The following is a 144,179-nucleotide window of genomic DNA, read 5'->3' on the forward strand; positions in this document are numbered from 1 at the left end:
CACTTATCTTTAACACCATCTGATGAAACTGTATAGACAGACATTACAAAACTCGATACTGTGCTATTGGGTGCAGTCAGTTCTTTTGTTGTTTTTCGAGTAATTTAATCACCTCTTGCAGATGCCTTTCTGGAATTACAGGTATGTGGGGTTTTTTTTTTCTGTTTTCACAGTACTAACTGTGAAACACTGACAGTATCCATTACACCAACTTGTTCTACAAGTTTCTGTATTGCTGGCACTCCTTTAAAGTAGTTTTGTAACAGTACTTTGTTTTAAGTCTGTTCAACATATGTGGTGGTAATCTGCGGCATCCTGTATCACATTCATACTGTGGTCTCTTACTCTGGACCACCAAATAGCGTCACCGAACCAACTGTGGGATGCGCCGTTGCTCAAGAGAACGTCAGCATTAGTCATTAACTAAAGAACCCCTTGAGTCACTTCTCCAGCTTGTGCACAAATATTATTTTCCCCTTTAATTTCCTCTCCTTATTCTTAACGTTTGCGCGGCCCCTTTTCAAAAGCTCTTTATAGCCTATAGTTAACCTAAAAAGAGAAAAAAAAACCTCCTGAAATTTTCACAAGTCTCAAATCTGCCTCCACCGCATCCACTTATCTAAAAATGTTTCAGTGGTTAAATGTCAGAGCTGTCTGTGCCATTAAGGCCAGCATGTTTGAAGGAAGGACACCCATGCCAGCCCTCTCCCTCCTCCCTTTTCTGTCTCTTCTTATTCCTCTCCCCACTTAGCTTTCTCATAATGCTCCAGCACAACCCCCCCAACCCGTGCTGGTTTGAGGGCTGATGTGCAGACCTTGTCATTCAGATTAGGGCCACATTGTCAGCTCAGGGCCCTTCTCTCTCTATAGTTGCATGTCCCAGATCTTTCTTCCTACTGTCATCTTCATCCTGCGGCCAGAGAAGACCTTATAAAGCTACATTCCTTCTCATCCACTTCTGTCAATTCCAGCGCTGTCACTCAAATCACTGTTGTGGAGAGTGAAAAGAGACCAAGTTAACGTGTCCCTCGCAGCAAGGACTGTGCTTTTTGGTCCAAGATTGGCTGTCATCAGCTAACAAATTAGTTTTATTATTACTATTATTATTATTATCATTATTATTATTGCTCGGGACCTAAAAGCTTCAGAATGCCAAATTAACACATGCAATCTAAAATTCTTCACAAATGAATACTGCTCATTGTTTTCCTGCCTAACAGTAAAGACAGAGCCATCTTGCTATTTTTAACTCTCTGTTTTCTGTGTAAAAGGAGTATGTGGCATGCGATGAGATATCCGCCACATCAGCTTAGTCACTCCTTATCCTGCCCTGGAAAAGCGTCCCAACAACGTTTTTATCATCCGACCACATCTTGACTCACTGCCACAGTTGCCGTCACATCGTATCTAATTGCTCCAGCAGCTCCGTGGCATTTGATTTCTGTGCTTCTCACAAACCCTGCAACTTGTTTTTTGTTTTGCTTTTTTCTCTCTCTCTCTCTCAAGTTGATTCAGCACTGTGTAATAAAGCCATTGATGCAAAATGGTGGATAGTTTCTTTACTGTTTTTAGTGTAAGAAGAGGAGGAAAGAAAAAACACCCCAGTCTTTGGCCACAGCGCCACATCATAGCGAAATGGCAGCCGCTATCGATCAGGGTGAGTCGGCAGTTTCATACCCGGTGTCTTCCTCATCCTGCAGCTTGCATGAAGCTATTCAGGCATGCTGGGGCCTCTCTAGACACCACGCCACTGTGCTTTCAGTAAACTATATGCCAATTGGCTGCAGCCTCCACCCAGGTGATACGTTTACTAAAACCCACTATGAGTCAGGAGTTTCAAGATGACTTCCCTTTTCTAACTGTTATTTACCAAGGAAATGTTTTCTTACACACTGACGAGTTCTTTGGTGTAATAATGACCATGTGGCATGGAAGTCATTGGTAAATGCAGCTCTCCAGGCTTGATGGAAAATGTTCTTCTACTAAGAAATCCAAATAAATGGGTTTAGTGAAAAATTATTCTTGCTTAAAGAAGTTCAGCGTATATTTTAAAGTCTTCTTTTATACCTTTCTAGAGGTAGTGGATGTAAAAAAGGAAAAAAAGCTCCAAAAAGATGTGAAAGATGGCAGCATTGTGATTAACCGAACCTTTAAAAATAATGTTTTCTTATAATTTATCACTATTTATTGTCAGTTTATATTAACTGGAAGTTTGACTTGGATAGTATTAGTCATCTGATTAGCCTAACTGGAAAAGATGGTATAATTCAGGTTTGTTACAGTCATGACCTTGTCAGTGTTACTAAGAAAGGGAGGTTTGGTGAGAGAAGAAGAAAGAAGCTTTTACCTCACAGAGAAGATATGCTCCCGCCAAGCAGACTGTCATCCCCAGTCACCATCAGGTCTCTGCTTGCCCCAGTGAACATTCAACGCTGTCGGTGAGTTTGAGCTAAATTGAAAGAAAAAAAACCATCGACCGTTGACTGTACCCTGTGGCTAGTCTTTGTCACAGAAAAGAAGAAAAGAACACATGCAGAAATCTTTGCACAGACATGGTCTTAGAAGGGGTGGGGCTCACGAGAAACGCATCGTCCATTCTCCAGAAACACAAAATACTTGTAGCTTGCAAACCACAGCAAAGGTCACAATCAACATTCATTGCTGTCGGTGGGTTTAACTGTGTGGGAGAGCTCACTGAACGATGAATGCAACTGTGTCCCAGATTTCATCCGACCGTCACAAGGAATAGTGTCACGTTATGCTGATGATGGTGTTTTTTAGTTCTCTGCTTGCCTCTGTCCCTTGCCTACCCTTAAGAGCAGTAAACATGGACGGTGTGAATTGACAGGCAGTTCAGATCGCATCACGATCACTTTGGGGGCTGTAGACTTGGGGGAGTGGGAGCTGGGGAGGAAGAAAAATGTTGCAAGAGGTAGCTTGTGAAAAAACTGACCTTTGAAGAAACGGTGCACATGCCTTGTGTGTGCATCGGGGATTGTATCAATGATTTAGAAATTGTAAATACTGCATAAGAATAGTAACTATTAAAGGTTAATATAAAATACTGGTAATTATGGTTATTGGACATATATTCTATCAGCCTTTTAAATGGTAATTTGTCAGTTTTAAAAAAACATTTGTTTTTCTAATACAGTGAATATATAAACACATTATTATGCATTCCTGTTGTATATGTGTATTTTTTCTGTGTTATAAAATAAATGATTGAGAATTCAACCCTTGGTGATGTGATGAGTCTTTCACATAGATCTTTGTTAAAACCAAGTTAAAAACTATGCAAGACATTAATGCAACTGAACAAAGCTCCATAACACTAATATATTTATATATATTATATACATATTTTAATGTAGTCAAGATGTCACGTTTCGTCTTAATAATTAAGGATTGTTATGTATTTTATAACTGAACTTGCAATATTTGTTAAATGATGTCTTATGCTCTTAGTTTTTACTAATCTCTGAACTTTTGTTCACTGAGAAGAAATGTTATCTAAATTATGTAGCACAAGTGCCTCTATATAGTTATACAAATGTAATATTGGTGAATAAATTGAGTTACAGTATTAAAGTAGAGTGTGTGTGGGGGTGTGTATATAGCTTTATACATACACAACACCAGGACTTAAAATCCAAACAATTGAAAAGATGCAAAAATAACTTCCACAAAATTGTTACACATTAAATACACAGTTTTTACCCTTTGATTTTTTGTAGTGTGGTTTCCACTTGCCATTTATAAATTACGCAATATATGCCTGCAAAGAGTTTTCTATTTGAAAATAGCATTAAATTTAAGGATTCTCTTAAGTTGTGAAAATATTCTTGTATATGCGAAGCTACTCTTTAGACTCTTTCTAAAGTTTACAAAGTGCAAGGCCAGAGAGATGCTTTTTTTGCCTGGGGTTTGCTGAGCTACCTTACCAGGAAAGTACCTGCTTGTTTTTCAAATGAAAAACTGATGTGTGCCGATTCTGTATTATAACACTTCTTGACCAGCAAAAATCAAGAACAGTACTGGTGGAATTGGAAAACCCCTGCAAGTGGTCTTTTAGTTTCACTTTAGTTTCACCACATGTACTGTAACAGTAATTTGAAGCTTTAAAAGCAGGCCTACTTTATATTCTTTAATTTTAGACATGCCTCTATTTTTGCGATTGCTTATATTATGTAAGTTAATGTCCATCATTTTAAGATGTTATCTAAAGAGTCTAAATTCAGAAATGTTTGCAGGGGAAAGAAGCAGTTACTTAATTTACCATTTATAAGAGATGTGCAGGCCTCGTTACTGGCTTCAGGACTGACACCAGTGGCAAATAAGAGTACACTTAGTGTTCTTGTGCAGATCATGTGAGAAATATTGCCTAACCACTAACAAGAAGCTGTAGATGATACAGAATGAGTCATGATAACAGTAATTAAAGAACATTCTTTGAAAATTAGTTGTGAATATTTTACCAAGTAGAGAGATAACTCATTCTCACAAAGCAGTTTTATGCGCACTGTTAATGACTTTGTGTGTTTCTTTGTGTGTGGGTGTGTAGGAAAGATGCAACCAAAGGTCACATTGATTTTTTTTTAAGGGGGGGAGGGTACAAACAAAATGAAGGCGTATCAGACTTAAGCACAGTTCAACGATCTGCATGACATGTGGGCTACACCAAAAACCACCTTCAGTGAACTACAGCAGCTAAAGAGAAGTTATTACGTCAAGAGAATTGCCTTGTACACATAATAACAAAATTAATTACTTCCTTTGTCCACTAGAGGGCCACCAAAGACTGGGAATAAAGAAAGGACAAACCAGTGAAGCAGTTTGCAGATATATTTTGTTTCTTTTGTTACATTGAAATCACAGAAAGTCAAAATAGAGCATGTGATCACACATTTACATAAGTTGCAACAATGTATTTTTGTGCATGACAATTCAAAAAACAGTGAAAATAACAGACTACAGAGAAGGGGCTTTATTTTTCATAACAACATGAGGGCTAAATAAATCTACACAGTTTTCATGCTATTACACACTTAAAATAGTAGAGTTTGTTTTCATACCACTTGTATAAGAGTTAAAGGTTAATGCTCTCATATATCCAGCGCTTTACTCGCTCATGGAAAAGTTGAACGTAGATTTTTATTTGGGGGGGGGGGGGGGGGGGGGGGGGTGCAACACATGTATATCTAAAATGCAATTCCAGTTGTTAGAATTAGTGTTGTTTTGTGATATAAAGTAATACCTGGAGCTTCCACATCATCCTGACACTGTAATAATGTCACTACTTAGCCTTCCTTTTTTTACATGTCTTATGAGATAATTGAGATATAACTTACATTCAGAATATCCTGAGTACCACATGAAATGGCCTGAAACATTGAAACTGTTTCTGCTACTGACTCAGAAAGTCTGCTGGGCTTCACATATGCAGATCATGGAGATATACTTCCAACCAGCTAAAGCATTCGTGTACTTCCTTAAATGGGTCAGCCACAGTCAAATGGCAAAACTGGGTTTAACACTATTATTTTCCAGTAAACTATGTAATTGTATATGGAGTTGGCCCTAGTGATGAAGCTCACCCGGCTTTAGTTGGAATCACAAAAAATAAATTGCTGCTTATTTTATATATGAACAGAAATACCCTCCAAAAACAATGGAACACAATTTCATTTGCTCTAATACCAGTTTGTAAATGGTACATTTGTTTTTCAAAAACATAGCAAAAAAGTTCATAATGATATTTTTTTATGATATTGATGAAATGATATTTATTTAGTTTTAACTGAGCTTTTTTTTTTATACTTTTAAAATAAGTGTTAGAATTAGAGATGGCACGATACCACTTTTTTATGTCCGATACCGATACCGATATCATAAATTTGGATATCTGCCGATACCGATATGAATCCGATATAGTGTTTTTTAATCAACAAAACTGTTTTTTAAAATATCTTGCTGCATTTTGCAAGTCTGCAAGTTCATACTCAAGTTTAAAACAACAACTACACTAAAGCTATTCTGTTATACCTGTATACAAAAAAGATATTTCATAGTTCAGCAATACTAATCAATCTAATAAACTTAGACCTACACCATCCTCCCTATTCTGGTATTTTAAAGAGTACTTAGCGTAAATATTAAGCAACCTAACTAATAGGGTTCCAACTCCCAGCAACAACAAAAATAAAAAAATAAAAAAATAGGGAACCACCCCTCACGCTCCACCTCATGATGCTTAATCAACGTAATCAACCTTAATTTGATGCAGTGTGAAAAAAAATGCACAGAAATCAATTATTTTTCAAGAAATATTAAATAGATTCAACATCTTTCTTCAACAAAATTGCAGACTGCACAGATGGTACCTTCCCAAAGGAAAATGTACTATAGCTTACTAGGATATATATATTAGACTTAATAGTCACTATATACAGTAATTGACTTCTATTCATTTTACATCAAATTAAAACTTTGGGTGTCAGATAATTATTTATTAAAAGCTAGACATTTTAAATGAGAATAAGAAAGAAAAGTATGTCTTTGTGCCCCCTTTTCCCAGTTAATGCCCTATCGGCCCCCCTGGCTAAACTTTGCTAGATCCGCCCCTGCACAGTTACCAGCCGTCAGCTACGTAGAAAAAGATCCTGGTGTAGAAAGTAATATTAAATAAATTGTAACAACAGCTTATCAAGCTTAAACGTGCTGCTGTTGTTCAGCCGCTGGTTTGCTCTTTCTGGCGCAAAGTGGACCAAAAACAAACGAGAGACAGACTCGCGACAGAAAAGCCGATCAGCTGATTTAAGCAGTTTCACGATTGAAGTAGCAGCCGGAGAGCGAGAGGCAGTCGCTCGTTAAGCTTAACGCAGGAATGCTTTACAAACATTCAGAGATGGACTTACACACTTGCTTTACTTCTCTCGGGGATAACTTTGTCGGAGATGAAATGCCAGGTTGCTAGCGAAGCTCCAAATGCTATCCAGACCACCGACAGGTCCCGCATGCCACAGCTGCTCTATCACGTGATGCATACTGCTCCGACGTTCTGAGGCGAGTTACGGCGTGTTGCAAGTTTTGTGAGGTGCTTTCGTGATATTTAATGGATCGGATTACATTTTTTATTTTTCTCCGATATCCGATCCAGTAATTTAGGTCAGTATCGGACCGATACCGATACGTAATATCGGATCGGTCCATCTCTAGTTAGAATTACTGAGCATATCTTTTTATTATATTATTATTCAAAGCCATGCATGAAGATCACCTGACTATAACCATTTTCATATCAATCTGCTATGTAACTGTATTACAGACTGTGGAGAGGATGCTGCAGGGTGCAGTGTCAGTAAATGGCATACGTCAAAGGGCACAAATTAATATGCACAAAGGAGAAACATCAATGCCAAAGGTCAGATTTAAAAACACATGATTTAAAAATTAAATCAATTTTAAGCAAACTTTCTCTTATTAGTATGTGCTTGTTATTCATTTGACGTGGAATGTAACATCTCCATTATTTCAAGATAAAATCCAAATTGTTGCTGCATTACATTAACATTTATTTGTGTGTGTGTGTGTGTGTGTGTGTGTGTGTGTGTGTGTGTGTGTGTGTGTGTGTGTGTGTGTGTGTGTATATATATATATATATATCGTTCCATATGGGTAACCTGCAACTGCTATTAAGTGCAACCACTCTGTAGTGTCTGATGCACAAAAAAAAAAAAAAAAAAGGTTCCTTTTAAAGTTGTATATCTTTTTTTATTAATAATGGATACATCTATTTCATAACATCAGAAAGTTGCAGAAATAATCATAATAGATCAAATGTTTTGCCAATAAAGTGTAACATTTGTCTGTAGCTGACCCATAACGCTAAAGCATCCTGCCTCTACTGCTGATTTTGTAAACACCTGGATAGAAATGTACCCACATCAACTTTTTTTTAATGCAATTTAACTGAAATACTATATTTACAAATGACAAAAGATCCTATTTTAGAACACAATGAGGTTCTAGGAAACCTAACATGCTAACCCACAGTTAAAAAGCCCTGATAAGTACAACATTTTTTTAAAAACAGAAATAGTAACCTGATTAGGTGTTCCTGTGTTTACTGCTCTCCTTGCTTCTTTGGAAAATTTTGCAGTCATAACCAATTTATTCTACAAGAGTCAACAAAAGTAACCAAATGGGAATAATGTTTGTAGTAAATAGCTTGATCTTGATTTCTATTATTAAAATCTTGAGTTTTTTAAAGTTTTGTGATAATATTGTGTCATCGTGTTAACCACATCTGGCCAGACCAAACAAAGTATGCTCAGAAAATAGCTCTTCAATCTCCATGAAAAAATTAAATGCAAAATGTGTGTTTTCAAAGTGAAATCCTCAAGTACTCTTTAAAAAAAACTACAAGTAAAAGATCTCAGCTAGCATAATATGAAACAATAGAAAATGTCTGCTAGTTGGGGTTCAAATCCATCATTCTCTGCTCATGGCGCAGCGTTAAATACGCTAAGAGCACTTTGAAGAAGGATATTTTAAAATATGACCACGATATACATTTAAGATGCTATAACTGAACTTAATGTCACATTTGTCAAACTGCAAATCCCTGGGTATGAGGATTCAGTGTTAGTTTATCAGCAAAAGATGATAAAATTCTGGTAAAAGTTCCAGAGCTCTTAATTTTAAAGTCATTACTCAATCTTTGTAAAATGAAGGATTGCGTCGTCTTCTGAAGTAGTGGTATTTTCCCTTCTGGTGTTTAAGCAGTTCACACCCCACTGCAAGTGGGTGTCTCTACTGTCTGATGTCAGCTGGTCTAAGCTGTCTTTCACCCTCAGCCAGGAAGATCTGCATGGCACGGTACAGCAGGTGGATGCCGAGCTCCCGTTTCTTCTTTGTCTGCCAGTTGGACACGATGCCATAGAAATCCCCTCGCTTCTGATTCGTGAGCATCTTCAACCCTGCAACAGTTGAGAAAGTCAAGTTGCTTCACTGACAAATCTATCAGTGTTGTCAAACACAGTATTGCGTTTAGCAGTTTATGAAAACCAAACCGAGCACCTATCACAGGTTTAAACAGTAAAATGTTGGTATTAGTTAATATCGCTCAAACTTAATGCTGCTATTAGATACAATTTCTCTATTTTTCCTGAATGTTTGCGTTAATATCTTAAAATAATACAGTTTCAGGGTTTTTTTGTCCTCTATCCGCCCATTTTTATTTTTTAACTGCTTATAAGCCATTCACATAGAATGCAACATGCACCATGCTCTAAAACCCATTCTTTTCCATTGCTTGCACTGCACAACAAGAGTTTCCTGTGGCATTGAGAAAAGCGTGCCAGCCAGGGCACACTCGCACATGGATCTCCACAGGTAGACCCAAGCGGCTGGTGGATCTGAACCCCAAACCTTTTTTGCTTTTTCTTAAACACTGCACCACTGTTCCATCACTTCAGAGTAACTTAATATATGCAGGGTTGCCAAAGAAAAAAGATACTCAGACAATTATCAATATTAAAAATTACAATATTCCAAGAGGTCGCTAGGGCTCAACAACACGGACGTATTAAACATGGAGGTGTACACTTCAACAGTAGTAATTTAAGGCACCAATGAGGCAGTGATGAGCCGCTAACATCATTGGTCCTTCCCCTATTTGGCTGATGTTTGCAAGGGTGGTTTCAGATTCTGATACATAAAAAGAGGGGGAAGTACTCAGCAGTCGTGCTGTGGATTGTAGTGATGTTATTATTAGTTATTTCAGTTTTTGATAAGTTTCGCCCTCATGCACTCACCAATCGCCTCCACCATACAGGCCTCTCTTGTGTAGGCTTCCACAGGAATAACATTTTGGAAACAATGCAGAGAGATGACACCCTGCCCTGTGTTCCACACCTGAAGGATGTGCTGGACTTTGGAGCACAGTTTCTGTGACAAGGAAGAACAAAAAAAAGAATCAAACTACATATTTACTACGCGATTAAAGACTATTTCAATATGATATATTAATACCGATCAATATTTGCATCCTTACCTTTGAGGTTTTGTCACCTTTAAAGTATTCTAAAGCCTCGTACAGATGACTGTAGGGACGGGAGCGTTTTCCTTTGCCAACATAAAATATAGCATGGATAAAAGTCTGGAAACACTCCTTTGGGGTCATGGTGTGACTGCGAAAGGGAAGGTTTTTTGTCACTCTGTCAGAGAGGGAAATAAACGATTCAATTAATATTTTTAGAGTTGAGAGGTGTTTATGGTATTCTATTTTAAAACTATATTTGGCTTAGACATTTAAACTGGGGGTTTCAAAGATGGTGCCAGTGTGCCGTCTTCACCTCTCCTTTCAACCCCTCTTTGTTGACTTTTGCATTGTATTCCTCATTCTCTTGGTAATATTCTCATCAGGTGGCAATGCACTAATTACTTATGACTGACAAACACTTAAATCTTCGATTCTCTCACTCCTATGGTTCCGATCCATGCCGGACTCTGGGAGACGCCACCCTGTCACAATCGGACTCCTCCACCAGCATATCCTGACTACCCCTACCCACCATGTATAAGAAATGCTATAGGAAGCGGGGCAAACGGAGTGGTATTCACGTCCGTCTTAAGGCTTACCTTAAACCACAGGCTATGGCTAATCCACATGCTAGCATGGATATTCTACGTCTTCTCTCCTCCTCCCGTGATTGCCTTCTTGCCAGATCGCTTAGTCGTCGGTGGATCTGCTTGTCGGACGGCAAGTTTACCCAGCCCTCCCAGTCCCATGCCTGCCTATTCAGACCTGGATAACGTCTTCCAGAGGTGGCGTGCATCACAGCAACCTAAGCCGTTTGCGACGCACTACGAGTAGGGACATGGCGCCCATGACACGGATGGCTCTACTAAATGTAAGGTCGCTGGTGTTTTAAATGACTTTTTCCTCGCCTTGGGGCTGTTTTGTTCCTGACGGAGACTTGGATTAGCCCTGGTGAGACGTTCTCCTTCTCGGAACTTCTCCCCCCAGACTGTGCCTTCTTCAGCTCACCTAGGCTTACAGGCTGAGGTGGTGGCTTAGCCTCAGTTTTTAAAAATAAACATAAAATTCGGCAGCTCCCCTCCCCTACCTACCCTAGCCTTGAAGTTCAATTACTGGAGTTGGCCGATTCTTCTATAACTCTGTGTGTTGTGGTCTACCGACCGCCGAAATACAACAAGGCTTTTATACAGGATTTTGCTGAGCTATTAGGATCTGTTCTTTTTAAATATGACGGTGTTCTTATCACTGGTGATTTTAATATTGATATCTGTTGTAAGGATGATCCATTAGCCAAAGACTTTCTTGCTCTAACTGACTCTCTTAACCTTGTTCAGTGGCTAAATGAACCAACCCACTCTAAAGGCCATACCCTTGATCTGTTTTTTTTTTTTTCATATGACGTTTGTATTAAGAACACTGACAATGTTGGGATCTCTGATCACTTCCCAGTTATTTCTGATGTTGATTTATGCACCCTGAGAGCCTCAGACGCCCTATGCCCATAATTAATTTTGAAACTGTGGCTAATTTTTCTGTGGTGTTCGTTAATTCTGCACCCACTATTACTGATTGTCCTATACCTCATACAGTTGATGACTTTGCTAATTCTTTGCTATCCACATGCTCCTCTATCCTTGACGTTGTAGCACCTATTAAAATGAAATGTCCTCAAACCAATTCCCAACATTGGTTAAACGACTCAACACGTGCCCTACGACGTGTGTGGTGCAGAGCCGAGAGGAGGTGGAAAAAAGATAAGCTTGAGGTATCCTTTGATATCTTACGTACCAGCCGCCTGAAGTTTCAAAATGCTGCTAAAATGGCTAATGCAGCTTTATTTTCTGAAATTATTGAGACTAATAGCCCTAATCCTCAAATGTTGTTTAAAATCTTTAATTCAGTGGTTAACCCCTGTCATGAAATGCCGACGGTGTCGTCTTCAGGTCTCTGCGAACAATTTTTAAATTACTTCACAGATAAAATTTTATCTCTCAAGTCTTCACACCCTTTAGTTGTGAGCCTTGCTTTCACCCCAGGATGTTTATCAACCTTTCATCAGTTTGCGCCAGTGTCACTCACTGCTCTTAAGCAAATAGCTGAACAACTGAAAAATACAAATTCTGTACATGATATTCTCCCATCACGCATTATCAAGGATAGTTTTGATACAATTGGGCCCAGTATTTTAACTCTAATGAATTCTTCATTACTTTCTGGCCATGTTCTGACAGCCTTTAAAAATGCCATAGTGCAGCCTGTTCTCAAAACAAGAGCCTCGATCATAATGACCTTGTGAACTACAGGCCGATTTCCAAACTCCCGTTCCTGTCCAAAATCTTGGAGAAGATAGTTCTCTCGCAACTTCATTCATCAACATCAGTGATAAATTTCAGTCTGGCTTTAAACCATGTCACAGCCCTGAAATAGCTCTGCTGAGTCCTTAATGATCTTCTCCTAATTGCCGATTCAGGTGGTTCAGCGGTCTTAGTCTTACTGGACTTGTCCTCAGCCTTTGATATGGTGGACCATAATATTCTGCTAACGAGATTAGAACATACAGTTGGCATTAGAGGTGACGCCTTTAACTGGTTTAAATCCTATCTTTCGAACAAGGTCCCCCTCTGTCACTCTGGGTACCTATTCTTCCTCTGCAGCATCCTTCTGCTGTGGCGTGCCTCAAGGCTCTGTGTAGGGCCCAATGTTATTCTCACTCTATATGCTACCTCTAGGCTTAACCGTTGAAAAATGCAACATGTCATTTCATTGCTATGCTGATGATATACAAATTTACTTTCAGCTAAGTGACGATGTTGCTGTCACTGCACTGCTTCCTAGAGTGCATGAGAGAAGTCAAATGGCTTTTGGGCAACTCTCTTATCTTAAATGAAAAGAAAACCAAAATTGTGGTGTTTGACAGTCATTTCCCCCAGGGCCAACTAGTTGATACCTTTGGATCCCTTGCCACTTTTCTCTCTGACACCGTTAGTAATCTAGGTGTGCTGCTGGACAGCTCTTTCAAATATGACAAACAAGTGTCCTCTGTAGTCAAATCTAGCTTCTACCAACTGCGTCTACCACATAAGGGTCTTGAAAAGCTTATTCATGCCTTTGTGACCTCTAGATTAGATTAATGTAATAGACTACTTGCACTAGGGCATGTGACGTATTTCCGTTTCCAAATAGTACCGCTTGTGCGTTTCCGGTACGTTTGCTTATCTATCGGTAGCTATGCTAATGTCGCTTCAGAATGAGTATAAAAAGGAAAGTATTTAAAACAGAACATTTTCAAAAACAGGAGAAGAAATACTCCGAGCATTGCTGTGTCCCACTTTGTTCAGCTTCAGCCAAATTTAACGGCATACTAAGTTTTCATGCCTTTCCGACCCATTCCGACTTGAGAAGACAATGGCCGGTAAACATACGCCGGGATCATTTCACGATCACCTCTCACACCAGGGTCTGCTGCAGACACTTTGCCAGTGATCAACTCATAGAGCCAACAACCCTCGATGGTCGAAGGAGGCTTATTAAAGGTGCTGTACCAATACTTTTTGAGTGGAATGGCTATAAAGTTGAACCACCGCGGCGTAGTGTTTGGGAGAGAACGGAGCGACGCCCTGAACTAGTTCCTCCTGACGATCAAGAAGAGCAAAGTCTTACAAGAGATCATGACTACTGCTCAGTCCCTGAGCCGTCTGCATTGGACATATCTGCATCAGCTGCAGAAGACCTGTCCAAAGACGTGGAGACTCTGAGGAAGGAAATACAGGAGTTACGTGTCCAGCGAGAATTTGGGTTACAGCGTTTTGCTGGCTCCGACACTGACATCCGATTCTATACCAGGTACATCTAAGTTCTATTCAAGCTAACTGTTTAAAATATACCAAGGTCACCATCAGTTAAATTTAGAAAGTTTTTCCAGTCTTAATGAAAACAAAATAGAAATTTACTTTTTCTCTGCTGATTGTATGTTTTATGTAGATGCTTTAGTATTTAAACAATATCCTAATGCTACAGGTAAAATACAACACCAAATACTCTTAATCAGACTATTTTATACAGCATTCCATTAGCATATTTGTCACAGTTCACATTATTTTTATGTCAGTGTGTAATGTTAATTAATGATTGACACGATGTATGGCTCTCTCGTGAATAGATTTCCAAGCTATGATCATTTGATGGCATTCTGGGTTTTGATTGAGCCTTGCATCTATAAAATGATCCGGGTTTCAAGAGCCAAGTCAGCTGCCAATCGGAACGAAGAAGTGTTGACACCTGCACGCACATCAACAGTAGGTTATGGGTTTGTTGGTAGTTAGAACTAGAGGTGTAATGTTATTGTATTTATGTACAATAACATTACATTATGTACAGTAGCATACATACACAGGTGTATGTATGCTAGACTCAGTATCCTTTACATACATACACCTGTGCACTACAGCACCTCATTGTTTACCCCATGGTACAGTATGGTATGCCTAACCATTACAAAACATTTAGCCAAGAAAAGAATAATTTTACTAGTTCATAGCTTAAGGAGTAACATTTTCCCTTTTGTTTTCACCTTCCAGAGGCAGCTGCTACAGCCAATTGACGAGTTTTTTCTTTTCCTGGTTTTCCTGTCAGTTGGTTTGAAGGAGAGGGACCTGGCACACCGATTTAACATACACCAGTCCACAGTGAGCCGCATTATTGCAACATGGACAAATTTTCTTGCCACTGCACTGGGGTCTCAGTGCATCTGGCTTACACGTGAAGAAGTGCAAGCTTACCTCCCTGAGGAATTCAAAGATTTCTCAGACACCCAGATGATCCTTGACTGTACAGAGCTGAGGTGTCAGACACCATCCTCACCACTTCTCCAAAGTGAAATGTACTCTTCGTACAAATCCCACTGTACGATGAAAGCCCTGGTTGGCATAGCTCCACATGGTCCAGTGACATTCATCTCTAATCTGTATGCTGGTTCGGTTAGTGACAAGGAACTATTCAAACAATCAGGCATTGCTGAGAAGTTGACTGAAGACATGGCAGTGATGGTAGATAAGGGCTTCCTAATCACTGATTGTTGTAAATGCAAAGTGTACTGCCCACCTTTTCTATCTAAGCAGAAGCAGATGCCAGCATACCAGGTTAAGGAGACGCAGGCCATAGCCAGACTCAGGGTACATGTGGAGCGAGTCATTAGGAGGATCAAACAGAACAAACTTTTTGATAGCATCATTACCATGTCACATGTTTATAATATCAACCAACTGTTTGCAGTGGCATGTATGCTGTCAAATTACCAGAACACAGCATTAGTTAAAAAATGGGTTAAGTGAGACAAGATGGATTTTTCCCAAGACACCAGTGCCAGTAACTTATGGAAAATGACCTGCAGCTGAGGCCACTACAGTTGCATTTCTTCCTTCTCAGCTGACAATACTTGATTACAGAAATGGTACTTGAGTGCTGATAGTTGAGTTTCAGTTATTGATAATTCAAATTCATTGCAAATGTTTAATGTTAATAATACTGTTTAATTATATTACTATATTACTATTCAGATTCAACAAAACTGTTTATCAAAATTATAAAGTAAATCACTAAATCGTTTTAAAATCATAAGTGACATTGAGCTTTTGGAACATCAAAAATACCATTTATCATTTTCTACAGTTCAGTTGTGTTATTGTCTAAATGTATATCAGTATGCTAGGCATGGAGTTTTAAATACTTACCATGTAAATAAGTTCTGCACAAATTCAACGTTTTAATGTGTGTTTTTAAAAATTAAATTGATGCCATTGCTTAAATAACAGTTTATTGATGTCACATAAAGGTAACATGTAACAACAAAAGAATTCATGAAATATATTGAAAATAAAACATCAGTTATTTTGTTCCAGCCAGCCTGAAGGATCTGTTTTTCTTTTTGCTATGTTTTTACTGTTCATTTTTTCAAACACAGGTATCTTGGCATATATATGTAAAAAAAGAAATAGTCTGCCTTTTCTCTGATTGCATTGTGCACATCTGTATCCATGTATATTCTTTGCACTAGGTAGTCCTCTTGTGCCCACACAACAAAGTCACACCACTGCATCCCACTGATGAGCAGTTGTCCTTGCACTTGCCAGTAATATGCGTGGCTCTTTTTTAGTTTAGGGGTACCACATTCCATCTGCACATATTTGCAGTCAATAAAGTTTTGTACATTGGGACATTTGAATTCGACGAAGCCAAACTGGGGGTATGCATTGGGGTCAAAAACAACACCATCAGGAGATGCAGCAAGCAATGGGGTGAATGACCAGACCACAGGGTGAGTAGTTAACATTCATTAGCCTACTATACTCTGCTGCTATTGCAGGCTCCATCTCAGTTCCTCTCCTCATGTCTGCTGTCTGCCTTGTTCCCTTCAATATACGCTCTGCTAGTGACTCGGCCGAGCTCTGGCCTCTGACGTGACACACCTCCCGAAACCTAGAGGCAGTCACTCTGGGCCTGCGGAGCTGATGCCACTCAGACGAAGAGCTTTGCTCACGTGTAGCTTCCTCTATTTTGTGAGCCATTTCCAGAGTTACAGACAAGCTTTTCAGATGCAGAAGCTCTTCTTCTGAGCACACAAACACACAATCTGATGGCAAGATGTCATACCCCTCCAGAGGCAAGTGCGGTGTTGGTGGTGCATCGCGGTGTAGTGTGATGTACCGGGTTGTCAAAACCGGCTGCTGATATGACAGAACACTGCCCTCCTGCACCAGCCCAAAGGCACTTTCCACAAGGGGCTTGTCAGGTCTCATGTTCATTGTGGTCACAAGTGGCCTGTCCTCAATATTAAATTTTGCATATGCCTCCGTTATTCTGAACAAGCAGGGATCTGGTAACGGACCCACCATGCCTCTGTAGAAGCCACTCCTAAAGAAAACATCAATGACAATAATGTAAGGAAGAAGGTTGTTATACTGAACAACAACTAAACTAAAAACTAAAAGGTGTAAAACAGTGGGGCATAAGTTAGAGACTGGGATGTATATGTACATGACTGAGTTAGCCGTCTTCAGAAAGTGTAATGTTGTATGTAAATTAATACCTATTCTGACACATGTATGTATGAAAAAAATAGCAACATACATTTGTAACACGTGAAACCAAATTTTACAAATGTAATTACCGTACTCCAGTCTGGGCCATTCTATTTGGTACCGGCTTAGTGAAGATCATGGAGTTGATGGGTCCTGGCTTCACACCCTAACAGAAGACACATTTACTATGGATGGTGTTGCTGTTCATATGTAAACATGGACTAATTCAAAAACTTTAACCTCATTTAAATTACCACTGTCCGTGGCTTGTGCCATTGCTGTTCAGATTCCGTGCAGCTATGCACAGGGGGGACAACCGGCACTCTGAGTTGTGAGTAGTGTGCTGTTTGGAAGAGCAGTGCCACTGTGTGATTGCACATAACAGCGCCTGCCACACAGGAGCACTGGCTATGTGTCAGTATCACCGGCGATGAATCCAGAAGCTTAATCTAAGAAGAAAGAACGAAAATTAAAAATGTAACATCTTCATGGAAGAGCCGAACAGGAACATAGTTCAGTGTTATGGTTACGCACCCTCCTGAATGCTTAGTGTTTCCTTCTCTCCCTATTAAAACAACTTAACCATGCTTGATAACTGTAATAACTTAGATTGTGTATATTTGCAGTATTAACTTGTTGTCAAATGTTTCTGATCACCCAAACACACGTTGATTTAACTATCTGACTAGTCAAATTAGGAGTGATAAAGCAGGGAGACAAGGAAAACATTCAAGTTGATGGGCCTTTAGGAATGAACTTAACTAATGCTTAAATGAACTGAACCCCACTGAACGGGGATTAACAACTTTACACAGCTTCCTGCCTACACTTAGTCTGTGTGGTGCCTCACTCTTCCTCATTGACCTGTAGCACAGGGCTCTCACACCGACCTCCCCTGACAACCTGTCTTTATTGGACACTGAATAAAGATACAAGTACCATTAGCATTATTTCTGTATTACTCATTTCAGCATGTCTTAAACATATATATTTTACACTTAGCAAGAGTAGCATTAGGTAGTTAACTACCTCCATAGTTAGCCAACTACCTAACGCCATTATAACAGTGTCTAACTACAAAAGTGACATTAGTTAAGAAAACCTCAACTATAGTTTAGGACGACATAAAACACCATTTAAGAAAACATGTAATGTAGAGAACTGACATCAAATGAAGGACATAGCGGAGTAACGTAGTGTTTGCATTTGACGTTAGCTAGCGTTTCTTTGTCGGTTAATTTACGTTTTCTTACCTTCGTAGTTGTGTATATATGATGCAGCATATAACTTAAATCCTTTATCTAATTTGCTGGCGGGGGTAGTCATCACTCTGCAAATCCGATGAACATCGGTGATGTTCAATTTTGGGAGCTCTTGTAGGCAGCGAGTGTAGAACGTCGCCATGGTTTAACCGCACCGGAAGCACTGGGGCAGGACTACATAGAACGCGGAAGTGTTAGTGCAAGTAGTCCATTCCCTTTACTTGCTGCTCTTCTCCATAGATTACAGCTTGTCCAAAATGCTGCGGCACGCCTTTTGACTGGTACCGGAAGGTTTGCCTCTATCACCCCTGTCCTTGCTGATTTGCACTGGCTCCCCATCAAATTTAAAATATTGCCGCTTACCTTCAAAATTATGAATAATGCAGCCCCTAGCTATCTCGCCGAACTTCTTAGACCATACACCCCTGGGAGAGCCCTCAGATCGTCCGACCAATTACTCTTGGTACAGCCTCGATCTCGGCATAAGAGCAGAGGTGACCGTGCGTTTGCCCTGGTTGCACCTAACCTGTGGAACAACCTTCCCATTGCTATTCGCGCATCTGACTCCATCCAATTATTTAAATCACGATTAAAAACTCACTTATTTAATCTTTCTTTCCCGGTTGGTTAACACCTGTATTTTATACTTAATTCCAATTTTATCTTTCTTAATATCTTCTTCTACTTAAAACCTATGTGTTTTTAGCAAGTTTTATTTAATATTCACTTTTATTCTTGTGTAATTAGTGCCAGTGACCTGTTAGCATATTCAGTACTTTGTTAATTCATGTTTTAACCTGCTGTTTTATTGTGAAGCACTTTGGTATACCGTTGGTTTTTAAATGTGCTATATAAATAAAGTTGTATTGTATTGTATTGTATTAGACACAAACAAGCCCATTACTAGCTCAATTTAGACAACTAATATGACTAGAGATTTATAGGGGTGAATCCAGAACACAAGTGCTCTCTGATGCATCTACTGAAGTGTGAATGTGAACATTTTCACACAGTCAGCAACAACTCATCTCCTCTGAATGCACAGAAGAAAACAAAACATAAATAAAAATGACGGTAAAAGCACCTTGGATCAAGCAGCAGGTAGTTGAAACTGGACTTGATGATGCCCTCTCTCCACTTCCTGTTCTGATCTGGTTGGTCAAACTGCTGGCACAAAGCCTGCTCATCAGCCTGGCAATTGGGAAGATTAAAGGTCTCCAGAACCCTACACAATTCTGGACTGTAACCTGCATCTGTAAAAATAAAAAACTAAATGTCAATGTATGTGTTCATATATTTTAAGAGTAGATATTATATTTAATGAAATGTTACAACAGAGCTCAACTTACCTTAAGTCACTTAAAAACTTGAAATAAAGCATTACCTGCTTGTGGTTGCTCTAACTTCTTCTGTTGATATTGTGACTGGCAGTTGGACTCCTGTACCAGGCGGCACAGTCTTCGCATGTAGGTGGGCCTTGTACGACTGCTGATGGGGCCTGGACTTTCCCCCAGCTCCACCAGCCTCGATCTGAGCTCCTTGTCAGTTATCCCTCTGATTTCTGGCAAAATATTGTCCACACACTTCTCATTTTCCGCCTTCTGTACCTCCACCTGGGGTTTCTGATTCTCTTTTTCTTTGCTGTCCACCATGTCAGCATGCAAAGTACGCCAGTCATAAAGTATGGTCTCCTCACTGTTGGTAGTACTCACGCTGGAGCTGAGGGAGGTGTCTGCTGTAGGTGGGACATGGGTCTCAATCAGTTTGTGGCCGCGTTCGGTATCTGTGTACAGGTACTCTACTGGTTCGTCCACATCCTGAATGTGTGGACGCCCTCCAGGGGTGTAGGACAGGTTAGCCAGGTGCTGTGGCCTACGGCAGCTTGAAAGCCTGCTCATGCTGTACCTCGGTGTGCAGCCAGTACCTGGGGTGCAGGGAAAATCAGAGTCCTCCTTGGATCTCCTTGGAGAACCATAGCTGGAGGTGGATGATGACGACACAGAGTCTGGCAGAGAGCTACAGTCCCTAGTTATCCAGGCATCTTCATTGTTTAGGCTTTCTACCTGCTCCTCATGAGGGGTATCGTTTACATTTCTCTTTGTAGTTGTCTCATCTGAACTTGTCAGATCGTCAGTCAGAAATTCCCCGTCTTCAGTGAGATTACAGTTCTGTTCCTGCATAGCAAAAGCAATCTCTGCAATGTTTCTCTCATAAGCACTGACTGAATTGTCATTATTGCTCTCGAGTAGAAACGTGTCACACAAAGTCTGTGACTGAACAGCAGAGTCTGTCACACTTGTAGAGAGGAGAAGCGTATCAGCCTGGCTGTTACTAACACTTGAGCCTCTGAGAGTACTGGACTGTGTCTCTTGGCAGTCCACAGACAAGCACCCTCCTTCTGTGGGTCTGCCTGAAAAGCAGTGTGCACTGGATGGTAAGCGTGGTGAGTTATAAAACTCTTCACTGGTTGGAGATCTGGGAGTCTGGCGGCGTATTCGAACTGGTGTAGGCAGGGTATCTTCGAACAAAGATGTGGAGAGGCTCTCAGTTCTGCTTGTTCTCAGCGAGCAACGGCTCATTCTTGAGCGTGTCCTGCCTGTTACAAAAGGACTGGGTGTGAATGGATGATCACTTTTTTCTTCTACTGCTGCGGACTCAACAACATCTTCCTTACTTGGACTGTCTACATCATTACCACCACAACCCTGAACTATATCATTGTTTGGATTTTTTACTCCAGACAAGGTCAGTTTATTAAGCATACCTGATAAACGCTCAACCGTTTGAGGTTTGGAATCAGTATTAGCTTCCATATGAATCTTTGTAAGTTCACAATCAGAATTTGTAGAAGTCAGAGTCTTTCTGTCTAATGCGGTCTTGGCAGAAACATCATCTGCTGCACTAAGTGAAAGACATTCAGGGTTTACAGAGGCATCCAGAGCACTGGTGTAATGGTCACTCTCACAGCTACTATAATGGCTACTACTAGTTCCACTGCTGCTGCTGGCAGCATGGCAGTGTACTTTGTTTTCATCACTGTTCCCCTGAGCGTCTTTTACACGCTCTGTTTCCTGTTCATCATCACTTTCTTCCAAAGCACAGTGAACAAGGACTGTTTTCTCCAAGTCCTCTTCTGTGCTCTCACTGCTTTCCCTGCAGAAAATGTAGACATGATCCGGTGATGTGGCGTCAATGCCCTGCTTGTCTAAAATAGTAGCCATGCGTTCTGAATCCAGGAAATCAGAATACTCAGATATGTCAAAAGGTAAGCTGCGCTGGCAGCCATCAACAGCAGGATTCTGCTGGGGAGATTCGGGGCTGAAAACAGGGTAATATTCATCCACGTCATCCCTGAAGCTCACGCTCTTCCGACTTGCTCGCATGAAGGAAACTGCAGGGAAGTTGGAAGGAGGGATTATGCCATCAGGTGAAGCAGTACATTCCTCGCCTTTCGATGTGGTATCATCGGTACAATTGCCATCTTCTTTAAGATTCGATACTGCAGCTGCAGGCTCCACCGCAGACATGCGAGTGCTTGAAAGTATGGAAGGATAAGATGGTCTGTGATGCGATACACTTCTGCAACTTAGTCGTCCATTAATGTTAGACAGGTTAAAAAATGATGAGCGCCTTGTGCTGCTCAGTGGGGCTTCTCCAAAGTCACTTATCATGGATGTGTGGGAACTAAAGCTGTAGTCCGATTCAGGATAGCTGGACATGTCTGTCTGGTCGGAATACAGAGCTGTGAAGGAAAAAAATGAACATAGTTTAGTCTGTCAGCAAAATTCTGTAAAGACAAACCTGAAGCTTTTCTTATCCACTCTTTACACCCTGGCGGGGAGTTCTGCAGGTTATAGTTCTTGTGTTTTTTCATTATTTGATAGTAAAAACAGGTAATGCTACTGCCAATGTTTTAACTCCTTTGGTTTCACAATCGGTAGCGGAGCTTCTCAACAGCGCTCTCAGTGTGATTATACAACTGTCAAAGACTTGAAAAAGGTCATCTTACAGTATTGGAACTGAGGTATGTCATCCTCCTCAGTGTCTGTTGGGCCAGCCTGGTATTCCTGAAGGAGATGGGCACATTTTCGATTTTCCTGTTGCTCTGCAAGCTGCTGTGGAGTGTTTCCTTCCTGGATTAATAAAGCGGAAGTAAGAGCAAACTCAAAGTAAAATGTTCACTATATTCAAAGCAAAAGATTAGAATTTTATAGTATACTTTACAGTACCCTTCAGGTATTCTCTTGAAGTTGTCACAAATATAAACAACAGATTAACCTAAATGTTCCCAAAAACTAGTCTAAAAGCCACGATTAAGCAATTCATACATTATCTTTGATATATGGATTCCCTCCGTTCATCAAGAGCAGCTTGAGATTTTGATAACATCCCCACAGTGCAGCAACATGAAGAGGAGTGAGGCCTTCTGATGACCTAAAATCGACATTTCATCATTACAAGTCGGTGCAAAGTTTATGAAAAATCTGGCCAATATTTCAAACAAAACTACTGATATACCACGGTAAGTAAACAAATACAAACAGCACAATGTTGGCAATTCTGTCTCTGTAAACCACAACAGTAGATTTTAAATGAAACAATCCAGATGGGATTGGAGTGCAGACTTCACGTTTTGATTCAAAGAGTTTAACAAAACTTTTGCAGCAATTGTTTAGGAATGACAGTCATAACATACTGCAAAAGCAACCCAAGAATTTGTATAGAAAAATAAATAAGATGTCCTTCAACGGGCAACCCAAGAGAGCATGTTTTTCAGCTACTGAAGACACTGGCATAGACATAAACAAACCAGCAACTGAAGGTGGCTGCATTAGAGGCCTGGCAGAGCATGTCCAAGGCTTCTACACTTCAGGCAGTCATTAAGTGCAAAGCATTTTCATGCAAATATTAAATACAATCCTTTTATAAAATGGGGGACTATGTAGTAGTGAGTTAATACAATGCTTGTGTTAAAACCCCAGAACTAAGGCTGAAAAACTGTCTTGCTTCTTTGACTTAAAATACACTATAGTGACTAAATGTATATGATGTTAAGTGACTGTTTTGGATCTATACCTTATATTCGGGTCAGCTCCATATTGCAGCAAGGTTTTCAAGCATCTTATGTTCTTCTCAGTTTCTTTGCCAACAGATAAGTGTACAGCAGCTACCCCTTTGGTACCCACCAGATTGGGGTTTGCACCTTGTAAAAGAAGTTGCTGCACAGATCTGTCACGAAAGCAAGACGTGTTACACTGACAAATACTAACTAACATATCGAAAAATGAAAACACCCGTAACAAACTAGTAAGGACTGAAATATGTAGCTATGTAGATATATAGAGTTCATGCACACTTAATTTTTTATTGGAAAACCGACATCGTGGATAGTATTGATTTTCTTTTTGAGAGATCAGAGCTGGATAAGGTATACAAATGTAAAAACGTAAATCCTAATGTTAGTCTGACGTGGGTGGCTGTAGCATGTTTACAACACAGGACATGTCAGGGGAAAGAAGAAAAAGGGATGGACCTCACCTGGGATCTCCTTCATTCACCGCTTTACACAGCTGACTCGTCAGTCTCCTCGTGTGTCGATCCATGGCCAGCGATACTTGTTTTTTAATTTATCTAATCTCTGAACATCTTCCGAGCAGCGTGTAATAAACTACGTGGCTCTGGCTCACGTTAGCAAGCAGAGCTAACGGCGACTTGCAAGCTGCAGAAATCGAGCTATTGTTTGCGTACATTAAACTACGTTTTCCTAAAGTTTAAGCCGGCAAAACGTTAACATGATTTTTTTTTCAATGCAGCTTGGACGATTGGGCGAGCGTTTCAGATTCTAAAGCAATAACTCACAGTTTATCTACATTTTGTTTTTTTACTTTTCGATGAAGCTACGGTACATTGTTTTCAGACTTCCCTCCAAGCCCCGCAGCAAACGGAAATCCCTCCCACATGCGCCTCTGATTGGACAAAGTTAACCAATGAGGTGATAGATTCATTTAAAGCAAGGCACAAAGTCTTTGCCTGAAAAACTACTGATGTCTTTGTAGGTCACAGCGTTTCTATTCCACTGCTGTATTTTATTTTAGCTTCAAAACTTTTAATTAATAGACGGAGTCACATAAAACTCAAATGCTCGAACACACACTGCTAATTAACTCATTATAATGCAACAAATGCTTACATGAAATGGTACTTCAGAATCATTAAGCCACTCAAAAATACACATGCAGTCTAATATCAAGGAAGGCGCACAAGGCAAAGCTGAATATTAATATCCCTTTACAAGATACATTTGGCAATTTGCAAGAGGTTCAAATAGGCTACTTAAGTAGGATAGGGACGGAGACTGCCTTAGTTCTATTTATTTATTTATTTATTTATTATGTTTATGTATTTACAACTAATATTTTTTTCTGTTGAATATAAATGATTTATGGGAGGTATTTATGAATTTAAAATGCGTATTTTCTGCTGATGATACTACTAGCACATGGTAGTGGGCAGTGTTGGTCAAGTTACTTGAAAAAAGTAATCAGTAACTAATTACTGATTACCTCCCCCAAAAAGTAATCCCGTTACTTTACTGATTACTTATTTTCAAAAGTAATTAATTACTTAGTTACTTAGTTACTTTTTAAAAACACGATTTACAACCTGAAGAGGTGATAAAGCGATAGATCTTTCAGCCCAATTCTACTTTTTCCTGCATAATCCATCATACAAAATGTAATCAAATGGAAAAGTCTCTTTTTAACTTGTTTTATTAGTTTTAATCTTTTAACTTTATGCATCAAGCAAAAATTTAATTATATGCAACATTCTCTGACTTGAATAAATTAGTTTAACATTTAAACCTATTTTCTGCACATTCCACCACATAAAATAAAATATTTTGTGTGTTTACACTCAGTCTTTCAAATAGATGCACCTAAAACACAGCAGAAAATAAAGTCAAAGACTCAGCGGTCCTGTTGCTCTATTTTCACCTGTAAAGCAGGAGTTGGGTAGGCGGAGGTTTACCCTGGTGCAGGTGTGCTGCGGTCAGTGGAAGGATATGGCAGCTCTGTGAGTTTCCCATTACGTCGTAGCTACTCGGTGCTTCCTTGGAAGTTTAGGGGTTTTTTCGCTGTAAAAAGAAGTTTTCTTCCCACGCACAGCGGACACTAATGTTTTTGTCACTTTTTATCGAATCAAACTCAAAGTAAGGTCAGTACTTCCACGCTTTAAACGCTGCACGCTCATACTCTCTCCCACAATCGATATGTTATCCATTGTTGATCTGCACACAGCTGTTGTCACCAACGTCGCACTCGCTTACGTCACTGTCGTGAGACATTCTCGCAAAAGATTCACGGTTTTAGTAACGCAGTAACGCAGCGTTCCTACGGGAAAGTAAAGGTAATCTAATTACCGTTTTTGCAATAGTAATCCCTTACTTTACTCGTTACTTGAAAAAGTAATCGGATTACAGTAACGCGTTACAAATAACGCGTTACTGCCCATCTCTGGTAGTGGGGAAAATTTCGATCAACTCCTGGATACTGCAGAGAAAGATTCTGATACTTTCACGAACCAGTAAACTCTAATAGCGAATAGGGGTTTATATTGAAATTGATAATGTATCCAAAACTAATGTATCCAAAACTTTTATCTTCTATTTTTATCATTGTGTATATTTCCAGTTTTTATCTGTTGTACAGTGTCCTTGGGTGCTTTGAAAGGCGCTATTTAAATAAAATGTATTATTATTATTATTATTATTATTAAATTCTGAAGTGTGTTATTGGGTTGTAAACAAATAAGGAAACCTCACATAAAACACATGACAACAAAAAATTCTAAAAGAATCACATTATTACATACAGCCAAAGTATGGCTGTATGTAATGCAGTGCTTGACAGTAACTCCAATATTTGTCAATATGAAATCTCTTGTTTATTCAGTACATCTCCAATATAATTACAAACATGATTTTATTTACAGGAGCTTAACACAGCATTAAAACATTGCTCTATGCAATACTAACAGAAATGGTTTTCACTGCAAAGTTGTGTCAACACTTGGAAATTACATAAAACAACACCGCTGTCTAAAACTACTGCATCACTTTTAAATTACACACAGTAGAGCGAAAACAATAATTTATTCCTCATCCAAATTCTCAGATAGCACCGATTTTCCAGGGATAGATATCATGTCATCTCAGATAGAGTAGAAAGGAAGTAGAAGGAGGCTAATCAGAAGAAGCAGCAGGCTAGGGTGGCTTGCTACAGCATGGCTGCCTTCAGGTAATTGGCAGTCCACGTAGGGTTCTATGCATAAAGCATAAGCCATCACATGAGCAATGTAGCTCTGTTCCTGGACTCCATCAAAAAGATGTGACATGGGACCTTTGGCAAAAATGGCTACATCCTCTATGCCGTGGGTCTCTGAATCAAGAGGGACAGCAGTCTGCTGGACGTAGTTGTTGTCCGCTGAAGGGAAACAAGAGAGAAGACTTCAGTATTAGCTGCATAGCTTTAGTTAGATCAGTGTTGACAAAAAAAAGCCAACAGTTGGCTTACTAAACTAAAACGCATTGTACTGATGACATTAGCTGTATTGATAATGGATTGCATTTATATAGCGCTTTACAATTCCACTATTGTCTGTGAAGGTTCTCAGCCATCCAGGTCATCGTAGTCTAAGGTGCTTGGAAAGAAAAGCATTCCACTCTGATTCCACTATTCATTCACTCTCACACACTGGTGGAGGAAAGCTACAATTGTAGCCACAGCTGCCCTGGGGCAGACTGACAGAAGCAGGCTGTCATATCGCGTATCTGGCCAACAGAGGTAGGGTAAAGTGTCTTGCCCAAGGACACAGTGACCAGGACAGAGAGCCCGGGGATCGAACCGGCAACTTTCCGGTTACAGATGAGCGTCCCAAACTCCTGAGCCACAGTCGCCCCGTGATGAAAGCAGATGAAGACACTAACCTGTTTCATTATCGTAATCCTTACTTTCTGACACTTAGTAATGATTCATAAGTAGTCTTTACAATTCAACACTCCTATGAAAGTACTGTACAGAATTTTTTCTAAATCATCTGCTGTTTATAGCCCTTATTTCAAATGCTGTACCGTCAAAAAAACAACCTGAAAGAATGGTGTATATATACACAAGAAGCTGTATTGTCCATTCAATGAAACTCCATTGCTGAACGTTTGTGAGGTGACAGTGAAAAGCTAGATTGAGTGTTTTGTGGCAGTGCAGTTGGTTTACTGTTACACCACAAGATGGAGCTATTGCATTGATTTGGATTCCATAAAAAGATGCTCAGTGTCACTTACTTGAAATTGATTCATTCACATCCGGGCGACTTCCATTGGCAATCTTGTATCCTGGTCCATTCCCATACACAGCAGTGGTGAAGTGTTTGTTGTCAGTAGCCTTGGTATCAGCGATCCCTGTATATCACAAGGGCAAATTACCACTCAGAACATAAGATGAGGCTGACTTGTTAATACTAAAGCTTCTTCCAAAAGTGCATTTTACCTAGAACAGGGTTTCCTCTTGGAGAATAACCTCCAAAAGCAAAAACATGAGAGTGGTCTGCAGTGACTATAGTCAGAGTGTCCAGGTCACTGACGAGGTCAGCCGTTCGCTCGATTGTTCGGTCAAACTGTACAGCTTCATGGAGTGCCTTTTTGGCCATTGTTGCATGGTGACCGTGGTCGATTCTCCCCCTTGAAGTTCAGAAGAAAGTCACTGATAAATAAGCATCTGTAGTAGTACGTCTCTTGCAAAGTTTGAGATTGCAGTGAAAACGTAGGCGTCCCAAAGTACAGCCTTAATGCGACATAATGCTACAACTGTGACCAGCACATCAAATATTAGTTTGGCCAATGGTATTGCAGCAAAAGTGAGTTCCAGTTATGGAAAATGGCATGAAATTAATAATAGGATTATCTGTGGAAACCATTGTGTTAGTAACTGCTCCTTCATAGTCATATTAGACCACATTTCACTTGTTGGACACAGTGCCATGTGTAAAAGATGGAAATGGACAATGATGATGTCAATGTTGCATCATCGTAAACTTGTGTGGGGAAAGTCGTATTAATGCACACGCCTGAAGCAAGAGATGAATGAGAAGAAAAAAAACTGTCAGTGAGAAGAGCTTCTAATATGAACCAGCCTTTTTTTCAAGTTTTAAAGAGAAGAAGAGCAGAACAGTTCATCTAAAAATAAATACATAAGAATGAAACATCTGTAAAGAAACACAGACAATATTTTTTTCACAATCTTCTATGTGCCAAAGAAGCAAATCTGTCATCAAAAGTAAAGGTGGACTTGGCAAATAAATAAATAAATAAATGAACACTGGTTTTACTTCTGCCTGCAATCAAGATTAATCAGCACTCAGCCGACCCTCCACATATCTCTGGTGCAGGCTGATACTGATATTGATTTTGCCATTGTCACAATATGAGAATAACATGAAAATATGCCACAGTTTTTATTCTGTCTGTTGTTGCCAATCGGACATTCACATTAAAAGGTCAACCATGATTTGTTGTTTTGATTAATATTCCTGATTTCTTTCTTTGGTGAATATACTATACTTATCTTCCACAAAGAGGAAAAATCCTTTGGGGTTCTTGCTGAGGATCTTGATAGCTTTCTCTGTCATCTCTGTAAGGGATGGGTCCATGGAGGGGTCACGATCCAGCTCGTACCGGCAGTCTTTGGGCTCAAACAGACCTTAAAAGAAAGAATTTGCAGGCTTCAGTTTTCCCCTGTTACATCTGCCATATTACATATAGTATATATAATCTTTATATGTAATAAATAAATAAATAAAATGGCACAAACTTGATAAATTCCTTAAAAACACTGACAAATGAGTTCAGCAGAATTTAGCGAAATGTCACTGTTTAAAAATCTAAGGTTTTTTATTGGGTCTAGAGTACTTAAGGTCTTGTGTTTTTCTTCTCTGTATGACGCAGTTGTAAATGATGCACCTCAGAGTTCTTACCCATCAGGAAGTCTGTCGTTGCAGGATTGATAGCATCAAAGTCAGCCTTGTTCCAAACATATTTAGCATTCTGTCGGTGGGGAACAATGACAAACGTGGAAAATGTTTGTTTTTTAAAAAAAAATGCTCAGTGATGAAAATCACGATACATGTTCAAACTTAAAACTGATGAGCACACTTGATGAAGGCACTGTTTACCGGTTTGTTCTTTAGCCATTCATCGACCAGATTTTTCCCGTCCTTTCGGACTCCTGTCTTATTTAAATACTCTGGGTCTTCCACTGTTGTGGGAAACATATAGGTACGACCTCCACCAAGGATAACCTGCAGAAAGAAATATATTCCCCTTTTGATTTTTGTACATGTAAAATACTTTAAAAAAAACCACATTTAGTGTATGAGGATTTATTCACCGAGTACTTCTGAGGTTTGGATTAGAAAGTGGTTTCTTAGGTTCGCTGTCATCCATGTTTTACAAAATTGTCGAGGAATCTGCTTTTGGTAAAATTTAATGACTTATCTAAAAGACCTTATCTGGTTTATTCAGTCTAGAGGTACCTTGATTTTTTTTCTATTCATCATTTGTGTGAGTGCACTGTTCATTTGCCTGCCCGTTTTGATTAAGTCTTACATTTATCTCTGTGTTGTAAACCAGCTGGTAAGCAATGTCACGGCACTCATTCTTGACTGCCTCATTTGGGAGATCAGCATCAGAATACCAGTCCCGGCTGGCAACGTGAGCGTAGGCTGCAGCAGGAGAAGCATGTTGAACTCTGGTTGTGGTGACAATGCCAACTGATTTCCCTGAAACAAGGACCAGATTTTTCATAGCGTTAACATATTTGCTGAGTTATACTTGGAGAACTTGAACTGATTAGGCTCCTGGAGGTTAACAAATTTTGTTTGAAAATGCAGGACACATTTATTTTTTAGATTTAGATATATTTAGATATATACACTTGATGTGAGGTATGCTACAGAAAACACGCCTGTTTAGATGTAAAATTGTTTTATTTATAGTAGTTGAATAGTTGTCCAGTTAGTAAGCTAATGCTGTACACTGAACAATAAATGTATATAGGTTATTTCTCTTGTACACGTTCGACTTTTAAGATTTTATTGCTTTGTAGCATCATTTTCATGTGCCTTAAAGTAGTCAAAGCTTTGTGGATGTGGGTCTACCTGCAGCCTTGGCACGGTGAAGAACAGATATGACTTCATTTCCATGGGAAGCCTGGCAGTCGTACCTTGGAGTGGCAGCACTGACCCCCAGAGTGCCATAGTTGGCTTTCACACCACACTGGTACGCTGTTGCTGTGCCAGCACTGTCTGGCATCTGCTGATCCACGTTGTACGTCTGCAGGCATCCGAAGCAATCACACATATTGCATGTTAACCAATATTCACGCTCACTGTCAAAGAAAATGCTGATTCTGTCATTGACATCAAGAAAATTAAAACACTGAACATTCATAAATTAAGTGTCCTAGATTTTTCACAAAAGTTATGTCACCTGACTTATAACACAGATAAAAAAGCCTGTCTTTGTTAGGCTGGTAACATGTATCCTGCTAGTGAAAGGGCAAAACCTGAAACCTTGACCCTTACATTAAAGGCATGACTTTGCTTTGGAGGAATTTCACTGCAAATTAATAGCTGTTGTGAGTAATGACCTTTATCTATGAAATGTTTTTATTCTAATTAGAGTGACCACTTGCAGGATCATGTTACCCCCATCCGAATCATTGGATGATTTGATGAATATGGCAAATATATATATTTTGTGCTACGGCCATAGACAGTTTTTAGGAAAAATGAAGCCAATGAAGTACCTTAACCATGAATTCTATATGAAGGCCACCAGATGGCACTAGTTACCATAGAGGTCTGTGGGAAAACAACTTTGACCTTTGTGAAGACCCTTCTGCTCAATTCATGGGCTCAGTCACTCATTTTGGCTCACATTGAACACAAACTTAAGTCTGCTTTTATAGTTTATCTTTTGAAACAGTGGCGTTCCACCCTTCCAGCACATACTTGCAGAATCAATGCCAAGTGACACTGAAGCTGTTGTTTGTAATCTTGCCAGAGGTGGGACCAAGTCATTGTTTTGCAAGTCTCAAGTAAGTCTCAAGTCTTTATCCTCAAGTCAAGTCTCAAGTCTCAAGTAATGTCAGGCAAGTCAGAGTCGAGTCTCAAGTCACTGGTGTAAAAGTCCGAGTAAAGTCACAAGTCTGAAACTTTGAATTTCAAGTCCTTTCGAGTCTTTAAAAAAAAACGAAAAAAGAATGTTGCAGTTATGCTAAATGTAAATATTAGACCATGTAATTTTTAAATCTGTGTTTTTCTCAACACATGACGAAATAGTGAACTTAGAAAATATACACAAATTGTGAAATTGCACCTCTTTAAAATGCAGCTCAATTAAACTTAGTTCCAAGAATAATTTTCACCGTCAGTTCTGAGATAAGCTGCATGTTATTCTTAGATGCACTTGTAGGACCGGCTTTAAAATAGCATGACAAAAATATCATACACATTAAAAAAAAACTGTATCACCAACGTAGCCTGGAAAACATTTGCTAGTTAGATGAAGTCAGCTATCTCATCGTAGCAAAAGAGAAGCACCACCTACCGTTCTTTATGCAACTTCAACCGTCGGAGAAAGTTGGAAGTTGTTCCATCTCTGTCTGTGATTCTCTACTTGGATGTTTTGCATATTGCATTTCGGTTTTTTGTTGACTACTTCATAGTTTATGTACCTGAAAAAATAACTCCTTGCAGCATTTTTGAGCGTTTTTTTTTCTTTTTAAAAAAAAATCTGGTTAATTTGATTGGCTGTGCTACAGCTCACGCACACATACGTACGGAGTGAATAAATGAATGAATGAATTGAATTAATGGTGCACACTTTCTATATAATATAATATAGTATGCGTGTTAAATTTTATATTTGGGGTGAAATATCAAGTATTTTCAAGTAAACTAGTTCAAGTCCAATTCAAGTCCCAGGTCATTAGTGTAAAAGTCCAAGTCAAATCACAAGTCTTAGAACATTTTTTCAAGTCAAGTCTAAAGTCATAAAATTAATGACTCGAGTCTGACTCGAGTCCAAGTCATGTGACTCGAGTCCACACCTCTGAATCTTGCTTTCTGGTTGTTGTTTTTATCAGTAAGATTTAGAACCATAAAAGTATGTGCGATACAGTTAAGGATGCAAGTCTACGGAGTGTGTTGCTCATAGTGTTCTGACCTTAGAAAGGGCCAGGTGGGGGAAAGAATCCATAGCTAGACTGGACTCCTCCCCACTTACTCCTTCCAACTGGCCTTTGAGGATCCGGGCAGCAGTCACTGTTGGCATACCCATACCTGGAAGTAGGAGGAATCACACGTGAGTAGATAACATCAGCCAAGAGAGTACACTGTGCTCTTTGAACTCATTAGGTCCAGCTAATAAAACAGCTAGTGAAACTTGGTAAAGGACATTCTGGTCATCAGATATAAACCTTAAACTCTTCTAATGTGTCACCAATAGGTCATTAACTAAAAGAACTTTCCTATGTATTCTCACAAACACGTCATTTATTGAGCTGTTACATATTACTTATCAATCATAAATATTGATAAAACTTTAAATGTGCTGAAGACAGCATCAGTGATGGCAAAAGTCGAAGCTCATAAAATCATAATCAAGATATAAATTTGTCATTTGTACAGAGAAGCTGCTAAACAGTGATGTTGGGTCAGAGATTAAATAGCAGCAAATGTATGATTTCATGTAAGGCTATATTTCCACAACGGAATAAAGAAATTCGTTTCTGTTGTTTTACAATAGCGGAAAATATTTCGCCTGGTTTTGGTTAAATGGAATTAATGAAGCAAACTGAACTAACCTGTTATTAATTTCTGTTGAACGTCCAGACATGGTAGATGACTTCAAACTGTTTCCGATTTACCCTTTTTTGGTATTAGCCCGATTAAGGATACAAGAGCAAATATTGCAACCCCACATGCACTGTGGGCTTTGCAGAGCCTCACTTCACTTTGTTATGCCTGGCTTTCCGAGCAGATGATCATGTGTCAGTGTTCATCTCCTACCATGATTTTTGTGGTACCAAAATCTGGGGCTTTAAAAGACCTTATTATGTTTTGGTGAGTTACACCACAGTGATGGAGAGACTCAAAATGTCTTTCAGCTGAATAAATGAACTGAGGTACAAGAGGAAATACTTGATAGTTTAAAGAAACTTCATAAATGGTAGGAAAATTTCTTTCTTAGACTTACCATCTCCTAGGAAGAGGATGGCATTCTTGGCTTGGTGTGAATTACGTGGTTTATTTAGGGCTGCGTGAATAGCATTCCTTCCTTTATTGTTCCAGTAGAACGGTTCGAGCTCATCCTCTATAAGCGAGACAAAATAAATGTGAAGGTGGTTAGAGCCATTCAAATGTGTTTCTGTGTTTTTTTTAAATGAATAAACTGCATAATAGTCAGTTTTTGCAACACCGAATATGCATTGCATGTCTGTTACTGTCTTTTCTTTAAGCTTGAAATTGTGTTGCAAATTGAAAGTAATATTCTTAGTTTCTGAAGAAGCTCTCATGAACAAAATGTAGCAAATTCTTACTGTTAGCACACGAAGTCCACTGCACCGAAATGGAAATCAGTAATCCAATAAAAAATAGATAATGTCTGTTGGCCATGGTCTAGACTCTATATGAATGCAGAGAGAGAACAAGAGCACGTTTTCCTCACTCTGAAGCACCTTTATATATTCAGCCAAGGAGCAAAGGGCACATGAAGGAACTTGCAATTGAGGGAAAAGGTTTTATGCAATCTCTCACACACATGCACACGGGAGAAGAGGCAGTAAACCACGCAATGTCAGTACAAAATAGTTAAGAAGATCTAAATTTGCTTTGTAGAAGTAATCATTATTGGACCACGGTGAAATTAAAACCGTAGCTCACACGATAATGCTAAAGCAAAAGTGTTCTTTGCAGAATGTGAAACAGAAAGGAGTTTCCTAAAATTGTTGCTGTTAGCTTTATACCTAATAGTTAATTTGATCCCTTCTATCAGTATCATTACCCAGATTAAGTACTTTTGTGCATCAGCCAGCTAGCTAGACGCTTATAGATAAATATTGATCCCACAAGGGAGATCAGTGTGCCACAGCAGCAGGATAAAAAAATTAAAATTGGACCAAATTTTTTAGTTTTTTATTTTAGTTTTGGATTTAAATGTACATTTGCACAATGACTGAAACTTGCACCACTGAAGGAACAATGGGCTGTGAGGTGAGTTCCTTGATCCCACAGAAACGTCCAGATTGGAGATTTACTTATCTGGATGATTGAGCTAAGATGTGTTTATTAGTTTGTCAGCCCGAGTACAGACAGCTGCAATAAAAAGCACCATCTGATAAATGTTTACCAGCAATAGCTTTAATCACTCTTGTCTATAGCTACCATAAATCAGTGTGATATGCATAAAATTTACTGATTTGTTTTTGTTTTTCACTCTTCCACACTTTTACATTGCAGTGTTAAAAATCTGTTTACTGTACTTTATGGTCAAGTGGTCCAATTTTCACAAATTGTTGAAAGTTGTTTATTTTAATTTGTGGTACAATTAACTGAGCCATGAGTGTGTGTGTACAGGTGGCTTTGATCACACATCTGTGTGACGTTTTCAGAAAGTGGTTTAAAAATGTTCATTCGTTTATATCCACTGGCTTTGGTTGTTTGGACCAGGTTTGGGCTTATTGCAGAAAACAGTTTTATTAAAACAGGAAGATTTTGAAAGATTCAGTGGAATACACTTTTACAATGTCAAAATTTCATTTCTTACAGGGAAATACATGTAAGTGAGCCTGATAATTGTATTATTATTTATTTTATTTTATCATTATTTCACAGACTCTGTTGGAGGGCTTAACAGGAGTTTCAGTTTCCACATTCAAAATGTTAGCATCAGTATCTAAATCTTTTCTTAAAAGTTTGGGCAACAATGTAATACGCTTACTCTGGAACACAGCCAATCCAGAAAATGTAAAAACACATATGCTCTTTCTTGGCAATCTTTATTAAATGAAATGACCCATAAAGTTGGGCATTACCCAAAATATTTTCTATCAAATGGAGAACGATTTTACAAAGAAAACCAGATGTTCTATGCCTACACATCTGTAGGAAAAGAAATAGTATGAAAATACATTTTCAACTTGCTTATAAAATACATTCGTTTACAATCCAATAGATTATGGTATCAAGTGACAGGCAATTTAACAGAGAAACATAAAAGGTTAGGAGCTATTAAGGTCAAGACACATAATGAAGGGCTGATATTTTAACGCAGTCTTTCTGATTTCTTCTCAGGTCTGATAACGCTGGTACTCGCCATGACGGCTCATAATTCAGGATTACATTATCGTATTTTATTTCACCTGGACAGTGATGATCATGTTACAGCTCTGTGCCCTGTATACGTGGCCAATAGAAAAAAATGAGCTCAAATCTGTTTGTTTCAGTTTATGCTGTCCAAAGCTTTAGATTACACTGAATGTATTTAACTGGAGAAAAAACATAATGGGCAAAACTCACACTTAATAATGAAAAAAGTTAGTGCATGTTAGACGTCACATATGTACATATAGGCTGTAATTGCCTTTAATAAAATACAACAAGTTTTGATGGCTCTGCAGTGGAAACACACGGAGGGCTGTTTACATATGAATTATGGTTAATTTGCATATGTAGTAGCTTGAGGTTCCTGCATAGCTGTTGGTATGCACCTGAATAGAGTTAGCAGATGCAAGTTAAGCCTACGCTTGCATGCATGTTTGGTTAACTGTGCATGTAAATATGGACGTACAGAGAATCTTTTTTTCTCTTAAGAAATACAGTACTTTTATCCCTGGATTCTAAGTTGACAGCCTGTGCACATACAGTGCACATGCATACCCTGCGAGTGTTTAGTGCATATTGCTACATTTATACAAAGTAACACGTGTGCCGGATTGGGCGGGGTCATCTGAACAACAAGAGAACACAGAGAAGGAAAAACAAGAGGCTGGAAGGTGTGTTCACAGAGCCAGAGGAGGAATGAGTGTGACGGTGCGTGTGAGGAGGACAGTTTGTGTAAGGCTCCAAACAGGTAGCGTAGGCCATGACATGTGCCACATAATTCTGCTCCTTTACACCATGGAACAGGTGAGCCATTGGTCCTTTGGCATAGATGGCCACATCCTCCCCACCATGTGTCTCAGCATCCAGTGGCACAGCAGCCTGCTGCATGTACTCCTCATCATCTAAACAAAAAAAATGTGTAGCCAATCACCAAACAACCTTTCAGAATAAGTAGATGTTTCAGCGTTTCCATTAATTCACCATGATGACCTTATACACTCTACCTTACTTACAAATTCATAAACTGTCATTGGGATAAGAGACATACATTAGATTGCACTATTATCACACTTTCCTCATGTATCCTGTGGCACAACTGTGTTTTTCAAATCCTCTGTAATTTATTTAATCAAACTTAATAATATAATTTTCACAAACCAGAAAGGAATCTAAATCCCTTTGATTCAGCGACTAACGCGAAGCAAAGCGTGTAAAAATACCCCCAGTGGATGTATTTGGAAAATGACTGCAGTCTTTGTTTTGCTCTGGTTAAAGGGGCCTTTTAAGCATTGTGCAAAGGTTGAACCTTTATTCTCTTTTATCTCTACATCTCACAAAAACTTTTTGGCCTCATACGCTTACATTAATCATATAGATGTTGACTTGCAGGGGATAGGTGCCAGGTGGGCTGAGTGTACACTGGTTCCCAGAACAAGTATATTAAAAAGAGAAGGCATTTTTTTCACCTTAAGTTACACACACTTGTTCAATGACAAAAAACACACAGTGTAGGACAAGGAACATTGCTGTTAACCTTCCAAAGTACAGGAGACCTGTGCAAAGAACTAAACAGAAGACAGAACCATGAATCCGTAAATAAAATGACCATCATAATTTATCTCTGCTCCCTAGAGAAACATGCACAAGCCATCCATAACCGCATCGCTTCAAGGTGTCTGTGTACACATCAGCACAGACGAGTGCCACAGCTGAAAGATATTAATCTGTACTTACAGTAATCCACCAAAGTGATGTTCTCTCTAGTTCCATTTATATGGACGTAACCTGGGCCATTGGCATACAGGATGCTAGTGAAAGGCATTTGGTCGTCAGCTTTCTTTGGGGCTAATCCTGAATAATAAAAATAAAAAGAATGTAGGTAAGGAAGAGGCTAGTTCCAGTATTCTTCACAAGTGGTCCGTCTGCACCCTTTTTTTGTTTTACCCCTTTTTTCGCCCCTTGTACTTTTAATTTCACACACCAGGGCATGATTTTCATGCTAGTTTGAACCCACAATGCCTTCACGTGGCAGTGCTTTGAGTCATACCAAAGATGGGGTTTCCTCGAGCCGTGTTGCCACCAAAGGTGAAGACATGAGAGTGGTCAGCAGTGACCACAGTCAGTGTGTCTGATTCTCTGGTGAGCTGTGCAGCACGATGAATGGCACGGTCAAACATCACAGCTTCTGTCAGTGCCAGTTTGGCAATGCCATCGTGGTGACCGTGATCGATTCTCCCTCGTAACAGATAACAGAAAAGAGATTTAGACATTTAATATTTATTTCATTGTCTTGCAACTTAAGGAATTAAACCTCATTAAACTGGATCCACAAGCTAAATAATTAAATGAGTGTGCTTGCTGAGATTTTACATTACAAAATTGTTTTATTGCACTCATCTTCCACAAACAGGAAATATCCTTTTGGATTTTTCTTCAGTATTTGAATAGCCTTTTCTGTCATCTCCACAATGGATGGATCACGCGTGCTATTTCGGAAAACCTCAAATCTCATGTCTTTGGGCTCAAACAGACCTAGAAGCACGAACAAACAAGAAGAAAATGTTCATGTTGGACCAAAATGAATAAAAAATATGCAGCAGCACACAGCAATGTTGTGGTTAATCCAAACTGTCAGTTAGAACAAAAAAAAAAAAAAAAAAAAATGGAAACTGAAAGTCAATTTCAAAATATGTTAGAGTTGAACAGCTAAACCTTCTGACCCCGTCTGTAGAGTTAAAATCAGCACTGCAATCTCAGATCATTAATATGAAAATCTATCTAAGAATTGGTACACTTGCTCATTTAAGTTATATATAAGGCAGTTAACAGTTTTAAAGAAATAATTGCTAGCTGCTAGTCAAGCCTTCTCTGTGATGGCTTGTTTTAAAAGTAAGAACACCTTTAAATGCAGCAGATCTAATTTTCTAAATTTATCATACAAGTGGGTAATATGCATAACATTGATAACAAGATGATAACACCTCTGAGCTATTGGCGGCTGCATTGCTGTCATGCACTCTGTGTTGTTTTATCACCAAAGCAGTAAGAGATGATACTAGTCAACATCATAAGTATTTACATGTCTATAAAGATTAAAGTTGGGTTAAGTGGACTCCTCTTCTTTCTAAGGCATTTATAAGATTTAATAACTTAGATATATGTAAACAGGTTTATGACTAAATTTTTCCCTACCTTTCTACCAATGTTAATATATTTAATATTCTGCAGTAAGTCTGTATCTGCTCATTAGCAGACCCAATATTAGTTACCCACCCATGAGTCGGTCAGTATTTTTAACATTTATCTCATCAAACTCCTTCCTGTGCCAAACATAGTGTGATTTCTTGTTCTGAAACACAAACCAGAGGAAACGTGACTCTGTGAGCTGTCGTGGGGGAATTGAGGAAATATTTGCACAATAATTGTCAATAATCCTACTGGTTTAGCCTTCAGCCACACATCAATGAGGTTCCTCTTGTCTTTGCGGTCCCCCTTGCGGGAGTTGGAGGTAGGGTACTCTGGGTCTGGGGTGCCTTTTGGAGTCATGTACATCCTGCCTCCACCGAGAATCACCTTTAAAAAACAACAACAAGCAGAACCACAAAGATGTTTGGCTTTTCCAACTTTCCTCATATTTCTTTGTACTGACCTTAAAGTTATTGTTAATTATAATCTGACAGGATAATCGAAATAAAACGATAAAGTCATGAACTCTGGAAATCACAATGGAAAATAACTGGGAACACAGAGTGCTCATTTGTATATGGCAATTAAAGATAGGCCAACAAGATCAATTCCATTATTTATTTATTTATTTATTTATTTATTGCAATTTTATAGAAGGTGGTGCAGCAAAACAGGGTTCTAACAGGGTTCTAACAGGGCTGATCGAGCTTACAATCTTTGCTTTAAAGTGTTCGTGTACTGCTCTCATCAAGTAGAGTCATATGAAATTACACACACACACACACACCCTGACCTCCACTTCTGAGTTGCCTACAGATCAAGTATGGACTGTGCCTGAACGGACATACAGAACTCAAAAGAAAAAAGTTTGGTTCTCTGTAGAGCGTTTCCCGCTGGGCGGTGCCTCACAGCCCTCTGCCTCTGGGAGTGACCCTTTCAACAATGGAGGCAAGAGGTGGCCAGGAGGCCTGTTTAACAGGTGGGTGCAGCCTGATCTATCTAGTGAAAGTCTAGACAGACCAGGCCAAGATTTTAAACGTCAGGGCATAATAAAAGAATTATCTGGTCCCTACCAATTTATATAAAAGTATTTAAATAAACCCTATTATATAATAGCTACACTGACAATTGATGTTATATCTTATTTGTTGATTGAAAAGAGCCAAACATTTTTTCTTTCTTACATCAATGTCAACATTGGTGACTAGCTGGGTGGCAATGTCGACGCAACCATGTTCGCGAGCACTGGAAGGCAGATCTGCATCACTGTACCAGCTGCGGCTGACAGAGTGGGCGTAGGCGGCTGCTGGGGAAGCATGCTGGACACGGGTGGTGGTCACTATTCCTACTGATTTACCTGAAAAACAATAGAAAACTGCAAATGAAAAATGGATAGAATACAGTACATCCAGGAGTTCACACTACCGGTCAAAGGTTTTAAAACACCCTAATTCTTCCAGTTATTGCTGTTTAAGTTGTTCAAGTCCAATGAATAATTTGAAATGGTACAAAAGTAAATAGTGAATTGCCAGATGTAAAAAAGAAAAAGAAAAGAAAAGAAAAAAAGGTAAGATTACCCAAAACCAAAAGTAATGTACTTTTCAGAATTATACAAAATGTTTTGTTTTCATGGAACACAAAATGGGTTAACAATTTAAAGCTGTTCGGCAGCAGTGGAGGTTGATGAAGCCTTAGAAGCTGGTGCTACTAAGTCCTACAGGTGTTCCAACTTTTCTGGATTACTTACAACCCCATCTGTCTGCATAAAAGTGTGTTGGAACACACTGTGGTACCATACCCTCATGAGCATCAGTTGAACAGTATTGTACTACAGAAAGTAAAGTGTTGCTACAAAATGGCAAGAAATAGGCTATTAATAATGGAAGAGAGACAGACCATCGTAACACTTCAAAATATAGGTCTTTCCCACAGAGAAAATGCAAAAAAAGTCAATGTGTCAATGAGTACAGTTTCCTTCACCATCACAAGGCACTCAGAAACTGGGGCACACTCTGTCAGGTAGAGATCTGGCAGACCCAAAGCAGCAACTGAATCAGAGGACAAGTTTCTGAGAGTTAACAGGTTGCATGACAGACAGCTCACAGGACAACAGCTTCAAGCACAGCTTAATAGTGGTTGCAGTAAGCAAGTCTCAGTTTAACTGTGAAGAGAAGACTTCGAGCTGCAGGTTTGACAGACGGGTCTCAGCAAGAAAGTCTAACATATAAAATGAAATCACCTCTTTCAAATAAATTATCTTGTGTTCTGACACCATTTCTCAACCCCTGAGCCCCTCACACAGTCTGTGTACCAACTTTTATTTTGGAATTAAAGCATAAAGATGATTATTTTTATGATACAAATTATATTTTTTTGTGTACTTTGTACCAAATAGTTTTGGAATTTGTTAGAAATGGGTTTGTGTCTTCTTCTGTGCCAGAGAACTCCAATTCTAAGAACTATCTGTTTTATTGGTGACAATGGTGAGATGATTTTCATAGAGGGAGGTGAGATTTGGAGTTTTCGAGCAGTTACGCTCATAGAATTTGTTGTAGTTACTGCTGTCAACACTACATTTGTAACAGTACAACACAGTACAATACATTATCTCTGTGGACAGGTTTGATGGTTCCATGTTTGTTTATTTATTGATAATTATAGAAGAACAATTTAAAAAAATTGCCTTAAAAGAACAATCCACTTAATGAACACCTTATCATGGTGGGGTGGTTTTGGTGCCCTAGTGATCTCCAGCAGTTATGTTATTGGAGGCAATTTGCCCCCATCAGGGTCTCCCAAGGCAATTTAGTTCTAGTTGAGCAGCTAGACCAGGGGTCAGCAACCTTTAGCACCCAAAGAGCCATTTGGATGCGATTTCCACGCAAAAGAAAACACTGGGAGCCGCAAATACTTTTTGACATCTAAAATGAAGATAACACTGTATATATGTATATATACATATTTTTTACCTTTATGCTTTGTGTGAACAACTAAGGTGTGTTGCTTAAATCCATGAAGTGCTACAGAGAAAATTACATTTTATTTATGTAATTAACACATTTTAAACTCTTAAAGAAATATAACAAAAGGAAAGACACCCAGCTGAACTAAAATGATCCATGTAGCAAACAAAAACTGTTGTGAGCCGCCACCTTTATATCACCTTTGGGCTTTTGGAGCCTTGACCAGATTTTTTAAAAAAATAATTGGAAAAAAAGCACCATGCTGCTGAAAAATGAAAAATAGGCGGACGCACCGGAGCGGCACCAGCAATCACGCCTCGCCACCTTAACGTCTGTGCTATCTATGCTGTTGTGTTGGTATGTGTCGGGCTGTGAGCTTTAACACCGGATGTATGTGTACAGCAACCGTGTGTGAAAAGTGGTCAATAAAGAGATGCTGAAAAGCATGTTCATGGAAACATCGTCGGGTCTGCCGTGATATGTTTACAATGGGACTTCTGCTCCTGAACCTCTGCGCACAGCGTCTGCAAATCGGGGCTGTACGAAGTGACTTTCATCTTTACGCAGGACTGTAAGCTGTCATCTATGAGGCGTGAGCGGTGTTTGTTTTTAATATAGTTCACGGTGGAGAACAGCTGCTGACATAATGTAGATCCGAAGATCCATAATTGGCTTACCTGGGGTTGAAAGTCTCAATAAATGCACGGCGTTTCGGCGGGTACACCGGCTTCCACAAGTGTGACGCTTATTTTGAGCGATCAAAAACTAATAGAAGTTAAAAAAGAACTAACATAAATAAAATACACTTCAGCTAATTACTTAAAAAAATAATTTATTTTCCCAAACCACGCGGAGCCGCACTAAAAGGACTAAAGAGCCGCATGCGGCTCCGGAGCCGCAGGTTGCCAACCCCTGAGCTAGACTATGTGTAGACCTCTATGAAGAAAACATTAGTGGTCTGTGTTACCTCAGCCATATTTGGTTTACCGGGGCCTTACCCTGCAGCCAAGGGTGCATTAAACGATTTAGTATATCGACACATGATGCAAATAAACATATATGTGACAAAAATATAGCAAACTCAATCTAATGTTGTGACACGACAACATTAGCAAACATTTGCAAACAACAATGCAAATTCACTTGAAACATGCACATGCCTTGACAGACAACCCTGCACAAATTGCATGTCATAAAGTGACCACAGGCACAAAGGTCAAGGCAGATCAGCGTGGGTGGTTCTCCTAACTGTATATATATTTTTTGAACGTTGAACCGTAATTGGCAAGCAACACTGAAGTAGCTTGTCAGATTATTGCTTTATTCCACATATTTTATTTTAAAGCATTACATATCTTAAGATCAGAAAACAAACTGGTTGACCTGTCCTTTACACAGCAAACTCACTACTTGACCAAGCAATCAACTGTCTTTACCTTGTGCTTTAGCGCGCCGCAGAACTGAGTAGACCTCATTACCAAAGGTGGTGTTACACTCGTAGGCCACCGCTTTAGCGCTGAGTCCTACTGTCTTTGCATTGGCCTTCACACCGCAGTGGTAGGCTGTAGCAGTGCTGGCACTGTCTGCTACCTGCTTGTCCACACTGTAGGTCTACAGAGTAGAAACAAAAACAGCATTAAAACAGGATAGCATCAAACACAGATGGACCATGTCATTATTTTTAGAAGTGAAATCTGCACATGCACATTTGGGGAGCTGAGATATTTTATGCATTCACTGCATATTGAAAGTAGCATTTTTGCTTCTCCCCTGAGAAAAATTGCTTGAATGTGCTTCATGTTCTAATGTGTTAAGTTGAAATGACTGTCACTTAAGTTGCAAAAGTTTCTGGGGATGATCTAAAAGATGGAGCCAGCTAGAATGTGTTATATCAGATATGTTCTCTTTTTGATTATAGGTTGGGATATCAGAGGCACCAAAGACACTAAACACTGATTCCTTCTTTCAACCACACAGTGATTTAGGGATTATGTTCAATCCAGGATGATGAGTTTAAATCTGTGTTCACATTTTCTACCACAGTGTCAGCATTTTCACTTCAGCTGTTGATTGCATTAGGATTTCTTTTTTCACGTGAGAGTTTGAGTGGCATGTGTCGTGTTAAGGGAACGAAGCATGTGAATAAAAAGACACGTTCAAGCCCCTGATCAGCCTTCCTTATAAAGGGGTATTCACCTGCAGTGCAAATCTGTCTTTGTCTCTATGATAGTTCTACTTCATGTCTCTGTACTGATTTACCAGGTGACTGTATTTCTACCATAAACACACACTCAAACACACACGCACATTTTACAAGAATGTGAGTGAAAGTGGGGAAAAATTCAAAGGCCACAGAGAAAAGGTACGTTTCTGTGAGCTGTTGCTAACCTGGAATGTGTTTTGAAATTTGTGTGAAAATTCCCCCCTGCTTTGTCACTTTCTTCACCAGGAGGAACACCTTTTTTAGGATAATGTAACAGTAAAATGCAATAATTTTCAAACACAGTAAGAAATGTTTTACTGCAGGTTTGAAAATACAGAGCTATTTACTGGTTAATATGTATTCCAACCTTCCAAGGAATTACATAAAAGCATTTTTCCTAGCAACCAACTGACCAACTCTAGAGAAAAAAAAGTAAAAAAAAAAAAAGAACATTAGATGTAATGTGAGTGGATACAGTTCAGTACAGGCCACAGAAGAACAAGAGCACACATTGGAAAAGTTACTCTACTTCTCATGAGTGGAGAAAGCAACTTAGAAGAACTATTAATAAAATACAAAATGTAAAATACATTTGAAGTGCAGCTGAGGTTATAGGATGACACTTTACTGGCTATTTTGAATTTCTTTCTACACATGAATAATTAATTGATGAATAATAACTGATGACCTGCAGGTCAGCAGTGCTGTTTTGTCACCTTAGAGAGGGCCACGTATGGAAAGGTGTCCATGGCTAGTATCGTCTCTTCTCCAGATCCACCATCCATCTGACCTCGCAGGATTCGAGCTGCTGACACTGTGGACACGCCCATTCCTGCGAGACAGTGATTGACGACCAAAGGTCACTGACGTGGTCAGTCTACATTATACACATTCACTGGACATTTTATAAGGTTGATAGTAAGGGGGCTCGATTCCCCTTGTTATTTCTTGAGAAATGCCTTAATTGTTCATGGCACACATTCAAAAGGTGATGGATACATTTATACATTTCAATGAGACTGATTCTTAGTCACCAGTGTTTAAATAAGAAAATGCCGAGAGGAGACTAAGAAAGAGTTTTGCATGCAACACAAGAAAACTCTAAAGCAGTGATACCTGTTCCTCATATGTGTACTTATTCTTTGTTGTGGTACTTTACTGTTCTAATGAAAAAGAGCTCAAAAGAGCTCATTTTAAGATACATTTTTTGCCATCCTGTATCTCATTTGACATATTCTGTTAATATCTTAGAGCTTTTTCCAGGGGTAAGAATGTTTATGTTAGATTATGTTTGAAATCAGGTTGTAATCTTAAAGTCAATCTTATAGCTTTGGTTTTAGAGTAATGTACAACAATTGTAATGTCATTTAAACTTCCAAACTGCCCTTTTCTACACAAAACCATTAAGGGTTACAGTGAAATTTAAGTTTTCCTTTTGTTTCATTGCACACTAACCATGAAAAGGACCCCTTAGTAAGCAGAGGTTTCAGTTCATTTTTATCTATATGTCACCAAATTACAACAACAATCATCTGGAAGTGAGAATGTTAAGTCACAAAAATGGTATTACAGAAAGTAATGTTGCAGTTTAGAATAAATCAAATGACTCAATTAACATTTTTGGTTCCCTTTCAGTCGATTCACTCGGTACAACACATAAGTATGGGATATCACGCCCTCGCGTGTCCTTTTATTATTATTAACCTTTATTTAACCAGGAAAAGTCCCATTGAGATTAAAAACCTCTTTTGCAAGGGAGTCCTGGCCAAGAGGCGACAACACGTTGAAATTACAAAGTTACATACATATTATAAATAACAATTACATTTTAAAAACATTTTTCTCTGGCTCTCTCAATCTGGACTTAAAAGCATTTAATGAAATAAGATCTGCTATCTTCCAGTCTTTTTGCATCATGTTCCATGTGAAAGGGGCAGCATAAGTAAAAGCCCTCTTTCCCAGTTCAGTTCTGGCAAATGGAACATTGAGCAATAAAAGATCGCTTGAACGCAGGCTGTAAGAAACAGTACTTCTCCGTGTGAGCAGATCGCAAATGTAGGTGGGCATTTGTCCAAGCAGGGCCTTATAAATAAAGATGCACCAGTGAGCAAACCTCCTGGAGGACAACGAAGGCCATCCCACTCGAGCGTACAGATCACAACAATGGGTCAAGGCCCTACAGTTTGTAATAAACCGTAAGGAGGCATGATAAACTGAGTCAATCTTATGAAGACACTGGGCTGAAGAAACCTTTATTCATGCCCTTAAGGCAGATGACGTGTGATGACACGCGCACGACCCCGCCTGCACATATAGCCCCTGTCATCACAGTCATCCCTCAGTTCGATAGCCGCTCTTCACCAAGCCAAACTGCTCAGTGGGGCCACCTTGTGTTGTACCTCGTTCCTCTCCTTCAGGGAACAGAAGTTATAGACATAACTATTCGTTCCCTTTCAGTCGATTCACTCGGTACAACACATAAGTATGGGACATATATACACGCCCCGCAGAGCAGCCACCGAACCGGAATCGGACCACCATATCCTTAGTGAGTGGTAGGCGCATGGCCCCCGCCTGCACATATAGCCGCTGTCATCACAGTCATCCCTCAGTTCTTACGCTCTTCACCTCGCTGAGAACACCTCTGCTGAGTTGGGCTAGCTAGCTGCTGGTAGTTAGCTCCATTGTCTGCCGACTTGAACTTAGCTTAACTGCCCCTGTTGGTGTTAGCCTCCACCACGCAGTTGGTGTGTAGGCTGCCCGCGGAGCACTAATTTCAAGTTTTTTCCCGTGCAGCATTTTGCTTTGCGTTTTGGAATGGACTCCAAACCGAAGCGAGCAAAGCAGAAATCTTCTGTTCGCCCCTGTCCTCAGGGATGCAGTTTCTCTTTGCACGACAGCAACCAGCACGATGCCTGCCCTGTCTGCCTGGGGCCTGAAGCCTGTGCGTTTTGTCGCCAGCTCCGGCGCTCGACCCTGGAAAGACGGGTGACGTTTGTGGAAAAAGTGCTGGGACGCTTGGCTGTCGCACGGCATGACCCTCTCCTTTCCGAGTATGGAGCCCCGGCTTCATCCGAGTCCGAAGACGAGGATTTTCCGGTCGATGTCCCCACAATTAGCTGGGCTGACCACATGGAATATGTTGACGGGTTAGCCGATGACGAGCCGAAACCATGCAGGAGCGCTGACGGGCTTCAGCCTGGGTTGAAGCCCGCCAGCGCTCCCTAGGAAAACGGTGACGTACTGGACATTGGCCTGGATATCCATGGTTTGTCGGAGGATGAGCAGGAGAGTTCATTGTCGGCCCAATGTGCCGCCGCTGCTACGCCGGTCGGCCACGATGACACCTCTCTTTTTTTCCCTGTTTTGCCGTGCTGCTGAGAAGCTGCAGGTGGACTGGCCCTCTCCTCCTGCCTTCCCATGTTCCCAGACTTTCTCTGCGAGCTAACAGCATGGAACAAACCTCTGTCTACCCGCGTCACTGTGCCCGGCTATGGACAGTACAAGGAATTGGACGGCGCCGAGGGGGCTGGCTTAGCTAACCCACCCCCTATGGAGCCGTCTCTGGCTGCTTATCCCATAACCATGGTGTCGGCGGCCCCGCAACTCTGCCGTCCAAGTACTGCAGATTCTCTGCTTCGCAGCTGGAGAAGATTTATTGGGCTCAGGCCGGCACTGCTCACGCCATGAGCTCCGTCACCATGCTCCAGACGTACCAGGCAATGTGCCTGGTGGTGCTCGGATCGCTGGTTCCTGATGACATCCCGCTGGCACCTCTTCTTAACGAGGTCAGAGTCGCCACAGATTACATCCTCCGTGCGTCTCGCTGTGCAGTGCTCTCCCTGGGCAGAGGGATGGCGTCGACAGTAGTGGCGCAGGGGCACCTGTGGCTGACCCTCTCTGACGTCCCGGATAGGGACAGAGCTATATATTTGGACGCGACATCATCCCCAGATGTCAGCCCAAGCCCAAGCCCGCAGTTAGCTCTCACAGGCCCACCGCTGCTCTGACGACTGGCAAGAGACCGGCACCCACTGCTGAAGTGAGTGTGCCGCCAGCGAGAGCACATCCTCTGGCATGAGCTCCACGCCAGTTGGCCTGGAGCAAAGGCCCACCCTCGGGCCCCCGGCGGGATCCGACACCTCAGCCTCAGCCCTCCTAGCTGTGGTTTCGAGTGGAGAAGGGGTCCAGCAGCAGGGAGACGCTGTTTTTATCCCTCTGTTGCCGCACAAGAGGTGCCGCTTAAGTTCTGTTCAGGTTGTCAGCCCCAGAAGGCGCTGCACTTTCCTAACACTGTCTCCCAAGCACAAAACTCCTGCACACAAAATGCCTCAGGTCACTCCCTGTTCAGGTGTGTTAAATGTTCAGGTGACCACATAGAGAAAAGGTGCCTCCAACAAAATGTATGAATGTACATGTTTCCATGTTACAATCAATAAAGAGTGTTGTTTATTCTCAAACAATCACAAATGCTCAGCCTGCAGGCAGAATGAGCCAGGTCAGGCAGGTGATGCAGTCCCCTGCAGACAAACTGGGGGGCGACAACGCCCCGCCGACGGTGCTGCAGGTCAGCCGGCTGGCTGCTCACTTCCCTCAGTGGCGCACTTGTGCCCCCTCTCCGTGGGTGCTGCGAACCATTGCCATGGGTTACCGGGTCAAGCCGCCTCGTTTCCAAAGAGTTGTAAACACGACTGTCAACACCGAGGCGGCCATGATACTCAGAGAGGAAATAAAGGCGCTATTGCAGAAAAGAGCAACACGAGTGGTCCCCACTTCGGAGACAGACAAAGGTTGGTACAGCCATTATTTTGTTGTTCCAAAAAAAGAAGGAGGGCCTTGTCCCATCCTCAACCTGCGAGTCTTGAACACGTATCTACGAACGTACAGGTTCAAGATGCTAACACTCAGACAGCTATTGAATGCAGTCGGCCCGGGAGATTGGTTTGCAACAATTGATCTAATAGATGCTTATTTTCATGTGGCTATACACCCGAAACACAGGCAGTTTCTGAGGTTTGTATTTGAGGGCGTAGCCAATGAATACTTAGTGCTGCCGTTCGGGCTGTCGCTCGCTCCTCGCACCTTTACGAAATGTGCCAAGGCAGCGCTAGCGCCCCTCAGAGAGAGAGGCATCCGCATCTGAGCCTACCTAGACGACTGGGCTCTCGTAGCTTGCTCCAGAGAGCAGGCAGAGACACAGCTGTCGCTGGTTCTGTCACACATTCAGACACTGGGGTTCTCTGTGACACATTCAGACACTGGGGTTCTCTGTGAACTTTCAAAAGAGCTCGCTAATCCCGAGTCAGCAGATTACTTTTCTCGGTTTGAAAATATGCTCGCTTTCCAGCCGCGCATGTTTGTCGGAGCACAGAGTGGCCGCGTTTCATCGCTGCCTCGCTCAGTTTCAGCTGGGAAGCAGACTGCGTTTCCAGACGATATTAAGCTTGTTGGGCATGATGGCATCTATGATCGCCGTGGTGCCACTTGGACTGTTAAAAATGAGAGCGTTTCAACGCTGGACTCTCTCTCACCGTTTGTGTGCATCGCGTCACCTCCGGAGGAGGCTGCCGGTAACCGCGTCTTGCATGCTAGCTCTCCGTCCTTGGAGGGAGCCCAGGCTGCTGCATCAGGGCTCTCGGATTGGGAGGGTGTTGTTTCGCAAGGTGGTGTCCACAGATGCTTCCCTAAGAGGGTGGGGAGCGCTTTGCGAGGGTGCATCAGTGAGAGGGATCTGGTCCGCAGCCCAGCGCGAGCTGCACATCAACCACTTAGAGCTGTTAGCAGTGTTCTTAGCTCTAAAGCATTTCCGTCCAGTCCTGGATGGCCAGCATGTCTTAGTCAGGACGGACAATTCAACAGTGGTGTCTTACATAAACAGGCAGGGAGGAACATGTTCTCTTCCCCTGTTGAAGCTGTCTCACTCTCTGCTGTTATGGTGCAGTGTTCATTTTCTGTCTCTAAGAGCCACCCATGTCCCGGGCCACCTGAACCTGGGGCTGGACCTTCTCTCCAGGGAGGGTCCTCTGGTGAGAGAATGGAGGTTACACCCTTAAGTAGTGGCTCAGATTTGGGATTTATTTGGCAAGGCACAAATAGATCTTTTTGCTTCCAGGGTAAATACTCACTGCCCCCTGTTCTTCTCCATAATCGACCATGATGCACCCTTGGGCATGGACGTGCTAGCGCACCAATGGCCAGACGTGTATGCATTTCCCCCAGTGGAAATGATATCTCCAGTTCTAGAGCGAGTGCATCGGTATTCCCTCTCTCTGATTCTAGTGGCCCCTTGGTGGCCCACAAGGTCGTGGTATGCGGAGATAATCAGCCTTCTAGCAGCGAGTCCTTGGCCCCTTCGGTGGCTCATGCTGTCCTTTCTGCTGGGTCTACCACTCACTAAGGATATGGTGGTCCGATTCCGGTTCGGTGGGGCGTGTATATATGTCCCATACTTATGTGTTGTACCGAGTGAATCGACTGAAAGGGAACGAATAGTTATGTCTATAACTTCTGTTCCCTGAAGGAGAGGAACGAGGTACAACACAAGGTGGCCCCACTGAGCAGTTTGGCTTGGTGAAGAGCGGCTATCGAACTGAGGGATGACTGTGATGACAGGGGCTATATGTGCAGGCGGGGTCGTGCGCGTGTCATCACACGTCATCTGCCTTAAGGGCATGAATAAAGGTTTCTTCAGCCAGGACACGCGAGGGCGTAATATCCCATACTTATGTGTTGTACCTCGCTCCTCTCCTTCAGGGAACAGAAGTTATTGACATAACTATTTGTTTTATTTACTATTATACCTTCTTTTATCAGTCCTCTTACATCTATGTCAAAGTGTGTACAGGCTGTATTGAGGACACTTCCTTGACTGTTAAGCTCACCCTTTAAACATATAATATCTGTGTGAATTACTTACTTAAATAAGCAAGGAGTTTATGAGTTTTCTCAAAGAAAAGAAAAAAAACTCACAATATGTGAAGTTCCAGCTCAGTTTACCCAAATGCGTACTTTCTCTTCGTCACAGTGCTTTTACAACATTCACAGTAGCTCAGGTAAAATACAATCATCACACAGACAGGAACAGTACTTTAACATTTCAAGTTCCAGTCGAATCTTTTAGATGATGTGAACCATCCTTTCTTGTATTATGAATCAACCTTATGTAAATCACTTGTACTTTATTTGAACACAATAAGGGAGAAGCAGCTCCTCATTAGCTTCTGTGATGCATTTACTTCACACACCTTAAACTAGATGTTAGAGTTGTCACAGTTAACATTTCTCATGTTACCATGTTGTATTTCTAAAACCCAGCCTCAGTGTATGTCCTGTAGACTCTCAAATGGAAACACCAATATCTAGATCTAGATCTAGATATTCATAAATTTCACCAGACCAGCTTTAATCCTAAGCTTTTGTTGTTTTTATGTGTTACATAAAAAAAACGTTAACATTTTATATTTTCAAGTGAAAACACAGTGACATGTTTTGTTGAAGAAACAGTCTGTCTTCTAGTTCTCAGAGGTTACCGTTAGTTTTTCAAACACATTCGTTTTCATTTCTGTCTACGTGGTTTTTATGGATAAAGTGATTTTCAATAGTACAAGCATGTTTAACTTTTTGTTGCTCTCCAGTATAAATGCAGGAACTTGTAGGCTTTATTTAAACTGTCACAATTTACTAAGCAATGTCAAAAACAGGGTTGACACATGACGCATCTGAACACTCCTGGAGAAGCCCGAAGCATTGTACCTCCTTAACTAAACAATCAATTTGTTGCCTGTTTTTTGCTATGGTGCCTACAAGTTTTCCTTTGCTGCTGTAAGCCCTTTACCATTGTATTTAAAAACCCTACTGTGGTGCATTTAAGTTTCCCTTAAAAGTCACACTCATAAAATTAAGAACAGGCTTAGGGCAAAGCAGGGCAGGAGAGATGTGTAAAGAAAACTCTGCTCACCGACCACCCAGAAATGCGACTTGATGGGTATGATTTAAAGCAGATATTGTTTGTCTTTAACACAAAAAACATTCTCACATCTTTGTGCCTTTAATCAGCTTCTCCCACCAAAACTGATTTAATCCCTCACCAGTCATAAAAGTAACAATTAATGGCAGAACAATTTCCAGCCAAATCTAATGCAGATGGAAATTATTCTCAAATGTCAATAGCTGCCTGTAGATGTTGCAGTGTCAGACTACAGCGCTACAGAAGGACACTTTGTTATCTCAAGAGTGGATCTTTAAGGTGGCGCCCCCACTGATGTTGATACTCTAAGATAACTAAGTTATCTTAGAGTATCAACTAATGTAGCAGCATAGCTAAAAGACAACTGCTAACAACAAACAATGCACTCTAAAAGAAACAAATGGCTCTGTAAGAGCTGTGCGAAAGAAAAAAAATGCACACTTTTGTTTGTGTTTGACATTTTTATCCGATTTATTTCTTTTTCTTTAGATGAAACTACATTAATCTCAGATGAAGCAGTGCTATGCTGCTATGTCAATAATGGGAATTCCATTTGAAGTTGGAAAGTGGAATTTCCAAGTTCCCAGTCACAATCTTCGACTGGAATGCTTCCTCAAATCAGAATTTCAACTGAGAAAGTCAGGACGGCACGACTAACCCTGATTTAATGATCCAAGATGGCGGATGTGCATAGGAACATTAGTAAAACTGTAAAACTTGTGATCTGTAGGATCACTGCTATGTATTTGTAACTCACTACATAAACCTCATGCATACATGAATGTGCTGGGGCAGTGTGTTTCAGGGCAAAAAACAAGTATACACAGTAAACAAATCTTGTGTTTACACACAGTAAACAAATCTTGTGTTTACAAAGAGTAAACAAATCCTGTTTTTCCTCGCTTTTCCGAAATGACTACTGGAACGCAGCTCCCAGCTCTGACATCTGTCTTCAGAGGTAAATGCAGTACAGTATAAGCCTCTTACACAGTTTTGTATCATTGCATCTGGGTTCTGGTACTTAAACTGTGTGACAACAGTGGCAAGAAAATATCCCCACACCATTATTCCATCACCAGTGTCCTGAACTGTTGATACAAAGCAGAATGGATTCATGCTTTCATGTTGTTTATGCCAAATTCTGACCTATCGTCTGAATCTTGCAGCAGAAATCGAAACTCATCAGACCAGGCAGCACATTTCCAATCTTGGGTTGTCAAAAATCGCATGTAAAGACTGTAGCCTCAGTTTCCAGCTGGCAGCTGACTGGAGTGGCACCTGGTGACACCATGGCTGAGTGGGTCACACACCAGATACATGAATGGCTCTACATTGCTAAGGAACAAAGCAAATACTTATTTTCCTTGATTTTGTGACTTTCTTACTGGAACATCTTAACTCAGGAGTGGGAGTCACTCTAAGCCCACCATCAAACGTCCAGGGTAAATGGAACACAGAATAATCCTAATAAATACATTTGTGAATCATTGTTTCTGGGTTTGAATACTCTAACTGTGTGACAATGCTGCCATTATAAGGTCAAGATAGAAATTATAACATTGCTAATTGTTGCACTATTAAAAAAAAAAAAAAACCCAACAACAACAGCATCGCTGATGTCTGACTTCCAATAAAGACCTCTACTATTGCATCCTATCTGTGAAAAGGCAAAGGTGCTAAACTGTGACACATGTGTGCCTGGTCACAGTGGACTGGAAAGAATTTTTTTTCTGCCAAACCAACTACCAGCTGTTCTCAGGATGTGGATCTCAGTGATTTTGTTCTTTTCCTTAAAATAAAATCTGAGTTACGGACACAATGGAAGATTCATAAAAATACAGTTTTAAAAGTGGCCCAGTGCTTTGAATGAGATAATGAGACAAAAGATTTTCATTGCCTCCTGTACACTGATCACACATCAACATTAAAACCACTAACAGGTCATCCACATCCCCCACCTGCAGTTCGTCGGTCTTTGACCAACGTGACCAGCCCAACAATCTAACAACCATTGACATCAGAAAGAAAAAGTTCAGGAACAGCTCGTGGAGCACAGCAAAGAGCCAAAGGCTTCCAACCTCCCGTGATCCAAAACTTGATGGAGCATCTCTGGGGCAGACCGGAGCAAGCCTGATTATCAGAAGCCTCACCTTTCAACCCACAGGAATGAAAGGATCTGCTGCCAACACCTCACTGCAAGACAACACAGCCTCTGACCTGTCAGCGCAGGTAGTGTTAAAAAATGAAAATCGGCCATTTAAAGTTTAAATGTCTATCACAATGCTACACCAACATATGTCTGTACAAGTATTTTTTTCCACCTATTCTATATTTCGCCCATAAAGTTCCAAAGCACTGCAGTCAAGCTTAATTTTCCCAAATATTTGAACCATATTTGTTGGTAATTGCTGAATGATATTTGATCCTTCTGTTTAGTCTTGGCAAAAAAAAACACAAGAACCCCAAAACCTCACATTGCTTGCCCACTTTGAAAACAGTTTTATAATTATGTAGAAATACTGTTACATCATCCACTTTGCTATGTTTGTCAGTGAAGTTGAAAGTAATGCATTTTCTACTAAATCTTTAGCCACAGCTGTGCCAGCACTGAATGCTGGTTAAAATTGATTTCTCAGAAGCTTACCGTCACCCAGGAACAGGATGATGTTCTTGGCCTGGTGCTCCTGAGGACGTAATCTGAGCGCAGCATCCAGTGTCGCCCTTGCTTGTGCATCCCAATATGCCGGCTCTTTCTCAATCTCATACAGGGCTGCTCCATAGAAACATGCATGGAGAAAGAATTAATGAGATGTAGGTGCAGTCTTGGATATGAGTAGATCTCAGAGATTTACAGGTAAACAAGCAGGCATGTGTGTGGGGCTGACTGTTTAGGGTTTGTGCGTGGGGGGGTTTCCATGTGCAGAACTTCATAAGAATTCATGTGTGTGCGCGAGCACACATTTTTCTCTCTTTAAGGTTAATGCCCTGACATATGCACATGTACTTTACCTTGATTCAGACAAGAAAAACAGGTTTCTTAAAAGGTGTCAAAGTGATAAAAACAGCCTTGAAGGCACTTTGATATCTATCCATTCATGCTCACGGAGAAGCTCTAGGGGGGAAAACAAAGCTAAAAAAGAAAATTCCTTTTGCCACACACTAAAACAAGGAAAGACAAACAGTCCATCCCAAAGTTTACATAAACAAGTAGACACGGACAAAAATACACTGACACCAGCTTATGTTCATCTTCAGCCACTGGCACCCACACACCTGCATTTTCAAAAGCAGTCTGTCTTTACTCACAGTCCCAGTTTGAGGTTACCTGCTTGAGTCTGTGTGTCCATTTTCCTCCCCACAAAGTGCTACTAATATCCCAACCTCAGGCAGCAATAATAACTCTGACGTCTCCTCACCTTGGCTGTCCATAGTGGCCCGGCTGGCAGGCATCAGGATGGGGCCCAGCAGGATAACCAGGAGACTGGGGACCCTGTAATGTGGTGTCAGCATCTCTGTTCCACACGACCTGGAAGCTGGAGAAATTGACACAGGCTTTCAGTGCAGACGTAAAGGCAGAGGAGGCACAGGCAGAGAGTGTGGCTGCTGAGACCTCCGGCCCTGCCTTTATAAAGCCCCGCTGGGTGTGTGTAGTAAGGAAGGGCCCAAGCCAGCTCATAGGCTTAGAGCCACAAAAGAGGGACGAGTGAGTGTGAGAGAAGGAGGAAGAGCAAGGGAGAGAGACAGAAAAAGAGGACCACACAGGAGCTGCACAGCATCATAGAATAATTCTTGAAAATGCACAAACCCCATTTTATTTTATTTTTTATTTTTATTATTTTAAATGTTACACCTTTTTTTCCCCTCCCTTCTGCAGTACCTTTCCCTGACTCCCCTGTTTTGTGTGTGAATGTGATAGAGATCTCAATTATTCTTTGATGTGGTATGTGCCTTCTGGATCTTTTTAAGCTGCAGTCCCTTTAACAGAAGGAAAAAAAACCCCAAAAAACTATCAATTTATGCTGGCATCCATCATTTTACAAATCATTACTGTGTCCCTTTCAATTTCGTCCCCCCACCAATCTCTTGGACAAACACTCAAAAAAGAATGAAAGGGAACAAAGTCCAGCTTAGTCTTGAGAACATCATAATTGAGTCTTGATGTCTTCTGTTTTTTATGTCAGGAAAACGGTCACATTTCCATTTCCCTCCCCTGAATTTTTGCATTTAAAAGACCCCAATATTTTCCCTCTCTGGCTAAGTCAACTTGGCCCGTTTTTCTGTGGCAAATGAAGCAGGGTTAGCATTTTTCTTCTGTGAGGTAGTGGAGCCCGACTGCAGAATGAAAATGTCTCCTCTCTTCTATGCAAACACAACAGTTAATGTGTGAAATGAGGTGAGCTGGGCCAACTTTGTTCCGCACGGCCAGAAGCATCAAATTCCCGGTGAACAGCTCCCGCCTTCTTGAACGCGGTGTTGTTACAATTCTTCTAGAAGATCACTGCTTTCTGCCAACCGCTCATGCGTTGCCAACATTGGTTTGCAGTTAGTCACATGTGCCTAATCAAGACTGCAATAAAATCATAAAAGCAATCTGGGTAGAGAGGCCTCACATGATGTAGCCCACACCACATGAACTGGAAATACCAGTGGCATGTGCAAGAGCAGGAAAACTTGTGTGAGCATGTCTGAGTATTCATTTGTTATGGGTTTGCCCCAGAGAGAAAGTCTAGCTGGGAAAGTCAAATTAGTGTAAACACCTGGTAGCTGCTTAGGACTCAGCATGGATCATCCATGTATCAAGTGGTACTTTAGCCTCTTTGGGAAACAGAGAAAAGCACAACAAAAACAACTCACTTCTGCAAGAGAATAATTTCTTTGACATGCAACATTGTGATCCGTCTATTTCAGTGTTGCATGGAGTATATCTGGACTATTCGCTACCTTTAAGGGTAGGAAGTTTGATACGTTTCATTTAACCCAAGTAAAATAGTCACAGGAACTCAACTTGGCTTCTGCTGAAGAGTGAGTATACACGTATGTGATATTTATAGCATAGCAGATGGTGACTTGTGCACACATTGAGATCATGTATCAGCGGAAACTGTGCAGCAGGGTGGCCTTCCTCCATTGCGTGGTCTGTTTAAACAGACCTTCTATCCTTTCTCTACAAGGAAAACAAATCTCCGCAAATCTAAAAAGAATCCATCTTCTGAATAATAATTTCTGTTTGTCGCTGAAACAGTAGTATTGTTTATTTTGAATTTATATCAACTATGAAGAGCTAACATATCTTTCTAATGGTGAATATATCTTCATTTAGAATTTCATGTAACACTGTAGTTTTTAAATGTATAGAAAACTTGCAGTTTCATGCATACCTCTTCACACACACACAGCTCTTTAATTTCAGCATCTGGATCCTGGGTCAGATTCCCCTGAAACGTCCCTTTCCTCTGCTTTGAACACGCTGGGGTCTTTTAATGTATAGATTGTGTAAATTACAGTGATTACCTAGACTCTGCCATTCAAGGATGGGGGGGGGGGCATGTTTGGGTTCAGGTTGTTGAGGCAAGGATGTATGTGTGGGTGGTGCCAGACCACCAAACCGCAGTTCTAAAAGAAAGAGCCCAATCGTTCCTCCTGACTTTTAAAAGACAGCATTTAAAAGACCATTTTCAAGATGACACAGTGATAGAGGAAAAACAGCCTGGGCCAAGGATATTGATGGTGAAAGCTGCAGATGCTTGAGAGGACATCTTTAAAAACAGGACATTTAATAGGAAAAGATGGAAAAGACAGACTGGCTGCCAGATCAGAACTTAAAGAGGACAAAAACAGCACTGCTGGAACAATTAAACTAAGTCTGCAATGATGCTTGTGATCTGTTTTGGCCGTGTCGCAAATATGACCCCCCCCCCCCCCCCCCCCGCCCTGCCCCCGCCCCTTTTCTTTCTTTCTTTACTCTGAGCACATACTCATAGAGTGACATCCATGAAACAGATGAAGAAGAGATCTGGATCAATTTAAGAAGGGAACATAAATGATGTAGGCCATATTTATGAGCAGGGCTGGTGACTGGGATCCTATCTCAGAATAGTTGGAAGGCTGGCCATAAAATGTTTTATTGCTGGCATGCAACTGAATTGGAAATGGGGAGTGGAGGGAGCAATGAGAGGTGAAGTCCCCCAAGACCCGGGTCCAGGCTTAAGACAGCAACTCGTATCAGCTATGGCAAGATGGTGCTACTTCAACAAGAAACACTGACAGCTTTGAGAAGTGCGTGCAACTCTGTGATGTCAGACCAAAGAAGTCATAACATAGAAAAACAGTTAATTACTTTAAACCTATTCCCAGGTGTATAGCACCACTTTAACTGCATGCACTGAAAACTGTATTGCACGATGTCATAGAAATAATACTTTCATGGGCGCTTGGTGACCACATCAAAAATGTCCTAATGATCGTTGGTTTGCTAACCTTTGCTCTGCTTCTGGCTCCCTTAGCAACATCGCAAACACACACACACACGCGCACACACACACACACACACACACACACACACACACACACACACACACACACACACACACACACACACACACACACACACACACACACACACACACACACACAAAACCGACTTACCTGTGCAGCAACATCTATGGAGAAGAAGTATAATTAGAAACAGTATCATTTTGACTCAAAGCCTCAAAAACTTCTTCAACACCCCCACTCCCCAGTTTTCTCCACTTACTTCTTCTTGCTGATCCACTTCCTCGACCTTTGCCTCTTTCACTTTCTCTAAACACCAGGTGATTACAGTCTGCCTCTTATACTGCCTTCTGCAACAGTGGCTGATTAACTTTCTTTCTCACTGCCGGCATATCCAAAGACATAATAAATAACCGATGCAAAAATGAAAAGCTATTTCTCTTCCAGCACTACCATGTTGCTGCCTTGGCCTGAATCTTTTGTATGAGGCAGATGCGGAGTGGGATAAGGAAACACACTTGTTTGGACAAACACACATAAATGCACTCACCTTCTTACCAGTTTACATCAGAAACATCCATCAAATCAGAGAGCCGGGCCTGTTTTCCCTCCCTGCGCTGCCCATCTTTTCTGTCTACAATGGACTGAATCAAAGTCTTTTTCTCTCTTTGTGTCCTCTGTGGACACATGATTGTCAGCAGCTCACATAGGTTCAGGCTTTGTAGTTGGCTGTGAGGAAGAGCCTGAGTTGGTTTCAAAGGAGTCAAACTGGGACAAAGGGTTTAAAGAATAGACTCGAATAAACAAGTGTGAGGATGCTGTATGTTGCAAAGACACGAATATGTGCTAATGAGAGGTATATTTGATTGAAAACAGCCAGTATCGGGGAGCGCAGACAGCGTGGAAACCCAGAGAGAAACATTTGTATTCAGGATTGTTGAGCAGGTCTGAGGGGAGAGAAGATGAGTTCTAATCAACAAGACTGTGGTGTAGGCTACCTGCCTCACATTCCTTGCCTCCCACTCAACTAAGCACTCTGCTTACCCTAGATACACTCCACATCAAAGAGCCCTCATTACAGAAGCGATCACACTTGCAGGGAAAGAGTCAGGGTGCGAGAGCAAGAGAGCACAGAGGGAGGGAGGGAGGGGAGGGAGGACAGGAGGGCCAAGGAAGAGCAACAACGCTCAGAAGAAGCAGAAGTATCATACAAAATAAAAAATCACTTCCAGCTGCGTTTTTCTTCAGCTGGCAAGACCTTGAAAAAACACAACAAACAGCTGCTGAGAACAATGTGCAAAAAAAAACAAAACAGCTTGAAAAATCTTATTCAAGCATAAAAGAAAGTATGTGAAGGCCTAGAAGATTAATTTTAATAAATCCAGAGTCCAGTCAGCGCAGTCAAATAGCATAAATTCAAAGTCAAGCTCCAGCTCATCTTGGCTTTTGTTTTTCCTTTTGAAAGTGGTCCAGAGAGAGTTCCCCTTTCCCCCCACGGCCACCCAGGCATGATGCTTGTACTTGTGGGAGAACATTGTGTCAGTCGGTTAGGTCAGGCGACTCCACGACTGGCGCTTGAGGTCAGACGTAGGTTTATTTTTCTAGGCAGGCCCCTGCCAAAAAACATCCTCTGCAGTATCCTCAATATTCTCCAGGTGCTCACCAGACAGGGAATGTAAGCAGCACCGGAGGAGACTGCTTCTTTCGTTCAGCTTGTAAAGAGACTTTTATTTCTGTTTTACAAATTGACCATTTCGGTTGAAAGCTCACGCGTGGATTAGCAACACAGAAATTTGTCGCTGACATTTCTTTTCGGGGCTCACTCGACCACCCAGGGGACTTCATGCACTGATACATTTAAAACCCTTTAAAGCAACTCCTCAGAGTTTCAACCTCTGTCATTTATTTGACCTATGGAAGCAATTCAAGAAGTGTAAACTTTCACTCAGAATAAAATATTGCAGAGGCTACACAAAAATTCAAAAAATATTAAAAAAAACCCGTATCATTCTGTCCGATCCTTTTAGCACCACTAACATGCTAAAGTCTGCAGTTATTATACAGAAAACAGCTGCTGTTATGTATTGTAGATAGAAAGGGAATAAGCATCTTGCTAAAGCACTCTTCACAACCCTCACTCAGCCTTAGGAGGAAAAAAAAACTGCTCATACTTAAACATTCATCTGCCCCCAGCCCAATTTCCAGATTCTGGTTGGGAGGAGGAGGGGGGCTCAAAGAGTCACCACAGTACTTTGTGTAAGGCCACAGTTTGAAGCTCAGTCTTTGCCTTGTTTTGGTGCCACAAAGTCGTGAATAATGAATCTGAACGCACGCAAAAGCTGGCAAATGAATCCGAGTGTGAGCGTCCCAGCAGAGGACAAATTGTTTCAGTGTTTTGTTTTCAACTGCGCTCATAAACTCACGACACGTTGCCAAAAGTTTTTTAATGACTTCATAATGGTGCATGCATAAAGGCCCATTATTCATCTAATTTGGAGAATTTCATAAAGAGATGGCAACGTAACCCTTCTATTTTCTGCACATTAACCTGTTGCACTTTATTATTATTTTAGTTCAAAGTGGTTTGTGTGCGTTTGGGTATTTCTTTTTTTGTGTCGTTATCATTTTTGGAAACATATTGCATGCACTGCCACTCTTAGATATGCTTAAAGAAGATACCCGCAAATTATCAAATTATATGGCATGTTTTCTTTTTAATTCCCATTTTTATTTAATCTTTATTTATGTCATGGTCCTGGGCCATGTGGGCCCAGTATTCTTAGTTTTCATGTATTTTTGTATTTTGTTCTTTATTTAGGCCATGCTTCCTGGGTTGATCTGTTACGTTGTTCCTTATGTGTTTTCCCTTCGTGACTCTTACCCCCTGTGTGCCCCTCTGTGTATTTATGAGCCCTCGTCTCTCTTTGTGCTTTATTCTATGTTTTCCCCAGCCCGTTATGTCTGCGTTCTCCCCGTGCTCTCTCTCCTCCTGTTTGAACCTCTGTGTACTTCCTGCTTTACTTTGCCCATCTCCCATCAGTGTTACGTTCACTCCTGCCGTGTCTTGTTATGATTATCAGTGTCACCTGTGTTCCCCGTGTGCATCCACTTCCCCTGATCTTCCCTCATGTGTATTTAGTCTCTGTGTTTCGTACAGTCTGTGTCGCGTCGTCTGTGTTCCCACCCTCCGTGTTTCCATGCCCGGTCTATTGTATTCCAAGTCATAGCCTTACCTTAGTTTATTCCCAGTTTAGGTTTCTGTTTAGTGATTGCTCTTGTGCTGCCCTTATTCTGGTTTGCTTCTTTGTATTCATCAGCCACAATAAAAGGCTCGCTTTTGTTTAAGTTCACTTCCTTATCACTCGTGTCTGCACCTGAGTCCCCCACGCACTCTCCACTCGGTCCGTCACAGCGGACCGTGACAATTTAAAAGTTATAAAGTGATAATAATTTGTTTCCTTAGGGAAAAAAAATTATTTTACAGCTTTTTACTTTTACTGCATGGAGATGAGCTTGTTTATGACAGAAGACTGAGCAAAAATCGATGAGCTGAAACATAACAACCCCTTATATTTGGAACACAGATGCTAAAGAACGTGTAAAATGGAATAATAATAATAATAAATGGATGAGATCAGTCATTGATTTTAACTGGAATAGTTTTATCATCCTCAATGAAATGGTACGAAGGACATGTGGAATAATCATAACTGTCTTATATAAAAATGAATCATACAATAAATTTATATCCAACAGAGGAATCCCCCATCCTTGACTTTATGATTTCTTCCAGTAACTCAGATACGCAATTATAGTATCAGTTTTTTAGAAGTGAATACATCTTTGACAATTTTCTCTTCATCACAGAGTAAAATCCTTTGACCCTCATACTTACAGTATGTATTGGGTCTTTTATTTGTTTAGTTATCTGTTCTCACCATCAATTTCCATTCAAGCAGACTGTGAGAGTCATTTTGTCTTTTCCACTAATTAAATTCTTTGCATCTTCCAGTGGCTTATTTACTGTAAAGTTTCTCCACAGATCTGATCTCAAATAGCCTTTGTTTTAAATCTCTCACTTGAGGCAATAAACCAAAAGAGATAAAACCTGTTCCTTTGAAGTGTGTGTTAGCCTTGTTAAATAACTGATGCTTCTTAACGGCAAACCTTGAAAAGAATCACAGAGGTTTGCTGCAAAAGCTCAGATAAAGACTATCCTTAGAGTGAATATTCTACTGCTGTTAGGACCATTTTTCACATCATTTTTAACATTTTTAAACATTTTTAAATGTTTGAGGCATAGCTCTCATGAGCCATGATTGTCCTTTTTATTTTTTTTAGCATGTATACCAATAACATGAGCAGAAAAGTGAGTCAACCAAAATGAAGACTGGTCTGAGAAATAAAGAGCTTTGTGTTATTTTCGTTTGACCACAAGATGGTGTCACTCCTTCCACTTTCCAAGCTGTTTCTTCTTCATTTGAAACAATTATCATGGTCAGTCATTGTTTGCGTTCTCAAGAATCAGTCTTGAGTAGGGATGGGTATCGTTTAGGTTTTATCCGATACCGGTGCCAAATCGGTACTTTTGAAACGGTGCCGGTGCTCAAACCGGTGCTTAAAGAATGGAGCACACAAAATTGGTCCTAAAACCTCTCATGTTCAGCTGGTTTTTTGTAAAAAGATAACAAAGTTTGCCTTTTCTGCAGCTTTGGGGCATATATGGTATCACTCTTGGCTGGAAGCAGTGCTTAATCAATGGAAAAAACACAAACTTTGTCCAAAAACCTCTCATGTTTAGCTGTTTCCCTCTTTTTCTTTAGTCATTTTAGCCTTTTTGGCCAGGGTGAAGGGAGTATCTGCCATCAAACAAGAAGACAGCCGCATGTAGCTATGATGGTGTTTGCTAGTTCACCTCACATGCATTAATGTAATAACGTGGTACGTAAATTACACATGAACAACATTAAGCTACTCACGCAGAGAAGAACGGCTGCTGCTGCCATCATCATTTCTGCTACACTGACAGGGCTAGGGGCCAGGACTCTCCTCTTCGGGGTTTTTGGGGGATATTGCTAACTCCGGGTCCGTTAACAGGCAACCCACGCACAGTAGATGTGCTCGCTGTGAGGTCTCGCAGCAAGCTATCATACGGCGCATTTCTGGGCTTTTAAAAAAAACTATGCGTCGCCAGGTGTTTCATCGGATTTCAGGTGTTACCTCCTTTGACAGTATCACCTTAAAGCACTTGTTGCAGGCTGCTGAGTTTGCATATTTTGCTGTGAAGTACAGCCAGACTTTTGACCGCTTCGCCTTGGCCATTTTTAATCTGTAGCTCTGCATCTAAAAGAACGTACGTACCTGGCCCCGCCTACTATCCTCGGAAACGTAAAATGATTGGCTAGAATCTAAAGTGTATCACAGCTCAGGAAAAAAAAAAGCACCGAAATAAAGCACCGAAATGTGCGCTGCTTTTCGGTCTGGTTACTACCGTTTATGTCAGAACCGGTGCCATCATGGCACCGGACACCGGTACCCATCCCTAGTCTTGAGCAAGTTGTGATGCATATTTTGCTTCCCTTCCTTTTATAAGAACCCTTATTTAGCCAGGAACTCCTATTAAGATCAGATCTTTTTCACAGGGAAGAGTTGGTCAAGCAAGGCAGCCAAAAATATTAAAAATACAACAAGCTCAGCATAATATATAAGATTTCCTATTTTCCTATTTAGTCTAAAAATGCAAATTGTTCAATCCTTTCAGGTTCTCATTAAAAACTTCAGGCTTGCCTACACTCTCACCAATTCTTCCAGGAAAAGTGGTCAAATATTCAGTCAGAATTATGAAAGTAGCGTGTGGATAGTCTTTGGGGCCTTTTAGTTTGAGAATATGCTTCACTTCTGATTCAATAGTCTTCTCCATTTCTAAAACAAAAGGCAGAGTCCTGGGTAGTTATCCCCTTGTGGGGTTTGGCCCCTTTAGAGATGGTCTTGAGGGCCACTGACCCACTATGTGAGCCAATGTGTGAAAAAAAATGGGTGGGTTGTCACCATCACTTTGAGACTTTCACCCAAGTTATGATGTGACCTATTGAGGTCATCTGAGTCGTGGTATGAATTGAAGCACCTGGGAAGCGATCCCTGGTTGTGGTAAAGACCCACACCTTTTTTTCACACAAGTACCCATATGATGACTCACATAATCAATAGAGGGTCAAGGACCCTCAGGACCACCTCCAAAAGGTGACAAACCCCACTAGGGTTAAATACCTGGGACTCTACATCTTTTGTTTTAGAACAAAGAAGATTCTTGGATGAGAGGTGAAATGTCTTCACAAACCTAAAGAAGTCCAGTTGCCTTCTTTTTTCAGTCTCCTAAGACTTAACAGATTAGAAAAGTGCTTGTGTGAACGGGTGTGAGTGGATGAATGAATTAGTTGTATAAAGCGCTTGGAGTGCTCAGATAGAGTAGAAAAGCACTATATAAGAACCAGTCCATTTACCACCATGAACTGGATGACTGAGAACAAGCTTGTTGATGGCTATCGAAAATGTCTAGTCAAATGTAACTTGCTAAGAGATATTAAATCAAATATACCCCTGCATGTATACTTTTGATCCTTTTTTTCCTTCCCCGCCTGTCCCGTTTGGTTCTTTTGCCATCAGAATTATCGTCTAAAGGCCAAGAAAGATGCCCAACGGATTTACTTTACCAAATGGACCAATACGGCAAGCCCCCTTGCCGTATTGGTCCATTTGATTGACCTTTGTTTTTATTGTTTATTTTATCTTAACTTGCTACACATGGGACAGACATGACTGGGGGAAAGAAAAAGGAGATTGAGAGGTAGGGGAAGAAAAACAGTGTGGAAGAGGAACGGTGATAAAGGGCAAAAAACAAAAAAAACAAACAAAAACAGACAAAAAAAAAAAAAAATACATATATCAATCACCTGGATCATCTGTTGAGAAAGGGAGGGAAAAAAAAGAGCAATATAATAAACAACATCGTGATAATCTATGTAAATATAACAGTAAATGCCAAATGTTGAATATTATTTTGCAGCACGTAAGATCGACAGTGCACAGTGTGCTTTGAGGTAGCAGCCAAAAAAGGTGTAGTTTATGTCTGTGAGCACCCGTGTGTACACCTGTGAGCATGAGCGCGCTTGTATTCAAAAGGTTCCTTCATGTAACGATGTGCTAGAGGGTGTGGGGAGCCATTGCCCCGTCCACCAGGGCATGAAGCAGGTATGGAGGAGATCCAGGCTCCAGACATCCAGAGACCCTCAGAGCACAAGAGACCAAGGAAGACCAACGGAGCGGCAACCGTGCCACTCTCCCGGAAAGAGCTGAGGAGAGCCCCAGATGAGGGGTCACTCCGCAGCCGCGGAGCAGAAGCCAGAGGGGGGTTGCAGGGACGTGCCCGTGAGCTCCGCCAGCAGCCAGCTGTGCCAGAGTGGACCAAGCCCCAGGCCCAGAGGCCGAGGGCACCCCACCCCCCAAAGGGGCCCAAGCGAGCCCCTGGCTCCGACAAGCAGCCACCAGGAGTGAACCGGTGCATACCTGAACAGCACACTGGACAGTACCGGTCTGACTTGGGAAACATGAAAAACTGGGTGAATCCGTAGACTGGGAGGAAGCTTGAGTTTCACAGCAGAGGGCGAAATGACCGTGTGGATGACATACGGCCCAATAAACCGAGGAGCCAGCTTGTGGGAGGAAACCTTAAGGGGAACATCTTTAGCCGATAGCCACACCTTCTGCCCTGGAGTGTACTGAGGAGCTGGTGATCATAGACGATCCGCATAGTGGCGGTGGCAGGCAGTAGCCTTCTTCAGTGCCTCCTGAGTCCGAGTCCAGACGTGGCAGCAGCACTGGAGATGGTGCTGGACGGAAGGCACAGCCAAATCAGCCTCTTCCTCAGGGAATAAGGGAGGCTGATAGCCTAGGGACACTTCAAATGGAGAGAGACCATTGGATGCAGAAATATGTGAATTGTGCGCATACTCTACCCATGGGAGATGTGCTGACCAGGTAGCCGGGTTATGGGAAACCACGCAGCGGAGCATGGATTTTAGTTCTTGGTTGAGTCTCTCAGTCTGTCCATTGGTTTGAGGGTGGTAACCAGAACTGAGGTTGGCTTGTGCACCTAGGGCTGAGCAGAAAGTTTTCCAAACCTGGGATGTAAATTGAGGTCCCCTGTCAGAAGTGACTTCAGCAGGAATTCCGTGGAGTTTGAAGACGTGGTCAATCATCAGTCTTGCAGTTTCCGTGGCAGTGGGTAGTTTTTCCAGGGCAATGAAGTGAGCTGCTTTAGAAAACCTGTCAATCACAGAGAGTATTACTGTTTTACGGTTGATCTGATATCCTCGTGTTGGTGTTGTTCCCAGATCATCATACTAAATGTTGTTCCAGGATCAACATTGCAAGTGACCAATCAGAATGTTGTGACGTCATACTTTTGCGACTTCGGGAAAAACCGGCGTAAAACAAAAAACTGTACTAAAGCTGCGTGAAACCGCCTCTGTCCGCCGATCAACGGACCCTGACCCTAACCGTAACCCTTTAATAAACAGTAAGCAGAATTGATATTGTCCTTGCAACATTGGAATTTCATAAATGCACGAATGGCTTGGCGCGCAAAAGAATAACGTCACAACAATGTGATTGGTCACTTGCAATGTTGAACCTGGAACAACATTTTCATGATGGTCTGGGAACAACACCAACACGAGGATATCAGATCATCCCTGTTTTACCTGCTGACCTAGGCAGTCCAGTGACAAAGTCCAGGGAAATGCGGGACCAAGGATGGGAAGGTACAGCTAGAGGTTGTAGAAGACTGGAGGGTCGCTGATTTCTTGTTCCTGGCCCACACGTCACAGGCAGAGACGTATTCCCGCACATCACGCTCCAGAGTTGCCCACCAGAAGTGACGACGTAGTAGTGCGATGGTGCGGCCGATTCCAGGATGGCAGGAAAACCCGGAGGTATGTGCCCACTTAATTACAGCCAAACGGGCTGCTGTGGGAATGAAGCAGCGACCTGGAGGACATGTGCCAGGGTCTGGCTCGTCCTGCAATGCTCGCTGGATGGATTCCTCTATGACCCAGGATGAAGATGCCACGTGGCAGGAGGTAGGAGCTGGTTCAGTGGGTTCAGCGTCTGGGTCGTAAAGACGAGACATGGCATCGGCCTTGGTGTTCTTGGAACCTGGATGGAAGGAGATGGCAAACTTGAAGCGATCAAAGAACAGAGACCAACAGGCCTGCCGGGCGTTTAGACACTTGGCAGTTTTGAGATAAGTAAGGTTTTTATGATCTGTGAAGATGGTGAATGGGTGTTCAGCTCCTTCCAATAGGTGACGCCACTCTTCCAGGGCTAACTTAATAGCCAGCAACTCTGTCTCCTACATCATAGTTGCGTTCAGCTGATGAGAGTCGACGCGGGAAAAAAAAAAAAAAAAAAAAAAAAAAAAAAAAAGAGCGCATGGGTGTAACTTGGCCTTGGGTCCTGAATGCTGTGAGAGGACAGCTCCGACACCAACATCGGACGAGTCAGCCTCCAGAACGAATGGCTTGGAGTGGTCTGGGTGACACAACACTGGAGCTGAGGTAAATAGTCGTTTGAGTCTACTGAATGCTGCCTCAGATTCAGGTGTCCAGATGAACTGTCTTTTGGTGGATGTGAGTGTAGTGAGATGAGTGGCTACCTGGCTGTAGTTGTGAATAAACCTCCGGTAGAAATTGGCAAAGCCAAGGAAATGTTGTAGGTGCTTGCGTGACGTGGGCGTGGGCCACTCCAGAATTGGCTGGATCAGTCTTCACCTGCCCCCCTGCGAGTATATAGCCAAGAAAGGTGACGGATTGTGCACGAAACTCACATTTCTCGGCTTTGACATAAAGTCGGTTTTCCAGGAGACGTTGGAAGACTGCTCGGATGTGGACATGGTGTTCCTGGGGGGTTTTGAAAAAAAATGAGTATGTCATCTAGATAAACAAAGACAAACCGGTTCAGGAAATCACAGAGCACATCGTTGACCAGGTTCTGAAAGACAGCGGGGGCATTGGTTAACCCAAACGGCATGACCAAATACTCAAAATGACCTAGGGGCGTATTGAAAGCCGTTTTCCATTGCAGAGATCCAGTTTGGAGATGTTGACTAGCCGGCTAGAGGGAAGCGGAGCACCAGGTAGAAGGTCGATAGCGCAGTCATAAGGTCCGTGAGGTGGCAATGATGATGCTTTGCGTTTACTGAAAACTTCTTGGAGGTCATGATACTCAGGTGGGACGAGGGTGAGGTCGACAGGATCTGTGTCTGAGGTGTTAGTGTCAGGGGAACCTGGCGGTAGGGCGGACGTGAGGCAGTGGACTAGATAAAAAAGGCTCCAATTAGCAATTTACTCCCAGACCAGTCTATGTGAGGGTTGTGTTTCTTTAGCCAGGGGTAGCCTAAGATGAGTGGTGAATCAGGAGAGGAGAAGGTGAACAAAGTAATGGCTTCACGGTGGTTTCCAGAGGTGACAAGGGTTACGGGGCCGGCCTGATGGGTTATCTGAGAGAATATTTGATTGTTCAATGCAGTAAAAGGGATGGGAGGATCAATTTTTTGGAGTGGCAACTGAAGGCGTCTAGCGATAGCTAAATCAATAAAATTTTGCTCTGCTCCAGAATCAACGAGAGCGTGGAGAGGGTGAGAAACCTGATCTAGACAAAGGGTGACTGGTAGAATTAACTGGGGTTTGGAACTGTAAGAGGATCCGCCCACCTGTATCCCTGAAATTACCGGCGGGCAGAGCCTTTTGGCCAAACCGGGCACTGTGCTAACCTATGCTCCACTGAGCCACAGTAAAAACATGCACCCGACCGAAGCCGTCGCTCTCTCTCCTCTGGTGTGAGACGAGAGCGGCCGATTTGCATAGGCTGAAGCTTAGCCACCAGATATGCTGAATCACTAGCAAAAGAACGGGGAGAATGTGTGAATGCGAGAGAACATTCTAGTAGAAAGGCAGTACAGCGACACTGCTCAGCGACGGAGTAAGGCTCGGGTTCTGGGAATGCAGCATCGCGGAAAACTGAGCCTGAAGGAGTGGCCTGAGCTGGGGAAGACTGGGGAGGTTCTGCCACGGGTGCAGGAGACGCCGAGGACGGGTATGGAGTAGTGGAAAGAGCTGACTGAATTTCCTGCAGGGAAGCTAAGATCTTAGCCTGAGTCTATGGCTTGGCACCGGGTGTCGAGGGCCTGCAACGCTTGCTCATGAGCCCCTAAACTGGCTCCCTGCTTGGAGACTGTTGCACGTACTGGGTCTGCTGAGTCCATATTCTGGCAAGTTCATACTGTCACGGGACCGAGTGTTCTGTACTGAACAGGACTCAGGCACAGAAACCCAGAGCAGAGACAGCAGATGGTGTAACAATAATTTATTAGGTTTAAGCGCTAGAAACGCAGCAAGGGCAAAAAACAACCAGATGTGGAGTTTGACATGGCGTGGCCTGGGAAACGTGGCTAGGGCGAGGGCTAGATGCAGAGTGGAGCTGAGCAAGGAACAGTCACACTGAAGAGAGAGGACAGTGGAGTTATGGAGGTAGTGGAGGTAGCTCTGAAGTGGTAAGTTGTAAGTATAGCAGTCCTTACTTGCAGTAGGGGACGCAGAGTGTTGAGAGGGGGGGTGATGAGAATTCAGGGAGCTGAGTGGCGTGGCAAGGCTGACCTGAGATGCAGGGTCTTCAGATGGAGTGTGATGGCAGGAGGGCAGGCAGGTGAGGCACAGAGTGATTTTCAAAATGATTGCTTGGTATCCTGAGTCTGGAGGAGGCGCGTGAGCCAAAGTGAATCCAGCAAATGGGTTGATGACAAACTGGTAGTGAATGAACATCATCGTGTGGCTTAAATCCCTCTGGCTTGATTGCCTGCAATAGGCTCCAGGTGTGCAGGAGCTGGAGGAGGTGGCCCTGCCCAGGGGCGGATCCCAGGTAGGTTCAGGAGCCTTATGGAAATTCCAGCCACCCACCGCAGACCATGACAGACCCAGGTAGTGTTACCCTCTTCCCTGGGGTGGAGAGAAGCAGACCGCTCCCGACTCCACAGCAGCAGGGAGGCCCCACATTCCAGACCCCAATCGGACAGCCAACTCCTCCTCCCAGCCCCCCCGCCCCAACAGGCAACAGAGAACGGGGTGTGTGAAGACTCCAAACCTCCCTCCGCCCACTCATATGTAGTGTTGATGCATGTGTGTTCCAAGGTGCATTTAAAACCCAGGAGGGCATGGAGCTACCTGCCAGAGAACAGCAGGTAAGCGCATAGCCCCTCCCGGTATACTTTCGATCCTATGTGTAATAGAGAAAACACATTCATCCCCATGGTGATTGTGTGTAAACTTTTGACCACAAGTGTAATCTTGTTTCCCCAAAAAGAATTCCCGTTTTATTATTGCAAAACATTTTCCAGTTTTAGTAGGAGAACTGGAGTACTACACACCTACAGTATATTGTGTTTTTCAGTGTAGAATTTCCTTGCCCTTCTCATCTTCAGTACTTGTTAAATTTGGTTCCTGGATTTAAAAGTCTTTCCAACGGGTTAATGTACATATTCAGCTCTCAATATTGCCTATTGTATGCATTTAGTGCTTATTTGTTAATGGCATACTTCAAAGTAACCCCCCCCCCCCCCCCCCCCCCCCCACACACACACACACACACCACAGAAGCTATTTCTATGTATTCTATGTATGTATTTGTTAATTCAATCTGATGTGTAATCAACAAGGACCGGGGAATTTTTAGCCACAGCCCAGTTGAAAATAGTGTGAAGTTAAATGGGGCAAATTCATTTCCAGCTTTCCTGTACTCATTTTGGAAATCCTTAGCTGCTTTTTGTGTTATTGTGTTATTGGCTCTCTTTCGACTGTGGTTTTCATTTGAGTTATTCTTGGAAACCTGTGCCTATAGAAGCTAAATCCAGGTGGTCAGAAATGCTAAATACTAACTAATTTGAGGTTGAAAATTACATAATAAGAAGTTGTTTTTAGAAGTCTCTAGAATCTGTTTTATTTCCTTTAGTTTATGATTAAGCTAATTGGACTTGGGTCATGCAGTTCATGGATCATAATTTCTGCTAGTTTTTACTGTAAATAACAACTAGCAGAACAAGTGTGAAGAAATTGAGTTCTTCACACAACAAGCTACAGGAAATATCTATGAAGCTCAATTCAAATGAGCCAATTTTTGTAGTAAAACTTAAAACAGACAGACAAAGTTACTGTAAGTAACAACAGTTTCAGTTTGGGGGCTCATTTCATAGTATTTTTTAGCATTTATAATTTTATTTTAGTTATATTATTTTCTTTAAATATCTTGCTTTTGTCTATATTTTCCAAATTAAAAAAAACTAATAATAATAAAAATGAGGTGCAAAAGTTCTTTGACTGGGCTGAACTTCAGAGCCGTGAGGCATCATATGTGTAGTTGAAAGGAACATCATTTCAATAGTAAACAAGGTAAATCACATAATTAAAACTAGCCCACGCTAAAGCATGTGGCATCATCAAAGATCAGGACTGAGATTGTTTTCGTGTATGTGCGTCCGTGCATTTGTGTCACAGCCACAGACATGATGGTGAGAGCATGTCTGGGGGCCATGCATCTGTCAACATTTTCCATCTGCCAGTCCGACTCTAGCTGCCTGCAATTAACCCCTTACAAAAACCACAGCTGACTTTACTGGCAAAGCAGTCATGCATGGCACAAATATTTCAGGGTTTTTTTGTTATAGCGTCACCAGGGTCTGACAATGGCAGATTATTCATAGCTTATGTAAGTGTAAACATTGAAGACAATAGAACATTATATTTAGATTATTCACTTTTCTATATTTTTTCTTGTTTTTTTTCCACAAGAAATCCTTGTGAAAATATGTCACACAGTCTGCTGCTCCAACTCCTTTCCGTCGGGCGGCGATAATGCGCCACTAGTTTGGTTTCCTTGCCGTCAGTAAGAAAAAAATACACGAACATAAGCAGGGGGAACGCGGTAGTTTATAGAACAAGTGTTTCCTGTCGACGGTATTTGGTGTGAGGACGCTGTTGGCTGATTCGCGCTATAACAATACTAAGTTTTGCTGTTTGCGGGCTTTATTGTGGACACAGTGATGGCTGTACCAGGTGGGAATTATATTTCAAATGTCTAACTTACTTATCTTCGCAGTTTCTATTGTATTATTCATGTAGTTTTCGCTGGAATGATAAGAGCTGACAGGGTAACTAACGCATTGGTAACACAAAGTGGGGCTTACGTTTACGTTAGCTTAACGTATTTTAAGAACACAAACCCTTTGAAGTGAAGTCTGTGCAATGACTAACCCAGCGAGGAACTTGGCTACGTTTAGCACACGGGGCTACATTGCGGTTGATGTACAGAATAGCGTAAAGCACAGTACTTGTAAATGTCGAGATACTCCATGTAAAACACTCATGGATTCGATTTTAGTACTTTTTGTTATGATTAGCTCTTGTAACTAGCATTAGGCTTATCTCCTTTTTGGTTGAGTAGAGAGAGTAAAATAATAATAATATTAATATATCACACAACATATGCACTCAATTAGTAACTTTATTAGATACATCTGTTACCCTTGTTACCTTTTAAAGTAAATAATCAATCAGCTAATCACGTAGCAATAACCTGGTGCATTTAGTCAGGTCGACATGGTTAAGGTGAGCTGCTGAAATTCAAACCGAAGATCAGAATGAGGGGAAATGTGAATTTGAGTCTGCTGTGGTTGTTAGTGTCAGATGAGCTGGTCAAAGTATTGAAACTCAGTAAACTCACACTAAACAATCTATGGGGTTTTGAATGGACTGAAAAAGAGCTCATATCCAGTGAGTGACAGTAGGGCTGCCACGATTTGTCGACTAGTCACGATTATGTCGACTATCAAAATCGTCGACGACTGATTTAATAGTCGACGCGTCGTTTGAAACTTTGTAAGATCACAAAAGACGCAGGCAGGGCCGTGCAGAGAGGTTTAAAGGGGCGGGTGCTCAAAGTTAAAAAGGGGCGCATTGAACCAGGCTGAATAACAACAACACACAGTCATCAAGAATCTAATATGGGCAACAAGGCAAAGCAAACGTAGCCGATGTTTTACCTGATGGGTACAATGTTGCTGTTGAGGGGTTTCTGCTGCTCCTGCTGCTGATAGTGCTGGAGGGCAGGGCTGTGCTGATCTGAGACTGTAGACATTAAAGAGTCCATAGGAGAGATGGTAGCTGATTAAACAAGTGTCATGAGATAATAACAAAATGCAAAGATTGGTGACAGCGCTTGGAACCATAAGGCAACAAAAAATTATCCACACCTAACAACTCTTGCACTTAATCTATAATAAAATGATGAGAGAAAAATGTTATAGCACTGCCTTTAGTAGCCTCACATAGCTCTACTGTTTCCTCCTCATGTCCTTACCAGCCATGTCTGGACAATGTTATATCATGAGTATTTTTTTTAAAAATCCATCTAAATAAAACACACACATGCACGCACACACAGTGACGTTTTAGACCTTCTTCAGAATACTGTATATACTGTGGGCATCATGGTGCTGATCCAGAATCTTTACATTATTATTTATTACTAGAGCTACAATAATAAAGCAAAGAGGAGGGGGAAGTAATAAATATGAAATAATGTCATTATGATGATTCCATTTGTTTCACTATCCACTCTGTGCAGGGGCAAAGCTTATTACATTTTTAAACTGTAGACATACAATAATTTCACTGCTGTAAAATCCAAATTTTGTCTTATTTAAAATATAAATCTAATATAATCTGCTTCTTAATGTATGTTCTTTAAAATACAGCGTGTGTTTTTTAAAATATTATAATAATGCATAATTATGTGGACATGCATATTAGATCGTTTTTAGTGAAATATAATCCCTCCAGAAAGACAGGAAAAGCTCTGTAACTTACTTTAAAACTAAATATGTTCCCTAAAACGCTGACAGAGCTACAGACCCATGACAGCCTTACACAGGTAGCCAGCAGCTATGACCAGCACTACTTGTGCAGTTAATAAAAGGACAGGTAATGTTTGTCGCGCTGTTGCACACACAGCACGCTCGTTTGTTTCAGTTCGTCAGTTGCCACAAGACAGCTTACCAACGTGTACGTAATAAGCTAATACTCCTGTGTGCTACACACTACAGTGTACGCTGTACACCTACTTACTGGTTTTGTCGCATCAGTCTGTATCTCTGAGTTAACTTGTGTTTCTCCTACGGCTCTGGACCGCAAAAAATGCGCGTGCTTTTTGTGAGCTCTTTCCCGTCTCATAACCAGCGCGTTCTGCCGTCAAGGGCGATCATTGGTTAAATGTGATCATGTGACTGATGCAAGCCAGATCCTTTTATTTAGCAAAACTGTGATTATAGTATATATTATTGTTGAGGGGCACAGACAGGACTCCGCACGCACGCACACATAAAAAAAATTAAACATTTTTTAAAAGTTTCCTCAACAAAAGGGCACTTTGGGCACCCATCAGGAAAGGGGCGGGTGCTCAAGCCCCTCCAGCCCCCCGCTCTGCACGTGCCTGGACGCAGGAATAAGTGGCAGGATTTAAGAGTGTAATAACGGACTGAAACAGAAGATGGCAGCATTGCATGTACAAGGATGTCAGCTACCGTTAAACCCCGAAGAAGAAGAAGAAGAAGCAGCTGTGTCCCAGAATTCATAGCGCGGCCCAGCGCAGTTTCCAACAATGGCGGCAGCTAGTTAGTTTTAATGTTACTCTTATTATTCTTTCTGGGTCACAAAATAAACGTTTAACATATTTTCAGGCGAGAATGTAGCTGTGTAAACCTCAAATATCTGCTCAGTTTATCAGGACACCACATATTTTCAAAAGCGCTCCGACGTTTTCGGAGACGTCTGTTACCCACTAGCTCGTTAGCGAGCCGGGGGCTAGGCTCACTAGCGCCGTGAGAACACCGGACTCCCCACAAATCGTTTTCAAACCCACCGCTGTCTTTCGCTACTCAGGTTAAATATATATGAGTCACTTAGATAACTTAAAATGTTATTGTTTGGCTTTTTTTTTTTTAGTATTTTATTTGTTCCTGAGTAAATCAGTTTGTCTGAGATTAAAGTTATAGTTTTTGCACAGCTGAATAAACGTCAAGCAGACAGCTGATTATCAGAAGTGTGAGATGCTCCAGAATATACTCCAGTGTCCTGTTATAGTTTAGATAGCAAGGAGTTTATTAAACTTCACCGAAACAATCTGCAAATTTCATAAAAATTTAACAAACTATCATCTTGTCTTTACTTTTAGTGAGCACATACCTTAAACACTTAAAGCTGTAAGCTAATGATAGTTATATAAGAGCAGATGCTGCTGGTGCAATAAGCTGTAGTTTTACGTCTAATGGATGATGATCTGATTAGTCGACTAATCGCAAAAATAATCGGTGACTAGTCGACTATCAAAATAATCGTTTGTGGCAGCCCTAAGTGACAGTTCTGTGAGCAAAAATGCTTTATTAATGCCAGAGGTTAGAGGAGAATGGCCAGATGGTCTGGAGCTGATGGGAAAGCAACAGCTGATGGGAAAGCTGTTGCTGATGGGAAAGCAACAGCTTTCCCATCAGATGCTCTCCTGCATCAAGGTATGCAGGAGAGCATCTCTGAACGCACATGTGAACGTACACGTTGAACCTTGACGCAGATGAGCCCAGAGCACAAAACTGGACAATAGCTGATTTGAAAAAAATGTTGCCTGGTCTGATGTCACTTAAGCTGTCAGACGGTAGGAATAAAATTTGGCATAATCAACTTGAAAACATGGATCCACACTGCCCTGTATCAACAGTGCAGACTGCTTATGGTAGTGTCATGGTGTGGGCGATATTTCTTTGGTACAATTTGGGCCCCTTTGTAATGCAACAGCCTACCTGAATATCATTTCTAACCATATCCACCCCTTGATGACCACAGTGTACCTGCCTCCTGATAGCTGCTTCTAGCAGGAGAATGCACTACAACACTCAAATCATCTCAACCTAGTCTCTTGAAGATGAAAATGAGTTGACTGTTTTCAGATGGTCTCCATAGTCAGCTGATCTCAATCTAGTAGGGCACCATAGGGAGATTCACGGCACAAATGTTCAGCCGACAAGTCTGCAATAACTGTATGATGCTATCATGTCGATCTGGACCAAAACCACTGAGGAATGTTTGCAGCACCTTGTTGAAGCTCTGCCATACAGAATTAAGACAGGTCTGAAGGCACAACGCAGTCCAGCCCTGCACTAGCAAAGTGCACTTAATAAAGTAGCTGTGAGTGGATACCTACTGTATGTTTTGGGTGCTTAAAAAGCATAGTAGCGGGTCATTCTTTATCACCCTTTCACCACTTTATATAGAGCTCAACCAGTATGTTCATTTTATAAAGGCATATGTATTTAATTAGAAGTTTACATAATAATGTGAATATGAATGCATACTTGCATGAAAATCATTAAAAAGCTCTTAACGATCTTACAGGACCTAATAAGGACAACATCAGAGCTGGGTGCAAGAAATGTGGCTATCGTAAGTAAAACTAACCAACACGTTTCATTACAAGCTTCAGAGATGTGTGGATGTCATACTGTTATACTTGTACCCCCAGTATTTACTCAGTGAAAATAGACTTTATTTTCATTATTTATGAGTTAGGACGGAGTCTGTTTTATGGTGCCTCTTACCCAGCCTTTGAGCCAGATTTATTTTGGAAATAAATTGTAATTAGGTTATTTATTTATTTACAACAAGAACACGGGTGCAGCACGGTGGCACGGTGGTTAGCACTGCTGCCTCACAGCAAGAAGGTCCTGAGTTCAATTCCACCATCAGGCCGGGGTCTTTCTGTGTGGAGTTTGCATGTTCTCCCCTTGTTCGCGTGGGTTCTCTCCGGGTACTCCGGCTTCCTCCCACCGTCCAAAGACATGCAGCTTGTGGGGATAGGTTAATTGGATAATCTAAATTGCCACTAGGTGTGAATGTGCGAGTGAATGTGAGTGTGAATGGTTGTCTGTCCCTGTGTGTTGGCCCTGCGACAGACTGGCGACCTGTCCAGGGTGTACCCTGCCTCTCGCCCTATGACAGCTGGGATAGGCTCCAGCGCCCCCTGCGACCCTGAAAAGGATAAGCGGATGGATGGATTTTTTTTTTTTTTTACTTATTTGCATGTCCTCTTATGAGTTTCAAGGTTGAGGTTCAGAGATGTTAATTAAAAAGTGTCCTCACCGCTCTTTACCGCTCTCTCTGACTTTCATCTTTCAGCGGGCCATTTAACATTTGAGTGCCGAAATTTTGTTAAAGTGGACCCTCATAAGGACATTGTTCTGGATGTGAGCAGCACTAGCAGCGAGGAGAGTGAAGATGATGAACCTCAGGTTCAACGCGGCGAGAAGCGAAGCGGCCAGCATCGAAAAGGTCAGAATTGATGCACCTGCCCTTGTTTTCTGTAAGCTTTTAAAATATGCAATTATTTACTGCAAGGCAATTTGCAATAAATACAGCAGTTTTACATAATTCAGCATCCAATCAATACAAGCTGGAGCCTGATTAAAATCAAAAGTGTGGATTTTTGCAATTGGACAGCAGTTATTTTATTAGTTCTTTATTTATATTTATTTATTTTTGATGAGGCCTCTTAGTTATGAGATTAAAGGTGCTGGTTTTGCATGGTAGGTTCCCATGACAGCGATGATGATAGAAAAAGAAGACGAAAACGGAAGAAGAGCAAAGACAGAAAGTCAAGAAAGAGGTAACCTAAATATTTTTGATGTCCCAGTCTACTTGTTTGCACATGTTTAATGTTCATATTATATGAGTTGATGTATTAAGATAGAGCTATGAGAGTGTTGTAACACACTTGTACTCCACTGCTGTCATCCTTGTATTTATTGTGCCTGAGTATTTACTTGCACTACTTGCATAAGTCAGACTCAGTATATATTTATTACCTTTGCAGTTTATTTGGCCGCTTTTCTGAAATGAAAGTGTGTTTACCTTCATAGATAAACTGAGTTATTTGATTTGTTTTTGTCTTTTAATACTTTTTGTATTTACTTAGATCTGATTCATCATCGAGCGACGAGGAGGAGCTTTCAAAAAAGAAAAAGAAGCGCAGCAGGTCGCGCTCTTCCTCTGATGTGGAGCGTAGAAAGAAGAAAAAGAAAATAAAAAGCCAAAAGAAGAAAAGCAAAAAGAACAAAAAAGAGCACGGGAAGCATCACAAAAAAAGAGAGAAGAAAAGGAAACACGAGTCTTCTTCCTCTTCCAGCTCAAGTGACTCCTCAGAAAGTGACTGAACCAAGTAACTTTGCAGCTTTTGGATGTCCAACATATTTATTCTGCAGCCCACAAAACGTAGTATTTAGTGGCAGTCATAAATAAGGCACCTCATCTTGTTGTATATAGGTGTTTCATTAGCGAGACGAAGAATTAAAATGTGAATTTGTGTTCCGTGGTGCCACCCAATGACACCTTATGCAAATTTAACAAACCTCACCCACGTTTTTTTGACGTGTTCAGGAAAACATGCACAAAACCAAGGATCATCCCCTGCTGTAGTTTCTCTTTGTTTTTTTTTCAGGCTTTATGCAATGTCACAAGTGTCATTTGTGTTGTTTAAATGTATAGCTGTAGTCAGAAATCGTTACAGTAATGGAAGCTTTTAAGTCCAATCAAGAAACTTCAAATAATTACTTTACAATAATTTTACTGTCTTACTGTAATGTGGTTGTCAGATTTGTCATCCACATCTTACTGAAAACCATCTGTATTTTAGAAGAGTTCATTCCAAACCATCACAAATATCAATTTTGCATACTTTACCCTTCCTATTGATAGAGCTTCATTTCATATTCACCATTTACTACTTCTGTTGTAATAAAATTTTATATTCGTATCAGTTTATGTGGAACTGTTTCCTGTTTTTGAAAAATGTCTTCTTTCGATATAACATTATGATGATGATGCTCACAAGAGATACAAGCCTGTTGCAGCTTGATTTTATTTTTTTAATCAAAAACATAGAGGGTACAGTACAGTCTTGTGGCAGGTAGAGGGCAGCAACATGCCTAAAATGTGAAATAACCCAGCTGAATTGCCAAAGCAGGGACGGTGATCAGTAATCTTTAAGATGTAAACTTTGATGCTGATATTTTGTTCTTGGTTTGGCAGGCTGCTTAATATCAAAATGTGAGAATTTTTCAGGAATAATTGTGAGTAATAAAACAAAAAATACAAATGGATAAAAGGAAATTATATGAAACGAAGGTGGCAAATGACTTCTTCAATCTGACAAACGAGCATAGAGGGTTAAACAGATCACGCTTCATAGTTGTGTTTTGAAGTTTCAGAAAGTGACCTGAATCACCTCAAGTTACTGGCATCGTGTCTTCTGATGGTGTCAAGTGGATCCAGCCAAAAAGACTTGCTGACTCTTGCTTGATTTGCCAAATAATCCTGAAGTAGCTGAGTAACAACACTCTTTGGCAGGGCTCAGTGCAACAGGCACCCGTGTCAGTCTCACTCTGATGCGGTAAATGTTTAGAACACGGGTGTCAAACTCAGTTTACGTCGTGGGCCACATGCAGCCACCTTTGATCTCAAGTTTAAGTAAACATTTAATCCCTGAGAACTTCATGTTTTATATATCACACATATAATATAAGAAAAATAGCAATTTTGTCACAGTTTTTCTAAAGAAATGCTGCCCGCTGTGAAGAAGGAATTCAGTCAGCATGACTCTTTGGACTTAAACTGTAAGAATTAGTGTATAAAATTACAGCAAGTGTTCTTGTAAGTCATTTCCCAGACAGTCCTGTAATTATAAAACTGAAAGTTTTTATTGATTCAGAGAAACCCCCCTTTTTTCAACCGTAGTGCCAAAACGGAAAATTTTATAACCTGTAGTGAAAAAAAGGAACTTTAGTGCCAGTTATCAGTTACTTAATTGCTTTGGTGTAGTATGAAGGGCCATGGGGGTCTTTATCAGTAAAAAAAAGCTGTAAAAATCATGGTCTCCTTCACTTGCTCTAAATTCCGTCCAGTGGACTTAGTCTTTGTCGAGCCGATTCTTATTTTTTACACACCTTGTTTAGAGGGCATTTGATAAAGAAAGGGTGTCCCTAGTTATATCGCAGTCTTCCCTCTCACGAGAATAACTATTATGTGCCCTCAGGAGGACAAACCGTCAGCATGATGGCTGGGGCTCTCTGCAGACCCTGTTATGGCTCTAGCACCATCGGCCTTCATGCCATTGTTCTTCTTCCAGGGTGTCAATAAGATATGAGGGAGTACAAACACCCACAGAACCTTGGTTTATCTGGGCTGTGTGACAGGTGTTTATAAATAGGCCATTAATTTCATCTTGCCGTGGGGGAAAACGGGGGGTGGGGGGGCTTTTAAACATCTGCAACATCCTGTCAGCTACGTGCATGGCTACTGATCAGAGCCTGATGATATGATCAGACATATCCCGACTTTATTTCTCTTTTCTTTGAGATCTCGAGAGCCATTTTTCCATCCATCCATCTATCCATTCGCTTCCGCTTATCCTTTTCAGGGTCGCTGGAGCCTATCCCAGCTGTCATAGGGCGAGAGGCAGGGTACACCCTGGACAGGTCGCCAGTCTGTCGCAGGGCTAACACACAGGGACAGACAACCATTCGCACTCACATTCATTCAAACATTCACACCTAGTGACAATTTGGATTATCCAATTAACCTATCCCCACAAGCTGCATGTCTTTGGACGGTGGGAGGAAGCCGGAGTACCCGGAGGGAACCCACGCAAACACGGGGAGAACATGCAAACTCCACACAGAAAGTGTTCAATTCCACTCCTGATGGTGGAATTGAACTCAGGACCTTCTTGCTGTGCGGCAACAGTGCTAACCACCGTGCCACCGTGCTGCCATTTTCCCCTCCTTAATAAAAACAAAACAACCAAATGATGTTCAGATGCCGCTGACAACTAAGTGAAGACAGACGAGCAGTCAGTGGAGAATTTATGGAAATTCTGGGTTGCCATATTTGATTCCCGAGGGGGGCATCTGAGATAATGGATTTGCAGTTTAATACATGGCACAGGCTCACTGTGTGTCTCGCATATGCTCGGAAAATCAACAGACAAATAGCTGGTAATGTGTTCAGGAGCTACAGAATGCAAGCTGACATGATTATTACAGAGTAATGCCCACGGTCCTTAGAATAATACTAATAAAATCAAGTTGCGCGTGTAGGAAACACTCAGTTGTGACACCTGAATATTGCTCGTGTTCTCTTGAAGGTGCTTTGACAAAAGAAACTTCGAGAGTGTGAAACTTCATGATTGCACAGATGGCAAGAGGACAACTTGATACCGAGGAGCAAATAAAGTTTAAGGAGTGCTGCTGTGTGCAGCGGCATGGCGCAAACCATATGCTGTTTGTATAAGACTACAACGAGGCTTTCCTATTTTCTTCAGCTCATTGGTTTTTAGTGAGCCTGTCTGGCTGCAGGAATGCAGAGAGCAAATGGGACTGCGCTAAGCCATTTAAATGAAAATGAGATGGTCAGAGTCATCTTTTGGAGAGTTTAGCTGCAGTGGAACAATCGTTCAGCACCCCTCGTGTAAATATCTTTGAGGCATTGATCTCGAACTTTAATGCGAATCCTTCTTCTGAATGGCTGGCCTGAATGATTGCAGCGGTAGAAAATGATCTCTCATTAACATAAGGTGTGTTTCTCAATTTGTTTGTATAACTTTTGCAGCTCAGTTTCAGGCCTCTTTGGGTGACCTCGAAGCATGCACTGATGCCTGTTTTTATCCATTTTGGGGGGATTTGAGCTTACGTGTGCTTTTTTTTCCAGCAACGCCCTCAAGGAATGGCCAAGTGCAACCACGGGCCTGTAGTGAATTCAGTAGAGGTGGTGAAGCCATCCAAAAATCGATAGCATCTATCTGTCAGACTGACACTAGCGTGATAGGATCGATACTTTGGTTCTATCCTCTAATTTCAGTACTTGTACCTACTTGACACAACTCAGGTTGACTTGACTCAGTTTTTTTGGGTTCTTCTCTGGGTTATAGTACCTGGTACCAGGTACCTATACTTTGGTGGGAGCTCAGAGATTGATGTCAACAGACTCCATGCCACTGATTGACCAGGGAGTGATGTCTCCAATATGCATAGTTAAAAATGTCTGAACCTTTGTGTGTTCACTGTCATGTCTACTTTAGCACATTTGAACAACAGAAGCTGACTCAACATGCTTTAGAGACAGGCACATTAACATCCCACGGGTCCAGCAAAGGTCTGGTTGAAAAAATACATGAAAAGCTGAAAGCTGTGTATTGTTGCACTATTGTATTGGCAGTTTGGAGCTCTGTATTTACTTGGTATCTGATCGATGACAAGGTTTGCAGTAGGGCACTGGACTAGGGGCTGACTTAAAGGCATTGCAATGGCATACCCTATGCTATTCAGCCTGGAAATTAAAACATGCAACCCTTTGGTTATGAGTATGCCTCTCTTAACCTTATGATCACCACCCCTTCTCAGCAAAGCATAATATCTTCCCAGGAATAAAATTAAAATCCCTTATGCTGCACTTTGGTGGGAGCAGCCCAAACTGAGAGATGGCACCGGTTTTGCATCTGTAACCACTGTTGAAATATTATTTCAGAGGCAAGCCGTCCCCGCATCTTGGAGCACAGCGCTTGAAAAATGCATCACGGCCAATGGACAAGTTGGAAGCTATATATTTGCTACCAATTTAGTTCCTGCATCTTAGATTTCGTTCCCTTCTTCCTCTCCTGGCCCCAAAAACCAGTAGTAAATGACCTCTAGGATAAATAGACAGCAGGCTACATGACCCCAGCCATCAAAAACTAAAGGCTGTAATAAATACTACATAGTTTTACAGGAAGCGTGTTCGACATTTTCCCAAAAACCTGCAGGGAGAGAAAACGAGCAGGCAAACGGGGTGAGTCCCTGTTCACCGCTCTCTCTTTGGTCAAAACTTTTTCTTTTCCTGAGGTCTGTTATTACCGGCCTAGTTCCTGGGTTCCCATTCAGAGTGGAGCTTGTTCATATAAACCTTGAGGTTTTGAGGCATTACTGGACTGACTGGGTGGCTTTCACCAGGGAATTAACACTGGGTCACATTGGATCATGACCAGTAGGCTCTCTGCAGCTAACCTGTGTTGGATGAGGTTGCCTGTGGAGGTGGTGGTGATGGTGAGGACAAGTTTCCTGGCTCTGGAATATGGGTCCGTCAGATCATGGATGTGTACGCCCTGATCCTTGGATCCTTCTGATCTTTCTCTACTCACTGCATTACTTCTGCATCATTTTATTTCAGCACAGTTTTCCACATTAGTCCTGGTGACATCGGGAATCTTCTAATACTTGTAGCCTTAACATGTCCTCTTAGTATTATATTTGTGAAATAAAGAGACTTCCTTTAACACAAATTATATTTTTAATAGCTTTCTTTTGATTTCTCTCAGATCTTTCCAAGCAGTGAGCTTGCTAAAATGCTGAGCTGGGAAAAAAAACACATCTATGAGCGCATGTCACCAAATTACCTGCAGTTAAATACAGAAAAAATTTAGATTAAATGGTCTTTACCTTCATTTTGATCAAATATTTCTTCTCCTGGTTTCATCATGTCAGAGAGAAAAAAGAAAAACTGGCTGCATTTTTACCCTGTAGCGTTACACTGGCTAGATGTTTCTTACAAAATTGATAATAAGCGATTATCAGCTATTTGAGACACCCTCAAACCTCTTCCTCCAAGATGCGTGATCTTTTATCCCAGCATGTGCCTTCCAGCCACTAAAAGGTCCTAGTACATATCATTTATTGCCATTTCAAAATCCAGCTTGATAAAGAAAGGGGATATGGCATTTGAAGTAGGGCTGTGGAATAGCCTTCATGAGGAGGTTAGGGCTACAAAGTTCACATTTTAGAAGTATTTTTTTTTAATATATGTATTTTTTTTAACTCATATCTTCCTTGTCTTCCATAATGTGAGGTTTTTTTTTAATGAAAATTTTATTGTTGTTATCTTCAAAGACTCTCTCTCTTAAAATCTTTAACTTCTCCCTTTTAAGGAACAGGCAGGAAATACACATCACCCTCTCTCTGTTTTCTTTTTCTCTTTTCTTCTTTATTTGATGTATTGCATGTGTCCCAAAAAATGGTCCAGAAGGTGGCAGGAGCAGCACCCCAGACATCTTACCAACAGGAAAGAAAATGGCAAGAGACCCTTCAGCTTCAGCACCACAGCACAGATCCTTTCCTCTGTACTACTCGAATGACGATAGACGTTTTTTACACATCCCCGACATCAGACACATGTGGCTTTTTCAAACACCAGTGACATGGTGTCATCTCTGTGTTGGGCACATCTGCTCACTTTTACATTGGTTTTAGTGTTCTTTCCACTGCACATTTATATGGAAAGTCTTGTGGGCCTTTGTTCTGTTCTGTGGGGGGTTTCTGTCCATTTGTTTGAAAGAGCTGTCAAACAAGGCCAGAGGGGCACATGATGGCTTGAACATCATCAGGATGGTTATTCTTAGTTCTGGTACATTGTCACTGTACATCATAGGAGAAAAAAAAGAACTCTGACACACACGTCATCTCTTTTCTTTCTTTCTTTTTTTTTGTTTTTTCTTTCCTTCCTGTTTCAAGTGTCCTTTAAGTAATTTAGTCTTGGATGCAAGGATGTGAAGTTTACAAAGAAAGCATCATTTTAAGCACATCCCAGTATGTTTAGTATTCTCAGAAAATTAGGATCTATTTTTGTTTCGTTTAAGGCAAATTCCAAGTTCACATACTCGCCTGAAAGTTTTACTGGTTAAACTGGAGCAACTACAGGGTTCGGTGCCTTGCTTGTTGGCATCTCAACTGTGGTTTTTGAGCGTACAGAGCATCTTACTCATTTTCCCCTGACAGTTTCCCAGCTGGTACAGGGATACAAACCAGAAACCCACTTGTCACAATGGTTTCTCTTTGCATCTCAAGAGCAGCTACAGATTAAGTGGCCCGGCTGAAGACATCTCAACAACTGGTTCTTTAAAGTATACACATAAACTGTGCAAACCCACAGCAAGTAGATGTGCTGTATATGTAAACCTAATTTGCATTGTAGCTGGCCTTAGGCTTGCATTGAAATAAACGTTTTAAGTTGTTTGAGGGGAATACATGTTAAAAAACAGTGTGAGAATCTTTAAATCCCATTTTCCATTTTTAATGAAGTGCCTTCTGATGGTATTAATGGCTGTCATGAAATTTGTTAGCCTTGTGCAGTCTTACCATTTATTTTGTACAAGAGCAATACTCAAAAATGGGGACAGAAAAGGTAAAAGACTCACCATTTACCTCAAAATAGAGAGCCTTATGAAATCTGCACTATGTGAAGTACTGTTTTAATGTCAGCTTTCTCTGCTCTTCCACGACTGTACCAAATTGTCTCTTCTAAAGTGTTGTATCTGGCCCATAAACTGCAAAAAGTTCCCAAGGCAAAATTAGCAGACTCTGTAATTGTCTACAGTAAGTGGCTGGGTGTGTGTATGTGTTTGTAAAATTGGAAAAGAGAAAAGGAGGAGATGGCAAAGGGAGAAAAGGGAAAGCTTATTAGACGGTGGGGGAAATTAAATCCTGCGTGGGTGTAGTTTTAGTGTGGGGTTGTTTGCTAATGTCTTATTCAAACAGTCATTTATTCATTCAGGCCTGTGATGTGCTTAGCTTTGTAATTCTGAACATCAATAGCTTAATATATGGGCAATTAGAAGACAAATTCTGGGTTAATCACTTTTTTTTTTCTTCGCATAATGCAAGAGCAGCTCTGTTGGAATATTCTTGTGATTCACAGAGAGAGCTGGTTTTATCTTCAACTTCAATGGGATTCTTCTATCAACAGTTTCTTGGGAAAATGGGCACTTTTAGAGAGAATCACAATTTGAACCTGGAGGTGTCTCACAATGAGTCCCACCGCCTGAGGAAAGTGGTTCCTCATTTCATTGTTATGGGCAGTCCCAAACTCGTTTGCATTCATGTCAAAGGGTTGAATATTTACACTCACTAAACATTTTATTTGGTGCTTCTTGCTAGTACCTGGTTAGATTCCCCCTTTGCCCTTTGTTATTCATGGCATAGATTTGACAAGGTGCTGGAAACAGTCCTCGGAGATTTTGGTCCATAAGCACCACACTTTGCTGCAGATCCACGATGTGACTCTCTCATCTCACCACATGCCAAAGATGCTCTATTGACTGTGGAGATCATTTGAGTACACTGACATGTTCAAGATACCAGTTTAAGATTATCTGAGAGCTTTTTGACATGCTGCATTTTCCTACTAGAAGCAGCTATCAGGAGAGGGTAAATGGACTGGTTCTTATATAGTGCCTTTCTACTCTGTTTGAGGACTTAAAGAACATACAACATGCCTCATTGACTTAAAGCACTTTTTTTTTCTACACCTAAGTTTAGAAGGTGTATCTAACATTCACACACATTCAGGCTCTGAGAAACACACCAGGGAGCAGGATTCAGGACACTCTGGCAGCTGGAGCGGCTAGGGATCAAACCACCGACTTTCCGATTAGAACTTGACCTGCCCTACCTCCTGAGCTACAGCCACCCCACGATGGCTACACTTAAAGGGGTGGATATGGTTGAAATTCTATTCAGGTAGGCTTTTGTGTTTAAACGATACTTGTTTGGTCCTACAGGGCTCAAAGTGTAGCAACATATGTTGTGCACTCAGAGGTACTCTTCTGCATGCCTGGTTTGTAATAAGTGGTTATTTAGGTTAGTGTTGCTTGATGCAGTCTGGCCATTCTCCTCTGACAACAAGATCTTTTTTCCCAGACAATTTCACCACATCATCTTGACAAACTGATGGATACATTAAGACAGAGCACTTCACATCAAACAAGAGCTCTATTTCTTACTTGATACTGCCAATGAGACAGCAAAAAAGACCCAATATTTTAAGCAGGTAGCTGTAGCTGAAAGACTAGAAAAACATCATTTACTTCACTGTGTTTCTGCCCTGTTTGTGTTTATGCACTTCAGGTTCATCTGGAATTAAAGCGTTTAATTCAATAAACTGGAAGCTGGGCCATTAGGGGCCCCTACTAGATGCACAACTATGCTTTCGAACTTGCTTCCTGGTGGGTGAAAAATCAGCATTTTGTTGTTGGTGGAGGAGAGGGAAGCTGAGGGAGTGGTCATTGCACTTTTTACCCTTTAGTACGAGTTCTCTTATTTGGTGCTCATATTAGCAGGATAAAGTAAAAAAAAAAAATCACAGCTGCAAAAATAAAACAGATTTCTGATCTTACACAGCTATGTTTAAGATTTGGAGAGGTTTGGGGAAACATTGGTTTCGGTTAAAATAACTACTTGGGTAAGGTTTGGGAAACATCTACAGTATGTTTAAGTAATTGAACTTTGTTAAGGTCAGGGGACCATTGTTGTCATGGTTACAAAAATAACCACATGGTTAAGGTTAGGGTACATAAATTAGGTTAAAATTTAGTCTGATATTTTGTTGACCCTTCCAACCACTTTGTGGCTGTGTAAAAACTATACTCTATTTCCTCTTTTCTTACAACCAAGAGTCACGAGTCCTGCAGCCATCCGACATCAGCATTTAAATTAGACTAATTTAGTAAAAGTGTATTGCCATTGTGTGACATTGTGGCTCTCAGGGTGAGGGCTTCTCTGTTGAAAGCTATTGCAAGGCCTTGATCGAGCCTTTTGATCATAGAAATGCAAAGCTGGAAGACTGAATACAGCCCACTGATTGTGTCCAGTACTTGTGTCACCCACTAGAGAGAAATGCCATTTTTCATTCATGACTTCAAATGGACCTGTTGTAACAACTGGTAAGGAGCATAACCACAGAGATGGTGGTAACCAGAGATGTTTTCTCAGTAATTCCCTTTGGATCTGGGTAAAACCATGTCTGACGTGTATGGGAAAAGCAGGCCGCTGCAGCAGTGAAAAGAGGAAACGGAAAGTGAGAGAGACAGAGATAATAACAAGGGTTGAGAGAAGAAAGCATAAACATCTCTACCTACAAAGCATTAAAGTGAAAGCGTAGATTACAAAGATCGGGGTTAGGATTAGTTCAAATAATGAAGTTCTGCTTTCTAACAGTCTACTTCTATTTCCATACATTGAGAGATTTTTTCATTATATTAGTTTTTCACCATCAGTATAAGATTTGACCTTCAGGCTTCAGAATTTTCACCAGGATTTCTTTGTTCAGAGTGTAAGCAGTCTTCAAAAAAGCTTACACCAAATAAAGTCAATGTCTCGGTTCAATAAAAAAGATTGATATTTATTCATCTGCTTTTGGAGGTTTGGCCTGTTAGTCTGTTCTTTATATCACATCAAAGTCAATTTTCTTCAGTGTCTTTTGCAAGCCCATCAGCCACTGTTCCCTGTACGTTAAATATCTGTGCTCTTCTGTTAGTCATCCTTCCTATGACTGAGCCACGTCCCCATGTGTACCTCAGCCTGGTAATTCAGCCTCATTTCCAGTGTCGAGACTCCAGAAGGTCCTGTTCTTCTTCCTGCCATTGTTGGGGCTCCGTTGGCATCAGAGTCTAATCACCAAATAATTTAATACTGTCTGCTCCAGTAAATTATGTCCATTTCTTTCCAGTGACCTCTACTTATTTAAATAACATATATATATATCGGTTGGCAGCAGTTGCCAAGCCAGTCTGACTGAGACAGGTAAGCTACAGTACTTTCAAAAAATAATTCATCAGTTCTAATGAGTGCAAGACCTGTCAGTTCAGCATGAAGCGATTGCCTCAATTGCATTGAGAACTGCTACATTTAAAAGATTCAGCACATTTGTTCAGTTAAACAGTATTTGTTTTTGGCCTCCACCAATAACACACCATCCTGTTAATATTCAAGAAATATTCAAATAAATCATTTAAAAAAGAATATCAAATGCTAAAGACATGATAAGTACTTTTAAATATCTCAATAACATAACATTCATATTCAAAACAATAACTATTAAAAATGTATTGTAGTTGATTTATTGCAAAAAAAAAAAGAAATAAAAATAAATGAAAACAAGATACCATATTTTCACGACCATAAGGCGCACTTAAAAGTCTTAGATTTTCTTCAAAAAGTACAGCGCGCCCTATAGCGCAGTGCGCCCTGTGTGTTGTAAGGAGGACGTAGTAGAGAACACCATGAGAATGCTAAAGGGTGAAGTGTGGGCGTTGATCGTATATACCGGACAATCGCACATACCTGTATAAAAGGACAGGTATGTGCATTATGTGGAACATCGTTGTTTTAACAACCCTGAAAATGGCAAAGAGACACGCTTATGAAGCACAGTTTAAACTGAAGGCCATCAGCTATGCGGAGGAACATGGAAATCGAGCAGCGGTGAGAGAATTTAAGATTAACGAATCGATGGTTCGCAAATGGAGGAAGCTAGAAAACAAGCAGGTCAAGAAAACGCAGCTGAGTTTCCACGGACATAAGGCGAGGTGGCCCGAGTTGGAGGAAAGACTCGAGCGGTGGATCATCGAGCAAAGAACGAGCGGGAGAAGCGTTTCGACGGTCACCATTCGGCTAAAAGCAGTTTCACTAGCTGAAGAGATGAACATTGAACATTTCCAAGGAGGTCCGTCTTGGTGCTTTCATTTTATGAAACGGTGCCATTTTTCCATCCGGACCAGGACTACGGTAGTGCAGCAACTTCCAGCAGATTATAAGGAAAAGCTGGCCATCTTCCGCTCCTACTGCAGCAAACACATCGGCGACAAAAACATCCAGCCCAGCCACATCACAAACATGGACGAGGTCCCGCTCACTTTTGACATCCCGGTGAGTCACACTGTGGAGAAGAAGGGGACCAGCACGGTAGCGATACGCACAACGGGGTATGAAAAGTCTTCTTTCACTGTTGTGCTTGGCTGCCATGCTAATGGACAGAAACTGCCGCCTATGGTGATTTTTAAGCGAAAGACTTTGCCTAAAGAGAAGTTTCCAGCAGGAATCATCATTAAGGCAAATGAAAAGGGCTGGATAGATGAGGAAATGATGAAAGAGTGGCTGAGGGAGGTGTATGTAAGGAGACCAGGTGGTTTTTTCCACGCATCACCATCGCTCTTAATCTGTGACTCTATGCGTGCCCATCTCACAGCCGATGTGAAAAAACTAGTGAAACAAATGAACTGTGAGCTTGCTGTCATTCCGGGAGGCCTGACAAAGGAACTCCAACCGCTGGACATCGGTGTGAACCGCCCGTTCAAAGTAAGGCTGCGAGCGGCCTGGGAGCGATGGATGACCGATGGAGACCACAGTTTCACCAAGAGTGGAAGGCAGCGCCGGGCGAGTTACGCCACAATTTGCCAATGGATTGTAGATGCTTGGGCTAACATGTCTGCTGGCACTGTTGTTCGAGCTTTCGCAAAAGCCGGCATCATTTCCGAGGAGCCGCACGGCACGGAAAGTGACTCTGACAGTGAAGAAAGTGAACTTGGCATGTTTGATGGAGATTTAGCGCAGCTGTTCAATTCAGACACAGAGGATGAGGACTTCGATTGGTTTGATTGATGATAAAAATGTGAGTACCAAACTTTGTTTTGCTCCTGCTTTATTTTTAAATACGCACACTTGTATGCTTGTGTGTTGTTGATGATGACGATTACTGGTAATAAAAATGTGAGTACCAAACTTTGTTTTGCTCCCGCTTTATTTTTAAATACGCATACGGTACTTGTATGCGCCCTATAATCCAGTGCGCCTTATGTGTGTGTTAAATACAGTAATGGCACACATAACTGAGACTGCGCCTTTTAGTACAGTGCGTCTTATGGTCGTGAAAATACGGTACTGTGCTCCAGTTACAGTGATACAGTGATCCAGACTCTTGTTAGGGAACAGTTTACCAGCTTCCCAACTGCTGTACTCTCAATGAACACAGTGTTGTTCAGTCTCTTGGTAATAATTGTAGTATTGTAGATGTAGTGCATATCACTCCAAACATGACCAAGACGCTCATCAGCAGTTCTTTGGAGACCTCCACAAAGTCACTCTGGAGGACTTTCACAGTCTGGTAATGAACTGGATTGCTGTCATGGATTACTATAATGAGGGCCGCTGCATCATCTCAGATCTGGGTCAACATACTCGTCCTGAATGAATGAGAGAGAGTGGTTACAAATTATATAAATATAAATTAAAATTATGTATATAAATTATGTTTGAAAGCTATGCATTATTTTAGTTACAACTCTATATTTTTGTAGTTGTTTTGAGAACAAACTACAAACCAAAGCTCTTCTACAGTGATATTTATTCATCCATACAAGTGTAAGGGTTAAAATTGGCTGTGTTAGCATGTTAGCTGTTAGCTTATTAACTGTTAGCTAATGAGACTGTTATGTATGAACCAAGAATTATTGTGTGCTATGCAAGCCATCGCCAGTAGGGGGCACCACGCCCAGTTATGTGTGTGTGTTACTTCTGTGTTATCCCAATAAAGAAGAAGTCAACTTGTAAACAAACTATTGTGTGTGCAGTCTGACGGCATAAGCTCTAATAGTGTATAGTTGGGTTGCGGTCACGTGGTTCTGATGACGTGCGGAGGCAGCGCGATTTTTGAGTGGAGGGCGGAAGTAAACATGGAGGACACTGTGGAGAGTCAGGAGAGCAGCTATTGTGCAACTTTAGACCCCGTTTCTCGGGAGAGATATAAACAGATAGTTAAAAAATATATCGGACGTGATCCGTATTCTTTGAAAATGTCCGAATACACCACAGAAGTAAAGGATTTGCCTACTATAGAGGCTGTGGATATCACCAACTACTTGGTCCTCCAGACTTCTTACTACACTAGGCAGCAAATGAAAGCTTTCAAGAGTCTGGAGGCGTACAATTTTTTTGTCAGCGGGTGGGTCCACAACCTTGGAACAAAACGTCTCCGTGATGGATACAGTTTGGTGTTTGCAAGGGTGAGTGTTTGTTCTTATATTGCTTTATCTTAAACACGCTAACAGTTAGCGGTAGCGGCTTTAACGTCAACAAACATGCCACATCCTTAGGACTTCGTTAGAGTGACAGTTGTTTGTTTCAAGGTAAACCATTCTCAGCGGTCTAACGAGACACCTCTGAAGACTTGGGTAATTGCAAAGGAGGATGGAGAAGTGATTGCAGCTCATTGCAATTGTATGGCAGGGTTAGTAGCCTGTTCTCCACTGTCACTAGGCTCAAATCCGGGCTCTCAGCCGTCTGTTGCATATCCAAAATCGCCTCTGCACATCGATGCTGTTCTGCCTTAAGCTTCATTCTTTTCTCTCGTTTGAGAACTGATTCCGATCTGGGTTTTCGTTCGTAGCCGAGATTGACCGTCGGAGCCCAGTCCTCCGACTCTTCGTCATCCAAAGCACTTGGGCAGCCTATAGTCCCAATCAAGTCAATATTAGACTACTAACTTAAAAGCACTAAGTAAACGAGAATTTAACGACAACCTAATGCTAATAAGTTCGTTTGCAAACATAACATTACCTCTGACGAAGTGGTCGCTGCAGACACGGGCATTGGCAGACTCTGCTCCTCCCGACTTTAAAATTTAAAATCCATTTTTTCCTACGTTTTTCGGTTAGAATTTTCCATTTTTCTCCTCTTCGTTGGGCTATTTTTGGTACCCTAAAATACCGTTTATCAGTTTCTCTGGTCGACCTACTGGAGCATCCGTAAACACAACAGGACATAGGCATTTTGCGTACTGTCTGTCTGTGATTTTGCGCTTATCTTTTTCACTTCCGACCGCCAGTCAAATTTCGCGCTTTACGTCGACGTCACGTCTACGTCAAATGAAACCTAGCTATTGACACCACAGTGGGAATATAACATAAATTGGCGACGAGTTGTGACGTCTGGAAGACTTGGCCGTCTACTGAGCATGAACTGACTGCGTGGCCGAGTTTGGACGGAAAACGGACGATCGCGTGGTGAATTAGCATCGGAGCTAGCTGCTAGCTGCTTTTTCGCCAACGAGTCAGAAACGACAGTGTTGGCTCTGGACAGCGGATACATCATGGCTGGAATGATTGGGCAGATGGACCCCTTTGATGATGCTGGTGAGCAATGGGCGACGTATATTGAACGTTTTGAGCATTACATCCTTGCTAATGACATTCAGACATTCAGAAACGGGTCCCGGTGCTGCTGAGTGTGATGGGTCCCAAGACGTACGGTCTGCTGCGTAATCTAGTGGCGCCAAGCAAGCCTGGGACAATGCAGTATGACAATATTGTGGGTGTTTTGCAAGCTCATTTTGCTCCCAAACCGCTGGTAATAGCTGAAAGGTTCCGGTTCCACAAGAGGAATCAGGGGAAGAAGAAACGGTCGCACAGTATGTGGCGGTGCTGAAAAGACTGTCAGAACATTGCGAGTTTGGTGCGTATCTGGAAGATGCTCTACGAGACAGATTTGTGTGTGGATTAAAGTGTGAATCTGTGCAGAAGCGTCTTTTGACTGAAAAGGATCTCATGTTTCGCAAAGCAGTTGATTATGCTGTGTCGGCAAAGGACAAAAAGAGGAGAATTCATCATGTTGCTGCAGAGGAGAGTGAAAGTGAAGGAACCAGACCCGACACTGATAGTGAGTTGGAGCTGTATTCTTTGTCACGAATAGAGAAATATTCACGTATCTCCCTAATGCCTGTAGTTAACGGGAAGAAAATGGAGATGGAGCTGGATACAGGGGCTGCTGTGTCTTTGATTCCATGGGAACAATATAAAAGTATGCTGAGTCAGTTGCCGCTGCAACCCACTGACATCATGCTGAAAACGTACACTGGGGAGCCGCTGGCACCAGAAGGGGTCATCAAGGTGCAAGTTGAACTGAATAAGCAGCGCGCAACTCTACCCTTGTACGTGGTAAAGGTGGATGCTCCACCACTGTTTGGTAGGGAGTGGCTGAGAGTGATTAAGCTGAACTGGAAAGACTTAAAGATGGTCCATGCCAGAGAGCAAAGCGGAAATGACAATCTGGAGGCTGTGCTAAAGAAACACTCAGCCGTTTTCTCTAAGGAGCTGGGCACAATGAAAGGAATTAAAGCCAGATTGACTCTTAGGCCTGATAGTGTCCCCAAATTCTGTCCACCACGTAACGTGCCTTATGCTCTCTGCCCTCGGGTGGAGGCAGAACTGAAACGCCTGACTGAGCTTGGGGTGATCACACCAGTGGAGCATAGTGATTGGGCTACGCCCGTGGTCCCTGTCAACAAGAAGGATGGCTCAGTGAGACTCTGTGGTGATTTCAAGGTCACTCTTAATTCGCAGCTCTGTGTGGATAAGTACCCACTTCCACGCATTGAGGACCTGTTTGCTTCTCTAGCAGGAGGTCAGCATTTCAGTAAGCTAGACTTAGCAAATGCCTACCTACAGATGGAGGTAGAAGAGGAGTCTAAGAAGCTGCTGACTATTTCGACACAAAAGGGGCTGTTCCGTTTCAATTGCTTGCCTTTTGGAGTGGCATCTTCACCTGCATTGTTTCAGAAGGCTATGGATCAAGTGCTTCTCGGCCTACCATACACCCATTGTTATCTGGATGACATCCTCATCAGTGGTCCAGATAAACAGACACACCTGAGAACCCTTAAGGCAGTTTTGGGCAGGCTGGAGGACTATGGCCTGCGTCTCAAACAGGAGAAGTGCCTGTTTTTCCAAGAATCGGTGGAATACCTGGGCCACATAATTGATGCGGCAGGGTTACACAAATCACCAGAAAAGGTGCGTGCCGTTATGGAAGCTCCAGCACCAGCTGATGTCAGCCAGTTACATTCTTTTCTGGGAATGCTCAACTATTATGGACGTTTCATACCTGATTTAGCTACAGTCCTGAAGCCGCTGAATGAGCTACTCAGTAAAGAGAAGAAATGGCAGTGGACATCAGCCTGCGAGTCAGCTTTCCAGAAAGCTAAAGAACGTCTGGCCTCACCAAAAATACTCACCCACTACAATCCTGAACTGCCTCTCCGTTTGGCATGTGACGCTTCACCATATGGCGTTGGAGCCGTGCTCTCACATGTCATGCCTGATGGCCAAGAACGGCCAATTACTTATGCTTCACGAACTCTCAGCAAAGCAGAACGAAACTATGCTCAGATCGAGAGGGAGGCATTGGCAATTGTTTTTGGAGTGCGCAAGTTTCACCAGTATCTCCATGGTAACAAGTTCACCTTGCTCACTGATCATCGCCCACTGACCTCAATTCTGAGTCCAGTAAAAGGTACACCATCAATGGCAGCTGCGCGAATGCAGCGTTGGGCGCTCCTTCTGTCAGCACATAATTACACCTTACAGTATCGGAAGGGGGCACATCACGCCAATGCTGACGGTCTGTCACGTTTACCACTGCCCCTTGCACAGAAAGAGAAACAGGGAGCGGTTGAGGTATTCTACGCATCTCAACTGGACACATTACCAGTCAGTGTCGCCGAGATCAGACGTGACACTTTGTCTGATGTCACTTTGTCTCGTGTGCTGGAAATGGTAACAACTGGACGTTTTCCAGCAACAAAAGACACAGATCAAGAGCTGTCACCCTATCTGATGCGCAGACATGAACTCACAATACAGCAGGGATGCCTTATGTGGGGCGTGAGGGTGGTTGTGCCACCTAAGCTGTGCTCTCATGTCCTGAAAGAGCTCCACACTGCACATCCAGGGATGGTGAGGATGAAGAGCTTAGCTCGCAGCTATGTTTGGTGGCCTGGCATTGATTCTCAAATTGAGCTTCAAGCTAAAGCCTGCCACTCTTGTCAGCGTGTGCAAAAAGAGCCTGGGTTAGCACCTTTACACCCTTGGCTGTGGCCTTCCTGTCCGTGGGAACGGATCCATGTGGATTTTGCGGGTCCATTTGAAAGTCACATGTACCTGGTGGTGGTAGATGCACATTCCAAGTGGCCTGAAGTGCATATTATGGATAGCACCACAGCTGGTAAAACCATACAAGTGCTACGGGGTCTCTTTAGTCGCCATGGCATTCCCCACGTCCTGGTGAGTGATAACGGACCGCAGTTCTGTTCTGAGGAATTCAGGGTGTTCCTGAAAGCTAATGGAGTCAAACACATCCGCTCCGCGCCGTACCATCCTGCCACTAATGGTTTGGCTGAGCGTTTTGTGCAGACATTCAAGCATGCACTGAAAGCTTCCAGGGGTACAGCACCTGTGCAACAACGCCTTGACACGTTCCTCTTGACATATCGCAACACTCCCCATGCAACAACTAGAGAAACACCAGCTATATTGTTCATTGGACGCAAGCTGCGCTCTCGACTGGATTTTTTTGAAGCCCAGTGTGGCCGGAGCAGTGCGTTGGTCACAAGATGCGCAACAACAATGCCGACAGCAACACTCCAGGGACAGACGGTTCACTGTTAGCGAGCCTGTCCTGGTGCGTGATTATAGGAAGGGAGAGGACAAGTGGACGCACGGTGTCGTACTGGAGAAGACTGGGCCAGTGTCATACAAGGTGAATGTGGGAGCCCAAGGAGTGTGGAAACGTCATGTGGATCAGATGCTGATACGACCTGAGTCAGTATCTCAGCAGGTCACAGTGGATCCTCCGACAAGCTCTCAGATGTCACCAGCCCACAGTGGTAGTGACACCATGCTTCACCCTTGTACAACTCTGCAGGAAGAGACTGTTGAACAAGTTATGGGGACCACCGTACCTCCAGAAACACCCCAGTCTCTTAAATCATCACCGACTGACTGTACACAGGTTACAGAGTCTGTAAGACGTTACCCAGTGAGAGTCACCAAGCCACCCGCTCGTTATCGTGATGGGTGAGCGTATTAAGTAGTTCAGTGAGAATGTTGGCGTTCAGAGACATTATTCTCAACTAAAAAGAAATTCATACAGAAAGCAACATTAGTTCCAGTTTAATGAATGTTGTGATAAAAAATAAAAGGTGCTACTTTGGTTATGGGAAATGTTTCTGCGGGTGGTGCCACGGTCGCATAGCTTAGTGGGGAGGAGATGTTATGTATGAACCAAGAATTATTGTGTGCTATGCAAGCCATCGCCAGTAGGGGGCACCACGCCCAGTTATGTGTGTGTGTTACTTCTGTGTTATCCCAATAAAGAAGAAGTCAACTTGTAAACAAACTATTGTGTGTGCAGTCTGACTCGGCATAAGCTCTAATAGTGTATTGACACCACAGTGGGAATATAACAGAGACCACTGACATTTCAATGTCTTCAGTCCCATCCGTTCACATTTCAAAGTCAAACAACTAGAGACAAGTGGGCGGAGCTATTTATTTGACCGGAAATTACCTCACTAATGAAGTCTTTATCCGGTTGTTCAGTGATGACACGACGAATCCTACTTCCGGGCCTAAAGTAGTCTGCGTTTAATATGGCTTTTGTGTTGTTAACATGTTTAATGTTATGTATTTTCTTCTATTTGATCTCAAAAAGCTCCTAAAACAGTCAGTGATCACTGTTGATCTCCCTTGGCTTTTATTACCGCTAATCATTTATTTAAGCTCAGTTTTTAAAACCTTAGGATGCAACTACAGCCCAGCCCATGCAGCAGTGTATGAATGACTAACCTCGTATTATGGATGGATTATCTCAGTTGTTCTCCTGGCTGAAGTTTGGTCCTTTTACAGCATCCTGCCATGCGATTACATTTGTTCCTGACCACCGAGAACACTCACGTTAACTTTTATCGAGTGGAAAAAAAGTTAGCTTGTTTATGCTAACATAGCTGTGTCGCTAGCGGTCACGTAGCACATCATTATATACCAGCTAGCCCAACTTCAGTAACCCTACAAACGTCACTGCTTTTTAGTTTTCTGTCTTCATTTATGCTGGAAGTGATAACAGAGCTGTACGTTTTAATTTGTTTCCAGAACCCCGCAGTCAGGACATGCTATATTGTATTTAGATAGAAGCTAGTGAGCTAACTCCCTGCTAACTTCTAACTCCGTTAAATGTCATAAATTCTGTTTTCATGGATGCCTGGATGTTAAACTCAATTGTTACACCTGGTAGAGCAGAACGCTGATCATTTTATTAAAGATGAAAGACTTTAGACAGATTTTCAACTCTCAGTAATGCCATAGTGAGCGTTTGATATATGGACCTGCAGCGGAGTTTAGGTCCAGACACGGCTAGTGACGTCAAACTGAACAACGGGATTAGTAGAAAATAAACTTAAAAAATAAATAACTACATAAACATCTAAATTAAGAGGTCATTTGACTGTTTTTAAAGCTTGCAGTTAATGCAGATTTTTTTTAAATGACCCAAGAAATTCATTGCAGTAAATTCATCACTTGTAAGTCAAATAGTTTTTTTAAATGTTTAAAATGTTTACGTAATGTTTGAAAAGAAATAAAAGCAAACAAAACAAACAAACAAAGAAAAAATCAAAAAAACAAAAATAAGTTGTTAAATTTGTCCAAATGCAAGAACCCGTGAGCAACTGAAAAAAGACCTTTTCCATTGTCTTTCCAGCTGTTATAACAGACTAAAGACATATCTTTTTTGTTTGGGATCAAACTGACCCCAGGAATCAAAACCTAAAGATGTCTGCCGTATAAAAGAGCAGTTACTTAATATCCAAAATAAGATAAGATAAGATAAGATAACCTTTATTAGTCCCACACGTGGGAAATTTGTTTTGTCACAGCAGGAAGTGGACAGTGCAAAAGTTATGAGGCAAAAATTAGAATACAATAAGAATAAATACAGTACACAACTGTACAGAATAGAATAAAATAAAATACTATATACAGTAGAATAAAATAAAATAAATATACAATAAGATAAAAATAGAATACAAATACAAATACTATATACAACTGAGTAAAAATACAACGATGACAGAAAGGATTATTGCATATGTATGGATGTGTGTGCTTGATCAGTTAAAGTCTTTATTATGGAGTCTGACAGCAGTGGGGAGGAAAGACCTGCGAAATCTCTCCGTCCCACACCGTGGGTGCCGCAGTCTCCCACTGAAGGAGCTGCTCAGTGCTGTCACAGTCTGCTGCATGGGGTGGGAGATGTTGTCCATCAGGGATGACAGCTTAGCCGCCGTTCTCCTGTCACTCACCACCTCCACTGGGTCCAGAGGGCATCCTAGAACAGAATTAACTGAAGTTAATCAAAAATAACGTGTTGAACAAACTCAAATGGAAGAAAATGTTAGATGAACTTAAGATGACAGTTAAGTTTACATTACTTAAAATGCTCAAAAAGTAGTTTGAGAATTCAGGTTTAGTATGTTTGTGTCTGAGATGTGTATAGATGGATATTAATAACACTAATAATAATGATGATGTAAGCAGATGAGGAAGAAAACTAATATATTAAGAATAATACATTTTGTATTTGTATAGACTTAGAGACTTAGAGAGCTTTTTATTGTCATTGTGCAGTTTCTTGCACAGCGAAATTGGGTAGCTGGACCACAAAGGTGCTAAAGTAAGAAGAAAAGAAACCAATATACAACGAAGGCGGAAATAAATAAATAATTAAATAAATAGAATAAAATAAAAAGCAGTGTATATGTATAGATATGTGAGTGGAACTATATACATGGTGTATGTGTAGGAAACATTGAAACAGACTGGGACCAAAATAATTGCACATGAGCCAAAAATATTGCACAGAACATGGAAAGACTGAGATATTGCACATAGATGATCAACAGCAGTGTCAGGGTGGATGTGTTGGGGAAGTCTTTACACACTTAGTTTGCATTAAGAGTTCTGATAGCCCACGGGAAGCAATTTTAGCAAATTTAGCAATTTTAAAACAAGAATCATTCAGAGATCACAAACCTCCACCAAGGCAGCTCACTCCATGGGCAGTATTTACCTGTACTGTGTTTTCTATATATTGTATATATATTCTTTCTTAATTGTTCAAAATAAGCTAATATTTTTTATTAAAACAATACATTTTTTTTGTTTAAATAGTTGACACATTTTTTATATTCTCTTGTGAATAAAATACAGATTTATACAAATTATGTATACAAATACATATTTTACACAGCATTACAATTTTGGAGGGAAATGGGGTTGAATTAATATAACAATATATTAATATAGCATGATAAATTAAATGTAAAATAAATTAGTTTATTTAAATAAACTGGTCGAATAGCTTTACCAACGTAGTATTTTGTTTGCCCATCCTGATGAAATCATCAGACCGGCAGCAGACATTATTCCATAAACAGATATGGTTCACAGAAATCTATTTTTAGCACACACACACACACACACACACACACACACACACACACACACACACACACACACACACACACACCATTTAGTCTAGTATCTGAAACCTTCCCAGTTATAAACATCGCTACACACATAATAGAACACATAAATTACGTACATACAGGACTATGAATAATAAAAAGTAAGCATTTCAGATATTACATTTGGTAGTTACATGATTATAGCATGTCTGCACTAATTGGCATAGTAATCCATCCTATAGTTGCTGTGATCTAGGGCTGCTAGAACAGCTGAAAAGTGCTCCCAACAAGAAGATCTTCCCCTATCATCATCGTGATGTTGCCAAAGACTCTTCATTCAATAACAATCTCTTTGACTTTGTGAGGTATGTTATTTTAAATATTTCCCCAACACGATTTTATCAGCAACATTTACATTTTCAGTTGCTGGGGTTCTATGTGTTATGTGTGGCAGCTGCTGCTCTGGTAATGTCATTAACAGTATGAAGTGAAGTAATTCTCCATTCTGCTCCCGTCACCATAAAATTGGAAACTATGGCGGAGAACAAAAAAAGCGTGAGAAATTGGGGGAAAAGCAGGAGGGAAGACAGAATAATAGGACTAGGGTAATGGATAGCCGTTGTTTTTCTTGTGCTTGTATGTGTGTGTGTGTGTCTGTGTGTGTGTGTGACATAGCGTGTATGTCAAACTGTGACAATGTTTGCTTGCACCATTTTCCTGACATTGTGGTGGATCTCTGAGATACTGCCAAAACTGACATGCCACATAGCAGATGTTTAAAACTTTGTTTTTGTAGTTTTTTTCTATACAAGTTTCGTTTTTGTTTTTTTAACTTACTTGGTGTTCTGTGTTAACCTGTGTGTCTTATGATGTTGTTCATTAATGTAGAACAGACTACGACAGAATTGCTTCCATTTGGTACAAAAGCACGACGGGCATGACTCGGGTAGAATTGTTGTTGCAATAGTTCCTGATGCTCATGAAGTTGTTGAAATCCACTCTCCCTCAGGATTGCAGGAAAATCTGCTACTGTGCATTAACAAGGGTTTCCCAGCAGTATCCATGTATTTGTCTGACTTTTATATAATTACTTTGTTTCATTGCAGTGTGCTATATATTAAAAAATAAATAAATACACAGCCAAGTCCAGTTGCTTTCTTTCCAAGCTCCTTTGACTCTCATGACCTGGATGAGTGAGAACCTACAGAGACACCATATACAGCTGTCTCTCTGGAAGAGTCCTGTAACAAAGTAGATATCTGTCCAGGCTGTACACCAGCTTTAACACATGTCAACTCCAGCGCTTTGGCAATCCAGGTTCAATAAGTGCTCTACATATGATGAACTAAATTGAATGAATACATATAATTCACACACACACAACTCATATAATCACTGTCATACCACATACAGTGGGGCAAAAAAGTATTTAGTCAGCCACCGATTGTGCAAGTTCCCCCACTTAAAATGATGACAGAGGTCAGTAATTTGCACCAGAGGTACACTTCAACTGTGAGAGACAGAATGTGAAAAAAAAATCCATGAATTCACATGGTAGGATTTGTAAAGAATTTATTCGTAAATTAGGGTGGAAAATAAGTATTTGGTCACCTCAAACAAGGAAAATCTCTGGCTCTCCCTTTCCCCCACTCGTTACCTGTATGAATGGCACGTGTTTGAACTCATCATCTGTATAAAAGACACCTGTCCACAGCCTCAAACAGTCAGACTCCAAACTCCGCCATGGCCAAGACCAAAGAGCTTTCGAAGGACACCAGGAAAAGTATTGTAGACCTGCACCAGACTGCACCAGACTGAGCAAAGATCCCAGAACCACACGGGGGGACCTGGTGGGGACCTACTTTGAAGGTTCTTGTTCCTGTCTGATGTTAGTATTTGCAGCTTTGTTCCCCCTGTCTCGTTAGCCCTGATCTCTCCCAGCTGTGTCTCCCTCCTGTTGCCGATTTCCCCGTTACTACCCTGTGTATATAAGCCCTGTGTTTTCCCATGCTCAGTGTCGCGTCGTACCATCAGTTTATGCCTGTGTGTTCTTGGTCTCAGTGTTCCGTCCTCACTTTATGTTTGTTTTCCTGCCAGCAATAAAGCTGAGGTTTTTTGAGTTACATTCCATTTTCCGAGTCCTGCATTTGGATCCTCATCTCTGCCTGCCCGCACACAGAGCCTTGACAGAACGACGCGACCAGTAATGGATCCAGCGGACTCACCGTGGAAGCGCAGCTCCCGTTTTGACGGGACTCGGCTAGCGCTTGGAGGGCCTCCGTGCTGCCGTTCCTCGCTGGCAGCCTACCCTTCGGCCCACTCGTCTGCTTCCTCCCCGCGGACGCCCAGGTCTCGCAGAAAACGCTCCAGCCGGTCCCGGGAGGATTACTACGAGCCTGCAAGCAATCAGCTCACGCCTGCACAAGCCTTTTACAAGATGTTAGGGATTATTATCGTGCCACCTGACTCACCCAGCATTTCCACATCACAGCAGGAGCAGCCACAGCAGAGTCCTCCCTCGTCACATTCCGCCAGCGCCGCTCCCTCTTCAACAGGGAGGCAGCGAACACGCAGCCAGCACTCACAGCTCCAGCAGGAGCCTGGGATTCAGCTCAAACAACCGCCTAGGGTGAGTGACAGAGTCTCCCTTCATTCGCCTTTTTTGTCAAGGGATAGACAGACTGTTTCCCCCAAAGCTGCGAACGCCAGCTACATGAACACTACAGCTCGTGTTTCTCCGGTTCGGGAAAATAAGAGTTTTCGTTTTAAGAATGACTATTTTCCCATTGGTTCAGAAGACTGTGCGCCTGATGTTTTTTCAGATCCAGGAGTTAAGACTGTTCCGTCTGGATCTGTTTATTCTGGAGCTATGTTTATTCAGTCAGCTGCCCGTCCGCTTTCAGCTCAGTCCCCTGCTCAGCAGCCGTCTGTAGCTCAGTCTCCAGTGTCCCCTGCTCGGCAGCCACCTGTAGCTCAGTCTCCAGTCTCACCTGCTCAGCAGCCACCTGTAGCTCAGTGTCCTGTGTTTCAAGCTCAGTTAGCCGCCCGGCCTCAAGCTCAGTTAGCCGCCCGGCCTCAAGCTCAGTTAGCCGCCCGGCCTCAAGCTCAGTCTCCAATTCCACCACCGTCGTCATCCCAACCATTGTTTCAGTCACCCTCAGTTCAGCCTCCTGTTCAGCAGCCACTAGCCCTGCACCCTGTGTCACTTGCTACCCCGGTACAACAAGCTCAGTCAAATCAATCTAAAAGGAACTGTGTTTCATCAGTTTGTTCTAAGCAGAGCAACAAACCTCATGATAATGTAATCATTCCTAAAAAGCTAGCCAGTTCAGAGACTGTGACGCGCTCCAGGGCCTCCCCAGAGGCTGAGTTTCAGCCCTCAGCCTACTCTGGACCCCTGGAGGCTAGGAACCCAGCTGAGGACTGCACCCGGCTGTCACTGCCTGAGCAGAGTCAATGCTCTGGGCGGCTGAAGTCTGCTATGTGTTTGCCAGAGGCCCGTGCGCCTGCTGGTCCTGTTCTGTCCCTGCCAGAGGCCCGTGCGCCTGCTGGTCCTGTTCTGTCCCTGCCAGAGGCCCGTGCGCCTGCTGGTTTTGTCCTGTGTGTTCCAGGGGCCCCTGTGCCCACTGGTCCTGAGACTGTTCTCGCTGGAGGGCCCGAGGAGCCCGTCCAGCCTCCTTCCTCGTCAGCTGGGGGGCCCGAGGAGCCCGTCCAGCCTCCTTCCTCGTCAGCTGGGGGGCCCGAGGAGCCCGTCCAGCCACCAGCTGCTCCACCAGCAGCCTCATCCACACTTGCAGCAGCAGTTTCATCCATGCCGCCGCCTGCTGCTCCACCAGCAGCCTCGTCCACGCTTGCAGCAGCAGTTTCATCCATGCCGCCGCCTGCTGCAGCGCCTCCGTCTCCAGCGCCTCCGTCTCCAGCTTCCACGCCAGCTGCAGCCTCCGTGTCTTCATCCACGCCAGCTGCAGCCTCCGTGTCTCCACCCATGCCGTCGCCTGGTCCGGCTCCGGCTTCAGCATCACCCACGCCTGGTCCGGCTCCGGCTTCAGCATCACCCACGCCTGGTCCGGCTTCGCCTTCAGCTTCGCCTGGTCCGGCTTCGCCTTCAGCTTCGCCTGGTCCAGCTTCGGCTTCAGCTTCATTCGCTTCGCCGGGTCCAGCCTCCGCATCCGCTTCAGCGTCGTCTGGTCCAGCTCCCGCGTCCTCATCCTCGTCTGGTCCAGCTCCCGCGTCCTCATCCTCGTCTGGTCCAGCTCCCGCATCACCAGCTTCGTTTGGCCCCGCCTCTGCATCAGCCTCACCTGGTTCAGCCTCCGCATTCGCTTCAGCGTCGCCTGGCCCAGCTTCGGCTTCAGCCTCTGCCTCATCTGATCCAACCTCCGCTTCGCCTGGGGCTGCAGGGGCCACGCAGCCTTCGGGTCCCCTCCTACCACCTCCACATTGTCGGTCATCTGCCAGGCCGCTTGTTGGGCATCATCACCACCGTGGCCGCCCTCCGGACTTCTGTTGCTGCCACTGCCTTCCGCGTGGCCGGCCTCCAGGCTTGCATTCCCGCCGCCGTTGCCGTCCGCACGGTCGGCCCCCAGAACTGCTTCCTCGCCGCCGTTGCCATCCGCACGGTCGGCCCCCAGAACTGCTTCCTCGCCGCCGTTGCCGTCCGCACGGTCGGACCCCAGAACTGCTTCCTCGCCGCCGTTGCCGTCCGCACGGTCGGCCTCCAGAACTGTTTGCCCGCCGTCGCCATGTGCACAGTCGGCCTCCAGAACTGTTCACACGTCGCCACCGTTGCCGTGTGCACGGTCGGCCCCCTGGACTTTTTGTAGACTCTTCGTGAGCTCTGGTTTCGTTTTGTTTTTCATATGCTTTCCTGCGTTTTTTTGGACTCTGGTGCTCCTTGTTTTTTTTTTTTTTTGCTTGGGCCTGTCCCTCCATCCTGGACCCCCTCCGCCCGCCCTGGCCTGGTGCTTTGTTGTGCTTTTTTTGTTTGGGGCTGTCGGGAGTCAGCCCTTAGAGGGGGGGTACTGTCACGGTTCTGGGTCCGTTGGACCCAGTATTTTGAGTTCATTATGTTTTGGTACTTTTGCATCATGGATTTTCCTTTATGTTTCTCTGGTACTTGGTGTTTCAGTTATCTTGGTGTTTTTCTATATTATGATTTATGATCTGATACTGTTGTGATTATGATTATCATTTAGTAGCCTTTGGTCAGTGTCAAGTCTGTCTCTGTCTAGTCTGTGTCTTAGTAAAGTGTGTTTTGTTTCCTGTTTTACTTTGAAGGTTCTTGTTCCTGTCTGATGTTAGTATTTGCAGCTTTGTTCCCCCTGTCTCGTTAGCCCTGATCTCTCCCAGCTGTGTCTCCCTCCTGTTGCCGATTTCCCCGTTACTACCCTGTGTATATAAGCCCTGTGTTTTCCCATGCTCAGTGTCGCGTCGTACCATCAGTTTATGCCTGTGTGTTCTTGGTCTCAGTGTTCCGTCCTCACTTTATGTTTGTTTTCCTGCCAGCAATAAAGCTGAGGTTTTTTGAGTTACATTCCATTTTCCGAGTCCTGCATTTGGATCCTCATCTCTGCCTGCCCGCACACAGAGCCTTGACACCTGGATCCTCTCTTAGTTATTCTGCAGTCCTTTCAGTGTGTCCTGATCTGTTCTGTATTCTCTCTTTTTTACACCTTTGTCGTCTGATGCACCCTTATTTCAGTCTTCATATTAAGTGTAAGTTTTCTTGTATCTATGCTTAACTATGTGTATTTTGCTCCCTCCCCCCCCCCCCTATTTTCATTTGACGGATGCTTTCTCTAGTCTCTTGTTTTGAGTTTTGCTTCATGTCTCTGTCCTGATTGTCTGCACATGTATCTCATTCCCCCAGCTGTGCCTTATTGCTAATAAGCCTTCTGTGTTTATGCATAGTCCAGTACTCCCTGTGTCCTTTGTAATGGCATATGTTGTGCAACCATTGGCATGTGCTGCCCTGCTCCTGCACCCTTGCATTTTCTGGTATCACCTAATTCACTGGATTCTGGGTTTGTTTGTATCACAGAGCACGATAGCGGCTTTTTGTTTTTACATTTTTCATTCCGTGTTCTCCCTGCAGCATTCTGCATTTGGGTCCTCCACCTCCACATTACAATCCACACAGTACTGTGACAGCTACATTCTGGAAAAAGGTAGACTAGAGATGCCTACCAGATGATTCAGCCTTTTTTCATTTTGCATATATTGTTGTGTTATCATAGCTGCTGGTTTCTCACACATGCTCGAGGTGTTCTTTAGCATCAGTATCATGATTCACTGGGTTTATGGCAAAAGTGAAGCAGTCTGACTCCCAACTTGTGACATATGAAAGCTTGTGAAGGTTCATCAAATTTAAACGGACTGAGTGATCATGATTTTTCAACCTGCAAGGTTAATGTTGTAAAGCCTGAGTAATTTAACCCAAACCGCCATATTTTCCTAAATATCTTTTTTGCATTGAAGCTTTGCAGTGCAGATAGTGTTTTCTTTTTTCTATAGCTGTCTGTGGCTAAATTTTAAATACTTGTTATAATAAATTGGATTTTTTGGTTTATCATTTTAATGAAGTTCATTAGTCATTAGTTTCAGTCCCACCCTGTAGCCATGAAAGACATGCTTGAACACTATCCTCTTTTTCTTCTTTTTTTTCTAAGATTAATGTTTGCCCTTTTAGGCCGCACAAGATGAGAGCAAAAGTAACAAAACAGCACATTAAATGAATTATATTCTGGGTGGAAGTTGATCCAAAATATACTGCATTGTTGATTCATCTTCAAAGACGTCAGTTTGGAAAAGGTCACGGTAATTGAAAACCAAAGCGAATCAACCTTGAGTTTTTTGTTTTTTTTTCCTTATTCAGGTCCTCCCAAAATCCATTTAAACAATTTTAAATTGATGATGTCACTATTTTGACCACAGCAACAGCTTGATCTTCAGGGGTCATGCTGCCAACTCATACTTTAAAGAGAGTTTTGTGCTCAGTGAGAGGCACTTATATGAAAAGATTAAACCTTATTCCCTCAAGACCCCCAGCCTGAAAGATTGAAGTAGATTTCAAAGGGGTTGGTTGAAGGAATCACTTCCCTTTGGCCAGACTGGAAAAAATGAAAACCCGCATTACTTAATTGAGATGTCTGATCTCAGTTCAGGTGGTGGCTACTGCTGGGACCTTGTATCGAGTTAGCTGTAAACAGAACAGTTCAAACAGAGGGCTTAAAGAACCAGGCTTTTACAACCCAGCCGAGTACCTTGTTAAGATTTTTAAAAAAGTCATCCCACCTCTGAAATATTACTGTTACTCAGCCTTGAAATTTCACATTGTAATTTCTATTTGCTGAGCAGTATTTTGTGAAACTTCATCATTTGTGATACATACTCAAACTATCAAAGTTGAGCTTACGTGAGCTTACGTGATCCATCCAATTTCTGCTGTTTACCTGAGTTGAAACCTCCCTCTCTCTCTCATGTCCAGCTCATAACATCTCTTCATCTCATCAGCATGCCGTGGGCCTGCCCTTGGGCCTCCACCTATACAGAACACTTGCCACAGGTCCATGAGGGGTCACGTTCAGATGCCCAAACCTCCTCAACTGGCTGTTAATGAGAATAAAATGGAAAAACATTAGTTTTAGTTTAAAACTAAAAACATATTTCAACATTTTAAAGAAGGGTAAAATATTTCTATATGTTTGTGGGAAAAATATTTTGGGTAAAATAAATAAATTAAACTTAGTTTTGGGGGATTTGAATTAAGGAACTACTGTCCTAATTCAGCCAGTGTCCGTATAACCCTGGTAACCCTGGCAGCTAACTTACAGTATTTACAGTTGGTAAATACTGTAAGTTAGTTTATGTTAAGAGACAGGAAGATCCTTTTAAATTCTGCTGTCCACCCAAAAAAAAAAATATTATGATGATGAAGGGTGTGGGTTTCAGGAAGGGTGGGTGGAGATGCAGAGGTTAATGTAGGCGTCAAGGCCATTCTCTTATGCTTAGACAGCAGAGCTTTTGATCTGCCTTTTTCAAAAGCAGCTGACTTTTTGAGGAAGTCATGATAAAAATGCACAAGGAAACTAGGGCAAACAATAGCTTAATCGATGGAAGGGGCTCTGTGACTTTAACCCAATGTCAAAGGATGTAATTCAATTTAAAAGTTGGTTGTTTAAGCAAACAAAGAAAAAGACTTGAAGGTAAAAGTGACGTCAGCATAAGAAGATATTGTAAGAAAGAGAAGGAGTGATTAGTCATTAAAAAAATCTATACTAACAGAGTCAAGTTTGTGTGTATAGAATATGGGAAATCTTGCCATAAAATAATTGAATATTACCAACTGTCTTTACTCAAGGTGATGTCAAAGCAACACAGAGGCTAAAGAATTTTTGTTTCTTGTAGTACTGGTGCTGAAGAACAGCTCCACAATGTCCACTGGCCTCTAATATGACACACTTGGCTGGTCAGGTCCTTCTCATTGGTTTTGTTCTTGCTAGGTTGACATTATCACATAAAACTACAACTACTAGGTGTGCAAGTAGGAATTAGCTACGTCACAATCATATTTATGAATAATCAATAAGAATAAGACCTTCATACAGAGCCCAGCAAACTGAAAATAAGATCAGAACTGCAGCATAATTTACCAACTTGTGTAACGCTTATGTTGTTGGGTATTTTATCCTCAAGATGAATATAAAACTCTACTTTGGCCCAAACCGTAGCTACTTTTAGTTGGCTTAAAATGTTTTCACAAGCCTCTGGGCTGAAATCCAAGGAACCCCCCTGCCCCCTCCATTGCAACAGCGGTTTTATGAGTTTTTATAAAGCTCTATATGCTTTCATTTTCTTAATGGCTTGTATGCTAACAATGAGTTAATTGCATCAGTCTCTCTCCCACAGTCCCTCAACTGTGCAAAGATATCTTACAGGAATCTCAAATCCACAACAGTCTGCAACAATCATGCCACAGTGTCAGTATGATGGATAACTGCGTAACATATTAGCTCAATTTTAAGATAAACCATGATATAATAAATCGCCTGAATCACAATACTCTGATCACCTCCTCTTTTCTATACAGTTGGTTTTTCACCACCCCCATAAAATCGTGCTTTCATTAACCTGGGGCCTCTATGTTAGCGAAGTCAACATCTGTCCAGCTTTCCACCTAGATTGCCAAAGAACAAAGGCTTTTCCATTACTACCCTGGGAAAGTGAACAATTATAGGCACCAGAAGTACACATAGTTGTGAAATTTCATAATGATACTTTGGACTATGAGAACTTTATTCAGTATATACACTGCATTAAAATTACTTGCTTTAAAAATGCGAGCTTTCACAATGCTGCTATAATCTTGGGCAAGTGCCCTTTTTTTTTTTCAAAAGAACAACTAAAAACAAAAAAACAACTCATTGGAATTACTGCCTTATCCCATTTGATTTTATTTTCCTGTCTTACTACAGGCAGTAGAATAAGAAGCCAGCAAGCTAAAGATGCACAAGGATTTCCATTTTGTTCAGGAGATTACACCAACGTCCTTATGACATCCCCTTAAGTGATATGTGACGTCACTGGTTTTATTATCAACGTTCCCTTTCTAATTATAGTGGTGTATTATCACGACTGTCATGTGTGATGTCCAAATGCTATGTCACATTAGCTACCTCTTAACTGAGCATAAATTCACACCATTCTTAAATTTGTTCACAGTGTTCATGTCTGGAGATAGATACATACGGTTACCACTCACTTTTCAACCTCTTCAGGATCCTAGTAACTCACCAGAAGAATCTAGAACTGATCAAGAGGGAAGATAGAAGAGGATATTATGTTGAAAACAACTTGGTTATAAGTTGTTAACCTCTTAAGCCCTAAGCCTAACTGATCTCCTGCCTTTTGCCCCCGTATCAGGGGGCGTTGGGGCTTAAGAGGTTATCTGGGACAAATTAGTGGCCGATTACATCTCGGGAAACCAAGAGAAACACATCAGGCCAAACACAGATATACAGGTTTGCAGTGGTTGTGCTTCTATATTCCTGAATAATGGGAAAACCCCCTCACACCATGAAACATCCTGAGGATTCCCTGCTAGCATTTACCTGCCCAGCACGTTGCTGCAGGGATCCATCCAATTTGGGAACTGGACCTGGTTTTAATGTGAGAAACTACTAAGCTGGATTCTCTTTTTTCCTCTTTTTCTTTTGCATTACGGGCTGGATATTGCAATTCTGTGACCAAAATAACTCAATAAACTTTTAGTGGGAAAGTTTAATACCTATGCAGCTCTTGTGTGGTCTTCTTTTCATGATAAAGGCCTCATTTTCCACCCATGCTCTGGAAAGTCAAGCTGTAGAGTAAATCAGCAGAGTTGCTTGGTCTTGCACAGAGGCACGAGTTCCTTCATATCCCTGCTCCTGAACAACTGCTCTGCTGGAAGATGTACTTAAATAGGTGGGGGGGGTGGGGGGGGGGGGGGGGGGGGGGGTGAGCCTGATTTTGTCATTGTATGACAACAAGTCATGTATGGGTCATTTCCAAAATATGGCTGAAATTTGACTTTGCAATGTGCATTTGCAATGTGCACACGTCTGCAGAATTGTAGCAACTCAAAACATGTTTTTCTTGTTTTTCTATAAGCATCTCCAAGCAGGTGATAAAAAAAATAGTAGTAAACATTAAGTACATAAATAGATGTAATGATCTGCATCCCTCAAGAGCCATTAAAACAGTTTAAGACCCACTGCACAGTATGAGATTTTGGTTAGAGGCGATGATTTATAGACGAAAGGCATGCCACCTCGATGTAGAGATTAGCCGTGTAACACTGTTTACTTTAACGCACAAACATGAAATATGTCAAACATGTCTTTACCCGCCTAGTGTAACGGCAGATGAGAGGAAGAGGTTGGAAAATGCCAGGTGAGGTCTCAGATGAATACAACACTCATCATCAACCACATTTTGGCGCCACCCGCACAGAAGACAAACTTGCTCTTTGTACTATTTGCCTGACAGGTATAATTATATTACAGCGCATTTATCTACCACAAAATAAATTGGTATACGGTATGATCACTGCAAGTTAATTTTTTTTTAGGGTTTTTTTTGCACAAGGTGGCCAAGAAATTGCCAGAGGAGATAAATGACTGCTAAAGGCATCTTTGTGTGGTCAAGAAAGTTTATCTGAGAAGCTTCTAAAACAAGGAAACCAAACAGAAACTTTACTTTTCTCAATTTCTTTGCGTTATACTTATATTTTCTTTCTTTTTCTTTTTTGTTTTGCTACTGTTGCACTGAGAGGGCAAATGCACTGCAACACTGCACAGCTGCAGACACGACCATAAGATGTAAAGGGTTGCAAAAGTGAAGGATTTATTTATGTTGTGAAGGAGAAAAAGCTGCAGGGTAATTTTCATTTTTACGGCATACTACATATACTGTATTTGCCTGTTTGCTATTAGTCATTTACTGTTAACTTACTTTGATCCTCATATCGCAGACCTTGAACCGAGGGTTTACACTATTCATGGAAGCTGAATGTGTGGTACATCTTAAAGAAGTAAACCTTTAATTTTTCCTGAGGCCACCTACAAATCGCTGTCGTTCCATCAGTGAGATCGTGTCAGTCATGTGAACTGTCAAGTCAAGTCAAGTTTATTTATAAAGCACATTTAAAAACAACCAAGGCTGACCAAAGTGCTGTACAATAAAATACAAATATAAAATACAATAAAACACAAGTACATAAAACACCTCACTGATAAAACAAAAACAATAAGTTAAACCTTGCTAAAAGCCAATGAGAAGATGTGAGTTTTAAGAGCAGTTTTAAAAGTTCCTAGGCTTGTGGAGAATCTGATGTGAGGAGGTAAACTGTTCCACAGTCTGGGTGCAGCCACAGCAAAAGCCCTCTCTCCCCTAGTCTTTAATCTGTACCTGGGAACATCTAAAAGTATCAGGTCTGCTGACCTCAAAGATTTCAGTGCTGCAGGTAATATTGTTTATGTGCACAGAATAAAAGAACTAGCTATAAAACACAATAATGTAGATTTCTTGTTGATTTTTAGAAATAAATATTTTATTATTAAAATAAAAAATACACTCTGACACAATACTAGATGAGCTCACTCATCACACACTGTATCCATAGCAAGAAATGTTTGAGTCAAAGCAGAGTAAGATAAATACTGCAGCAGACATGTTCCTCGTGCATTCCGCCAATCAGCATGCATTTGTTTTGATTACCCTCAAATGAAACAAAAATAAATAAATAAATAAAATTGAATTAAAACCAGTCGCCATTCTATTTTAAACTGGTTCCTTTTCCATCTCTGAAGCTAACATCATGCATGTTAGCGTGTACGTTGATAGAGCAGCCTTCATTACTTCCTATTTTTTTTTTTAGTAAAGCCTTTCATACCAAGTCTGAAGTTACCAAATGGGTTAGCACTGCTATGCCTGTGGTGGTGTTGATAAGCCTTACAATAAGACTAGCTTATCCATTCTTATTACACCCCTGTCCAAGTCAAATTCAATCCATATATTTATATAAGATCAAGCATTCGGCATAGTGAGAAATATTTAAAGTAATGCCAAGTAACGTTGACTTCAGATAAAGTGCCAGTATTGGTCTATCAGTCCTTGACATCATAACTACATAAGTATAAAAAGTTGCTCTTGCCTGCACTGTTACCATCAAATTACAGGAAAAGGTATTTTCCAGCCAATTCAAGTCAGCTAAATAGTTAAATTATGTTGAGCAAAATGTAATACTCTGGATTCATTGTCTCCTTTGCTTAATTTGCTTAATTCAGAGTGAACACTGTGAGCTAAATACACACAGATTTTCCCATCTAAGAATTCATGGCTAGACTCAGAGTTTTAGCTTTCTAGAAGCCACAGCACCTAGCTTTTTACATACCTGTACAAGTGGCACTTACTGCAGATCCAAATGGGTCTTAGAGCAGAGCAGTACCTCTGCAGTGAGTTGACTATATCAGCAAGGTTTATTGAAGTCATCCAAGGACCAATGAGTTATTGCCATAATGACGTTTCTCTGTCCATCTCACCACAATTTACAATTTTCCTATTCACCCTAGAGTTTTGGTCAGAAACTTTTGTCAAAGCATTATGGGTATTAATCTGTGAAATGCGAAGGAGTGAGCAGTATGTGCTGATGCGCACAGTGATGTTCTGATTTGTGTTATTATCATTGTGCCTATCTGTCTGCTGATGTGCATTTGAATCTCATTATATATTTTAAACAACACTAAAAGCATCAAATTAAGGTTACTGCAACATTATTACCATAATATTATTATCATTATTATATTTTGTTACTTTAGATTGCATCACATCCTTAGCTGAATAAATTAAAGAGACTACCCACATTGTTTACACGTCAGAATAATGAAGTCTATGATTCATTTAGACTCACTAGATTTTTTTTTACTTGAAGGACGGTTACCTGAAGTGATGCCAACCAACAGTTGTTAAAAAAGATGAATCACCTAACATGAAGAAAGTTACACACATCCTCTTTGTCATCACAGGAAAACCTTCACCGGGAAGTGTGATTCATTAGGTTTAGTGTTCATTATCACGTATGTATACCAGTTTTACGCTGTTTAAAGTTTCCTTTAAAGACGATAGGAGGGTTTTAAAGACCTGTGATGTGAACAGCGATCAGGTTTACCTACTGTATAGATGAAAGGGACTGAGTCTGAAAGCTCTGCCATACCTTATCTTATATTTATCTAATGCAGTTTCTTCAGAAATATGAGAAAGTATTCAAAATTCTGGGGAGGCCAGTCATAACTGACAGTGTTGCGCTTTGTATTTCAATCCAGGTATGCTTTTACTGCATTGGCAATGTGTTGTGATCATTGTCATGCTAAACATGACGTTGTTGCCAATCACATGCTTGCCAGACGGCATTGCATTGCAGATCAAATCTGACAACGCTTTTCTGTCTTCATAATTCCATCAATTTTGGCAAGATCCCCAACAGCCAACCCGATACCATGGCAAAGCATGTGATAGACACGCATGCAGAAGTTGTATTAGTGGATGCAGAGGCTGCATTACCAGCAGAGGGAGATAGTAAAGTTAAAAACAAGAAGTCACTTGTGAACAAGAAAGGTATGTGGTACATTTCAGGGTCCTTAATCACCAGAAACAATTACGCTAGGCAGCTAATATGTATTTACATGTAAATGTGTTAATAATACCTGTTTAAACGGTGTCCCGTGATTATTTTCATGTTGGCATGGAATAAAATATCTCCCTCTGTTGGCACAGTAGCTTACTGCAACTTCTGTAAAAGTGTCCATAGTAGGCTGGCGTGCCTATTACACGTTTTGCTGTGATACTGGGTTGCAACAGACCCGGATGAAACGCATCAAACACCTCAAACCGGGAGAGAAGGTGACTCCATCCATTCGTTTTCTTGTACTTATCCAATATAGGTTCTGAATTGTATATATTGGATTATATATTATGAAACCCTAATTATACAACAGTAACTAAAAAATACACTGTGAATTGTGTTTAGCCAACAGGCCAAAGTACTCAAATACGTGCCTCCTTTATGATTTGTATAAAGTGGAACCATTTCCAGCACCTTTTTCACATACCCAGAGAGAGTGAACTTTTGCACAAAAAAACTAGGTTAGCCTCCTTGATCAAATTAGTTGCTGCATGATTAAATCACAATGTTCCACATTACTTAGACTCAACACAAAGAAAAATGCCAAAACCACACAGTCAAAGGGCAGGGTTTACATGACCTCTGATATGAGTAGCCATGGATATTCCCAGCACGTACCTCTTCGCAAATGAAAACAAGGGAAAGAATCCCAGCTCCTTTTATTTGATGGCCACTGGGCACTGGGTACAAAACAAGGCAACGTATAAACATGAATGCCAAAAAGGCGGAAAAAGGAGGTAGATGTGGAGAAAAATAGCCATTGATATGTCGCGCCAGACTGAGAAAAGTAGCATTGTTTGATCTTTTTGTTTGCAACAGCAGGGGTAGGCTTCCAGTGAGAACTGAGGCATATTACATGCTTTGCTTCAACCACTGAAAGAGCATAGAGAGGGCCAAAACTCAGCCTGAGTGACTCTCAAAGTCTTTGAAGACAAATAAAGCCACCTCATCGATCACTGATTCAAAAGCCTTTTTTCTTTCTTTCTTTTCGCTCTTGGGAAGCTTTTGTTTATTGTAGGTTATTGTAGGTTACATCACTTCCTTGAAATAAAAAAACAGAACACAAACACTCAGATGGACTGGGTGTGACATACATTTTGCATTTTGATTTTAAGGTGGGCCATATCAACACAACACAGAAATATAAACAACCTAATATGAATTAGCTTACCCTGAGCACGGTGACTTAACCTTGGGAATCTGGAAATTTGTGTTAACTGTCCACTTGAACATAATGCAAATGGTTTAAAAAATATGAATGCATGGAATAAACGTGATCTGCAGAGCCTCCTTTCCAATTTAGAACTCAGACGCTCATAAATCTTATTAAAAAATTACCAAGCTTATCATTACCACGTCTTAATTTTATGACCGTGACTCGCTAAACATGTAAATCAAGCCTTCTTTTGTGTATTTTTAGCAACAAGGAAACAATTAAGTGTTCTGACAACATTAAAAATAGGCTCACTGTGGAAAGATACAAGGTTTAAGAAGGGGATTTTTACGAGTGTTTTAATGATGTGTTAAACAACGTAAATGATCCTATGATAATAGAGCCCAGATGAACTACTGCAGGAGCATGACAACATGTAGGTAGGGAATCAAAGGGCGAGTGTAATAACTGCAGTCCTATTCATTTCTGTTGCCATGGATATTCCATCGTCATCACTGAGTTAAGTATCTTTATGAATGAAGACACATTTGATCTTTGCAAACCACTTAGGCCGGATGCGATACAATCCTGCAAGGAGTTACTTTTGAAAGAATTCATGGCAAACTGTGGCATGTTACTAGAATTTATAGAATACTTGCTTTTGTAGCTTTTATGTTAAATTTTCATGGTTCAGGGTCACAAGACCCCATCTTATCTGAATCAAGCCTGGGACTGTGGATTTAGCCGCTGTCTTTCCGGTAAAGTCAGGATATCCAGATTGTTGATAATGGGAATGTGGTTTTATCATGGCAGATGGCCCCGCCCCTCCCTGAGCCTGATTCTGCCGGAGGTTTCTTCCTGTTAAAAGGGAGTTTTTCCTTCCCACTGTCACCAAAGTGCTTGCTCGTATGGCAGGTCATATGATTGTTGGAGGGTTTTTTGTATATATTATTGCAGGGTCTACCAACTGTTGTTGTGATTTTGGTGCTATATAAATAACATTGAATTGAATTGGTTCAAAACTTTAAGGTACACAGTGATCACTGTTTACAAGTGCAGGTATTTTTTAAATACCCATAAAAAAAGCAAATGTCTTGCTAGACAATCATCAGTGCTATTATACATTTGGCAAATGGGGTTCCTTACTTGCTCTCCATGCTCTCTGTTTTGTGCACACAAGCAAAACTTGCTTAAATGTAACTGATTATTACCTTTTGCCTTGCATACACATTTTGCACATCTGTAAGAAGATATCTATTCGTAGAGATGATCATGATGTTTTTATCAATACTATTCTAACTCAGTAACACAACATTTTTGATTATGATGGCACCAAAAAAGAAAATTTACTACACAGTACTTTTAAGCCTACCTACCCTTTTCTGCATTGGTTGACTGCCTTAAAATAGAACTCACCATCTACCATTATGATGGATCAAATGATGCAAACATTATGTGCATTTGTGTGCTGACAAGTCCTTTCAGTAGGATTTGCATGCAGCGTGGGTGACACAGTTGTTGGCATATCAGCAGAGTGGTGGGTTTTCTTCAGTCCTTCATGGTAAAAGCATCTAAATACATGTTAATTTGCTGGTTTTATATAACTCCCTGAAAATTAAAACATTAAATCCTTACACATGATCCTCTCAAAAAGAAACTGAACTCAAGTCCAATTAATGTTTCTTATTTTTTAATTAAAAAATGGTGCAATTAAATGCATATGTTACCTGGCCTGGCCTCGGCTAAGAGACTCATATACACTTAGAACTCTCACATTAACTCTGTTGAACTGGACTGGTTCTTATGAATTCATTTGTTTGGTCATTAAAACAAAAGGCATACGTTCCCTGCTGCCAAGGATCACTTATCACTTTTAAATAGACAAAGTGGCACCTGAAATATACAATAAGCTGTATATATCAGATGTATATGGCTTAAACTCATTTGTTGTGTCTTTGCCTTCAGGGCCACCTCTCTAACTCTTTGTTGTTGACCTTGACTGGGCTATTCACTGTTAATTTCTTAAGTCATGTTTTGGTAAACCCGAACCTCTAATCATTCATGCTCACTGCATCTTGTTCTTTTTTCATTCCCACCCTACTCCTCTGTTTCTATTTCCCCCTGCCTGTGGCTTCTCACCCTCGTTCCCCTCTTTAGTGTGACTGCACTTTTTGTGAGTGCTCCTCCCCCTCCCACATTTCCGCTGATGCAAGTTGTGGGAGAGCTCAGCCAAGGGTCACTGGTGTACTCTTGCTACCTCTGTCCCCATCCACCCCTTTTAACTTCATCTTTTGCCACAGCTGTCCTCAGAGATCTGAGCAATTCTATCCCTCTGTGACAAGCAGGGCCACTCACTATCAACCTGCTTGTCCAACATGAAATACATGTGACTCCTGATCATAATTAAAATGACACAAACACTCTTCCAATCGTTTGAAGTGTTCCCAAGGAATCACATCAAACACCCTCTTGGATATTAGAAACCTCTCTTTTCTATTTAAATTATGTCTGGCAGTTAAAGTGGGCCGGAACGATCCAGAACGGCGTTCCGGCACTTTCATTTACTGTTTAATAAATCTGATAGGTAGGTTTAAGCATATTACGATTGAATGACTTAATTTTCATGTGCCACAACCTGGCATTGCTTGCAGTGATGCTATAGTGATACTTGCTCAGTAACGAGCAATAATAACCTCTCAAGGCTAGCTTGTACCTTCAACATATCCGTTTTCCTTCTCATCCAGGTTATGCATTCATTGTGCAAACATAAAGATACAGTTGCAGTACTGAGGTGCAATCATGAACTTAATTTAATGAACTGAATTTCAAATGCAATTTTTCAAGTAGCTTAACAAATATTGCCAAACACAAAGTGTTTCTGTGAATTTTTTAGCAAAACGTCCCTTTAAATTAAATGTACAGTTTCTGTACCAGGAATACAAAAAAGAAGAAGACAGATGTCAAAAATGAATAAATAAATAAGAGAAAACAGGAGAAAAAGATGAGAGACTATCTTCCGTGCTAAGGAGTGTCAGCAAGTGAAGAAGTTTATATGTACATTAACTTTCCAGTCAGTATTTAAATCAGAAATTAGAACAATACATTATATTTTTTAGCTGAATCATGTCTGCGCTCGCCCCAGGGCAGATGTGGCTACAATGTAGCTTGCCATCACCAGTGTGTGAATGTGTGTGTGAATGGGTGGATGACTGAATGTAGTGTAAAGCGCTTTGGGGTCCTTAGGGACTAAGTAAAGTGCTATACAAATACAGACAATTTACCATTTACCATTTATCTTGCAGAACAAATATTTTATGTTATACAACAAGCTGCATGAAAATAGCAGGCAGTTTAGTGTTAGCTACATAAATTTACAGTGATGCACTATGTTGGACTGGTTAGATGTAGGTACTGTTACTATCACAACTAAGTGAATTCTACCTTTTATACTGGCTTTATATTGTCTAGAGGGTTGAAATTAGCCATACAGATATTAAATCTGTTTTTATCTTATTGAATTTAATTGGCTAAATCCACACACACACAAAAAAGAATATAAATCTACTGGCACTCCCAAAACATTATTATGTGACTTATTTTTAAGTGCTTCTATTCTCCATGCTTCTCTGCTACACTTTAGTCCCCGATTATGTTCATGTTACAAATATTGCTTCATTTACTGCAAAATATCTAGCATGAATGTGGTGTCTGTGGTTATAAATTATATTTCCAAACAACAAGAACAACAAAAAAGTGAATATTAAAGTTTTAAACACCGCAAGTGTCCACAGGTGAACTGATATAAGCTTGTGTAATGACAAATATTTATGTATGTGAGAGGAAATGTGAATAAAGTCTTACAAAGATACTGCTTCAAGACTTGAAAGAAATACTGTTTGTCTCTGAAAATTGGGGTTTGACTTTGTCTGATCTGTTGCCAGATGGCTGGGGATCACCATATGAGTAAACAGAAGCACTACTGGAAAATCCAGACCATGAAGATATATTTTTCCAAGATGTACAATTTACCTGAGGCAGTCAAAGCTCTCCTAATACTGCAGTAATCAGCCAGCTGGTATATTAAATAAAATGTTTAGTGAAGAAGAGAAGAAAATAAAGTTTCCTTTCTTAAAAAAAAACCAGTTTAAATGTTCCATTTCCATAATTGATGCTGATTGTCTAAAAGTCATGTGAATTGACACGTGACATATGCATTTGAATTTAACTGGTTGACTCCACATATGGGTTTTTAAAAATAAATATTTATGATAAAATGTTGAGTGATTCTAAAAAGCTTCCATTCCCATCCCTGCAGTCGCTGAAAGCAACAGGACAAATATATTGATAATGTACAACTGTTCGCCTAATAACCTTCATCAAATTAAGTGCAGGTTGCTCCATTCAGTACTATACGCAATTATGACTCAGTATTCTGTTGTTTATGAGGGAGACGTCAGTGTTTAGGTGTTGTGTGCACAGCACACGCTGCTCTGCATCATTTTGGCATTAATATAATTTCTTTGAAAAATCTCTTTCCATGTGTTGAGCTGTTCCTTTCATGCGTCACTGTGAATACCAGATGAAGTCAGTGATGTCACTGACCACACCAACTCATTTATATTCTTGCATAAACAGGTCATCTTTAATCATTATTATCTGTTATACGTAGATACAGTACTATGTAAAAGTCTTGAGCCACCCTTCATTTCTTTGTTTTGCTTCCAAGGAGCCAGACTTTCTTGTCTGAACAATAGCTCTCCAGGTTTTCTGAAGTTTTTCTTTGGCCTTTTCACTCATTTTCAGATTGGCACTGTTTTAGAAGTTTTTAGTTTAGAATTAAATTCTGTTAGGGAAACACATGACCTGATCTACAGTAGATGGGAAGATTTTCGGTGGTATGGCTGCAAAGGGCTAAGTGGCAGAAAAATCCGATCTGGTGTTCGGTCCTAACAGCTGCTGAACAGCTGACCTAAACATTCAAAGTTATAAAGCTGTCATATCTATGACAGATACTTATGGGCAAGCCTTTGTAAGCATTTATAGGTGAAAAAGGGGGATTACAAATTGACTCCTGAACTGCATAGGTAACCAGTGTAGCAATGCCAGAATAGATGACTGGGTTCTTTTTACCAATTAGGAATCTGGAAGGAGCAATTTAACAGTAATGGACCTCCATTACCGTTAAAGTTGTGTCTTCCCCACTCCTATAAAGAATTACAGCAATACAGTCTAGATGCGATTAAAGCATGAATTACCTTCTCAGGATTATTGAAGGAAAGCAATTTTTTTAGCTAGCTTCACTAAATGAATGGGTTAAATTCAGAGAGGAATTTCCCCATGGGGATCAATAAAGTATACGTTAGCTAAATTTAGCTAAGAGTCTTAACTCAAGAAGCTAGCTTTGACACGTGTTTGAATCAAATCGAATTCCTGAGCACAATCAAAGATTATACCAAGGCTCTTTATATGAGGTTTACAGTATGAGACCAGAGATCGAGAAGATGAAGTAATATTTGTGATCTGATCTGCCTGGCACTGGCATAAAAAGACTGAATTTTAAGGAAATTCTTTGAAAGCCAAGTTTTAACCTTAGCTAAACAAAATTTTAAGAAATCAGTGTCTAGTTTCAGAGGTAAGTATAGGTAGGTGTCATCTATATATAAGTAATAGACACTTTGAATGTGGACCTGAGGGGCAGCTTGTATTGCAAAATCTGAATGAGGTCCAACATGGAACCTTGTGGAACACCGTCGGTCAAAGAAGCTGATTTAGAAGTATAGCCATCAACACCGACAGAAAAGGACCTGTTAATCAGATATGACTACCGACTTTAGCGTGGTACCATGGATACCAATATAATATTGGTGATGGGAAGTCCATATTTCATGATTCCCTGTGGCAAATGAATCAGCAAGATCCAAGTAATACAAGCAAGGAGGAATGACCACCATCAGCAATACACAAAAGATAATTTAGAAGTGCAGATACAATGTTATGATATCATTTAAATACAGGCTGAAAAATCTAACCAATGCAATTCAAACTAAAAAAAGACTGCAGTTGTTGGAAGATGAATTTCTGCAGAAATTTGACTAAAAAGTCAAATTGGTCTAAAAAGATTAAAAAGATTGGCCTAAAGTTAAACAGATCATTTGGGCCAAGACTGGATTTCTCTAAGAGGAAGTTGCATGTTTAAAATGTTGGGACAGATCCCTCAACTAAATTTGTAATTGCTAAAACCCAAATCCTAATAATGTTAAACCAAAAAAAACAGCCCATATGTGGTTTATGCCAGGCCTGTGGTGCTTTGTCAAATTCTTCATCTCATACAAAACCTGTGTTCAGGGACACAAAATAACATAGAGAAATTCATGTTGAGGAGCACAAATCAATAAATAAAAGTTTATATCACTAACTGCCACAAGTCTGGGCTGCAGTATCATGTCATCCTAGCCTTAAATTATTGATTTGCAGTACTACACATGGAGAAGCAGTTCCTTTGACCCTTACTAGCAAGTGGAACAAAATGGAGCATTTGTTAATATATAAAATGCCACAGAAGGACTCCTCCACACCACCTACCTGTTATTCAAGATTTTCAGAGCTGCTGGGTTATAGTCATAAGTTCACTCCAGAGTACTTTTGCCTCCAGTCTACTTTGTTTGCCATGTATGTGTCAGCTGTTCCGAAAAAACAGCTATATAATGCAGTTCTAAAGAAACAAGATGTGACTGTGTGTGTGAGAAAGAGAGAGAGTGTTGTTGTGGGGTAATCAGTGTACCAGTTGTGCTGTAATGGTTTGCATCTGTTAGAAAGAGACTTCAAAAAATGTGCCCCCCAAAGATCATTCACTAATGTGAGCAACTGAGGCTTTACCTACATGCATTAAATTTGTGGTGTTTACATGATTTTTACATATGTGCATTTTTACTTTAAATTTTAATCAATCATTTCATAACATTATTTAGAAAGATATTATTGCATACGTAATATGGCAAGTGTGTGTGTGGTCAGCGGGCCCCGCTGTGATCTCCGTCTTTATTTTTGTGTCTGTGGAGATACACTTGTTTCAGCCATGATTTCTAACTGGCAGGAAATCAAAACGCTTTGATAACGTCTGTAATTGTTGCTTTAACACTGCAGAAGAGATTAGGGTATTTCAGTGTTGTTTTTGATAAGATTACAGTACGTGCTTTATCCCGCATCTCTTTCGGCTGAGCTGGCAAGTCTGAAAACAGGTTTGATGAGGAGTGCTTAGGGATGATTAAGAAAAAAACAGTCTGGTATAGATTGCTTAAAAACAACCCAAACACAGATGCACATACAGTCACATAATAAAAACTTCCATGCATATACTCACGTAGCAAATGACCACATATGGATGTACATGAAAGTCGTAAAAGACAAAGTCCTTTTTTGAAACTTAAGTTGTTTCCTCTGAAAAAAGGCAAAAAAAAAAGTTTTCAAGTTTATTTGTTGCAATGTATTAGCAGATACTTCATATTACAAGCACCTTACATTAAAAACAAATAAATCATCATACTTAATGTTCATCGTGTTTTTGAGCAACCCATTACACCTAGATATTTATGCCTGTCTCCATTAGCTTTTAGTGTCAGCATCATCTTCTGGAAGCAAAAGGATGTTTCGATTCATAATTCACGCCTCTGTACCTTCCAAAAATGCGGCTGCACGATCCAAAGTCATTAAACCAAACCTTGGCGGCAAAACCACAACTGTTAAACATCGCACTTCCCTGAGGAAAACTGTTTTTGCCCTTACATGATGAAGTACAGCATGACATCTGAGGACACACTCCAGGTTTCAGTCAACACACCGTAAAATTTTCTTTAGCTACATATCCGAGAGTGTTTCACGTGCAACTGCTTGAAAGGTGCAGTGCAGAGTACTGTGTGGGTCATTTGCATTTCGTCATAGTTAAAAATAGGTACTTAGGGGATCTGCAACTCTGCCTGCATACAGATAAGAACAATAGTTTGACTAGTTGGATGTCAACTCATGCAAAACCCATCAGTGAGGATAATTAGAATCATTGTTCTTTCCTTTACACGGCGATGGACTGCAGTAATCATTTCTGGCTGCTGTGCTCCGAAAATGTAGCGGTGGTCTGGCTCCATATACACAAAATTATATGTATGACTGCTTAAATTTCAAGCAGGAAATACAAATATTGCTGTTATTTTTGCTCATTTTTATAATATAGATATTTTGAAGTGCTTTTGTTCTAGTGTACATACTGGTACACTCCCATTTTTTGCAGTCGGGCGACAGCAGCTGATGACGTAGTAGGAGATTAATACTCAACAACAACGACCCGAAATGCACACTGACCCTTATCATGCAGAAACATGCACAACCTCTGCTTTCACACCCAACGTCACTCTGACAACACCCAACCGTTCCCGCTGTCAGTGCAAGGCATTGCAGAACTGATGGATGTCCTCCTGCACTAACATCTTTTTCTAAATCTATAACCAATCACTCTTGCAAAGTGGCGGTGTGACACTTTCAACGTGCTTTACATTGAGGCAGAAGTTGAACTGTCTCTGAGCAACTCCTCTTCGGGAGGTAAATACCATCTTATTGTCCCTCTCAAGGTGTATAAACAGAGCTAGATTGGCACCATGTCCATGTATTGTAATGTCCTGAAAGCAATTAATGGTGATGTGAGTAAAACAAAAGAAGTCCTGTCACAAAAAACAATGATATGTGGAAAACAAATTATTGGTCAAGGTAATATTTCCTAATTTTCATACAAAATATATTTGTGTATTGCTTTTAAAATGCTGATGCTAAAATGTGATTTAGCAATCTCTCCTATTACTGGCTGACCAAGCTCCTGGATGCTGCCCTTGCAGTCATTTACTTCAGCAGTCTCTTGGGAGGATCTCAGCATGGCAGTGCCTTGGATTTATACTGGCGACCTTGCTATTATTCATCCTTGCTCACTGCAGATAGGCAACCTTTTAAAGGTTAATTGCTCTGGCTAATTGCTCTCCCTCCCTTTTACTAAAAAGGGCGCACTCCTCGATGATGTCATTGCGAATGGCCGAACCCAAAATATCTCTGCGACTACTTTGGTGAAGGCTCCTCACTCCAGAAGGACACATCAGTTTTGCTGTGGGGAAGCACACTTTGGCAATGGCAGTATAAGTACAGGAAGCTCAAGCCAAAAATGATTTTCCAGCTTACTTTAGTCAATTTTCTTAAAAAGTTCTTGATGACATTTAAAATGGCCAGTGTCATAGCTCACTTTGTCAAAGGAAAAATAGTTATGTGTATGTGCGTGTATCATAATCAGCAAATCTGACAGTGAAAACCGTGAAGTGTAAGTATTCTGAATCCTTTTTAAAGTTAAATCCTATTCATCACTCAGCTACAGTTAATCAGCAATAGATGGCGTGGCCTTTGAGTTTTTGTTCCTCTTCAGTCCTTGCTTCTGTTATCCTGTTATCCTTAAGTGTGTAGATGAAGAAAAGATTGTGTTCAGGGTGGTACGGCCGTTTGCTCTAAATTTAGAAAAAGTGTATTTAAAAGTAAAATTTTCCTTCTGCAATCAGCTGCAGAATTACGCCAAAAAATAGTTGTTGTTTGTATTGACACTGAAGTTTGTAATTTTTGATATTTCTTTCTGATATTTACTTAACTGTGTATGTGCTACTAATTTACACTCAACAAAAATATAAACGCAACACCTTTGTTACTGCTCCCATTCCCCATGGGATGGACATAGAGACCTAAAATTCATTCCAGATACACAATATAACCATCCCTCCCAAACAGTGGTCACAAATCAGTCCAAATGTGTGGTAGTGGGCACATCTGCTATATTGAGATAATCCATCCAATCCATGCTTGACCGGCGTATACGACAGCGTGTACCAGTTCCCACGAATATCCAACAACCTCGCACAGCCATTGAAGTGGAGTGGACCAACATTCCACAGGCCACAATTGACAATCTGATAGACTCCATGCGACGATGTGTTGCACTGCATGAGGCAAATGGTGGTCACACCAGATACTGACCGGTTCTGGGTCCCCAGACCCCCAATAGCGCAAAAAACTGCACATTCCAGGGTGGCCTTTTGTTGTGGGCAGTCTGAGGTACACCTGTGCACTACTCATGATGTCAGATCAGCATCCTGATGTGGCACACCTGTGAGGTGGGATGGATTATCTCAATATAGCAGATGTGCCCACTACCACACATTTGGACTGATTTGTGACCACTGTTTGGGAGGGATGGTTATATTGTGTATCTGGAATGAATTTTAGGTCTCTACGTCCATCCCATGGGGAATGGGAGCAGTAACAAAGGTGTTGCGTTTATATTTTTGTTGAGTGTATATAACCTATGATTATCTGTGCTTCTTGAACTTTTCCTGGTTAAATGATCTTTTAAAAAGAAATGTAACAGATAAATAAATACATTTTGAATATGTGCTGACATTCCAAACTGTAAATGCCGATTCCAGCACTGTAGTCTAGCTTCATTCCTGTTTCCTAACTAAAACGTTTGACCTGGCAGTCACCCACTCATAATTCCCCAGCAATGCTTTAGAACAGCCCCTCCTGTCTATCTCCACTTTACATCCTGTGGGTAAAGAGCGAGAAAGCAAGGGAACAGTAGCCACAGGAAATAGATAAACGCTGGAGAGGTGGCCCCGTTGCACCCTTGTGCCTAAGTACGTCAGTGGTGCATCCTCTGTGAGCGCCTTGTCATTATAAAAACAGACACGTCATTTAAACGATGTAGAAAACGTGGCGCAGTAGTGTTGCTGGCTCGAAGAGGGTTCGCTGAGGCATCTTTTACTAACTTTCAGTTCTCACACAAGACAGGACAGTCTATCTAAAAAGAAAAAAGAGAACACAGGCAACATCAACAACTAAGTATTCTACAGTAACTTTATCTGCCAAAACATCTGCTCGTATAACTATGAAGTGATATGAGTCATCACAGCAAAAAGTTAAGTGAAAGTAAAATTAATAATAGAGTAAAAATGTAAATAACCGTCTGCTCAGCAAGAACCTTTCAGACAAAATAACAGAAAACGCCTTCTGATACTGAACTTGGCGTAGTTCGGAGAAACGTGTTATACAGGTACTTCAAAGCAAATGAGCATGCAGGATCCATTTATGATGGTCATAAAGAGGAATGATCATCTTAAGGATAATGTTACCTCCTCATACACCTTATAATGTTTATGACTCGGGCAGCTGTGCTTCTCCAGAGCAGGGCAGCAGGGTGGCGAGTACCTAAGAGTTCACTTTGTTTTCTGCCAGTCCCATAAAGTGAGTCCGTCCACAGCCTACAATTAATACAAAGGAAGTCACTGAAATTCCAAGGTCTGGTCAGAGAACTGCATATGCTTTATGTATTGTACTTCTGTGCCACTTGTAAAGTTATGGCCAGTCTGTTTTTGTCTCATGTTTCGGGTAATTATAATGTAGTCATAGCTTTATATAAGGTAAATATGCTTCTTGGAAACTCCAATTGCCTACATATTGTTTACATCAGGGTCACAAGGTCACGTTACACATACTTCATATTACCTCATATCAAACCATCTATAGACGAAACAACAATAAGGTTCAAAGCCGTGAATGACACAAAAATCAAGACATCTATTAGATGTGACATTGGCTTTACTGTTATATAAGCAGTCTCCGTGTTTTACCAGTGGGCCCTCCCAGCAAAATCAACATGATCAAACAGTAGAAAGAGGTCATGTGTACATGTTCCAAAACACTGTAGCATGCTGGCCTGCTGCTGTTTCCAAGCTCTTGGACATTTTATTGGGCAGGTAACTCTACAGAAACACATGATTATTAGGTTTAGTGGCTGTGAGGTGAGGAAAAGGTAATATTGCAACTGAAAACCTGTTGTGACCAAAAGTTAAGACCTGTGAGGTTTTTTCCCAGAGATTGCACTCTGAGAACAGGATGGGAATGGCAGCGATTGCCTATTATTGCTATAAATCCCCCAAAACACAGCATAGGAAATGATTTATGTGCATAAATCTGCCTACTGGGGAAAAGACGGTGTATCACGTTACTGTTTCTGTGTTTGTGCATCTGGGGTTCACGGGTGGTGCGTAACAGATCCTGGTGCACACACCTAAGGTTTTGCCTGCGTTGGCAGGGACATCATCGGATCATTTGTCCTGCATGTAAGTAATTAGTGAAAGCACCCTAATGTTTCGTGTTAAATATCTCTTCTTAATGCAACAGACTGTCGAGATATAATCCTTCCGACATCTGACAGGTGTTTGACATGAATAGACTTGGAAGTTGTGAATTGTACAGTAGTTACAGTAACAATATATATTAAAAACTACGAACTGACATTTAAAAGGGCTAAATATAATTCTTTTCTACAGCGGTTCATGTCATGTACTTCTCTTTGGAAAGAGAAAGCTCCTTTATTTCTGTCACGCCATTAATGTGAAATTTGAGGTGAACCTCGGATAGATGAGTTTTTAATGTTGTCATCCTTGATACGTTTAAAAGTAGTTCACACTAATTCTGTTTGCAGATAAGTATGATGCCCCTCAACTTCATTTTAATCAATATCCATTCCTTTAGTTGAGTTGTTCATTACCAGAGACTGGTTAGTGACTCTCTTTAAAAACTCTTTAACTATCAGTAAACCGGAAACAAAGATCACTTGCTTTCCAAGTAGCAGCAGTAAAACACAACTTTTACTTTAGATTGTCATAGCAACATCACTGACCCAGCCACTATTTAACATGACAAAAGGGTAAAGAAGTGTCTTTCCATCACCTACAGTACATGTACTGGCCGCAGGCTACCATTCTTTGCATGGGTTTAGAGGAAATCCAGGTCTTAAAGAATGTTTTGAAATTAGCAGGATTGCAGGATTAATGCGATTATCGTGTTTTAAAGGCAGGGACTTGCTGGGCTTATGAATATGCACTGATGTCAGATGATGAGGACAGGCACCCCTCTGACCCTCAAAACAGGACTTGGTACTTATAGAGCTTATAAAGTGCTCATAGAGCACTTTTCTTCCCAGCTGGGCACTCGAAGCACTACTTACTACAGCCACATTCACACACACATATTTATACAGGGCTTTATTCTAGACCTTTAAGTGCTTTCTAACTATCACTCACACACTCAGGATCCACCGGATACATCGGGGAAATTTGCGTTCAGTATCTTGCCCAAGGACACTTAGGCATGTGGACTGGAAGAGCCAGGGATTAAACCAATCCTTGGCCTTTTAGTGCATGGCTCGACTCCTCCTGAGCCGCAGCTACTCAAGAGTTTCTCAGGCGTGAGTTCTGAACACACCCATCTACTTCTTGTATTTCTGAAGTTAACTGTCGGTGCAACAATGATAAGCCTGATTACCAAAAACAACGGACTGAGGTCAGAAATATAACACAGAGCTTCTTTTCCAGCATCAATGAACCCAAGGAACTAACCTCGAATTACAGGAGGAAAGGAGAGAGCTGGACTGCTAATACAAACCTGCAGCAAGCAACTGCAGGTTTGTCTGTGCTCATATCCCAGAGGAGCTCACCTGGGACAACCATGGGGTAAAACAAAAGCACACCTCTTTTACCTCAGACAGCTTTAGTGTTTGATATGAGGCCCACACTATACTCTAACAGTCATTTATTACAGTTACAACATTGAGTAGCCAAAGCTCAAGAATTTAACTTTCTTCTGCCTGTGGCCTATTGTGAGATGTAACAAAAAAGGAATCTTGAACCCTTTACAACAGGGTAATAGATTGCATCATCCTTAACAGGGCAATATTTATCCAGCAGGGTCTCCCTCTCAGCGAAAGGGATGATTATGATTAACCTGAAGTTAATGGCTGTAATTAAGTGATGAAAAGAACTAGGTGAGGTCATTATTCAGCTCCGATGGCGGAAGAAAGCCTCCCCATGACTAAGTGACACAGTATTTCTGCCCTTTTCTCCTTTGCTATCCTTCTTGCCCTCCGTGTCTTCAGTCCCAACAGCACTCTCCCTGCTACTCTGCATATTTAAGTGCCACACACAGGGAAACACAGAGTTGATATCAGATTGTGATTAAATATAAATCATCTAGATTCGCTCGGACAAGTTTAAGTGCAAAAGACAGAAAAAGTACAAAGAAAAAAGAAAACAAAGAATAAAAAGAGAAGCAAATGGTAAGATGCTCATTAGAATTTAGTGCATGTGTTGATAAAACGACTCTGTCACCTTAGAGATGTCACATCCATTAAATGTTATCATCGGTAAATCAGTTATTCTGTGAGGGCTTAGGTCATCTACTGTATAATGTGTTTAACAAATGCAGTACTGTGATTTATTTCAGTCACCGTGCGAGAATAAAAGTGGAGCAAAACTAATTATTATTCAACCTTACAGTGATAGCTGCTCACAGTTTCCTCCCTTGAGATCATCATCAAAAATATACAAACGGTAAAAAAAAGGGGCAAACAACAAAGTTGTTTCTTACTGTTGCTAACCAGAACCCACTAAAAAAATAATCTCATCTGTTTGTATCATCAGGCCAACCCTTGATTGTACATGATAGCAGTATGAGAGGAATACCAGTGATCACTGGTAGGGTCATTGCATCACATCCCATATTGGAAATATTCAGACAGTGTTTACAAATGAGAACATTTCTATTAAGCAAAGAGTGAGCTCACGAGCAACCGGTAGAAGGAATGAAATCAAAGGAAGGAATGCAAGTAAACAAGCTTGCAGTGTGTAGGAGCACCACATAAACATTATCGATCTGCGTAAGGATGTAGAATGACTTAACCTGTTTAGGGAGAAAGTGAAGCAATGCCTGGAATGTATTCATTACGCACAATCAAATAATCGAGCTCCTCTGTAATATCGTGGGTCTGTTCTTCTGTGCAAGCTTATAGGAAATTAACTGACTCACGAGAAGCAAAGACAAAAGACATTTACGACATGAAATTACAACCCAGTGCCAAAGAGTTGGAAACCTTTTTTAAATGGAACAAAACAAAACAGAATGCAATGATTTTCTAAAGCTATAAAGCGTACTGTACGTATTCCTAAAATATCACAGAAAACATATCAAACATTTAACTGAGAAAATGTGCCATTTAAGGAAAAATGTTAGCTCACTTTGAATGATGAACACATCTCAAAAAAGTCAAGACAGGGCCGTGTTTACAACTGTGTAGCATCGCCTCGTCTTTTAACAATACTCCAAAAACATCTGGGGACAGAGGAGACCAGCTGCTGGACTTTTGTGAGGGGAAAACTTTTCCATTCTTGTCAGTTACGATAGATACAGAACACAGTTTAGCATTTGCTTGCTGAAATATGCAAGGCCTTTCCTGAAAAACAAAGACATCATCTGGATGGGAGCTTTTGTTGCTATAAAACTTATATATACATTTCAGCATTGATGGTGCCTCTGCAGATGTGCAAGCTTCCAATTCCATAGGCACTGATGCTCTCCCATACCATCAGAAATGCAGGACTTTAAGCTGAGCCATAACAACAAGCTGGATGCATCCTCCTCTCTTCAGTCTAGAGGATGTGGCATCCGTGTTTAAGAAAAAAAAAATCAATCTGTCTGACCGCAGAACAGCTTTCCAGCTGATCCAGCTTTCTGGGTCATGTTCCTATATTGTTTTTCTTTGAGCAGCAGAGCTTTAACATACATTTGTGGATGGCACGGTGAATTGTGTTCACAGACAGTCATTTCTGGATGTATTTGTGAGCCTATCCAATATTGATTTTCAGCCGTGTCCCACACAGAGATTTGTCTAGACTATATTCACCTTTTGCTGATATTTGGTGATAATTATGGTGTTTTAGATGATGAAATATTCAAAGTCTTACACTGAGGAATATTATTGTAAAATTATTGAACTTTTTTTTTAAAAAGGTTGGTGAAACCTATCCGCCTCCGTAACACCCAATCGTGTTCCTGACCTGATCCAATTAACCTCCAGCTGTTTCTTTTTATTACCACCTTTACTTTTACAGTCTTTTGTTGCCCCTTGTCCCAACCTTTTTAAGACATGTTGCCAACAAATTCAGCACGTCCTTATTTTTTTCTTGAATAGGTACATTTCTCAGTTTAAATATGTGACATGTTTTCCTTGTCCTATTTTGAGTAAAATATGGGTTTTTGAGATTTGCAATTCATTTGTGCTCTGTTTTTATTGACATTTTTCACAGCATCCCACCTTTTTTAGGTTATAAATGCCTGTAAATTGACTAGCAGTGACTACTTGAAATAAAAGTTAGTGCTCCCGGCCTCATATCCCCCATTTTCATTCTTGTTATTGCCATCTCTCTCACCTTTTTGCATCATCCATTCAAAGCTTGCTAATATAAATATTTGACTAGGTCACAATTTCTTAACCATATAAGTCAGCTACCAGTGTCTCCTGACTCAAGTAGAAAATATAGGTCAGAATTTTTTTTAAAAACTGTCTCAGATATTGAATTTTACATATGATCTGGGAAACAATGAAAACCCTACCTTTCCTGTCCGGAAAGGACGTCGTGTCAGCAAGATGGATTCAGACTTCAAAGTTTCCCAAGTGTGAGAAGAGGAAAAGAGGAAATGAAGAGATTTTTCAGGGCTGTTCTCCCATCTCAGATTATGTTACGAAGCACAAAGAGGCTGTAATGTAGTTTTTGCGACTCGATAACCGTCTGCCCTTTTTGATTCCAGAATAGGATAATGAACCACGGTCTGCTACTGTATGGCTACATCCACAATCCAAATACTAAGACAAAAAAAATAACATGTGACCTTCTTTTCCTGCCAATTTTTTTTAACTCTACTTCTAAAGTTGCAGTTTTTCAGCTAAGGAGTGTCAGTGTATCAACCCTGTCTAAGTTTGCATTACCTCACAGCAGAGGTGTTAAATTGCGACTACGACACCAACTCTGCTCAGTCGTGTGCGTGTGTGTGTTTTTCACCCTGGCACTGGCACACACACAAAAACCTCCAGTCCAATGACTTCACACAGCACTAATCACTCTGTGGCCTGCTGGTCTTTGATGTCTCATTAAGTCAACGGGAAACAAGTGGAACAGCGAGTACCAGAGAGGAGAGAAAAATAACATTTAGCCTTTGCACCAGGACCAGGAGAAAAAAGTTCAACACTGTACAGACCCTGGGAGCCCTCCGGTGCCTCACTTTCCACAGGACCACCTAAAACAGCAGCTCTACAAACCCAGAAATCTCTGAGAAAAATCACAGGTTTTCTTTAATAGACAACGCCCTTACCATGTGCTCATCAAGTTCAGCCTCTCTCTGAGCAGCGAAGGTTCACGGCATTTTGCTGCAGCCGAGCCCGGACCGTACGCACAAATATTCAGTCATATTCGATCATTGTTGTGCAGGGGATTTGCTCAGCCTGGGTCAATTGCCTTGCTTATTTACATTGCTCAGTGCGATGTGTGAAAATGACACTTGAATAAAGCAACGTTTCTTACATGTTACTTTAACAAGATAGTGCCATTATCTCATCCCTGCACTTCTTCTCTCTGCAAAATAGGACTGTATTTACACTGTGCAGATGGCTAATCTAATGCGGCTCTGCGCTCTCACCAAGCCAGCTCCAAGACTAACATTATGAAATGAGCGGCACAAATTACTATAAAAATAGAGGGCTGCTTTAAAATAAACCCAGTTGATTTTACATTCACTGAAATATTAGTTCATGTGAGCCCCCCCCCCCCCCTCCACTTTTTTTCAACCACAGTCACTCTTTCTCCCTTTTCTCCACCTTTTCAGCAAAAAATCAAATATAAACAACTGACCAGAGTCCTTTTTTTTTTGGTCTGGTGAATGACTGAGGTAATGTTTCCTTTTCTCAAAAATATCAAACGCTGCTCAAAGTCCACGCCCTGGTGGATAATGTGCACAACCTGCCTCACATGCAGAGTATTGTAGTAATAACGTAAGCAACATTCAAGTCTGCAGATGTTACAAAGACAGAAGAAAACCGTGTATGCAGAATTACGTGACACAGAGCAACAACCGAATGAAGTTTCTGCTGCAGGTTTAGACTCTTTCTTGCCCTTTTGTGCATTTTCGTTTTCTCCACCCAGATCTCGTGTCCTTTATGTAGGTTAAATGTTGAAAAAGTCAGAACCATTCTTATCACAAAGACCTCTTTTCTGCAAGCGTGCGTCCCGCATTTGGCCATTCTATGAGGATGATTGTGAAACCTAGGCACACACTGCCGTACTTCGATCAACAGCTATGTTGTTAATCTAAGTGGCCTGGAAATGCAGAAAACCCTGCTGAAAAGTGAACAAATAATCAAGTAATTTCACTTTTTAGTTAATTCCAAAATAAAAAAGAGACTTTTGGAGGATAGGAATATTTGAGGAGACAAAAACAGAACTAGCACACAATACCACCCTAAAGCTAAAACCTACAGCTACACAGAAAAAGAGTGTGAGATAAAGAAATATCATCAGTGAGCCACAAAAAGAAACCAAGGCTATTTTAGGATAAAGAGTACGTTCATTTAGGCCACCATTTTGACACTATGTTCAGCTAATCAAAATCAGGTATTTGCCCAGGCCAACAGCTACCGGACACAGTTGACATGTGCTTGTTGCGCATTCAATTTTAGGAAAAAGTTGCAACCAGTGAATAGAGATGCAATGAGTGGGGAGTTATTTTGGGACGCAGAAAAGTTGAAAAACAAAATCAAATAAATTCATACTTTCCATTTTTGCCCTGCTGCAATGGATAAGAAAACCAGGGACCCAGACCATGACTAAAATGGAAGGGTATCAAATAACTGATCCATCTGCTTTACGAATGAAGCTTTGTGTGTTTGCATGTTGCTCAGCTACCAAAGTGCAGTGCCTACTACCTCTGAAAATGGTCATATTTTTGCGCAAAGAAAAAAAACCACTTTGCAGAGGTGCAGACACCACCGCCAACCCCCCCGGTCCCATTTGTTGTTCCGTCCCCTACTTCTTCTTGGTGGAAAATGTGCAAAAATAAATTTATGTGAACCGTTGAAATTATGGCTTTTGGACATCTTCTGGTTTTTTGACAAATGAAAGTGGTGGCGCCAAAGGAAATGGTGAAGGGAAGCAGGTTGTATTTCACTAAATGTCACTATTTTTGTGTAGTAACCTCAACATAACACTAACACAAATACACTTTCGGTGATGGAAATTTTAAACATGTAAAAGCTGTGGCTAAGATAACTTAATAATGGCCAAAGTCTGTGATAATTCAGTGATTTTTTTACCATTTTTTTGTGGTTATGTGGTCCTTTCACAATACTTATTGTTAATTTCCATTCATTTTACAATACTTATAAGCTGTTCAGTCCGGGCTAATTTTGCAATACACTGGCAGTTTAGGAAGTACACTACAGAAAGAAAAAAATAATGTGACTCTTCAAGATGGCACTGTATCGCTCATTACTCTGCACCTAGTGCACGTGACCTCCGCTGCAGCCAATCTGCCTGCCGCTACTGGGTTAGGTTGTTTTTGCAGATTTTGAATGTACTTGTGGATGAATCTATGGTACTAATTGTTAGAGTTTGTATTGTTGATTGTTATTTATGCTTAGAAATATTTAACCATAGATGCTTAGAGGTGTATAATCAATTGTGTAGTGATAAGTTGTGTGATCTTTAACAGGCTACAGAGGCTTGGTGTGCATTCCACACTAGAAAGCACACCTACATCCTGGGAGCACGGGAAGAGGTCGCATCTTGTTTTAATTGTTTTATGGTAGGATTAACGTAGCTACGTCTGTTCTAGTCTAAGTGCTTTTCTGTTTAGATGAACTGCTGGACTTCCTCACCGGGGGGGGTCTAGTCTACCCTCTTCCTGACCAAGGATGTTTGACCCTTTGATCAGCAACACACACACACACACACACACACACACACACACACACACACACACACAGGCAAGGTACTCTTTGTTTGTATGTAGACGTCGTATGTTAATGAACCTATGCATATTCATGTAACCTCAATAAAAGGACAGTTTTTACGGGAGGACGGACGAGAGCGACTGGGGTCAAGCGAAGGGACGGCGCTCTGTCCGGTCTCTCCCGTGCACGAGTAACATGAAGAACTTTGCCTATTTGTGTCTTGCTTAGCAGTGTAATTATATTGTCTTCAACGTTCCAGCGGATGGGTTCAAGCTACAAACCTATCACTAATGATGAGTCTAGATGTGCTATATTCGAACCGTTCCATAGATGTGTGATTAATAGTGTGGCTTACCACATCCCATTTTTTAACACCTGTGACTCGTTTAGTTGCCCTCTCTGCCCTCTGCTTGCCTGTTTAACTATCTGGTTATCTTTTTTCCTCTCTGTCTTAATCTATCTATTCTGGTCTGCCTCTGTCTTTAAAGTAATTGCCAGTTGCATGGGTCCAGACTCTGCTATGGTAACAGCCGGAATAAAGCCCAGTGTTAAAATCATTATGGCGCCATCCTGATGAGACTCTCAGTGTTGCTTCCACTCGGGAGGCATTCCAGGTGCACTGCCACTCCCTTGGAAATGTTTAATTATAGCTGAATCTCCGTATGTAATTCAATTTGCTCCTATGTCACATTTCCCAGAAGCTCCCTGCTTTGTCATGGCTGACTGGGAATCATACGTATGTGGTGAGTGGAGTCGTTCTCACACATCAGAATACGTTTACAAAGTAATAACATTTACATGGCACGTGTGCGCCTGCTTTTCATGTTCTGGCCAACTTTAATTATGGCTTAGGTGCTAGCTGATAGACTTCAATCTTGATCTCAGACAGGGGTTCGTTGATTGAGCAGGGTCGTGACCAGTAGGATGCCAAAAAGCTACTTCCCTGGCCAGGGATCGAACCACCAACCTTCCCATCAGCAGCTGACCTGCTCTACCTCCTGAGCTACAGCCACTCTAATGGGGACACCATAGCAGGAATTTTTGCCATTCCTACTCCAACCCAAAAGTTATTTGCGTCTCCTCCTGGGATCAACAAACCGCTGCAATATGGCGCTACTGACCAATAGAATGCAAGAAAGTGTACTAAAATAAGTGAAAAGAAATAAAAACAAACTTTAGGCTGCTTAAGTTGGCTGAAATTTTCATTTGTGTTAATCATCTGAATGGAGGACTCAAAGGTAGCTACATAGCTACGGCAATCTGAAAATTGACATGAAGAATAACCTCCATTGATACAAATTTTAATTTGGTTTTATACTCCTCGGCACAACTTTCAACCTTCTTGAAACGGTGATGATATTTGGAATCCACAATCGAGATTCTCTATACAACGTATGCACTGCTGCACCACAATCAACCCAGTCTCACCGCAGACTGGTTTTGACTACTAACCCTCACACCTGAAACATGACATGAAACCCGTTCCTGTGCATTTGCTCCACAATAATAAGCGATACTTTCCGGTTACCGATTGCTCTCTAGCAGTTAACGGCTGATCTACAGGTCCCTGTCAAAGCTCACTCCAGTGGAATGCACACTCAGATTTGTCTGGCCATAAAGTGGGAGCTTATTACAACATATATTTACACATCATTTATGCAAGCCAAAGATGGGATGTAGAAAAATAAAAAAATACCATATTATTGTACTTAACTAGAAACACAAATATCTGTATTTTTTATTCTTATGCTTTCTACACAGGCTCATTACTTCACATTTTATGCATTTGAAGGACATTTTATTGCCAATCACTACGCGCCTTCAAACATCAAACAGATTTAAACCTAGATAGAAGGAACAGTAGAGCTTACTCATCATTTATAGTGCTGTACTCTGGGATTAAAGTGGGATTCAGGCAGTGGTGGAACCCAGGTTGCAAGCACAACATACGAACATCTGCACCAAAAACACCTGGTTCTGGTTCTGGCCCAATTCAATCCCAGTGTAGCAAACTGTAGTTATTTTGTAACTTCTATAAGTAAAGTTTGTCCATCTGCCTCCATCACTAGGTGTTAGGCTCTAGTCTAGTCTGCTTTCTCAGACTGTTTCCTACTAGGCTATGTAGCTTCACCAGTGTCTAATCACTGAATAGTTCATTACTCAAATTCTGGACTCCATTAAATTACAGAATGTTCAGTTCTTCAATGAAGCTTTTCTTACTTAAAAAGGGTCAGAAAGTACCCAGTGGGAAGAGATCAGGGTGGACAGTAGGGAAAAACATTGGACTTCACAGAAGAGAGCAGTTCTCTTCCCGGAGAAATTATTGGCTACATTTACATGGAACCTAATATTCCCGATATAATTAGTTTAAAAGGTCAAAGCCAAAATAAAAATACTCAATATAAATGACTCAGTCAGAATAAAAAGGCCCAAGCTGATTAAAAACTAATAGAAGTTTGAGCTTTTTCAAAAAAAAAAAGATTTAAAAAGTAAAAAAATTGTTGTGCTTCCTTCCTGCCTACGGCCTCTATCTTGATGTGAATGTGTGCAGGTTGTTCTTCACAAACAGGAGAGGTTATTACTGTCTCTTAAAAAGAATTTGAGAATTAAATGCCACAGTAATGCTGAACAGATGGTAGAGATGCAGTTTAACACTATTCCGATTATCTTCACTCAGAACATTTTTATTCAGAAATAAAAATGTGTGTCTACAACTACACGCAATGGTGTTCTTAATTCACCATAAAACTGTATTTATTCTTGTAGCCTTCGTGATGACTCTTGTGAAACATGAGAAAGGATGATGTTGTTAGGCATACTTTAATAAAACAATATATTTTTAATATAATTTAACTGTATTCATAAAGAACCTCTAAACAATCACGCTGAAATGAAAACTTGGGATTAAAAAAAATTATATTTGCCAAAAAAATTCATGAACAGTCTAATATAATTAACATTACAGGATCAAAATTTACAGAGAACTTTCACATATGTGTGGCCTTTTGCTTTAGTTGGCTTAAAGATGCATTAGGACTGGGGGGAATAACCAAAACTACAACAAAAAAGAGTAACGGAGAACAACCTCCAGAGACAGGAAACGTGTGAAACATGGCTGCTGTAATTGCATGTTTAGTGTTTAAGCTGGGGCTCTTTGTTGGTGCCCATCAATAGCTTTTTAGTAGTCCCACTTCTTTTACTGCTTGTGACCCTTCCAGACCTCCTGGCAACACGTAACCCTGCCCCGCATCGAGGGAGGGCATTACATCAGCCTAACTCTAGGCGAAGTTCAGTGTGGATATGTACGCTGAGTGAGGTTGACATCATGCTGGCCTTTCATCTGCCTGGTAGCAACATTGGCACAGCGTTCTTCCAACCGACTCCCCCCTCTCCTCATTCGTGTACTCCTCTCCCACCTGATTGCACTCTTCTGAGACTCGGAGGCTTCCATCTGTCAGCAATCATCTGCCCTTCAAACCAGGGACTGGGCTATTGTTCGCCAATGGGCCCCACCTGCCAGTAATCTTCCCTATAAGGCTTGTCCCGAATCAGGTCCACCATTTGTTTCCCCTTCGATGCTAATCACCTGTGTGTTGTGAAAGTCCCAGTTCCCAGTACATGTCAGGAGACACTGTGCCGCTGTTTTTCAGGGTGAGATCAAACAGCTTAATGATCTGGGACTGACTGAGCTGAACTGCCTCCAACTTGACCGACTGATCACAAAGATAGCTTCTAGACAGCAGAAATTGCAAAGTTGCAACCCTGTTTTTTATGTGTGCATTTTAGACACAGTAAAAGCTGACAGACTCCTGTTTTAATGTTTTTTTTTTAAATAAAATAACAGTAAATGTAGTCAACCATAAATTTTCATGCCCTCATATTATCAAGTGATTCTGTGAAAAGGAGCAATAATCACAGCTTTATCACAGTTCTGAGGTTTTATTGGGGAAATCTCTTAGCCCGCAGATGAATGCTGTTACACGGGTTTGAAATAAACCAAAGATTAACTGGAAATTTGAACTGTGTAACCGAGATTGTTATTTTCCAAGACACAAAACATTTGGCTCTCATGACAGGTGACGTTCCCGTAGGCAACACCAAAAAAAGTACCTCCAAGCGAGGTTTCGTCGTGAGACACTACATTAGGATCCAGCCACTCACAAACCGAAACTTTCTATTCAATGAGCTAATATCAAAATAATATTATATAAACTTAAATGTAGCTGCACTCACTTTACGAAAGCAAGCTTGAACTTCTTTTTTTTCCTTTTTTTTAAAGGAAAAGCTATTAATAAAGCAGTCAAATTACTGCGGTGTGTTTCACACAGAGAAAAATAATGCGGCATGCAAAGAAGCACTTTTCACTTCACCCTAAAACCCACAGGTATTTGGGTTGGCTATCACGCTAGGCTGTAGAGGCACCAGCAGAACCATGCTCTTAAGGGCTACGACATTAGACGATTGTTTTAAGCCTTAAACTACGCTGTTTCCAAAGGGGGGGGGTATGAACATTTGAAATAAATAGGCATTTCTCATTGTTTGTCTTCGATTATGTAGTATGTGTTGTTGGTCAGGTTAGGCGGCCTAAAAACATGTACAGTTAACTCTTATCTTTGATTCCCAGATAATCTATTTTGAGGTGCATGCATCAACCTAGGTTTGTGGTCATGACTCAAGCCAAAGATGTTTTTATTCCATTTTGGAATAAATCACTCATTTTACAACTGCAAGCAGAAACGCCGAATAAAAATGTATAATTAACACACAATGCTCCTGATATGCATCTGTTTTTCTTTACCGGCTTTGCTCATTTCGCATACAAAGACATCGCTCTGCCCGCAAACCTTTAGGTAGAGTCCATAACTGAAGGTTTTCGCTTTCCCACAATTCACAATAAAAACCTACTTATTTATGTACTTTGATGAACACGGCCGGAGTGATTCCAAACAAGTAAATCCCCAAATAATGAGGAAAGTATATTCGTAAAACTCGCTAAGCATCTGGGAGCGGTTGTGTAGTATGAAGCATCATCAAGGAGTCTCTGGCATTATTCATCTACGTTGGAAACATGTTCTTTCCGATATCCAGAACAAAAACAAAACAAAACCAGTCTTTTGCCAGTACTACAGGCTCACTGGGAAACACCTCTATAAACAGATGCTCATGGAATTTAAATGGAAACATACCCAGTAACTGTTTGAAGACCTGCCCAGGACTCCCTTTCCTTGGGCACCGACACCTCACTGTTAAAAACCGTGACCAAAACGGTCACGGGGTTTTTACAGGTACAGAGGTTCTGATTTGGAAAGTGGCAAATGCCACAGCAAGGAAGGCGGATTTTGAGAGGAAATTAACCTTGATTGCATTCAAATGTTTTGGTTAATGAATTCTAACAGCTTAACGTGTGCTTGCCTCCTTCTTGGAGAAATTAAGCAGGCTGAAAATATCCATAATAAAGTGGTGTCTGAATTTAATCCAGCTCTATTAATGCCCTCTTACACAGAATAACATGTGTAGTTATACTAGATAATCCCAGAGACTGAATACATGTTAATCAGATCAGTGGATACGATCTATATAAAGTTGCGTCTGGGAATTGAGATACATGTCAAACCAGGGGTGCCAAACATAAGGCCCAGGGGCCAAAATAAACCTGACAAAGACTTCAGAGTGGCTCACTTGATTACTTTGGAATATATAAAGGAGGTATATAAAATATAAACACACCCAGCACGCCCCTGCGGGCGGATTATCCTTCAAGTTCGGGTCCTCTACCAGAGGCCTGGGAGCTTGAGGGTCCTGCGCAGTATCTTAGCTGTTCCCAGGACTGCGCTCTTCTGGACAGAGATCTCCGATGTTGTTCCCGGGATCTGCTGGAGCCACTCGCCCAGCTTGGGAGTCACCGCACCTAGTTCTCCGATTACCACGGGGACCACCGTTACCTTCACCCTCCACATCCTCTCGAGCTCTTCTCTGAGCCCTTGGTATTTCTCCAGCTTCTCGTGTTCCTTCTTCCTGATATTGCTGTCATTCGGAACCGCTACATCGATCACTACGGCCGTCTTCTTCTGTTTGTCTACCACCACTATGTCCGGTTGGTTAGCCACCACCATTTTGTCCGTCTGTATCTGGAAGTCCCATAGGATGTTAGCTCGGTCATTCTCCACCACCCTTGGGGGCATCTCCCATTTTGACCTCGGGACTTCCAGGTTATACTCGGCACAGATGTTCCTGTACACTATGCCGGCCACTTGGTTATGGCGTTCCACGTATGCCTTGCCTGCTAGCATCTTGCACCCTGCTGTTATGTGCTGGATTGTCTCTGGGGCATCTTTACACAGCCTGCACCTGGGGTCTTGCCTGGTGTGATAGACCCCAGCCTCTATGGATCTTGTACTCAGAGCTTGTTCTGTGCTGCCATGATTAGTGCCTCTGTGCTGTCTTTCAGTCCAGCTTTGTCCAGCCACTGGTAGGATTTCTGGATATCAGCCACCTCCTCTATCTGCCAGTGGTACATACCGTGCAGGGGCCTGTCCTTCCATGATGGTTCCTCGTCTCCCTCCTCTTTCTTGGGTTTCTGCTGCCTATTCACTGAGCACTCGGTCAGTTGGGGCCATCTTCCCAATGTATTCTTTGATGTTCGTTGTCTCATCCTGGACTGTGGTGCTGACACTCACCAGTCCTCGGCCCCCTTCCTTCCGCTTAGCGTACAGCCTCACCCTGCTGGACTTGGGGTGAAACCCTCCATGCATGGCAAGGAGCTTTCTTGTCTTTATGTCAGTGGCTTCTATCTCCTCCTTTGGCCAGCAGGATACCTGATCACGGGCAGGGCGTACGTGTTGATGGCCCGGATCTTGTTCTTACCATTCAGCTGACTCCTCAGGACTTGCCTGACCCTCTGCGGGTACTTGGTGGTTGCAGCTTTTCTAGCGGCCTCTTCATGGTTCCCATTCACCTGCGGGATCCCCAGGTACTTGTAACTGTCCTCTATGTCTGCAATGTTGCCTTCTGGTAGTTCTGGTATATATATATATATATATATATATATATATATATATATATATATATATATATATATATATATAAGATTTTAGACTTAACTTCTTATGTTTCAAAGCTTTTCCTACTGACAAAAATCTCCACCAATCATATCACACCAAAGTGATTAAGTATTAGATAAACATTCAGGGTCGTGGTGGGCGCTGGAGCCTATCTCAGCAGGGTGAGAGGCAGGGTACACCCTGGACACTTCGCCAGTCTGTCGCAGGGCTAACACATAGAGACAGACAACCATTCGCACTCATATCCACTCCCGCATTCACACCTATGGACTATTTAGTGTTTCCAATTAACCTATCCCCACTAACTGCATGTTTTTGGACTGTGGGAGAAACCAGGAGTCCCTAGATAAATTTTATTTTGCTGTCCACAGTTAAAATAAATAATAAATCAATAAAAAGTGTTGGTGAATTATTACAGGAGAGTCTGGGCAAATCGCTTAGAGAATCTTTTCTGTAATTTTATACATTTATTTGTTTGATCCGGCAGATTTCTTTCATTTGCTACAGCAGCATTTCACATAGAATCAAATTTAGAATAATCATATAGACAAACTGAAACACACTGTTCTTTTTTTCATATTAATTGGGATTAAACATGAATGTAAACATTGTAATACTGACAGAAAGGGGAGTTTCACTGGTTTGGCCTACTTAAGGTCAAAGTGGGATGTTCGTGTGTGTAAATTCAGTTTGACTTCCCTGTTTTAAACAGTATAGAAGGTCACAATAAATTAGATACACTAGAGACTCTTTTATTTAAGCAAATTTGTACCAGTTTTCTGTAAAATCAGTGGAATTTGACAATTATCAGACCCAGAATAGCACTCTTGAAGCAATAAACAATACCTTG

At 41.3% G+C, this 144,179-nt stretch overlaps 4 protein-coding genes and 1 long non-coding RNA gene across 7 annotated transcripts; 2 read left to right on the top strand and 3 right to left on the bottom strand.

Annotated features, from left to right (window-relative positions):
- Positions 1-5,170: 5,170 nt before the first annotated feature.
- LOC101465114 (uncharacterized) lies at positions 5,171-24,327 on the bottom strand. Of its 2 annotated transcripts, none has more exons than XM_004561997.4 (9): positions 23,922-24,327; positions 23,460-23,612; positions 22,712-22,817; positions 22,393-22,516; positions 19,768-22,125; positions 19,468-19,636; positions 10,058-10,220; positions 9,819-9,951; positions 5,171-8,981 (listed from the first exon to the last, which is right to left on the bottom strand). In XM_004561997.4, the coding sequence occupies exons 1-9, from the start codon at positions 23,984-23,986 to the stop codon at positions 8,815-8,817; spliced, it is 3,438 nt and encodes a 1,145-aa protein (XP_004562054.1). In that variant the 5' UTR covers positions 23,987-24,327; the 3' UTR covers positions 5,171-8,814. The 2 variants fall into 2 exon arrangements, 1 of the variants encoding a protein (XP_004562054.1); XR_003024883.2 differs by lacking the exons at positions 5,171-8,981; positions 9,819-9,951; positions 10,058-10,220 and adding exons at positions 14,191-16,954; positions 17,211-17,287; positions 17,376-17,570.
- LOC112436048 (uncharacterized) lies at positions 13,648-14,754 on the top strand. Its single transcript, XR_013093265.1, has 3 exons — positions 13,648-13,888; positions 14,205-14,340; positions 14,623-14,754. It is a non-coding gene; the product is annotated as an uncharacterized LOC112436048 (long non-coding RNA).
- Positions 24,328-26,304: 1,977 nt separating the features above from the next.
- On the bottom strand, positions 26,305-35,203 carry LOC101464818 (alkaline phosphatase). 2 transcript variants are annotated; one of them, XM_004561996.2, is made up of 11 exons: positions 34,040-35,203; positions 33,697-33,813; positions 32,665-32,780; positions 30,594-30,768; positions 30,043-30,215; positions 29,610-29,735; positions 29,412-29,481; positions 29,003-29,137; positions 27,929-28,120; positions 27,724-27,840; positions 26,305-26,866 (listed from the first exon to the last, which is right to left on the bottom strand). In XM_004561996.2, the coding sequence occupies exons 1-11, from the start codon at positions 34,113-34,115 to the stop codon at positions 26,595-26,597; spliced, it is 1,569 nt and encodes a 522-aa protein (XP_004562053.1). In that variant the 5' UTR covers positions 34,116-35,203; the 3' UTR covers positions 26,305-26,594. The 2 variants fall into 2 exon arrangements, with proteins under 2 accessions (XP_004562053.1, XP_076730500.1); XM_076874385.1 differs by having other exon boundaries at positions 33,697-34,123.
- Positions 35,204-35,478: 275 nt separating this feature from the next.
- Positions 35,479-55,757, bottom strand: alpi.1 (alkaline phosphatase, intestinal, tandem duplicate 1). Its single transcript, XM_004561994.3, has 11 exons — positions 55,557-55,757; positions 54,785-54,910; positions 44,891-45,006; positions 43,408-43,582; positions 40,193-40,365; positions 39,261-39,395; positions 39,096-39,171; positions 38,220-38,354; positions 37,870-38,061; positions 37,557-37,673; positions 35,479-36,724 (listed from the first exon to the last, which is right to left on the bottom strand). The coding sequence occupies exons 1-11, from the start codon at positions 55,648-55,650 to the stop codon at positions 36,444-36,446; spliced, it is 1,620 nt and encodes a 539-aa protein (XP_004562051.2). The 5' UTR covers positions 55,651-55,757; the 3' UTR covers positions 35,479-36,443.
- A 16,878-nt stretch (positions 55,758-72,635) lies between these two features.
- On the top strand, positions 72,636-79,593 carry srek1ip1 (SREK1-interacting protein 1). The gene is made up of 5 exons (XM_004561993.6): positions 72,636-72,791; positions 77,178-77,225; positions 77,958-78,110; positions 78,369-78,444; positions 78,754-79,593. Exons 1-5 carry the CDS (start codon positions 72,779-72,781, stop codon positions 78,989-78,991), a joined length of 528 nt encoding a protein of 175 aa, XP_004562050.1. The 5' UTR covers positions 72,636-72,778; the 3' UTR covers positions 78,992-79,593.
- Positions 79,594-144,179: the final 64,586 nt, after the last annotated feature.

Source organism: Maylandia zebra, linkage group LG15 (assembly GCF_041146795.1).
Source record: "Maylandia zebra isolate NMK-2024a linkage group LG15, Mzebra_GT3a, whole genome shotgun sequence".
NCBI classification, from domain to species: Eukaryota; Metazoa; Chordata; class Actinopteri; order Cichliformes; family Cichlidae; genus Maylandia; species Maylandia zebra.

Coding starts and splice junctions, on each gene's coding strand:
- LOC101465114 (XM_004561997.4), bottom strand. CDS start 23,986: ATGGATCGACACACGAGGAGACTGACGAGTCAGCTGTGTAAAGCGGTG. Junction 22,818..23,459: donor GGAGCTGACCCGAATATAAG/GTATAGATCCAA, acceptor TGTCGATTTTAG/GTCATCAGAAGGCCTCACTC. Junction 9,952..10,057: donor AAGGTGACAAAACCTCAAAG/GTAAGGATGCAA, acceptor TCCTTGTCACAG/AAACTGTGCTCCAAAGTCCA.
- LOC101464818 (XM_076874385.1), bottom strand. CDS start 34,015: ATGAGAGCTTCTTCAGAAACTAAGAATATTACTTTCAATTTGCAACAC. Junction 32,781..33,696: donor CATCCTCTTCCTAGGAGATG/GTAAGTCTAAGA, acceptor TCCTACTTCCAG/GTATGGGTATGCCAACAGTG. Junction 26,867..27,723: donor TGTGAATGAATCAATTTCAA/GTAAGTGACACT, acceptor GTTTCCCTTCAG/CGGACAACAACTACGTCCAG.
- alpi.1 (XM_004561994.3), bottom strand. CDS start 55,650: ATGCTGACACCACATTACAGGGTCCCCAGTCTCCTGGTTATCCTGCTG. Junction 40,366..43,407: donor GCGGCGCGCTAAAGCACAAG/GTAAAGACAGTT, acceptor ATTGTTTTTCAG/GTAAATCAGTAGGAATAGTG. Junction 39,172..39,260: donor TGTGGCTGAAGGCTAAACCA/GTAGGATTATTG, acceptor TTTGTGTTTCAG/AACAAGAAATCACACTATGT.
- srek1ip1 (XM_004561993.6), top strand. Junction 77,226..77,957: donor GTGCAAGAAATGTGGCTATC/GTAAGTAAAACT, acceptor TTCATCTTTCAG/CGGGCCATTTAACATTTGAG. Junction 78,111..78,368: donor AAGCGGCCAGCATCGAAAAG/GTCAGAATTGAT, acceptor TTTGCATGGTAG/GTTCCCATGACAGCGATGAT.